Here is a 121896-nt window from a genome sequence, read left to right as displayed (position 1 = left end):
TGGGGAGAATCTTGAAGAGGCCGTCTCTGCTGACCAGGTCGAAAGCCTTTGTGAGATCTATGAAGGCTATAAAGAGTGGCTGTCGTTGTTCCCTGCATTTCTCCTGCAGTTGTCTAAGGGAGAATACCATATCAGTGGTGGACCTGTTGGCTCGGAATCCACACTGCGATTCTGGATAGACGCTCTCTGCAAGTACCTGCAGCCTCTTTAGTACAACTCGGGCAAACAGCTTTCCTACAACGCTAAGGAGAGAGATGCCGCGGTAGTTTCCTGGGTGTAAGCCTCACTGAACACAATGGGACTTCTGAGCAGAGGGGTGTGCGCGCTCGCGCGTGCGCGCATGTGTAAAGGATTGTGCTGCAAGGAGGTGTGCAACCTTCCTGGGATAAGCCTCACTGAACACAATGGGACCTACTTCTGAGTACAGACATGTATATAGATGTAGGAATGTGCTGTGAGGGCATGTGCCACTTTCCTGAGAGTAAGGAACATAATAGGACCTACTTCTGAGTGTGTGTGTGTGTGTGTGTGTGTGTGTATAAGATTGTGCTGAGAAGGGGCATAAGCAAGTTTCCTGGGAGTAAGCCTCACTGAATACTCTTTCACTCCCTTCTGAGTTGGATTGTGTGTGTGTAGGATTGTGCTGTGAAGATATCTGCCACTTTCCTGGGAGTAAGCCTCCTTGAACCCAATGGGGTTTACTTCTGAGTAGAGACTGGTGTGTTTGTGCTGTGAGGGGATGTGCCTCTTTCCTGGGAGGAAGCCTCCTTGAACCCAATGGGGTTTACTTCTGAGTAGAGACTGGTGTGTGTGTGCTGTGAGGGGATGTGCCTCTTTCCTGGGAGGAAGCCTCCTTGAACCCAATGGGGCTTGCTTCCGAGTAGGCCCCACACGCCCGTGCTGCGAGGGTGCGGGCTCTGCCTCTCCTCCCCCTCAGCAGCGCCCTTCCCCCCGGCGCTCGGGGTTCCCCCTCAGCCCCCCCGCGGGCGCGCGAGGCGCTGGGCCTGGGCCGTGCTGCGGGCGGCCCTGGTTGGCGACGGGGGGACACGTGAGAGCGGCAGGAGCGCCGGGTGCGCGCGCCGGTCAGCCAGCAACAGCGGCAGCAGCAGCGCCGGGCTCCGGCAGCAGGACTTCCCCGACAGCTGGAGGCGGCGGCGGCGGCGCTGTCGGCGCTCCTCCCCCTCCTCCCCGCGGCCGCGTATTGACAAACACAAAGGGCTGGAGAGGCGCCTGGAGCCGGCATGGGAGACAAGAAGAGCCCCACCAGGTGAGGGGGGAGGGGCGGCGGCGGTTGTTGGGGCGACGGTTGGCGCGGGCGCCCCTCCCCCAGCTGAGGCGAAGCGAGGGCGGGCGCGGGGCTGTGCTGGGCCGAGCGAGCCCCGGGGAGGAGGGAGACAGACACACACACACGAGGGCGACCCGCCGATCGCGGCGGTGCCTTATGTCGCCTCACGTAACGCCTCCCCCTCTCTCTGCCCCTCCCTGCTCACCCCTCCCCCACTCTCCCCCCACCCCACCCCCGGGGCAGGCCGAAGCGACAGCCGAAGCCGTCCTCGGACGAGGGCTACTGGGACTGCAGCGTCTGCACCTTCCGCAACAGCGCCGAGGCCTTCAAGTGCATGATGTGCGATGTGAGGAAGGGCACCTCCACACGGTGAGTGAGCGGCCTGGCCGGCCGAGAGCGCGAGCCTGGACTGGTCTACTCTGGAGTCGCCCCACTGCAGTCAACGGGCTCGCTCCCAGGGAAGTGTGGATAGGACTGCAGCCTCGGAGCCCAAGCCTGTGCACGTCTACTCTGAGGGAGGTCCCATTGTAGTCAATGGGGCTTACTCCCAGGTAAGTGTGGATAGGGTTGTGGCCCAAGGCTGCAATGCTATCCACACTTTTCTAGGAGAGAGGATGTGGGTGTCAGAGCCCAAGCCTGTGCATGTCTACTCTGAAGTAAGTCCTACTAGAGTCCATGGGCTTACTCCCAGGAAAGCATGGCTAGGACTGCAGCCACAGAGCCTAAGCCTGTGCATGTCTGCTCAGAAGTCAGTCCTATTGTAGTCAGTGGGCTTACTCCCAGGTAAGTGTGAATAGGATTGTGGCCCAAGGCTGCAGTCCTATTCATGCTTTCCTAGGAGAGAGGACATGGGTGTTGGAGCCCCAGCCTACGTATGTCTACTTGGAACTCAGTCCCATTGTAGTCCATGGGCTTACTCCCAGGTAAGTGTGGATAGTATTGTGGCCTAAGGCTGCAATCCAATCCATACTTTCTTAGGAGAGAGTGTGTTTGGGCCCAAGCCTATGCATGTCTACGAATAACTCAATCCCCTTATAGTCCATGGGGCTTACTCCCAGGGAAGTGTGGATAGGGATTCAATCCTATCCACACTTGTCTGGGTGAGTCATTACCAATTGACTATAATGGGACTGACTTCTTAGTAGACATGCAGATGAGTGGGCTCTAAGGCTGTAGTCCTACCCACACTTACCTTGGAGTAAGCCCCATTGACTACAATGGGACTTACTTCTGAGTAGACAGGCAGGAGCCCAATCCTATGCATGTCTCAAAAGTCTGACATAGTAGTCAACCAGCTTACTCTCCTAGGTAAGTGTGGATAGGCTTGTAGCCTAAGAACCCCATCCTATACATCCCTACTCAGGCTGACTTCTGAGTAGAAATGCATAGGATTGGGCTCTTAGGCTGCAGTTCTATCCATACTTTCCTGGGAGAGTAAGCCCCATTGACTATAATGTAACTTCTGAGTAAGCTTGCATAAGATTGAGCTCTTAGGCTCCGGTGCTATCCCACACTTACCTGGGAGAGTGGCCATGGGTGTCAGAGCCCAATCCTATGCATGTCTACTTATAAGTACATCTCATTATAGTTGGAGAGTTACTCTTTCCCAGGATAAATTGTGAATAGGATTGCAGCCTTGGTCCACAATCCTATCCATACTTGTCTAGAGTCAGCCCTATTGACTATAATGGGACTTACTTTTGAGTAGACATGCATAGGATTGGGGCTCTGACACCTGCAGGGCCCCCCCCAGGTGTAGCGATGGGGAGAAGAAACTGCTAGTCTAAGAGTGGTGATGCTGCCTGGACTACCCCCCCAAGGGCCCTGAGCTGCTGCCTTTGCCACTATCATAACCAACAGGGCAGGCTTTTTATTTATTGCCTTCCTTGCTTCTTGGGCAGAAGGTGACAGTAGGGATCTGCTGCAGGCGGCAGCAACTCTCTGATCCTCCACTTCCAATTCTGTTTTTCAGCTTCCTGTCTCCTCTTCCCCCTCTAATATTTTGTCAGCCGAGAGGGCATGTCCTTTCCCTTAACTTGAAAACTTGCCTTCTCCTTCACCACCCTGCCAGACTTGGAGCACAAGCCTGTGCCTGCTGACTCAGAAGCAAGTCTCATTGTGTTCAATGGAGCTTACTCACAGGAAAGTGCATATAGGATTGCAGCCTTATGTGGTTTAGTTGCCAGTCATGCTGATGGAAAGGGATGTAGGATATAGGTGTCTCTTCAACTTTTTTATTTTTATTTTGCTTTGCTGTGTGTGTTGCTGTTCAGAGCACAGGTATCTTTAGTATTTCCTTGAAAAACAATTTCTAAAAATTATGTTTATTCCGTATATTTTGGAATGTTTAAATTCACCAAGCAGAAAATGCAGCTAATGACACAGGACGTCAGAAAACATTCTTCTAAAGTCTAGAAAAGAATCAGGCTCATAATTTTATTCTGGAGGCAATTGGTTGCCCGTCCTATCAAGAGGTTGTCTTGTTTACAGTGAGGGAATTATAGAACCTTGACAGCTTAGCAGAGTGTTTCTTAAATGTCTGCACAAAGTGTCTGTGCTGTCACAGCCAGTGTTCTTAGCCAGAATATCATTCTCCCCTCTCACCTTTCCCTTTTCACAGTTGTTTGCTTACCAGCAAAAGACCCACCATGGGTGGAGTGTGCTTGAGGGGAGAGGGCTTATGTTTTGCAAAGAATTTTGGGAAACAGCTTTCAGTGAAGATTGGAACTGTGGCAATACTGGCGTGAGAACTGGGCCTTACTGGTAACCACTGAGCAGCATCAGTGGAGATAGGAGCACCTTGCAAACATACAGTTTGACTGACTAGCAGGCTCTGGTGTGGTATGCTGGTGCTAGCAGGGACTGCAGCCTACCATCAACCATGCTCTTATTATTTCTTTAGTGAACTTGTATGCCAGCCTTTAGTTAAACTCTCAGGGTGGCTGGCAAAAGTAAAAAACACAAAATTCAATGTGAAACAAAATTAAAATACAGTGTTAAACACTGTCACGTTAACATGTTGGATGCTAAAAACAACAAATATTTTGTTAACATCCAACATGTTAACGTGACAGTGCTTAACATTGTGTTTTAATTGCATAGTGGTGACTTTGCATAGTGGTGAAATTGCATAGTGGTGACTGAGATGGCTCCTGCTTTTTTATTTCTGAACAGTTAACTGGTCAAGGTATACTTTCCCCATCATTCTACTGCAGAGGTTCCCAAACTTACCACAGTCATGGCCACCCTGCAGTTACAGCACCGACTCTCCTGGACACCACCATCATGAGTCACATGAGATCTTACACAATTCAAGGTAGTTGTGCTTGGGAGTGTCAGTAAGAAAAGGCCACAGAGCATCATGAAACATGTCTGAGTTTGCAGTGGTGTACAGTTTTGGAACCACTGCTCTGCAGGGTTATCTGGAGAAGACCATTCCACAAATCATTGCAGGGGCTTGGCTACATAGTGGCAGTGGGCAGGTTTTTCCTTCACTGCAACAGTGTCACCAAACATTGAACTTCTGTTTCTCCACAGGCATGAATGCTTATAATAGGGGAAAGTACCGTATTTTTCGCTCCATAAGACGCACCTGACCATAAGACGCACCTAGTTTTTAGAGGAGGAAAACAGGAAAAAAAATATTCTGAACCAAATAGTGTAACAAAATATTTAATAAACTATAACAGAACAACATTTGAACCATGTAAAGTGAACAGCAGTCAACAGTGGCATTAAGGACCATTATCACTGTCATCAACAAATGGAGAGACTTAAAGGTTTGAGTACTCTAGTTTTCTGGAAACCCCAAGAACTCATCATTGCTAGAGTCAGAATTTATGAAGCTCACAAAAGCAGGTGCACGAAAATAGGGGATCACATTATCTTTCTGCTACAATGATGTTCTGCCAAATCCCAATCCACTGGGCCTTGAGCCCGCTTAAGGCTGATCAGTCCCCCTTGTGCAGCTCGCCAGTGCAGCAAGCAAAAGTGAGTCCAGTTCCAGTCCACAGATGCCAAGTAAATCAGTCCCATCAATCAGAGTTGCCAAATCAGAGTCCAGAACCAATAAGCCAAATTACAGTTCAAGGTCAGTCAAATCCATCAGGGTATCCAAGTCCAGTCACAATCCACAGTCAGATTCCAAATTCAATAAACCCAGTCAGCCTCCTCTCCAACCTGCACTCCTTCAAAACCCACAAACCCTTTCTGCCTCAGGTACTCCTTATATCCCTGAGGGCCCTATTGCCTTCCAGTGGCTGCAGCTGTGCAGCACACTCTGTTGAATGCCCAGGCCTTACCCTTAAAGGGGCCACTGCTGACACCACATCTACCTCCTCGCCAGTTCTTCCGTGATTCCAATACAAATGAACAAGTAGAAAGTCCAACCACAACTTGAATTCTCAAGACACAACAAACCTCTGGATTTATGGTGAGAACCGAGCCTTACCTGGGGCTTGTGCAATAAGCAAACACTGGCATTCTGACCAAGGAGACAGTTTTTTCTTTGTGATGGGGGGGGGGCTTACATTCAGATGCTGGATGAGGTGAGTGAAAGCGCCCCTCCCCTGCTGTGTGAGTGAGTGTGTGTGTGGGGGGGGCAGAGCATCTGTGTGAGTAAGAGAAGGGGGCAGCCTGTGTGTGTGAGAGAGGGGGGAAAGTGTTTGTGTTGCAGAGAAGTTGTGATGCTCCAGGCTTGGGGGGGGGGAGAGAGGCTTTCCTGGGAGTAAGCCCCCCTGACTCTAATGGTACTTACTTCAGAGTAGGCATGCACAGGATTGGGCAGTGAGACTGCCTCCCCACCCACACTTTCCTGGGAGTGAGCCCCAGTGACTCTGAGACTTACTTCTGAGTAGCCTCTGACTGGGAAGCAGAGCAGAGTGGGCAGGGGGCGGGGCCAGGGCTGGGGTGGAGTTTTTTTGGGGGGGGCAGTATTCGCTCCATAAGATGCACACACTTTTCCCCCCACTTTTTTGGGGGGGGGGAAGTGTGTCTTATGGAGCGAAAAATACGGTAAGTAAAGTGCGATCAGGGACTAAATTTTCTTTCTTTGTGTGGTACCCTCAGCCTTTAAGAAATACTTGATAATTTTTCACAGTTCTGATGTATCCTATTTGCATAGCCTTTCATGATCACATCAAGTTGTGACAGAATGTTGGAAACTAGCTTTTTATATACAGATGCTTATTTTACTTCCAGAAGTATCTTCTACCCATTTATAGTTGCCTTGCATGGATTACTTTTAAGCGGCATTACTTATATGCCTATATTTCAGTGTGCAATAAATCCTGTATGATAAACATACAGGAATATGCCATCATCATAGAAAGTACTGAATTGTGTATATATATATAGACAGTTTAATCCTGCTGTTTGTCCCAGGTTGATTAAATACCACTGACTCCATAGGAGCATGAATTAGTTATTTTAGCACTGGGACCCACTTTTTCAGAATGAGAATTTGTCAGCCACCAGAAGTGATGTCATGATCAGAAGTGACATCATCAAGCAAGAAATTTAAAAGCATATACACAGTAGCCTGTTAAAAATACAGATAATAGTAATAATAATAATACAGGTATTTATATACCACCTTTCTTGATCTTTGTTCAAGACTTTATTCAAGGCGGTTTACATAGGCAGGCGATTTAAATCCACATAGGGATTTTTACAATTGAAAGAAGGTTCTATCTTTCAAGAACCACAACATTCAAGATGTTTCTTTCTTGATCTGGTTTCACGTTCTGGCCTCCATCTTCCCACGCTCAGAGCAGATGGAATAACTCGGCTCAGCTTGTCAGCTGCTTCAAGGTTGCACGGTGCCGGTGGCCTCGAACTGGCGACCTGTGGATGTTATCTTCAGGCAAATTGAGGCTCTACCCTCTAGACCAGACTTCCTGCCCTGTAACATTTCCCCAAATGCAGTCACATACCATCAAGTCTAATATATCAAGTCTAATATAGTAAAAATAAAATATTGAAATGAATGGGGACCCACCTGAAATTGGCTCATGACCCACCTAGTGGGTGCTGACCCACAGTTTGAGAAACAGTGACTTAAGGCATATGTAGTCTGCTTTTTCTTATAGCAAAGTGTCTTGCCATCTAAGTGGAATATAAAACTAAAATACAGCCAAACAAATAAAATACAAAAAAATGAACTAACAGTATAAAACAATGCTTTAAGAACAGATATCAGAAATTAATTGCCAGTTGCCAACTGCAACAGATAGTGTGTAACCTTTATGGTAGGTGGAGGGAAGAACACTTCCTAATCTCAAGAGGAGGTAAGCCTATTGGCTAAGGTACTGCTCCAAGCTGCTCATGTTCTTGGTTACCATTTTTGTACTGCCTGTCAATGGAATAGCTTTGATAATTTTATGTATATATCAGGTTCTTATCCATCCACTATAAGTGATTGTGAGGTTGGTGTAGGAAGAGGTCTTCTCTGGTCCTCAAGACATTAATATCTTTAAATGTAAGGATCAGCATCTTGAATTGGACCCAGAAGCAAATTGGCAGTTAGTCTAGTTCCAGCAACATTGGTTAAATATGCTTTTGCCATTCAATATTCAGTAGGAGGCAGACACTAGCATTTCACATCAACTTCTAAACCAACTTCAGAGTAGTCTCACTGTAGAGCACATTGCAGTAGACCAGTGTTTCTCAAACTGTGGGTTGGGGCCCACTAGGTGAGTCGTGAGCTGATTTCAGGTGGGTTCCCATTCATTTCAATATTTCATTTTTAATATATTAGACTTGATGCTACCATGGGATGTGACTGCATCTGAGTAAATGTTACAACTCTGTACTTTTAACAAGCTACTATAAATATTCTTTTAACAATGATAGTCAATGGGACTTACTCCTAGGTAAGTGTGGGTAGGGTTGCAGTCTAGGATTGTAAAAAATGTTCCTGCTTGATGTCACATCTGGTCTTGAGATCACTTCTGGTGGGTCCTGACACTTTCTCATTCTAAAAAGTGGGTCCCAGTGCTAAACATCTGAGAACCACTGCAGTAGACAATCCTGAAAGTCACAAAAACATGGATCAACCTATCCAGGTCCCCCTTCTTAGCTCCTTCTTTAGGTTTTGAAGGACCCTAATGGGTTCCCTTCCCCAAGTTAACCCACTTCCTCTTTGCTGTTGCCCATTTGATTGCCCTCTTCCACTCAGCCCAATGCATCCCTTCCCAGAGGGCAAGGTAAGTGAAGGTTCCTGCTCTTCCTTGTCATTGACCATACACTTGGAGAGGGCAAGTAAACAGGTAGCAATAGCAAAGAGCACCAGGGTTGCTGTCATTCTGAAGATTCACAGTGGACTATAGTAGGCACCCAGCAGTGCTGATCCTAAATGCGAGCCCTGCCTAAGTAAGAATGGACCTATGCTTTAAAAGCACACCTGATATTAACAATGTATGTAACCTACTTGCCCCAAAGCACGGCAAACTCCAGGAGCACACCTATTTACAGCACTTGTTTATATAAGGGGTATGTAGGTAGTTGCCTTATACTGAATTGGATAATTGAGCCATGTGCTATTGTTAGAGGTATTAGTTTCCTGTGTGTAAGATAGGAGTGCAGCCTAAGTTTCACTCAACACAATGGTCTTACTTCTGAGTAAATAACACTGTTTTTAAACACTTCTAGCTATTGTCAGTAGCTCTCCAGGGTTTCAGTCAGGAATCTTGCATAGTTTTCTCTGGAGAAGCCAGGGGTTGAATCTGGTGCTTCCTGCATGTAAAGCATGTGCTCTGCCATTAAGTGACAGCCTTTTTCCACCTATTAGTGATATAGTAATCCTCTCCTAAGCATAATAATTTCCTGAGCCTCACCTCTGTCTTGCTTTATTGTGAATAACCCTATCCACTTGACCAGTGGTTCTCAAATTGGGGTGTTGCAGCACTACAGCCTCTACTCCCTTAAGGGAGGGGGGAAGGCAGCAGTGCGATCCTTAGGATCAAGCTGCTGCAGGGCAAGGGGGCTTTTTTCTTAAGCTGCCTTACCTGCTGTGGAGGTCTAGGGGTGCGTGGAGGCACGCGGAGTCCTCTCATGGTTTCCTGTGGTTTGTAGAAAGTAAAAATAGCTACTGCGATCCACCGCTGGTTTCTCAATCCAGAAGTGGGTCACAGTAGCTATTTTCACTTTCTATAAGCTGTGGGGAACCATGCAAAGGACTCCGCAGGGCTCCCTGCACTCCTAGACCCCAGTAGCAGGTAAGGTAGGTTAAGAAAAACGTCCCCTGCCCCTTTAGCAGTGTGATCTGTGGATCGCATTGCTGCCATTTACATGCCTCTGCACAAACTTACCTCAGGAGTTTCACTCCTAAGAAATTTGAGAATCCCTGTACTTGACCAATAGTCTAGACCAGGGGTCAACAAACCCCGGCTTGGGGGCCAGAAGCGGCCCGCAGCAAGCCTCTTTCCAGCCTGCGGCCAACCTCTTGTCCCCTGAAAGCCTGTGGCCCACTCAACTGAACATGACCAGAACTGTGCTCTGATTTTGTCTGAAGGGTGTTCTGAGGGCCAGAGAGGTTGAATGAATGACCCCATTCATTCATTCATTCATTCATTCATTCAAGTTCCATCTCTTATTTATTTAAATTTTATATTTTAATTGTTTTTCCGGCCCTCCATACCATGCCAGATATTTGATGTGGCCCTCTGGCAAAAAAGTTTGGAGACCCCTGGTCTAGACCAGTGCTTCCCCCAAACCTCTACAAGGGAATTGGGAGCACTGTAAGTTTTTGTGGGGGAGAGGGGAAGGCAGCAATGCTATCCCTAGGATCACACTGCTGTCAGGGATGGGAGGGGGGTTTTCTACTTGCCTGCAGCTGGTGCTGCAGTCCTAGGGAGTCCAGGGGTAGCTGGGGGCCCTGTGGAGGGCTCCTTGTGCCTGCAAAAGTGTTTAAAAAAAAATGGACACTTGCAGTTTTCATGACGAAACAATGTCATTTTTTCTGCTTTACACTTTTGCAGGCACAGGGAGCCCTGCAGAGGGCTCCCTGTATGCCCCCCCCCTCCCACCAGGACTGCAGTGCTGGCTGCAAGTTAAATAGAAAATCCTGCTCCCTTCTTTTACAGCAGTGTGATCCTGGAGATTGTGTTGCAGTCTTTCCTCCCCACCTCTTAAAAGGTCATTGTCCAGTAGTTCCCAAATTAATCGCAGTCCACCAGTTTGGGAACCAATGGTCTAGATCAGGGGTGTCCAAAGTTTTTGGCAGGAAGGGCACATCGTCTCTCTGACACTGTGTCAGGAGAAAAAAAAAGAATTAGTTTACATTTAAAATTTGAATATATTTACATAAGTTTACATAAATGAATATATTAAAGATGAACTTATATGAATGAATGAATGAAGGTCTTTCAATATCTCAAGGCCTATAAAAGGCCTTGCACAAAGCAAGGCTGGCCTTTTCTTTGCTGCCGCTACTGCATCACAGACATGAAACAACAAGCAGTGGAGGGAGCCCTCATCCCACAGCTCACGCGAGAGGTCAAACAGTCGCCCTCACGCTGAGAGCAGTTGCATCGGTCTAGTGTGGACTCCAACAAATCTCTGGAGGGCCAGAGGCTCATTGGAGACTGGGGGCTCCTTGAGGGCTACAAGTGGCCCCAGGGCTGGGGTTTGGGCACACCTGGTCTAGACCAGTGATTTTCAACCTTTTGCACCTCATCGCATGTTGGGAAGGCACTAAAATGGTTAAGGCACACCATCAGATTTTTGACAATTGGAAAGGCACAGCACACTACTGGTTGGGGGCTCACATCTCCCAATGACCCTACTAATAAATAACCCCCAATTCCCATGGCGCACCTGGAGACCATTCACGGCACACCAGTGTGCCATGGCACAGTGGTTGAAAATGGCTGGTCTAGACCCACCCGTGGGACATAACCCAATTCTTGTTGGGTCATGAAAGTGACAGGGCAGATTAGGCTATGTTCATCAAAACAAGCTGCTGGGGGGGGGCACAACTGCCCAATCATGATTGCCACACCCTTGGCATTTATAAATGAAGCCAAGGGCTTCTGAAAGGCCTAGGGCTTCTAAAAAGTTTGAGAACCACTGGTTTAGATGCTTGTTTATAAAAGACATCATCCCCGAGCACTTAAAGGAATATAAACTTGGTGTTATCAGTATATTGGTTCTGCTAAACCCCAGGTCCTAGATCTAGGACCTAGATTCTAGATGATCTGTCAGCAGATTCATGTAGATATTCAGTAGCATCAGAATAATATTGATTCTGTAGGAGGGCAGATGCCAGTTTCTACAAGGTCAAGCTGGCATGTTTGCTGGCAACAACCTGTGGTCAAATGGAAAAGAGTCATGGAAGAATAACGTTTGAGACGTGATTACAGCTGTGCAGTCTGATCCTCTAGAAGGCAATTGAATTAGCTGACTTAATGAAAAGATTGTTATACTGCTTTTTTAGCATTCAGAGTGTCAATTTACTTTCAGTTGAAATGATTGAAGCCCTTGTCAGTTGTTACTTAAACATTTTTGAGTGTTTTTAATACAAGTTGCAGTTTTACAGAGTAATGTCTCCATTTCACATTTGTCACTATAATGGAATAAAAGATCTGATAAGTTAATATGTCAGTTGATCAAATTCAGTGGAACTGCTACATTGGCTCTTTAAGGGTTAAATATCTGCTTTGTTGTGGCAATTATAATTGGAAAACAACATGTAGATACCCCTGTGCTGCAGTCCTTATTCATATGGTGGAGCCTTGGGGCTGCTGCATTAGGTAAACATAAGTCTGTAACTACTTGTTAACATATTTAGCATCTCATCTAACTCCCCAGACCTCTGAACAGCCAAAAATAGCAATTGTGGCCCACTTCCAACTGCTATTTTTAGCTGTTCTGAGGCTTGGGGAACCTTGCTGAGGGGTCTGTGGGCTCCTGTACCCTCCAGAGGGCCAGTGCTGCCAGGGGTAAGTTTTTTTTTTTAAACCCTTTCCTACACAGCAGTGGTATGATCATGGTGATCACATCACAGCCTTTGCTCCTCCCCTGCAAGCACTTATAGCTGCACTCAAACTCCTAGAGAGTTTTGGAATTGCTGCATTACGTGTTTCATTATGTCTCTAGTTTGTGATCTTCGGGTATACGTGAAGGTTTATAGCCTTTAATACAGTGATTTTCAACCTTATTCATCTCATGGCACCCCTAACAAGGCACTAAAACTGTCAAGGCACACCATTGTTTTTTGACAATTGACAAGGCATACTGCACTGACAGGAGGGGCTCGCATCTCCCAGTGACCATACTAACCAGTGATCTTCCCCCAAACTCCACAGCACACCTGCAGACAGTAGTTGAACAGTAGTTGAAAATGGCTGCTTTAATAACTTTGTTAACCATGAGTTGCCTATTCCTTTTTAAATGCCATCTGAGCTGGTAGTTATCAATACGCCTTGTGATAATGAATACCTATTAGTTATGTGTGGTGTGAAGAATATAAAAATTTAGTATACTAAATTGATTTTGTGCATACCTGTTTTCATATAGGAATACAAGTAGTGCTCCCTATGTTTGCTCTGGGGAAAAAAAGATACAAAATAGGTGTAGTTCTGTCAATGTAGCAATATTCAAGACAAGGAATTTACAGCCCAATCCTATGCACGTGTACTCAGAAGTCCCATAAGAATCAATGGGGCTTACTCCCAGGTAAGTGTGGATAGGGTTGGGCTGTTAGTAAGTTATAAAACTGAGCATTTGCTACCTTTTCATTTTGGATGGCTAATTATACTCTGAGACTTTTGTACTTTTACAAGCACTAAAAATTGGTTCTGTTAGCTTTCCTTGGATCAATCTGGCATAGAGTAATCTGTGATCAACAGCTTTCTCTGCATGTATCAACACTGCATACCCTGGCTATGCATATATTTGGTTCCCTAATCCAGAGACCAAAAAGCCTGCAGTCCTTCATCTTGTTCACAAAGGAGTGAAGACAGTGCAGAAAGGCACTTCATATTTCCTTGTACTGGTTGGCAGGAGAAGAGGAAATACTACAGTACTGGCTGTGTTTGAGGATATTTGGGCAATAATACTTCTTTCACCTATGTTTAAAGCATTTTACAAAACATAAATAAAATTAGTTTCTTGTAATATCTGTAAATAAAGTTGCAATTTATTATATAGAAAATTGCTATAGAAATTGAAGATTATAGCCTATGATTTAAATACTTTCTCTTTGGACTATTTTACAGGGATATAAAGGCAGACATATATATGTAAGCTTTGCAGTATTAGAATTGTGAAAATGTATCAGATGTTGATGAACCATTCTTTCTGTTGTATACTGTAGATTTCTCAGTATATCAAAAATTTGTTGTGAATGTGTGCGAGAGATGTAGTATATTAAATACACTTATGAATGAGAAGTTAAAATTGATAAATATGTAGGTACACATATTCATGAATTTTTCAGAAAGAGGTAACTTAAAAAATAAACTGGATATTTACAAAGGTTATGGTGCTCTAATTTTGCAAATAGACTTGAATCTTCCCATATCATATATGTCTATCTGGCTCCCGTGTGTACACATTCAAGCCTTCTAGCCATGCACATTTGTAGACTGATGCTGTATAGATCTGGTTGTGCTATGGGGTCTTCAGTTCTGTTGACAGACTGTTCTCATTTTACATTTGAAGGACATTGCATACTATCCATTCAAATCAGACCAAGTGTAAATAGATTTTGCAGGACTAAAGGACTATAATCAAATGTGGTGTTTGAATGTGAGAAGATCCGTATTCTGTAAAATGTATGGTGTGATAACTGCCCTGTATTATAATTGATGAATTCCCTTGCTGTTATGCTTTTGAGGATAAATGCTTTCTGTGTGGAAGTGATAGCCTCAGATGATTCCCAAAGGGCACTGCTTTCATTGTAAAAGCACTGCCAAATATTGCTCTATGCCAAATGGCAATCTGTTAAACATTCAGTGCTGAGGAATGTTAGCAATTATGTCTTCAGTAATTTGCAGTTTCAATTTATTATTTGTTCAGTAATATGTTTTTGCTAATTATGAGTGCGAATGTTTACTATATTTGTTCTGGTTTGAAGAGCAGAGATGAGCATGGATGAAATTTACTGAATAATATTGTAAAATAGAGATGAATTTTTAAATTACCGACTGCCTGTATGTTATATGGAATATTTGTATATGGAAAATGTTAATAGTGGATAACTTTTCAATATAAGATAAAATCAGTAACTTCATATTTTCATGAAATATTTTATGGCATAGCAATAATGATGTCATATTAGGACACTTTTATACAGTATCTCCTGCTTGTGGAGCTTGTAGACTGTACTTAACCTTTGTTGGAAATAAGATGCTGGACTTGATCCTGGTTTGATCCTGCATTTTTTAGGAGGTTTGAGGTTTATGTAAAAATCTATGTATTAGCAGTATAGTTTGGCATTTATACCACCATCCATCTGTAGTCATGACAGAATGTGGATGGGGATATACAACTGCCTGCACATCTCACTGATAACATTACAGTGCAGAGGATGACACTTTGTATTTTCACACGCATCTGATTTATACTTGCAGTTCCTGATCACAGAAGATTTGTGGGTGGAAGCCGCTTCCACCCACAAATCAGCTATAGATGGAGCTATTAGAATAAATTTGGTTAACACTACATCTCTGTGCAATATAATTTGATTGATAAACTGAGATGATATATATCTACAACAAAATCTTAACTGTTGCAGTGAATTATTTCATTTGGTGGCATTCTTCTTTTGGAGTTAGTACAGTGGAGCTGTTTATCCTCAGATTTTATATCCATGGATCTGGCTCAACGAAGATCCCTTGGACCTGTGTTGAGCCAAACATGGCCCCACCTGAACCCTCTGAAGGTGTCAGGAGCCGTGTTCCAGTAGCCTCTGTGGGCTTCAGAATGACTGAAAAGGCAGGACTTCAGAATGGCTGAAAAGGCAGAGGGGTACTAGAAGTGACACTTTTATTGTCTTACAAGGCATTGGGAGACCCGGGGAAGCCCTAGAGGGGCCAAAACAGCAGATTTCTATATCTGGGGGGGGGGTCCCAAAATGGATCCCTCACAGATACCGAGGCCCCACCTCTACAAAATTAATTCATCTGAAGGAAGCCATGATATGATGGTTAAGCTTTCTTTTACAACAAGAAACTGTGCTTAATCTTAAAAAATGGGCACATGATATTTTAGCATGGTTTTTCTTGGTTTTTCATAGTGTGTGCCATAAACAAAATGCATATTAACAGTGTGGTCCTTGCATGTCTGCTGAGAAGTAAGCTCCATCAGTTCAGTGGAATTTACTCATAGGATTGCAGCCTTGGTGCCTAAAACTGTTACAGAAATGATACAGAATTTGCAGTGTATATATATATATATTTTAAATTTGGATAGGGAAGGCATGGATACCTGAAAGTGGACTAAAAACCATAATATGAGAGAGGAGTATATGGAAGTATACTTTCAAAAGTATATGGAAGCAGACTTTTTAAAATGTTACTGTAAATGCCAGATTCTTCATTGTGATTTAAGTGTTCGTATGCATTTACATACACCCATTCGTGCACATACTCCAGGTGTCATGTGGTGTGATACATGTTCACATAAGATCTTGTTTGTTCATCAAGTTGGGATGCAATAACTTCAATCACCTAATGCAGGAGTATCCAAAGTTTTTGGCAAAGTTCTTTCTGACTGTGTTGGGGACGGGGGGGGGGGAATTTACATTTGAATAAATTTACATAAGCTTACATAAATGAATATATTAAAGAGGAACTTATATGAACGAATGAAGGTCTTGCAATAGCTCAAGGCCTATAAAAGGCCTTGCACAAAGCAAGGCTGGCCTTTCCTTTGCTGCTGCTACTGCATCACAGATGTGAAACAACAAGCAGTGGAGGGAGTCCTCATCCCACAGCTCACACGAGAGGTCAAACAGTCGTCCTCATGCTGAGAGCAGTTGTGTTGGGCTAGTGTGGGCTCCAACAAATCTCTGGAGGGTCAGAGGCTCATTGGAGACTAGGGACTCTCTGAGGACCAGATTGATAGGCCTCGAAGGCTACAAGTGGCCCCAGGGCCGGGGTTTGGGCACCCCTGACCTGATGGAATCCAATGTTGTATTTAATAATATGTGACCTAGAGGTATTATATTGTATCAGTGTTTACATATAGTTTGTGGGAAGTATTATTCAATTGGAAGGTTAAAGTACAGAGCATTTCCTCTGTTCTTTTAATGCAAGAGGCCTTTGAAGGAGTCTGGAGTTGATTTCTTGTGTTCTTTCTTAATTTGAGACAGGGCAGAGGATTTATAAGAAATCTGGTTGTTGCTGCATCCCTCCCTGCTTATAGTCAGACCAAATGCAGATCTTCTACTCAAGATGAGCCATGGACAGTTCCCCAGGAACATAGTCAGAATTGCTGCATTCTAATGTATAAGAATTGTTGATTGTGTAATTAAAAAGTGCCATGCTACATGTATATAGACAAAAAAATTTTCTGTATGCGTGTGTACATGTGAAAGGTGGATAGTCATGCACACTCTCCTCACAGATGAAAGGTTTGTGCTATTTCCCTGTCTGATCGGAATCTGAGGGAGCCACATGCAGTCTTCCCTGGTATTTTCCCTCATTTGGGAGAAATGGTGGTCCTCGTAGCTAGGCCTTCTTCCCTCTTCAGCAGAAATAGGGATACATTAATACAGTGCTTCTTATCCTGTCTGTTACCCAAGAGAGGCTGCTGGGAGAGATGCTGTGAGTAGCACATTTTTTTTAGAGTACACAGATGAGTTGCTGATATGTCTCCTTATTAGCTGCTCCAATGTCCTACTTGTGAAAATTTTAATTACACCTCAGGAAGCACGCTATGGTTGTTGAGAAAGGCACCCATATTTCATTTGGGAAATTAACAGGAAAATATGTTTCTTGTGTTAAAGTTGCTGTGAGAACTACTTACTCATCTCCAGTGTTTTTATAAAGTGTGTATAATTTCAGAAATGGGCATTTCAGTTAGGAACAAGGATTTTTAGATATGATTGGAGATACAGAATGCAGTATTTTGTTAGACATGAATTGAAGCTTAGGGTAATGTTCTGAGATATTTTAACCTTCCCTGAGAATGTTAAAAGTTGTTTTACATCTTCTTTCTTTTGAAACTAACTTAGGGAAAGGCCTTTCTCACGCATTCCTTTGAATTTATTTTATAGTGAGAATCAAATAGTTATTGAAGCCTGGTTTCACATGAATTGTGATTTACAGCTAGAGATGTAAAAATTTCTGGAAATTTTGAAGCTCGGGGAAAAAAAATTTTTCCAGGAAAAAACAGAAAACCTCCACAAAACAATTTTTAGAAATCCAGAAGTAACAATTATTCATATTTCCTCTCCATGGTATTAAATAAAAATACCCATTCTCATAGAAAATTAAAGAGGGGGGAAGTGTATAGAAGGGAGTGGGACTAAGTTTCAATGAATGGACATGAAATTTAATCAGAATCTTTTTCTGAGCTGTAATTATTGGTATCAGTTTGTCTCTGCTTCTGCAGCTACTCCATTGTCTGTCATTATCACAGTTATTATGGACCTCTAAAAACTGAAGTTTTGCCCGAATTGAAACAAGCTTCTCTACCCTTTCATATGTCAGTTTATTTCTTGATTTAGTGTGAGTGTTTCCAAACATAGACCAGATTCTTTCACATGCTGCAGAAGATGGAGGAATCTGAAGAAAGCGAGAAGCAAGAGGAGTCAGAGGCTGTGTTGTGCAAAGACCTTGCCACCATGTTGCAGGAGGAATATGTTTGGCAGAATCCCAGATTGCATTCCTGGACCAAATCCCTGAAGATGTTCTTTATTCTGCAACATTTGAAAGTACCTTCCCAACATCAAGTCCTAAATGTGATGCTTGTTTTGTAATCCAGTCAAATGCAGTAACAGTGCTATCATCACTTATTTCCACCTTTGAGTCTTGGATCTAGCAGATTTGCAGCAGCTTGAATTGGATTGCAATAAAATTCTTTCCTTTTTTAAATAAAATCTTTCACTTTACTTTCTTCTATAGTTGTAAGTGGAGATATACTGAGATTTTCAAAAACAGTTGTTTTTATCTTGGTCATTAGATAAGGAATTTCTGACAAAAGTGCACTATCTGATTCAGATGCAGTGATTCCTGCAGCAATTGGCTTTAAAATCTTCAGGGAATTTTGCAGCTGAACCCAGAAGACATCCTGATCAAGAACAGAGTTTCTTGCACTCCTGGGTACTTTAAGATTTTCAACTATTACTGTTTCTTGAAGAGCTTCTTTTTTTTTTTTTAGTAAACTTTCAAAGGAGATCACCACTCCAGCCCACCAAGTTTTACTGCAGAGCTTCAGTTTCACTATTTTATTCTTTGCATTTTTTCTACTTGCTTCTTCTTGAAAACTACAGCTACAATAGGACTACCTTTTACATGTTTTATTTCTTTTGCTCATCTGTAGATAATGTGAAGGGTGTTCAGTTTCATAATATCATTAAGAAGCAAGTTGAGCCCATGAGATGCACATCCTATTGTAGTGATATGTGGATACTTATCCATTATGATCTCCCATGCTGCTTTCGTATTGCTGGCATTGTCAGTCAGCAAAGCAAATACTTTACTACTCCCAATTTTCTGTAGGACTTCATATATTTTACAGCTGATAGACATACTGCGGAGTATGTCTCCTGTTTCAATGCTTTTGTAAAAAAAACTGGTTGAAGTGTTCTTATAACAAAATTTATAACAGAGCGGGGAGATCTGCTCTGCCAGATCCTGTCCGTTTGTACAGGGCTCAGTGCCCTACATGAAATACCTTTACTTTACCACTGACCTTTTGGTCAGTAGTAAAGTGAGTAGCCCTATTGCAGGGCTGTTTCCCTGACCTGGGAGAAGGGGAGGAAAGTCCCATTCTCATGAGGCGCTGCCTGCGGCAGGCTGAGGCACACAGGATGCAGCGGGAGCTGTTCTAAGCGCTGCTGCAGCCGCATGCCCTGGGCAGCTCAGGATTGGGCTGCCTATGGCTACTTTGGAAGAAGACACTAATCTATGGTTGTGGGTGGGGTAAGTAAAGAACCAGATTAGTAGTAATTAAATTATTATTTACACAAAGGCTTTAAAGATAAACTAATATAGCTAAATGATTCAGTTTTCTGGAGTTAGATAAATGTAAACTCTTTTTAAAATTAAGTATATACTTTCAGGTCCTTTTTGTTGCTCTGTATTTTCTTCCAATGCTTTGAGGCCTGGTGAAGAGGACAGAACAGAATCAAACATACTCACCCACATGCAAAAACAAAACTGAAACCTTTTTTCTTTTCTTGTGACAATATAAGTACCTCCTAAAGGAAGAAATGCATCTTATTCTTGCGTTGGAGAGTTCAGTTTGTAACCTAGGACTTGCTTGTCCTCAATGCATAGAAATTAAAATAATCTGATACCATACATATTTTTTAGAAATGATTTGGAAAATATTTGAACACCTTGTCTATGATAATTTTATTCATCATGTTAAAGTAAAACATTCAATAATTTTTTTCTTTTTTCAACTTTTCCAATTTTTTGGAAAAACAGAAAAGGCTTCAGGAAAAAAATCAGTTTTTTTCTGACTTTTTCTGATTTTTTTTTCCAGGCCTTCACATCTCTAATCCTGCTGGTGACCAAATTAGTTTCTGCTTAAGTTCCTGATCATTTTGGGGGCTTGGCGCACAACTCCAGGGTATATCCTTTCTCATAGTTTCTCTGACCTACTAAATTGTCATTGTGCTTTGCCAGTATATGAACGGCTGAAGTTTCTAAGTTTGAAGTTGAATTGAAGAACTGGGCACCCAGATGTTTGTTTAATCCTATTGTGTTTGGGCAGGTTGTGCTTCAGAAAATTGAAGAGTCTGCTTTGCGAGCTCTTGGACCAGCCTACTTCTGGCAGTGTTGTGAGTGACGGTACTGCTAGATGAAATGAATGGGGACTTTTGATGCAACATTATTTTGTTGTTTATCGAGGTATTTAATTGCTCCCAAATCAATCGGTTTAAAAATATGATAAATCACTATCGATTAAAAACACAGTAACCCACACAATAGAACAATCAATCACATAATAATGAGAATCAAGGTAACACAACTGTATAATCACCAAACAAAGGAAAGCATACATCATCCCAACTCAAAGGTGAAATAGAAATGTTAGGATTATTATTAGTTCTCAATTGCCAAAGTACGAGGTACTGTACAAAGACTAAATCAAAGACTGACTCTGCCAGCAGGCATTCAGTTTATAAAAGTCAGATAAGGAATATAAGGGAAAGGGACACTTGCCTAGGTGATTATGCAAAATATTGCCATGGCAACTCTAAATTTTTTTTTCCAATTGTCTTTGGATAGTTCATTAATTGCCTAGAGTAGTGGTTCCCAAACTTTTTAGTATCAAGACCCTCTTTTTAAAATGATGCTCTTATCAGAATCCACCTAGGTTTAGGAGACTAAAAAATAGATCTAAAAGGAAATAATATATTTACTTACAAGTAATAAATTTTGTTTCTTTATGTACAAAAACATGATTTAATTCTCATAATGGAGCAGCCCTAATGAACTTCAGTGAATACTGTCCTTCCTTTCCCACATTTCTCCCCAGAAAAATAATAAAAATAAAATCTGTGTTTTTATTTTTATTAGGGAGGCTCAAAGACATATTTGTCTCCCTATATTTACACAAGTTTGCAGGAGCTGAGCTGTTTGCAGGATAATTAGCAGCTATCTGATTTTTAAATAGCTTCAGGGCTTGTGGCAATAGTTATCTGATCTTGCCATTACCTGTGTTTACATTAGAGGCTCTGCCAGTCCTTGACCCACCAAAAATCAGGTCATGACCCATGAGCAGGTCCTAATTCATAGTTTGGGAACCACTGGCCTAGATCCTTTTTTCTGTAAAGACTTGCAGCTGCTAAAGACCTGGACATTGTCAGGAACAAAGTCAGGTATGTATTTATTGTTGAGTTGGATGATAGTGACCTAGCTAATAGTCAGGCAACTTTGGCCTTGTCTTGGGAGGCCATCATCCCAGTAACATACCTGTGATACTTGCAAAAAGAGCTCTGGTAACAACAGAATCTGCCTTTCTCTCCTCTTATATTTACTGCTATCCCTCCAAGATTCTTCCATACATCATCTATCCCACTGACACATCAGACAAGTTAGTAGCACCAGTGATTCCCAGCATTGCTTATAATCAGGACAGCATAAAACTTAGCTATAAGGGTATGATGGGCTTGCTGTAGTGAACAAGTGACCTTCCTCATTAATGTCTGTCACCTAGGGAATTTGGAAGAGATTGGGTGCTTCATTTTTTGCTTTGGAATAATAATTTCATGTGCTTTAATAATTTCATGTGCTTGTCCTTTGTTTGTGCAGCTTTATAGGCTGACACAGTCTAAGCCTGTTTTTTTTTCCCCCCCCTGTGGATTTTTAGGCTTTCTCCTGGATTGCTGCCTGGTCATATACGGATCTTTGATTCCTGAGACCAGCTCAGCCTTTAGCTTCTGCATGGTGTTGTCAACACTGCTCATTCACACCCACACATGTGTCATGCACAAGTGCGTGTGCACACTCTCTCTAACTCATATTGAACCAAACTGGAGGAATTGGCCATACTTCTGTACAAAGAGGTCAGATTGAATAGCATCTGACAATTTTGGGATTACTAACATGGGTGAGCAGTGCAAACGGCCTCAAAGTGCCTCAAAATTAGGCTACCAGTAACCACAAGATCCAGCATTTCAAATGAAGAGTTTATTAGAGAATTTATTAAATAAACAATAAAAAGGCACATTTATTTTCAGACATGTTGCTTAGGAGGTCAGTTACAGAGCTTTAAAATTGTTATAGGTGAAAGAAGTACTTGTCATTTGGACAAGTGGGATTTAACTGGAAAGAGAAAGGAGGAATGACTGAGTTTGTGCTGAACTGGCTTTCTCTGCAGCCAGTCAGCTGAAGTAGGTGTTTTAGCTGGAAGTTTTGAAACAGGCAAATAGGCAATAGAATGGAGCTGTTATGAGGAGCGGGAGGCTTACCAGTCCTATTCTGCCAAGCAAGTTTGAGTATAAGGTCCTTCTAAGTAGCAGTGGCTGGGCTCTGAGATTCCAGGTTCCAGGAGAGAAAAGTACAGCAAAAAGCTGCTCCTTTGAGGGTGAGGGCAGCTACGAGTGCAAGAGAACTCGGCAAGAGGTTTTCTTCAGGACAGCATTGCTAAGCAAAAAGGTGGAGGCTATCATTAGGGAAGAAAATGCCACCCAAATTGGAGGGGAGTATCTATGGGAAAGAGACCACTGAAATGCATAGCAGGGTAGGCACCTTGGCAAATGGCCAGATGGAATGAAAAGGCTCTGTACAAATACCTTTACTGAGGAAAGATCACCAAAAATGCTCAGTGTGGACATCTCCAAGGGCAGAAGAGCCAGAGCAGGTGAGGCAGCAGTGGGGATGGAATGAGGGCAGGGAGGCTGCGGGAGGGAGTGGATCTGATGGTGATGACATGCACCAGATCCTATCTCTTTTTCAAGCCACCCCAACCCCTTTGTCTCTGTGGACTTGTGCTAATGATCACACCCCTACCCCTGTGCCGCATAGAGCAGCACCTACCTGCAGTGGTGCAAGTCCAAGGAGAACCATTATGGAGCAGAAGGTTTACAGAGGTTTAAATCCCCTTCCCCTCTGAAGCATCCTGATCCAGTATCCTGGATACAGTGTGCTGGTTTTTGGTGTGCTTGCACCAGCGGAAGAGGGGGAAGGATAGGATGCGACTCTCATAATCCTCTTTCAGCAGTCTTATTCTTTTCTGTCCCTCAACCAGAAGAGCTTTTTTCGTTCTAGCAGATCCTGGCTCACTCACATATCATGGATAACTCTTGTCAGTCATATGAGCAGCTCTTGATTCTTACCCCCTGCCTCCTGAAATTCCTCTTAGAGCGTGGAAACCAAGCCTTAGATCAGCGATTTTCAACCAGTGTGCCATGGCACATAGGTCTGCCCCAGGAATTCAGGGGAGGGTTATTTATTAGTAGAGCCAGTGGGGGTGTGAGCTCCCCACCAGCAGCACGGTGTGCCTTGTCAGTTATCAAAAAATTGATGGTGTGCCTTGACAATTTTACATTCTTTCTTTATTTGTGCTAATTTATAATAGTGCTTCCAGAATTGAAACAGTAAAATTATCTTATCAAATAACAATTGTGGAATATAGGAGCTATTCAGCATTTTCTAAGTACTGAAGAAATTATTCAGAAACAAGGTTGTTATAGTTTAATGTTTGCAAGGCTATACCACAGGATACTTAAAAGTTAGGCGGAAAGCAGTGAAAAATATGTCTTAGTATTTGGCAATCTTCAGTCTCGAAAGACTATGGTATTGCGCTCTGAATCGTGGTTCTGGCACAGCGTCTAGTGTGGCTGAAAAGGCCGATTTGGGAGTGACAATCCCTTCCACACTGGGAGCAAGTGCAGTCTGTCCCTGGTCTGTCTCCCTGGCTATGGGCCTTCCTTCTTTGCCTCAGCCTGTTGGCCAAGTGTCTCTTCAAACTGGGAAGGGCCATGCTGCACAGCCAGCCTCCAAGCAGAACGCTCAGAGGCCAGGGTTTCCCACTTGTTGAGGTCCACTCCTAAGGCCTTCAGATCCCTCTTGCAGATGTCCTTGTTTCGCAGCTGTGGTCTACCTCTAAGGCTCTTTCCTTGCATGAGTTCTTCATAGAGGAGATCCTTTGGGATCCGGCCATCATCCATTCTCACGACATGACTGAGCCAACGCAGGCGTCTCTGTTTCAGCAGTGCATACATGCTAGGGATTCCAGCTCGTTCCAGGACTGTGTTGTTTGGAACTTTGTCCTGCCAGGTGATGCCGAGGATGCGTCAGAGGCAGCGCATGTGGAACGTGTTCAGTTTCCTCTCCTGTTGTGAGCGAAGAGTCTGTGACTCACTTCAGTACAGAAGTGTACTCAGGACGCAAGCTCTGTAGACCTGGATCTTGGTATGGTCCGTCAGCTTGTTGGACCAGACTCTCTTTGTGAGTCTGGAAAACGTGGTAGCTGCTTTACCGATGTGTGTGTTTAGCTCGGTATTGAGAGAAAGAGTGTCGGAGATCGTTGAGCCAAAGTACACAAAGTCATGGACAACCTCCAGTTCATACGCAGGGATTGTAATGCAGGAAGGTGAGTCCACATCCTGAACCATGACCTGTGTTTTCTTCAGGCTGATTGTCAGTCCAAAATCTTGGCAGGCCTTGCTAAAATGATCCATGAGCTTCTGGAGATCTTTGGCAGAGTGGGTAGTGACAGCTGCATCGTCGGCAAAGAGGAAGTCACGCAGACATTTCAGCCGGACTTTGGACTTTGCTCTCAGTTTGAGGAGGTTGAAGAGCTTTCCCTCTGATCTGGTCCGGAGATGGATGCCTTCTGTTGCAGTTCCAAAGGCCTGCTTCAGCATGACAGTGAAGAAAATCTCAAACAAGGTTGGCGCAAGAACACAGCCCTGCTTCACTCCACTTCGGATGTCAAAGGGGTCTGATGTGGAGCTATCAAAGACAACAGTGCCCTTCATGTCCTTGTGGAAAGATCTGATGATGCTGAGGAGCCTGGGTTAACATCCGATCTTGCGGAGAATCTTGAAGAGGCCGTCCCTGCTGACCAGGTCGAAGCCTTCGTGAGAGGACTTAACAAATTTCACAAGCAAAGTTGTGTTAGAAATTATGTGTTAGAAATTGGGTATATCCAAAGAAGGTTAGTCATCAGTAATGGTCCTGTCTGCCAGCGGAAGTGATGGACTGCTGGTGAGCACAACAGGGCCACCAGCGCAATGACTTGCAGAGAGACCACCGTCTACTGGTATGGGTGGGTGATGGGAAGAGCAGGAGTGTTTCTGGATGGGCAGGGAGGAGGATCTGAAGGCAGAGAGGAGGCAGGGGTGTGGATCTGGCAGCAATGGCCACTTCTGGATCTTATCTCTTTTGCAAACCTTCCTTTCCCTCCTCAGGCATATGCCACCAAAATAGGTGTCCAAGGGAACCCACTGTAATACTGTAGGACTTACATGGAGGTAAATACAGGGGGCCCCTGTATCCACAAATCCCATATCTACAAATCTGCCCCCTGTATCTGTGGTTTGGGTCTGCCTCCCTCTGGAGCCGAGGGGAGCTCTGCTCCCCTAGCCTCTAGAGGGTCATCTGAGTCCTGCAGAGGCTGTGGCATTCGCCTGTATACATAGTTTTCGGTTAACTGCGGAGGGCTCTGAAACAGAACTCCCGCGAATACAGGGGCATTCCTGTAAACAATTTTGCCTCCTGTTTGCCTTTGGTTTGCCCTCTTCCTACCATAGGATGGGCTGTCTGTCTTATCAGTTAGTGAAACTTAAAGATAGTCAGTTAACTTGCCTCATTGGTTTCAGTGATGCTTAGACTTAGTTAACTTTCTTTTGATACAACCCTATAAATAGAACCTTAATAGAACTTTAATCTCTTACGTAAATGACTGTGAAATACTTTGGGCTCTCATCTGCAGGCTCAGCATTCATGAGTTTGAATATATATGGATGCCAGTCCTGCAACTAGAGGGCCTCCCAGATGCTTCTGAAATGCACTTCTGGTTTTCTGGTTTACATGTGACCTCCCTGTGCCTCAGAAGGCCTCCCAGATGCTTTTAAAAGGCACTTCTGGTTTGCGGCGCTGCCCCCCCCAGTGGATTTCATTATCCACAGGATTCTGTATCTGCGGGGGTCCTGGAACAGATGCTCTGCGGATACCAAGGGCCCACTGTAATTCTGTCTAGGATAGTGTTAATCTGAAAAACTGCTTTTATTTTTAACACAACCATTTGTTTTCACAATTCTTACCTTGCTTTTCCCATGTAGTTTAAGTTACAGATGCATACCACTTTTAGTTGCTGTTGTTTTTCTCTTTCTTATCATTTTGTTGCTGTTGCTACTATGTGTTTTCCTTACAGCTTAGTCATTTTGTTGTTTATGCTAAGAACAGCCATAAAGATAGTTAGCAATTAAACTGACCAGACATATTCTGTGTGTGTCTGTCTGTCTGTCCTAGGGTAATGGTCCCTGAGTGAGGCAGAGGAAGTCATGAGTTTGAATCTCATTTCCACTGATGTACTTCCTATACATATCACCACTCTTTTTGATCAAGGCCATGCTGCTGTACTGTTCGAAGGTAATGAAGTATGAGGATGCCTCATTTTATAAATAACTTGAGAGTTAATTTAGACAAACTTAAAGAACACAGTGATAGAAATACATAATCAAATTTGAAAGCTTTAGATCTTACTTTAGAACCCCCTGGGGGCTGGGGATAAGAATAGGCCCTCAGTTTGGCTGTACTTGTCGTAAGAGGCGACTAAACAGCCACTGGGTAGATGGGACTCGTCAGCCTGGGAAGGCAGCTCATCTGAGAGAAGGAAAACTCTGATCCCAAACCTCCACTGCCTTGTGGCTACATCCAGTTATGGAAGAGGCTTCAGGAGTCAACCTCGAGGCAAAATCCGGAGCCGGAGTCCCTGAGGCAGTTCACGGCTGATCACAGTCACGTTCTGGCAACTCCTGCGACGCCGCTGGAACCAACCGTATTGGCCTCTGCCTTTCCATTGGACCTTTTCAGCGACGTGGAGAGGGGGGATTTGCTGCATGGGTAACAGCCTATCCTCCATACCTACTTTACCCAGGCTTCGCGCACTGGAGAGGACACTCTGTTCCAGAGCCACCATTCAGAGTGCAATACCATAGTCTTCCAAGACTGAAGGATGCCAACAGATCTTACTTTTGATTGATAAAGTAGAGATGTGCAAAACAGGAAGTATGCTGTTTCTCCAAGAAATATAGTATATCAAGGTTGGGGATTAGATGCAGGAGGTGTCACTACAGAGCCATGACACTATCATGAAGAGCCAAGAGTCTCTGCAGGTGGGTGCCACAGAAGAAGAAACAGGCTCAAGAGTGTGGATCCAGATGGTGCAGTAGGCTTCAGCAATTGTCATTAGTGGGAATTGATCTGTTTACACTGTTTGCTGAAAGCTTTTGTGCAAGTGCACTGTGGAAGCATTAGATTGTATAATCACTTCCCCTATCCCCCCCTCCCCCGCTACCACCAAAACTGCCTTTTGGTGGTAGCCTGCTGGTATGTACACAAGCTCTGCCCTTCTTGTTTGGTTTTCAGTAGTGGTGGCCAGGTAATCTGTTTCCATATACCTTTTTTATACTAATTTTGCTAAAAGAATAAAAAAATATTTATATTCAAATATACATATTTTGTATCTGTAGATAAAGGGTTCTTCTAGGAAGAAATAATTCTGTACAGGTTCCATGAACTTCAATGGAACTGTCACAGAAAAGACTTGTGATAGATCACCTCAATTTATTTCCTTTTATAATATGTCTGCTCAGTTTCTTTCCACTTCATTAGTCTTTCAGTTGTATATTGTGCTATGGCTGTTCCAGCCTCAGAGAATTTGACGAAATTGAGGAATTGTCTTTTGTTTTGACAACTAGAGCCTGTGGGATATGTCTGATTGTTGGTTATGTTTCTTCATGTGAACTAAGCTGTGGTAGACTGAACCTCAGTTAACAGGAACACCTAGGATTTGAATGCTTTTGAGTTCATCTTTCATTTGTTGATTTAAATTGTAATTCTGTTTAATGTTTTAGAAATGTTAATTGACTATAACCAAATTAAATGTATGCCTCATCCAAATTGCACTTTAAATGGACCTTTAATCTAGGAACAGCACTTTATATTCCATATTAACAGCATTGGGTTGATGACAGTGATCTTGTTTCTTCCAGTTTGGATTTTGTTAGAGCTTGATTATTTTAGTGACAATTTTGCATATTCAGAACAACATGCTGCACATGTATAGACAGGTTGTTGATGTTACTGTTTAGAACGCATAAACATTTTGTATTTATGAGGAATATTTCTTTGAGCACTATATTTATATTTGTAAGTGGAAATCATTGATGCTAGAAAAGATTTTCTTCTCTTCTCTACAGGAAAGCTGAGGCTGAATAATAAAGCTTGCTCTGATAGCACATAAGTACTTACTTTTCATTTTTCTAACAATTTATATTAGTTTTTTTTATTGAGGCAAGTGGTGTTATGCTGAGGTTGCAACATTTTTTTCCAAGCAAATATGCCTGCATACATTTAAGATTAGTGCTGCCTTTATAAGGAATAATATGAACTATCATAATGGATGTGTAATAGTATGAACCCAGATTTAGAATAATTTCTAACTATTTTTTGATAAAAAGGTTAATAGTGATACAAGGAAATCTGTAATATGTTTAGCAGGATTAAATTAGTTTTTTGTTTGTTTCTAAGAGATACTTTGATAATGTGATGTATCTTAAATTGTTTTATCATTCATGCCTGGAGATTGGGTGATTTTCAGTGATAACTTCTTACTGGAGAATTTCCAATTATCCCCTCTTTCTGCTGCATTCCCTTGCCTTGCCCTACCCTGCCCTGCCATCCTGTCCTGGAGGGTTTTTCAACCCTCATGAACCAATTCTCAGTGGACACAAGGGGAAACAGATGTTAACACACTTGGTAATGTCATATCAAAATGGAAGAGCCCTAGTAACACAGGAGGGGGGGGGGGGCTGAGCAAGAAGTGCCTTTGTTCCACAGAGTAACAACTTATGATATAATCCTGTGATTTTTTTTCTAATTGGTCTAATTCAGTTATGTGGGGTGGAACATTTTATGAAAAAACATTCTTGAAAATTTTTCAAAACTTTATATTTTTCCGAATAAAATAATTAGTTATATCAAAATGGTCATAAGACCCGTCAAACCAGGCTAGTTCAGACTTGCAAGTAACTGTTCAGGTGACTATCCTGAGAGTGTATGTAAAAACAGGTACAACTCTTGCACTTGCTCAGTGATGCATTCTGAGGTGACCTTGGGAAGAGTCCGGAACCTTTTTGCAACCCAGAAGTGGGTCTTTCAAGCCTAAAAATAGCTCTGAAAGCTTGGAAATGGCATGGTTTGACCATGTGAAGGTTGAAAAAGCCATTGTGGTGCTTTTTTATTTTTAAAAATTCTTCTAAGGTGGATGCCAGTATCTGCAGAAATCCGCAATGAGTTAAATCTGTGAATATAGAACCAGCAGATGCCAAGGTTGCACTGTATGTTATGTTCTTCTACGTGGTCTCTGTCTGTATAGTCAAACAGAATTCCCACTGTGTTTAAAACTTATAGAGCTTTGTGAAGTGTTCTACTCCTGAGTGGGGGAACACTATGTAGACCTGGTGCCTTGAAGGCTAGAAAAGTGCCCACCCCTTCAGTTCCTTTTTGGTCACCACCTCCGTTTACAATCATTTCATTTTTAGGATTATTGCCTAAATGACCCTCCCCCATTTTGTCAGAAATATCCTTTTGACCCCCTCCCCATTTTGTCAGAGAAAAATATATTTACCTAAGATTTTTGTTTAAAACAGTTTTAGTGGCTTATGTTTTCAGTAAAACATGTAAAATCTAAGTGTGTGCTACTGAGTTGTGGCTTAAATATTTTCAAGGATTCCAGTAAAAGTAATTTTTAAATGAAACCTTGAATTTGTTTGATATAATATATAAATACATTTGGGCTGCAATCCTGTGCACAATTACCTGGAAGTAAAATGCATTGAATTACATAGGGCTTACTTCTGCAAAAACATACGCATGTTTGCACTGTAAATGTTTTGTTTATCCCCCCAATAAAGAACTTTGGTTTATGAAAAATGGGAGTAAAAATGATTTATTCATTATGTAAATTTTATTTGACATACTCTTTTAGTTTGTTTATGGAATATGTTGGCTCACTAAATCATATCACAGTTGATGCAGGCCATCAGAAAACATGCTGATAACTTTCCAATTCAGGAATTTTCAGAAAACTGAAAACTGCCTTAACAAATGTTTAATTTAACATCTTTTATTTTCAAAATCTGTGATTGCTAAGTTTCTTGTGAGATTTAGAATTAGTTCAGACATAATTCATCCTGGGTGCCACCATCTTGGATTATGCGATTTTTCATGAGAATTGCATGAGATGTCACGCGATTCAAGATGGTGACTCTCAGGAGAGCCAAAATTAGAAGCCACCAGGGTCATCATGCAGGACCCCTGTGAGTTCGCCACAGTGCCCTCAGGTGCTGCAGCACACAGTTTGGGAAACTGCATTAAACTCTTAATGAGAAAGCTCCATTGGGACTGCAGCTTTGCTCTGCTTCCCAGCAGGTAGGTAGGCTTACCTGCTTTCTAGGGCTGGTGCTGGAACTGTCATTTTCCAATGACTCTAGTTTTCTAAAACGGGATCCAACTTTGAAAAGTGCAGGAACACGGTAAAGCAGCAATTTTCAACCAGTCTGCTGTGACCCATTGGTGTGCTACAGATGATTCACAGGTGTGCCTGGTAGTTCAGTAGGGTTATTAGTAGGGCCATTGGGGGATATGAACCTCCCATGGGCACTGCATTGTGCCTTGTCAATTTAAAAAAAAACAAACTGGTGGTGTGCTTGACAATTTTACTGCTTCTCGATGTGCCTTGAGATGACAAAGGTTGAAAATTGCTGCTATAGAGAAAGGGAGAAGAGAATAAAGTATCAAACCAGTATATGTAAAGAAGACCTATAATATGTGAGAGAGGAGCTTCAGGATTTTAGGTTTCCTCTTCTAAGGTAACAGGTCCATTTAAACCCTACCTGGTATCCTAATCAAGGGCAGCATGGACAATGGCAGCTCCAGAAACAGCCCTGGAAGGTAGGTAAACCTTCTGGTAAGGTAAAGCCACATTTTTCAACCCTTAACTACCTTTGGCATTGCTGAGGGAACTCTGTAAGGAAGGGCTTAAGGGACCCCAGGACATCAAAGGAGTTTTGGAAATTGGATCTCTTTTTTTAGATTTCTAAAGTAAGTGCTAGGGAAGCATTTTCAGGCATTTCCTTGGAACTTCTGCTATTATATTATTTTAGTTTTGCTAGGCTAAATAAAACACTTTGGTACTAAGCACTTTTGTGCCAGTGAATTGTAGTGGGACTTCAGGGTCTTTAAAATTTGTGACTATGATGCCTCAGAGTATGAGGTGGATATATATGCAAATATAATCTGGGTCGGGTGTTGAGTACACATATTAATATGTTTAATCATGTACAAAAATATTTTAACTGTATTTACTAATGCTATGGAATTTAAACTCACTTAATGCTACGGAATTTAAACTCTCTTATATATGTACATACAGGAAACCTCGACCTGTCTCTCAGTTGGTTGCACAACAGGTTACCCAGCAGTTTGTGCCACCTACGCAATCAAAGAAAGAGAAAAAAGACAAAGTAGAAAAGGAAAAAAGTGAAAAGGAAACTGCTAGCAAAAAGAACAGTCATAAGAAAACCAGGTAAACTCTAGTACTGTTTTATGCTATGGGGGAAAAAGTACTAAAATACTGAGACCTCTTTTCTTTATAAAATTAACCTGAGACCTGTTAACCTGAAAAGGTTAACAACTGTTTATGTTAAATAACCTAAAAAAGAAACACAAAGTCTTAATCAAACATGGAGACTGACTGAATCGAATAAAACTGTGAGTGTGAGAGATTATATGCACACATGCTCTGGTGAGGTTCAGGGAATCCAGGTGGCCCCGAAATCCATTGATTCAAGCATTTGCTAATTTTGGTATCCATGGGGGTTCTGGGAGTGGATAATAATGGATAATAAAGGCTGTTTGTACTTTAATTTAAAAGGCAGAATTTCTTTTTCATCTGTTAGGAAGGAGGGTGGTGATCACTTAGGATTGGATGACACCCTGGAAAGTAATTTACCCTGCTAAGTATATGAAGGGGATTGGAAATGCAGCTATATCTGTGCCCATTTGCTTCTGAAAAAAATCATCTGTTTTATATGTGTACAGATGTTTGGGCCTCATTCAGATCAACAGGTTTATCAGGACAGTGAAAGTTCTCTACAACTGATAAAAAACTGAAATTTTGTAGTCATGCAGCTGTCTTTGTCAGCTCTCTTTGTCCTAGCTCTTCTTTCACTAGTATCATAATCGACCTTCTTGTTGTTTCTTTTCAAACTTCAGCTGCTCCTTCCGGCTTTTTCTTTCTCAGCTCATTAAACATATTTGTACTTTCTCTTAGCCCAACTAATATAAGAAACTACTGACCTTTCCTCCCAGATTTTACCTTGGATGGACAGGTTTAAGTTTCATTTTTCCAAAGTAATATTTCTAACTTAACATTGTTTGTCAAAGAATTTTTTTCAGTTTTTTTACCATTACTTTTGGTTTCTCTCTCCTAAATACCAGGTTTTTTTGGAAGGGGGGGCGACAATAGGAGAATTATTGCCTTCCTCTCCTACTTTTTGCCCTGTAGAAGCAGGATCTGGATTAGTTAGACATTTGGTCTGATTGTACAGGACTCTTATGTTCTTATATCCACAGTTGTGTCATCTTGTGGATCAACACTGTGAGCATGGTTTCATATAAGTGCTAATACATGGTTAGCAGTTACCATATATGATGGATACTACTTGGAGCCTTTGCATTTAAAAACAATGTTCTGTGGCATCTAGTGACTGAATGCAGTATAGCATATATGCAATGTATTGGAATGAAATTGACCAGCTTGTAGTACAGTGTTCACATAGCAGAATTGTTTAACAGGGATTGCAGGACATATCCCTGTTGAGCAGGGGTATCCAAAATTTTTGGCAGGAGGGCCGCATCAGCTCTCTGACACTGTGTTGGGGGCTGGGGGGAAAAAGGATTAATTTACATTTAAAATTTGAATAAATTTACATAAGTTTACATAAATGAATGTATTAAAGAGGAACTTGTATGAACGAATGAAGGTCTTGCAATAGCTCAAGGCCTATAAAAGGCCTTGCACAAAGCAAGGTTGGCTTTTCCTTTGCTGCCGCTACTGCATCACAGATGTGAAACAACAAGCAGTGGAGGGAGCCCTCATCCCACAGCTCACACGAGAGGTCAAACAGTCGCCCTCATGCTGAGAGCAGTTGCGCCAGGCCAGTGTGGGCTGCAACAGATCTCTGGAGGGCCAGAGGCCCTGGAGGCTCATTGGAGACTGAGGGCTCCCTGAGGGCCGCATTGAGAGGCCTCGAGGGCCGCAAGTGGCCCCAGAGCCAGGGTTTGGGCACCCCTGCTGTTGAGTGATGCACACCTGTATAAAGATTTATAGCATTTCCAGTTACAGAGTCTCTGGGAGCAGGCTTAGAAAAGCCTTCTACCTGAAATGTTGGAGAGCTACTGCCAGTTGTAGTAGAACAGGGCTGGTCGAACCCCGGCCTGAGTGCTGGATCCAGGTTTTGGGTGAATCCCTGGATCACCCATGACCAGCACTTACATGTCCCATGACCAGCACTTACAGTTCTGGCATGCCATGGGACTTCATATCCCCAGATAGGGACAACATGATGCTCTAGTCTAGGCAGTCGTGTCTTTGCAGAAATCTAGGCACAATACCCACTGGGGCATTACATCAGAGAAGCAACTGGCCAGAGCATCGCATCTTATATCTGGGGAATTGTATGTCAGAATTGTAAGCACTGGTCATGCTGGGAACCGCATTCCCAGTGTGTAGTGACTTTGAGTGCTGCTATAGTAGAACAATGGAAGACTAGATGGGGTAAAGAGAACAAGGCCACCTGTTCAGAACAAGGTCACCAGATATATATTTGGGCCCTAAAGATAATTTTGAAATGAGTAGTTAGGAGGGTTTCCAAGTTTCTCTTTTTAAAATGTGATTGTTTGTATTTCAGGCCCAGGTTGAAAAATGTGGATCGAAGCAGCGCCCAACACTTGGAAGTTACTGTTGGTGATCTGACAGTAATAATTACAGACTTTAAGGAGAAAACTAAATCACCACCTGCTTCCAGCGCAGCATCTGCAGATCAGCACAGTCAGAGTGGTTCTAGTTCTGACAATACAGAGAGAGGAATGTCCAGGTCATCTTCACCTAGAGGAGAAGCCTCCTCGTTGAATGGAGAATCCCATTAAAGTTAATTTCCTCCAGTTTCTTTAGTCTCTCCTTTCCAGCTTGCAAATATACACAACTTCTGCCAACAGTTACCACATTTTCATGACTTGTTGTCCACCATGCACGATTTGTAAGTTTACTCAAATATGGTTTATGAAGTTTTTTAAAAGCAAAGTACAGCAATGAAATTAAATTTTATTGCAATCTACAAAACATTTTCAGATGAACTTTTTGATCCTATACAAAGGTGCCATGAAAATGTGGTTTGAATGTTCTTTATGCAGTGTTACTGGTAAGTCCATTTCCACCTTAAGTTTATTGAATTCTAACAAAGCTCTTGGATTCTATACTATTGGCATGTACTGAATTAAATTTTTTATAACATAGCTCAAGTTGCCTAAATATGTATTATTTGAGAGTTGTGAAACATAGTTATATGTATGCAAGTCAAAGATCAACTTAATCAACTATTGCTGCAAAAGAATTTTCGTAATGATTATCTTAAAAACACCTGCTGGTACTTGGTGTGGTTGAATAGGAAAAATGTTATTAAATAAAACATTTGTATTGAATTTTTGCCAATGTCTGACACATTTTACTAGATTACTGAATTATGTTGCTGTCTTTTCCAGTATTTTCCTCACAAATTTAGAACATTTATTGTAATGTTTACAAGCGATGGGGAAAAAAAGTAAATATGTTGCAAGCATTGTTTAGCTTTATAATTCAAGTATAGTACTACCTTGTCCTTATACACTGGTATTCTATGTTACAGAATATGAATTTGTTCTCAGATATTAGTGTTTTGTTTTTTTAACCTAGATTTTAATATCTAACTACTGTTGACACCTTTAAAACCCAAAACATGATACTGTTCTCATTTGGCTTATTCCCATTTCCTTCTCCCAGACTTGCTCAGTGTTATAGTGATATATCAATTCAGCCAGAAGCTGGGATACAAAAAGCCTCTTAAATGTTATGCAGATTTCGGGCTTCCCTTTTTCTTTTCAGCCATAGCTCTTTGCATTGTGTCAGAGATCATTCTTAAAGGTGCCCAGAGTCTAGAGAGTGGTTGTTGTGCAGTTTAGGGAACTGCAGCTGGAAGGGGTGAGCTATGGAAGCCTTACTGTGTGTATGGAAACTCCTTGTGCAGCCTTCTGGATCTAGGCCAGTGATATTAAGTATTGCACCGGAGTGAAGAAATAAGCAAGTAGTGTATATAACATTTGTTCCTATATCAGCCTTTTGCTTTTTTTTTTTTAAAAAAAGATCCTTTATTAAATATTATAGAGCAAATCATAGGAAAAAATGCAGATCTTTGTTTTTTGACATAGTTGTGAACATTTATGCATTTTAGCAATATATAGTACAGAACAAAAAAAGATTTACAGTCCCATTCGGTATTATGTAAAATTTCCAATAAAATATTTTTATGAGTATAGGTTTTGCAATTTTGTTTACAGTTAAATGTTTGGATGCACAAAATAATTCATTCATAGTTCTTATATTAGAACTGAAGAATTAGGAACACAGCGGGAGGGTAGGTGGTTTTTAACAGTTTTCCACGTGTCCATGTTAATCAAATGAAGGATGTTCACTTTTTATTAAAAAGTGATTGTCTTTCATTTTAAGTTTGCAATCCTACGTACACTTCTTTAGGAGTAAACCCACTGAACTCAATCGGATTTACTTCTGAATGAACTTGCTTAGAATTGCACTGCAGAAGACTTGTTTATCAGTTGTGAAATATCTCTACTCACACTTTCGGAACTAGTTTCCATCCAGTACTTGCCCATGTTTCAGCACCTTGCACCTAAAAAAACTCCACGTAAATAGAGTGTAGGGATGAAGATTCAGACTAACTCAAACAGAGCCCTCCAATTATATATTGCTTTCTTGGAGGACTCACAGCAGCAAGTGTCTTAAGAGAACTAAGCTATGAGAGGATGTCTTGTCAATTTATGTGTTTTGGGATTCCTATCTTAAGACTAATCCTTTGCATGCTTACTTGACAGTGAGCGGAACTTGCTTCTGAGTATGCATGCATAGGATCAGGCTGTTAGCATTTTTATCAGTTCTGATTTGGTACAAAGACTATCTGGGTATTGTTGCAGGGAGCACCATCCATATTTCAACAATGATTTCACTTATGTTCATCATTGGAAATATTTATTTTGTGAACAATATGAAAAAGTAGATGGAATTTTTGGTAATAAACCTAGCCCAAAATATTAAATACATACAATAACAGTCTTTCAGCTAGAACAATGGAATTTTGTAGCCCCCGACAATTGTGATGTTTGCTGATTTCTTGTAGTAATGTATTTTTCTGTTTTTAACTGCAGTACTTCTACAGGCACAATGGTACTGTCTGTTTTGTAAGATGTTAGTTGTGAAATACAGTTAGTTGCATAAAATGAAAGTCTGATGTGATATCTAAAATTTGCATACCTTATTTCTTGGTTTTGCTGTTTAAAGATCTAATGTTAACAAAGAATTGAATTTAAATGAACTACTGTTAAGATTAAAAATATGGTGCTCTCAAACAGGAGTTCCCTGTTTGAATTTAATAGCTTTTAAATAGGTTTTTAATATGTCAATATTACTCGTTCTTAGTTAAAACTGGGAAACATAATGCAAAAAATATAATTTTCCCTAAATATTGGCAAACTGACTTTTTGAAAAACAAATTGTTACTGATATTCACTTTGACTGTGAATATTAACATGAAGGTAGCTGCATATGTTTGTGAAAAATTTCTAGTAAAACAAAATCTGTATACCTTGACAATATTAAGTAATGCATCCAAATATTGTCATTACATTTTCAGCAGGTGCAGGTACACATTCCATCATTTACAGATAGAGAGAGAATGATGCATTTTAATAGTCACTTTTGCAATGTCCACCATTAACACATTCCTTGATCATAAAATCTACCTAAGGCTTACATGATCAACTTTTTGGGAATAAGGAAATCTGAGAATGGAACATGATTTCCTAAGGATTCCATGTAGTAAGTAATTTAAAATCTGCCTCATTATGTAGGCTTCATGTTTCAAGATGTTCCCCCTCTAGTTGCAAGCTAACAGCAAACAGCTGCTTTTGGGGTAAACTGACATGGGGGGTGGATTGTTAGGGAGAAATAAAGCACAGAGGAAAGTGTTAATCTCACTATGCCACACTGCTGGACTGGATCAGCCCTCCCTATAACTAATTTTTAGGGATAAAAGGGCCACTTCCAGTCCACTTCCACATTGAGCTCATCAGGTTTAATGTTGCATGTAGTTTTATAATTGAGGTAGAAGGACAATGAGATTGTTTGTTTGATAAACAGTATTTGATATTTTTAAACAGAAGTAGCAAAATATGAGAATTGCTTGCCTTTTAAGATTTTTATAGTATAATACCCCGGTCTTAACAATTTTGATAATGTAATAAAATGTGAGTACAGGTGTGCCCTGGTATCCGCGGGAGTTCCATTCCATACACCCCCATGGATACTGGGAATCTGCGGATACTAGTGATGACCTTTTAAAAGATAGGGAACATTTAGAATATCTTTGTTTACCTTAGCGCAGCGAAACAGAAGTGTGTTCAGGGCTTCAGGCAGCCCTCTGAGCTGCCTTCAGACTCTTCCTGGTTGCTCAGGGCTCCTATTTTCCCCAATGTTGCCCCAGAATGCACTGCAAACAGGAAGAGAATGCATTGTGTTATATTCTGGGGTGACATTGGGAGGAAAAAGGAAGAGCCTCAGAGCAACCAGGAAGAGGTTTCAGACAGCTCAGGTGGCTACCTGCAGCTGTGAAAATGCAGCGGTTTCGCTGTGCTAAGGTAAATGGAGCCATTTTTAACATTCCCTGGCTTTTAAAAGGGCGTTCTCAGAACCACAGATAACTGAAACTATGCATACTGGGGTGTACCTGTAATGCCATGTTTCTTAATTTTACAATTTAATAGTGAGACTTTTTGTCCTATTGTGCAGTTTGACAGAATTGGTGAAAGTACTAGATGTACTTGACATATAGATGTTTTAAAGGGACACGACCACTAAAGGAATATCAGATGATGGTGAAATGAATTTCATCACCTAAACTGGTTATGAAACTGTAAATTAACAGAAAATGAACTGATCCAACTGAATAGCGATGCTATGGAATACATCAAACAAATATAGTCAAATAATGCACAATTAAGGCACAGATGTACAACTGTTAAATGAAATCTGAAAAGCAAGGAAAGTGAAATTAAGACATTTCTGTCTTCAGTTACCAGCACTTCAAAATGTAATAAAGCGGTGAAAAAGAAATGGAGTCACTTTAGGCTTATAAACTATCAGCTGAACTTGACAGTAAAGGTTCACAAATTGTAAATATGACTTAAATCATTCCTCTCCTCAAAATACTAAGTGCACTGTTATATTTTAGTGAGGTTTATGTATCTTAACTTTTCTGGCTTACTCAAGGTTCTAAGGTTGGTATTTCTTGCTTTATCAGAATTTAATGATTAAACTTTGTATCTATGTATTATATGGAACTCAATGTTTAGCATGGCAGTTATCCATCTGATATTGTATCTGAAAAATTCTATTGTGTACAAAATGATTAGGATACTGTGGAAGAAGTCCCCCAATTCCATAAGCATTTAAACATACATTCTAAATGGATGGTGAAAAATTACCTTCAGATTGAACTGCAAATAAGTAAGCTATGCAGAAAATCCCTTTAACAGCATCTCATTAGAGGTGCAAAAATGCTCCTTGTTGCACCTGGCAACAGCCTGTGGAAAGCATGAATGCACATAAATGGAGGTTCTCCTCTTCCCCTTTCAGATATTTAGAGATTCAGTGGTGATCACTTAGAATCCTTTCAGCAGAAGCACTGGTTTAAAAAAGGATGAAGAGTGTTGCAATGCCAGACAAAGTATGATCTCTGGTACAGAAATGTCATCCTTTTCATAAAATCTGCCAGTAGCAAGCAACACTGTGTTCCATCAAGCGTACTATATATGGAATATATGAGGAAATCCTTTAAAACCAAAAAACCCCTAAAAATCTGTCTTTATGAAATGTGTTTTTGGGTAATTTAGCTTTCTCCTGAATAAGAAAAAGAAGCTATTTTTTGGATTCCTCTATAATCATCCCCCTGAGTCAGAGGTTCACAACTGGGCCATCACAGTGCCCCAGCCAGGGAAGCCCTGTCTCTGCCCCCTTAAGGGACAAGGTGATTAGGAAGGCAGTGATATGATCATCACAATTGCACCACTGCCAGGGATAATAGGTTTTTTAAGCTTACCTGTGGCAACACTGGCCCTCAGGAGGGTCTGAGGAGCCCACAGACCCCTCTGTGGGGCTCCCCAAGCCTCCAAACCTATGAAAAGGCCACTTCTGGGTTTTTGTCGTGAAACTGGAGTGACCTTTTCCCACTATTTACAGTAGTTTGGAGAGCCCTGCAGCGGGGTCCATTGGCCGTCTGGAGGGCCTGTGCTACCACAGGTAAGTTTAAAAAAAACTAAAAACTTATTGTACCTGGTAATGCCATGATCATGGAAATCATGTCACTGCCTTTGCCCCTTCCCCACAAGTGGTTTTTCTCAAAGGGATCAGCTCATTTATTGTCACCTGTTTCTTGCCAGGCTCTAGAGTGCAACCTTCAGCTGTTTTTTCTCCTAGCTGATGTACAAACCTATCAATTTGCAGAGTGTACAAATTGCATATTGTGATGTACAAACCAGCTGTAATTTGCAATTGCTTTCTTTTAAGGCAGCCTTCTTGGTAGTGATTATTTCAGCTCAGAGAGTTGTGAGCTCTGTTGATCCAAAATTTCTTCTATCAAGAAATCATATGCCTAAGGGTTATCTTTTGTTGTTGTTGAAGAATGTTGTGTCTTTCAACTTGCCTAGAATCTAATTCTCCCTGTTTTCTTTGCTTATGTCTGATACAGAATAGACTGCTTTCTATGAATATATGCAGGGCTACTGTCCTAAGTCTGTGGTTCTCAACTGGCAGATGTGGAAGAGGAAGCTTGAGTATGCTCAGTTGCTCTAATTGAGTGTAGCTTACACACACAAAAAGAAAACATTGAGTCTAAAGCACTAGAAGTTTCCAATAATGCTCTGTGCAGGCACAGATACCAGTGGTCTGACTGCACCCATGACCACTCAACTTCAGTGGCAGGTAACCTACCTCTTCATTGTATGCACAGTGATTTGTGAGTAATCCCCACTGAACCTAGTAGAACAGGCTTCTCAGTAAGCACACAGAGGCTCAGACTGCACAGCTGCACTCTATGAATGTACCCACTTGAGTAAGGCCAGCGGAACAAAAATGGCATCCATACATATACATAGAACTGGGCTATGTAGTAATTGAACTTAAGCTTCCCCATAGCTTCACCTAGGTTCCTGGCCAGAAGATACCACCATTACCACTCCTTGAGTTTCCCAGTCAGCAGGAGCACCCAGCTCCTCCCCACCTGTTCCAAACTGTCTACTTTTCTCTTGCTTTTCTACTTGAGCTGCTTGTTCTGTTACTAGCTCAGGAGCTACGATGGCACTGCCTGTCCTCGGGTTGTTAAATATAAGGCCCATGAGCCAGATGAAGCCCCTGGAAGTGCTTTATCTGACCCTTGTGATAATTTTGTCTCTCCTAGTGCTTCCCCTTCTGCTAAGTCTCTGGGAGGGAGAGGCAACAGGAGACCTCAGAAGGCAAGGAACACTACAGCAGTGGCATAGCTAAGGGGCATAGCTAAGCAGGCACACTGGGCAACAAGCTAACGCTAGTGGCCAAAATTGTGAAAAACTTGGCATCTGCAATTAATACCATCATGTTTTATATCATTGGAAAGGCTATTTAATGCAGAATGCAATGAAACAGACCACATTAGAATATCTGTATTCTATCAAACGTTATGGCCAATTAAACAAAACAAAACACAACTGCCTTAAGGAACAAAAAGTGGATTTCTTTTCCTCTGTGGTTTTCAAACACTCTGGGAGTTTGAAAATAACTCTAAGCTCTTGCGAGGGCAGGGGCAAGGCAGTGGTGTGATCCCCATGATCGCGCTGCTCAGGGGGCTGCAGGGGCTTGGGTGCCCTTACCCGAAGCTCCTGCAGCCCCCCCCGTGGGTGCGGGGAGCCCTGTGTGACCTTCTGCAGGGCTCCCTACAGCTTCGAAAGTGAAAGTGGAGCAATTGCACCCCACTTTTGCTAAACCGGAAGTGGAGCGTGATCGCTCCACTTTCACTTTTGAAGCTGCAGGGAGCCCTGCAGAAGGTCATGCAAGGCTCCCTGCACCTGCAGGAGGCTCAGGTAAGTGCACCCAAGCCCCTGCAGCCCCCCTAGCAGTGCAATCATGGGGATTGCACCCCGTCTCCTCCCTCCCCCCACCCCTTAAGGGGCCAGGGGCCAGGGCCCACAGGCTGGGATGTCACCATGCCCCAGTCTGAAAAGCCATGCTTTAACTCAAAACTGACCTATGAAACTGAATGACATGTTATGATACTGCATGGAACCAATAATGTGTTAAAATGAGTCAGCTCTCATTTCTTAGTTATTTGATTTTTCTCTGTAAACCGCTTTGTGAACTTTTAGTTGAAAAGCGGTATATAAATACTGTTAATAATAATAATAATAATTTCCACGTATCATAATACATTACTCCTGCTAACTGGTAAAGAGGTACTTTTTCAAATGGTGTTCCTCTTATATTTAGAAGGAAGAGAATAACTACCCCTCTTTACCTCAGCACAGTGTCCCTAACAAATAAGGGGCACACTTTTTATGTATTTACTTAATTAAATTTGATTTTGTCATGGGGGGGCTACAAAATCTTCTTTGATTCCAGGTAGCAGATAGATGCCTTAGCTATGCCACTGGCTGGGGGAAGGTGGAAGATCAAGTAGGTGGTGAGCTGCTGTGGGGAGGAGGCAGGTTTTTCCCCAATTTGCACTTTTTAAAAAACCCAGGAGTGATGTCACTTCCGGTTGTGACATCACTTCCGGGGCATCATTTTGAGCTCTGCCCCCGGCTACACGTTCATTAGCTATGCCACTGCACTACAGGGGAAGGGGCAGAGAGGGAGATGCTGCTGAGGTGCTGGGAGAACTCACTGGCTGCCCCTTCAAGTGTCATTTTGCAGACCGCTTCTCAACTGTTGAGCTGTGGTGATGCTGTGACTGAAACAAGCAGTGATGAATGAATAGCTCATTTAATAATTGGACTTGAAAATAGTATCAAGATTGGCACATTTTCTCTCCTGTCATTTGCAGCTGAGTTCCTACATGAGAACAAAGTGCTTATTTCTGGCTATCATCTACTCAGTGCCATTACTTCCTGCTTAATGTTATCACTTGCAGCCATCAGCAGGTGCCATGAAAGATATTCAGCCCAGGATATGAAATGAGCTTGACACCCCTGGCCTTTCCTTTCTCCATGGCCTGATTAACAACATGTTGTGCTGCAACCAAGCCAAATTCAGACTGCAGCCAACACCAGCATTCCCATTCCTGGCTAGCCCTTGGTTGCAGCTTGCTGTGGATGATGCCTCAGGAGGAAATGGAGGCTGGCATGGATGGGTGTGCAGTGTTTGAACTACAGCATGTGCTCATTGTTCTCTGGTTCCAGTTGGCTGGCTCTGTCACTAAAATGGGAGTCACCTGATGCCACGGTATCCCACCTTTCCTGTCAGAAGGCAGCTAGGTTGTGGCAGCAGCTGGAAAGGTGGGTACACAGTGGCTGTGGTGGGAAGCACGGGAAAATGGGAACAGCCATGTCTGTTGGTACTATCTTGGGCCCTATGGTCACTGAAGGAAATGAGAACACAGGCCTACAAAAAAAATTTTTTTTAATTGCCAAGGATGTTGGAATGAATTTAGAATATTTTGGGGGTGCTGAATCTAAAAATGGCATTGGTTTTTCCCATTTGGCTCTAGTTTTGGGGGTACGGTGCAGCCACCTTATATGCTGATTCAAGCAGCTTCCTCATGTGCTGTACTCCCAAAACTAGAGCCAACTGGGCAAAACTGATTCAGTTTTTGGATTCAGCACCCCAAATATACCCAAGAATAGGGTATAGACAGCAAAATGTGGGTAGGCCTGTGGAATCTGTGGCGGGAGCACTCTTCCCTTACTGTAAGTGTGATGAAATGCCTCTCTTTCGTATATCTACACACATAATAGGAGAGCAGCTAACATATGCAGGTGAGATGGCTCCAAATCTACAATTGCTAAAAGGTTATAATCCCCACTTCATTATAATTAGTGCCAAAGAGTCTCTTACAGTTGGAGAAAAAGTATTATAGAAACAAAACAGCAAAGTGGAGAGAGAGATAATTGCAGGCCAGTCCTAAGCATATTTACTAGGAAGTAACTCTTAGCATTAACACCTCAATGTATTCAAGTGGGCCTGCTGTGTCCAGGGATTCAACCCACTGTGAATTGAAAATATTTGAAAAAATCCCCCTGCTTTCTCCTTCCTCCTCCCTGGCCTGTTGGTCCTGCTCTTTGAAGTGCACCAGGTGAGACTGCAGGCTCCAGCTCACAGTGCTTCCCTTGCACTTCCCTCTTGCAGTGCCTCAACTGGCAGCTCTAACCAGCTTTGGCAGCTGTTAAGAGGAGTTATTACCATGGATTTTGATATCTGCGTGGGGTCCCCGGAACCAAACCCCTGCAGATACGGAGGGCCCACTGTATGTACAAGTGTGGACTCATGAATAAAATTAACTGAGAGGACAGAAAGTACAGTGGGGATTTTTTTACTTCTTTTTCCTCCTCCTTGCCTCATTGCCATGCTTCTTGGTTTCATGCAGCTGCCTGTTACCAGAACCAAGAAATGTTTGGCTCAGGTAGACAATGGCTGTCTAACATCTTCAGTGGTATGTGCTGCAGGGTCTTGTCTTGGCCTTGAGGTGTGTACATGGCAAGATGTTTCCACCCCTGAGTGCAACCCACTTCAGTCCTGAAGACATAATTGGGGGCTTTGGGGTAGGTAGCTATTTTTTTTTAATGTACGTTTTCCAGCTGGAATACTGGAACTACTGGGGATTCCAAATATCTTCCCACTCCTTCCCTTTTCCTGGATCAATCCCTTTTTTATTGATAAGGGTAGTGAGTTTTTAACTTTAATGTATACTCTCAGATCAGCTAATCTTTTATCTAAAGAAAAATCTGATGCAGTAATTGTTTTATAAGACCCTATTGCTCATTTTAACATGAAAGATTCAGCATGCTGATGCCGACTCAAGCTAATTACTTTAATGAAGCTCATGTCTTGTCTTCATTAAACATGGTAATATTTTGACTTTTAAAATTTAAAGCCACAGTTCTGTATGTCAAAGAGTGAACTGGATGCTAACTCTGCAGCTGCAGTTCAGTGCAAACCTGATTGTAAGCCACACTGAGTACATATTTGTATGAGAGGGATTTACTTCTGAGTAGATACGCATAAGGTTGTGCTGTTCATGTTTCTGCTGTATGTTCAAAGTACTTTGTATACATTATTTTATTATCCTTACAACATTCCTGTAAGTAGGTCAGCATTAGTATCCTAACATTGCAGATGTAGGGCTGAACTTAAAAGGGTGTAGCTTGCCTGAGGTCATTTCAAGTACAATTCTATACAAGTTTATTTAGAAGCAAATCCCCACTGTGCTTTGTGAGTTTCTTCATATTTTATTCTAAAAATTTCTGTCCTGCATTTCTTATCCCAAAGAAGGCACTTGCGGCAGCTTACAATACAACAAAATGTATTAAAATCCAGGAACAGCAACTCCGATTACAATGGGGAGCCAATAAAGGTTAAAAACTCTCCGGGGCAGAACAGTGCAGACAAATGGCTCTTTAATATCCAGCATAATGAGAGCAGCCAGGTGGCCTCTCTAATCCACTTGAAGGGTTTACTCCCAAATAAGAGTGCACAGGATTGTTGAAATGTTCCCAGCAACATAAGATACAGCATATGCTCTCACATGCTGTACCTACAGCAATGACAGCTGTACCTACAGCAATGAGGTCCTGCTCCATTACTCCAGTTCCACCAGTGGATGTGCAGTGGATGCTGCCACAACACTATGCTGAAGTACAGTCAGTTCTCAATATCTGCTAGGTTCCTGGAAACCCTAGCACAGTGGTTATCAAACTGATGGTTTGACACACCAGCCTGAGAACCACTGCCCCTTTCTCTTTAAGGGGCAGGGGAAAAGCAGTGACATGATCTCTCGGATCCTGCTATTTCAGGGGAAGGGCAGCTGTTCGTAACTTACCTTCTGCCTGGGTCCCGGTAGTGTGGGGAGCTGCATGGAGCCTTCTGCAGGGATCCCTGTGGCTTGTAGAATGTAAAATAAGAACACAACCTTCATCTGGTTTTGTGATTGCAACTTGGAAGTGGGTTGCAATCAGTTTTTTTACATTCTACAAGCAGTGGGGAGTCCTGCACAGGGCTCTACAGAGCTCTCTGCATCCACCAGATCCCAGAAGCAGGGAAGTTAAGTTTAAAACAGCCCCTTCTCCACAGCAGCTCAATCCATGAGTTACTGTTTTCCAACCTGCCCCCACAAAGACTTACTCTGGTTCTCGAACTCACAGTTTGAGAACCAGTGTCCTAGAAGATATTGAATTTGCACATAGTTAATCATTGATCCTATGGGATCAATGGGATTAGGTGCAAGGGGTTTGGGGGGTAGCTTACCTGTAGGACTTCTGCTTCCTCTGGCTGCTTGAGAGGCTCTTAGGTGCAGATGCCATTTTGAAGGTCTCTGCTGCCTCTAGAACATCTCTTCTGCACTCAGGAAGTCAGAACAGACCTTCCACAGGCAGCAGGGACTTTCAAAATGGCACCTGCAACCAACATGGAGCCCCTTGAAATACCTGTGGGAAGCTCATTGGCACCATTTTGAACATCTCTGCTGCCTTCAGAAAGCCAGCAGAGACTTTTGGAAGGCTGAAGAGTCATTTAGATCCTGGATAGCCAAAAAGAGCATCATGGGAAAACGAGTTAGGTGGTAATTTTGCCCCTTGTGGATATGTGAATTTGCAGGTAGTGAATTTGCATACGAACAGAACTAACTGAACCTTCAATACCAGTGCAATTACAGCTGGCATAGGCCTTAAAACAGGGTGGATATGTGGGTGGGATGGGGAGGAGTCTATTTATGCCATTACATTGGTGCTGACATAGAAACAACAACAAGGCTAATTCTATGCTTGGGATCATTAGAGAAGGTATTGAGAATAAAACGGCTTATATTATAATGCTGTTGTACGAATCAATGGTAAGGTGACACCTGGACTACTGCATCCAGTTCTGGTCGACACATCTCAAAAAGGTCATAGTGAAAATGGAAAAGGTGCAAAAGAGAGCAACTAATGACCCAATCCTATCCAGTTCTCCAGGGCCAGTGCAGCCATGCCAATGGTGTGTGTACTGCATCCTTTGGTGGGCAGGCAGACACAGAGGCTTCCTCAAGGTAAGGGAATATTTGATCCCTTTTCTCCAGGTTGCATTGCAGCTGCACCAGTGCTGGAAAGTTGGGTAAGATTGGGCCCTAAAATGATTACTGGACTGGGGCTCCTCAGTCTAGAAAAAAGGTGTCTGAGGGGGAACATGATTGAGACATACAAAATTATGCAGGGGTTGGATAGAGTGCATAGAGAGATGCTCTTTTCTGTCTCACATAACTTCAGAACCAAGGGCCATCCACTAAAATTGAGTGTTGGGAGAGTACGACAGACAAAAGAAAATATTTATTTATTCAGCATGTAATTAGTCTGTGGAACCCCTTGCCACAGGATGTGGTGATGGCGTCTGGCCTAAGAGCTTTTAAAAGGGAATTGGACAAATTTCTAGAGGAAAAGTGCATCATGGGCTGCAAGCCATGTTGTGTATGTGCAACCATCTGATTTTAGAAATGGGCTATGGCGGGATGCAAGGGATGGCACCAGGATGCAGGTCTCTTGTTATCTTGAGTGCTCCCTGAACCATTTGGTGGGCACTGTGAGATGTGCTGGACTAGGAAGCTGGACTAGGTGGGCCTATCATCTGATCCAGCAGGGCTGTTCTTATGATCTTAACAACAAAAAAATCTCAAAGAAAGGATACAGACTACACTGCAGCAAATCACCAACCTAACTGCTAAAGCCCCTGCCAAGAAGACCAGAACTGAGATGACAGGGTGCCTGGTATGCTGCTATTTCTCACTGGTTTCATGTTGTGTGCACTTAGGGCCCAATCCTATCCAATTTTCCAATGCCAGTGCAGCTGTGCCAATGGGGTGTGTGCTGCATCCTATGATGGTGGGGCAGGCACAGACGCCTCCTCAAGGGAAAATTTGTTCCCTTACCTGAGAGCTGCATTGTGGCTGCACTGATGCTGGAAAGTTGAATAGGATTGGGCCCTCAGAGCCCAATACACCTAGGAACTGGTGATGGGAAACATTTCCTGGGAGTAAGCCCCACTGACTCTAGTGGGACTTCTGAGTAGACATGCATAGGATTGGGCTCTGGCTGCAATCTGAGCCTCGCTTTCCTGGGGGTAAGCTCCATTGACTGTAATGAGACTTCCTTCTGAGTAGATAGGCAGAGGATGGGGCTCTAAGTTATATTTTTGTATGGCGGTTTAGGGCACTCAACTCACAGCCCAAGCCCATGGCTGCCTACTCAGAAGGAAGTCCCATTAGAGTCAATGGGGGTTGCTCCCAGGAAAGTGTGGATAGGATTGGGCTGCCAGGGTGCAAGCCTAGACGTGCCTACTCAGAAGTAGATCCCACTGTGTTCAGTGGGGCTTACTCCCAGGAAAGTGTACAGGGGGCGGCAGCTCCAGATCCATGCAGAACTCCGGCCCAAACCTGTGGCCACCTGGTGCTGCTTGAAGAAAGCACATTGCGGGCCCCGTGGGCTGAACGCCCAGCCTGCTGGCACAGGGTGAGCCCCGGGAGCGTGCGAGGAGGAGGGCGCCGCCGCCCTTCGTTCCCACGCTGCACTTCGCTCCCTCCGCCGCCCAGAGGAGGCCTCCTGCCGCTCTCGTGCCTCCCCGCAGCCCGAGCCCGCCCCTCCGGCTTCTCCTCGCACCGCCCCGGCCGTCTCCCTAGTCCAGCCACCACCTCTGGAGCGGCGGCGGCAGCGGCAGCTCTTGCTCCTTCCCTCCCACCGCGGCCGGTGAGAGGCGCCCGGGCTGCAGCCCCCGCGCGCGGCTGGGCCCCGGCCGCAGCCCGCAGAGGCGGCTGCCGCCGGGGCCGGGGAGCATGAGGCGCCTGGCGCGGGTGGCGCTGCTGTGCCTGGGCTGCGGCGTGTGCTCGCTGCTCTACGCCTTCAGCCAGCTGGCGCTGGAGCGGGAGGCGCCCCGGCAGCGCGGGCACCTCGCCCTACCCAGCTTCGGGAGGCAGCTGAGCGGCGGCGGCGGCTGGAAGGCGGCTGCCTCGGGAAGCGCAGGGCAGCAGGCGCCGCTGGAAAGGTACGGCCCGGGCCCGGGCTCTGGGCGGGCGGCGCTCCTTCGCCTCTCGGGTTGTGCGCCCTGCTGTGCGCACGGGGACACTTCGCCTCTCCGTGGAGCGCGCGCGTAATGGCGCAGCGCCTTGGCGCAGAGGGGGCTTAGCCCAGTCCCAGGCTTGCCTACTCAGAAGTAGGTCCCATTAGAGTCAGTAGGGCTCACACTCAGGAAAGTGTGTATAGGATTGCAGCCTGGGAGCCCAGCCCTATGTATGTCTACTCAGAAGTAAGTCCCATAAGAGTCAGTGGGGCTTACTCCCAGGAAAGTGTGGATGGAACTGCAGCCCTAGAGCTTGTCTACTCAGAAGTAAGTCCCATTAGTGGGGCTTACTCCCAGGTAAGTGCGGATGGGAGTGCATCCACAGAACCCAATCCTAGGCTTGTCTACTCAGAAGTAAGTCCCATTAGAATCAATGGAGCTTACTCCCAGGAAACATAGGATTGCAGTCTGGGAGCCCTGCTCTATGCATGTCTGCTCAGAAGTAAGTCCCATAAGAGTCAGTGGGGCTTACTCCCAGCTAAGCTGGGATGAGAGTGCAGCCCTACAACCTTTGGCTTGTCTACTCAGAAGTAAGTCCCATTAGTGGGGCTTACTCCCAGGTAAGTGCCGATGAGAGTGCAGGCATAGAGCCCAATCCTAGGCGTGTCTACTCATAAGTAAGTCCCATTAGAGCAATGGGGCTTACTCCCAGGAAAGTGTGGATGGGACCGAAGCCCAAGAGCCCAACCTTATGTATGTCTACTCAGAAGTAAGTCCCATTCGCATCAATGGAGCTTACACCCAGGAAACTGTTGATAGGATTGCAGTCTGGGAGCCCAGCTCTGTGCATGTCTACTCTGAAGTAAGTCCCCTTAGAATCAGTGGGGCTGACTCTCAGGAAAGTGTGGATAGGATTGCAGCCTTGGCCATCACCAGGAGGTCTGAATCCCTGCCTCACTCCTCCATCAAGTATCACAACACTACTGGGAAAGAAAGCTATTCTCCTCCCCCCCAAGCCCTTTCTTAGGAATGTTACATGTATCTTCAACTTTTTGCCCAGTTCTATCCAGCTTTCCAGCACCAGTGCAGCCCTGAAGTAAGGGAGCAAACGTTCCCTTCCCTTGAGGAGGCCTCTGTGGCTGCCTTCCCCCACCACAGGATGCAGCGCACACTCCATTGGCATGGCTGCACCAGCACTGGAAAATTGGATAGGGCTCTGAGGGCCCAGTTCTATGCCTGCCTACACAAAAGTAACAGCACAATCCTATGTATATCTACTCAGAAGTAAACCTCATTATGTTCAGTGGCACTGACTTCCAGGAAAATGTGGATAGGACTGTAGCCTAATTCCCATTATAGTCAATGGAGCTTACTCCTAGGAAAGTGTGGATAGTATTGCAGCCTCAGTAGTTTATGCTGAGTAGCCATATTAGTGGCTTGAAATGTGCAGGCTGGTGGCATGAAAATTACTGCCCAGAAAAAAATTAGTGTTTTTTTATCGAGCTCAATTGTTTCTTCTGCAGAAGTTGCTCATCTTGAGGGTGCTACAATACCTGATTTATCTAATGTTACTTTTGTTGTCTTTTATATGGAAACCTTAGTTCTCAACCAGTGTTTCTCAACTAGTGGTACAGGTACCACCAGTGGTACTTGAGGTGATGTCTGGTGGTACTTGCGGAACTCCTGATCACCTGCTGCCTGGCAGGGAGACCATGACACAAAAAAACAGCAGTAGGAAGCTTGGCGCAGCAGGCATGCTTAAAAAAGTCCTCCCATCCACTATGAGCCTCTTACTGGTGTCTTGTGTTGGCCTCCCAACTCAGAAGTAACAGGCAATTATGTCATCACTGGTTACTTCCAGTGGTATCTTAAATAGACGGACCATGGGAAGTGGTACAGCAGAGGACAAAAGTTGAGAAACTCTGTTGTATACTATAGTCCTGTAAAGAGTAACTGAAGTTTATGGAGCTACTGCTGGCTAGTGCTTTGTAGCCTTAGCCGCAGTTTGGGAACTCTTTTCTTTTACATGGTTGTAAACAACTTTGAGAGGCCAAGCCTATGCATGTCTACTCAGAAGTAAATCTCATTATGGTCAGTATGGCTTATTCCCAGGTAAGTGTGGTTAAGATTACAGTCTGAGCGCCCCCCCCCCCCAATGCATGTTCAATCAGGAAAATAAGGTTCACTGCATAGGATCCCAGTGTTGTTGTTAAGTGTATTTACTGCTTTTTAGCGCAAAAAAAAAGTTCACAAACTGGTTTACAGAGGAAATCCAATAACTAAATGCCTCCCCAAAAGACTCAGAATCTAAAAAGATGCAGAGGAACCCCAGCAAACAGTCACTAGAAAAGGCACAGTTTGTGTTGAGATGAAAAGGGACAGTTACTCTCTCCCTGCAAAATGTAAGAGTAGCACAGCTTGGAAAAAGTGCCTTTATTCAGTGAGCAGGGATTATTTAGCAGCATTCTGATTTGAAATCAGTTAGCAGTGTTCCAATTTTAAGCCACTGTTTTGTATTTGAGGGTGGGGAGTGGTGCAGGGGTGACTGTGCTTGAAATGTGTCAGAGGCTGTGACAAGTAGTATGTAAGTAGTATGTGTGTGTTACAAGGGGAAAAGGTCTGGTATTTCTTGTGCGACTTGCTGTGATTAGTAATGCAAACAGCCTCTCACCCGCTCTTGTTGAACTTCTGATAGTATTGCCTTATAAAAACAAAAGTGAAGGAAGGGTGGAGTGAGAGGAGAGAAACATTTGCAGGCTGGGCCTACAGCATATTTATTTGGAAGTAGCATTGACTAAGTTCAAATGCACTTGCAGTACTCCTAAGTGTATCTACAAGTATACAAAAAATTAAATGTACAAAAATTGAGGGAGAGAAAAAAAGCCAGTGCAAAATGGATATTATTTTTCTTCCTTCTTTATTCTTTTACTATCATCCCATGGACTTGCTTCCTGGCTCCGTGCAACTACCCTTCTGCTAGGATCAGGAAATGTCCAGCTGGAGCTGAGAGATGCAGTGACTTCAGAGGCTGAAAAAGGCTATATGTTAGCCTCTTGTGGTCCCACAGGGTTTTGTGGTCAATGTGTGTGCAGACATCCCTACAGGTACTTGTGGTTTCACTTATCCAGACCCCCATGCCCATTACAGTTGTTCTTTACTAGCTGTGGAAACATGCATTTTCTTGCTTAACACAGGAGCAGTTTCTTGCTTCACTGAGGAATGTAGCATGCAGGTAGGTAGCCAGCACATTAACAGGAAGCAGGAACTGTCCTGCTTCCTGTTAACATTCGGTTAGTCTCCTTCCTGTAGCATGCATGCTCGTTGCCTGCATGTTGTGTTCTTCAGTTAAGCAAGAAACTGTTTCTCTGTTAAATGAGAAAATGCATGTTTCTGTAGCTAGTAAAGAACCACAAAGGTAATGGGTGTGGGTGGCGGAGAATGTATTGTACTTTATATAGGGTTCCCCCTTATCTACTGTTTTTGTATCTGTGGGGCCCTTGGAACAGAATTCCCGCGGATATGGAGGGACACCTGTACTTGGCAAGATGTGTTCATCCCTGGAACACAAACCTCCAAATATTCATATTGGGGCCAAAGGGGAGGGGTGGGACTGGGATGAGGGAGCTTGCTGTCTCTCCTGCAACACCTGAAAACATAGCAAGGGTGAGTGACAATTGGATTCTACAAATTATATTCCAATTCCCTTTCACCTTTAGATGTCATGGATAATTTCCTCAAAAGGTTTAAACCAGGGGCAGCCAACCTTTCAACTTTAGGGCTCCTGGACCTTTAACAATTGTGTAGAGGAGGGAATTTCAGCAGGTGCAGCTTGTCATGTGTGATATGAAGCTGCACCTACTGAAATTCCCTCCTCTACAGAATTGTTAAAGGTTCAACTGCCCTAAAGTTGAAAGGTCGGCTGCCTCATTTTAAAGGATCCTCTGCATGAGTTCAAATTGGGCACCTCATTGCTGAGTTCCCATGGCAGCAGAGGGCATGTGCAACCTCTGTAGGGTGGATGGTTCCTTCATTAAATAATATTTTAAATGTAGGTTTTCCTACATATTGGGGATTTCCCACACTCCTGTCCTTTCCCTGGGTCATTCTGTGTACCCAGCATATCTGCACATGCAGTCCTCTGTTTGTTAATAGTTAAAGTAATAGGCTTTAACCTGAACATATGATCTCAGATCAGCTAACCTTTTATGTAAAGGAAAATGTGGTGCAGTAATTATCTTGCTAGATTCTGTTGCTAATTTTAACATGAAAGGTTTGGCATGGTGATGCAAACTCAAGCTAATTATTTTAATGAACCACATGTCTTTTCTTCAACACAGTAGTGTTTTTACTTTAAAAACTTAAAGGCATGTTGTGTATAATGTCAGGGAGTGGATGGGAGACACACGCAAGGCTGCAGTCCTGTGTACACTTAGCGCAATGAGACCTACTTCCAAGTAATCGTGCATAAGATGGTGCTGTAAGACTGTAGTGCACAGTTTGCTATAAACCACATGGCGTGCATATGTGTAGGATCAGATTAGATGTGGCCTTGCCTTGATACAAAGTTGCTAATTTCCACTGGGCTAATCTCCACCTCGTCCCACACTGCTTTGTCTTGTGGAAAGAACTTAGTCCATCCACATAAAGCCTGCAGTGGCTGGGAGAAACAGCCCTAGTCAATGTAATACTGAATCTGTAGTATTATATTCGTAATCAAAGCTCACCTTGTAAGTTGTGGGAAGTCCCGTCTCTGCTCCCTGAAGGGGCAGGGTTGTGGGATGGGGCCACCACTAGGGTCAGAAGGGGAGGATTAGATTTACTGAAGTCAGCGTTGGCCTCTGGGAGTGTGTGAGGAGCCCTGCAGAGCCTTCTGCAGGGCTTGCTGTGCCTTAGAAAAGTTAAAAATAGCTATCGCGACCCACTTCCAGTTTTGCAATCACTATTTTTTGCTTTTCCAAGGCACAGGAACCTTGAAGAGTGGTCCACAGGGCTCCCTGCACCCCCAGAGGCTGGTGAGGGCTTAGGTGAATCTAAACTGCTTTTCTGTCCCCAGCGGCAGTACAGTTGTGGCAATCATGTCACTGCCATCCCTGCATATACACTTATGGCTTCTCAAACTCTCACATAGAGTTTCTCAGACTGTCCCAGTTTGTTTTGGAGTGTTTGGGAACAGCCAGTTTAGGGCCTGGTCCTATCCAATTTTCCAGTGCTGGTGCTGCTGTGCCAGTGGGGCAGGCACTGCATCCTGTTGTGGAGGGACAGTCACAGAGACCCCCTTAAGATATGGGAACATGTATTCCCTTATCTTGTGGTTGCATTACAGCTGCACTGGTAGTAGAAAGTTGGATAGGATTGGGCACTTGGTCTCTTAGCTACTGCACTGTTCCAGTAAACATTTGAAATGCCACTGCCAGAAGCTTGCACAGTCCTATATACCAGTTAATTATGTTAGGGAAAGCTCATGAGTAAATGTGCACATGCAGCTCAGTTTCACTTTCCATAGGGCTCAATACATTTTCCTTGCCAGCTTTTCAGTTTCGGTTTCACAACCCACCATCACTGAGGTTCTCACTCACAATTTGGAAGCCACTGCCCTAATTCCAGTAAAACTTTAAATGTCTGCTTTATTATAAGCTGTTGAATATGTTTAAGTTGTTTTATGTTTTTAAATGCAAATCAGTCAGGCCACTGCTCTCGATTGTGGCTTGTTTCTACACATAGTTAAGGGTCTGGTTGTGACCTTTAAAACCCTTCATGACTTGGGACCGAGGTGTCTAAAGGATGGCCTTTTCCTATCAGTCATCTGAGGGGCCCTTTTGCATGTGACATCCCTGGCTAAGGCTAGGTTGGCACCTTCAAGGGATAGGGCCTTCTCTGTGGTGGCACCACAGCTTTGGAAATCCCTCCCACTTGAGTTGATACCTCTGTACTGTGTGCTGTTTTCTGTACCCACTTGAGTAGGTAAACTCTGTACCTTCTTTTTAGGGTGGGGCTTCTGAAAACTTTTAAAGTTTTCTGCCTGTTTTAGCTTTTTAGATTTTTGTGCTTTATTTTTTTTCTCTCCTACTATTGACTTCTGTTAAGGGTTTGATTTTTTTTTGGTGTACTGCTGCCTTCATTTTTATTGCTTGTTGTATTTGCTACTTGTTTTCCTATTTTTATAGTTGTTTTAAAAGCGTTGTTACAACCACCTGTAACTCAGATGCCCATAACATGGGGAGCCAATGTATGTGTGTTCATTGTGAGCTGCCTTGAGCATCCTAGAAGAAAGGCAGGATAGAAATGTTTTAATAAAAAATAAATTTTGTATTTTTTTTTAGCTGCCTTGGATCTTGGTGAAAGGGTGGATAGGAATGAATAAATGTCTTTTGGTAAAAATTATCTATTTGAGAATTAAAAATAATGAGAACCCTGCTTTTGTAGGGCATCTTGGGTAAGAAAATTATAACCTTTGCTTTTTTACACTCTTCATGTTTTGAAGGTAAAACTTTGAGGGAGCTACTGCAATTGGTTGGTTAGCGTGTTGGTGTAGAAACCGTTATAGAGCATGCATGGTATTGTAACCTTGGGGATGTTATCTGTTTTATGAACTAGTCCTAGATAATAATAATAATAATAATAATACAGGTATTTATATACCGCCTTGCTTGGTCGTCAGATTTCTCCTCAGACTTTATTCAAGACGGTTTACATAAGCAGGCAATTTAAATCCCCGTAGGGATTTTTACAATAGAAAGAAGGTTCTATCTGTCAAGAACCACAACATTCAGATGTTTCTCTCTGATCTGGTTTCACATTCTGGCCTCCATCCTCCCAGGCTCAGAGCAGATGGAATAACTCAGCTCAGCTTGTCAGCTGCTTCAAGGTCGCATGGTGCCGGTGGCCTCGAACTGGCGACCTGTGGATGTTATCTTCAGGCAAATGGAGGCTCTACCCTCTAGACCAGATATTTCCCTGATAGCAGATTTGCTACATAGAGGCTCTTTCTTTTTCATAGCTTTCTGCCTGGGTGACTTAAATACCGCCACCATCCCCTAGTCAGGGTTTTAGAACGCCTATTTATTATACAACATGTACGTTTTTCTTTTAAAGGGGGAGATGAGAAACATTTTTGCATTTCATAAATAGTGAGGAAACCTTGATGCTCTTGAAGTAGAAATTAGGGCAGCATTATTCAACCAGTGTGCCAGGGCACATTGGTGTGCTGCGAATGGTTCACCGCAAGAATGGTGTGCTGCAAGAGTTTGGAGGAGGTTCATATATTAGAGCCATTGGGGATGTGAGCCCCCAGCCAGCATGCAGTGCCCTCTCAATTGTCAAAAAACCGATGGTGTTCCTTGACAATTTTAGTGCCTTGTTAGTTTCATAAGATGAAAAAGGTTTAAAATAGCTGAAATAGTGTCTTGGAAAGTAGAGGAGTGTAGCTGTGTCAGGAGAGTTAACTATCAGCCCCTCTGCTAGACCTTTTCTTGCTCTTGTTTTTCCAATCTTGCTGTTAGGGGTTGTAGGGTAGTGGTTACAACTTAAAGTACTTTGTTTTCCAGAGAAGAGGCTAGGCCTCTGGTGATACTGAATTCTTTTGCTTTTCTCTTCCCTTTCTCAGGGCGGATTGTTTTAAATTGGGGTTCCCAAAACTCCCAGCTTCCAGATCAGTCTTGGTCTTTTGTTGGGCCTGAATGAATCAATTGTAGAAAATATATACATTTTGTAGTGACAGAACCATTGCATCCTGGACAACTGTGACCCAATCAGTTATGTCCCAGTATTGGACTTTTGTGTCCCTTCTTTTTGCATCCTGGACATTTTTGTGCCAACATATTTATATCAGATATAGTTTTTATTTTTATAAAGTAAAGGTAGTGTTTGGGTTGGGATAAGGGATATTTGTTTTATACAATAAATAGCAAACAATAAAAATGAGAAAATGGCACATGTGGAAGAGTATTGCTAAAAACCAGCAGCATAAAATAAAGAGTGCATTGCAAACCTTTGCATCCTTTGCTACTCAAGAATTACCTTCTTCCTTGTGAACTTGTCTAGATATTAAGATCTTTCTTGCAGACTGCTGTCTGCATGTCCATACATTCAGAAGTTAGGAGGGCTAATCTTATACTACAAAAGTATGATGCACAAGGTTAGAGATTTACTCCATGATTAACACACTTATGTTCAGTTTATTATGTTATTAACTGAGTTTATATTTTTAAAGATATATTTAATAGTAACAGTTTTTCAAAATCCAATTTTAATTTTTAAAAAAATCTGAATATAAAATTTCCTTTTTTACCTACCCCACTCTTCATGCAGGTGGAACATAAGAAAACTGGATGCAGCAGTGTACTCTTTCTGATTAGATAGGTGTGAAACTTGTGAGGTTCAATCTTTAGGCTCCTGTTCTTGTACATCAGGGCTATCTTAACCCTGACCCAAAGCCTGGATCTGGGGTTTGGACAAACCCGTCTCCCCCTCAGTGAGCAGACCTTACCATTCCGCCAGGTCGCCTTGTGTAATCCTCCTTGATCCGGGGACAGGGATGCTCTGGGCTGTCTTGTCTGCCCAGGCATTCTGTCACATGGCCTTCTGGGTTCCCGGCTAGCAGATGTGACTAGCTAGAGCAGGGGTGCTCACACTTTTTTGGCTCGAGAGCTACTTTGAAACCCAGCAAGGCCCGGAGATCTACCAGTTTTTTTTACAATGTTCGCGCCATCATAACATATAACATTTATGTGTACAATGTATGTTGGTGTACCTTGAGCTCCACTGAGTATAACAGGACTTACTCCTGAGTAGACATGCCTAGGATTAGGCTGTGAGGCTGCAATCCTAGCCACACTTACCTGGGAGTAAGCCCCATTGAGTACAATGGGCCTTACTCCTGGCGTTTCCTCCCAGAGGCACCTGAAAGGGGGGGGGTCGGCACTCTGCGATCTACTCATTTTGCCTCGCGATCTACCGGTAGATCGCGATCCACCTATTGAGCACCCCTGAGCTAGAGCATCCCTGTCCTCCAGACAAGGAGGACTACATGTGGTGCCTGGGCAGAACAGGGACAGCATTTCCATTGTGCAGCAGTGGCAAGTTTGTCCCTTGCACAACAAATCTCTCTTTGGAAGCAAACCAATCAGCAGCCATTGGCCAGGAATGTAGGTGATGAGCAGTATCAGCTCTGACCACCCTGGCTGTTAAAGATCTGCAAGAGAAACCAGCACCATTGCTTATTGTTGTCAGCATCTCTCTCTGTGTACCAGGCAGCTTCAAATGCAACTTTCTTGTGCTTGCTAAACAAACCTGTAATACCAATTTCTCCTCCAGCTACCTCTCCTTTCCTTTTGAGTGTGATTCTATGGAATGGTTATTATTTGAAATGTTTGTATTCCACCATTCCCATGCCAAAGCAAATGCCCAAGGCGGTTGGTATCCTTGAACTTTCTGGAAAAAAAAACTATTTCTTGTCCATGTCAGTTGCATTTCCCTTCATACTGTAGTGAGATTTGTTTTAAAGATTTCTTTGGAAGTTGGTAAGTTTTTTGAGTTTCAGTGGAAGGCCAGCGGAAGGCCATTAAGGGTCACGCAGATCTAAAATGTGCTGCTAGTGAGTGAGAGAGAGCCAGGGGGGTTGCAAATCGGATAAGGCAAATATTCCACATAGATTTAATGAGGAATCCCTTTCCTTTAACATTATCTTCTTTATACAGTGACTCTGTTTTGCGACAGAAGTGATAGAAAGGGCCTTTTGGTACAAATGAGGAAATTTTAATTCCAGATTTATAGTTAGTTTTTTAATAAGGGTATTTGTGTTAAAGTTGGGGTGATATACACATATATTCTGCTTCAAAGCTGAACATGCAGAAACTGGAAACAAAAAATAATGTCAGTTGCATTTATGTTGTCTTGAGGAATCTCTTCTTTCCAGTATCACTGGTCATGAGCAATCTTTGCTGTCCTGTTGTTGCACGTTGCAAAGGGATTACATGAAGTATTGGGTGTACTGTTTTTTAAAGTTGATTATACATTTAAATATTTATAAGTAATGTCAGATTTAATTTATTTCCTAAGATCTCCAGTCATGTCAATACAAAACACTTTAGTCACTACTTACTACTAGATGAAAGGTGTGAGGCAACTGCTGTTCCAATTCTTCTTGCAGAATGGAGCCAGACAATTACAGAGGGAGTAAAATGAGAGTAGCAAACTTGCCTGAGGTGGTTCTAGCTCTATGCAGTGTACTGTACAACACACATAAAGCACACTCCTGCCACCACACCGCCTCTGCAGTTGTCTATTTTAAACCAGCCTCGTATTGACTTGTTCAAGCCCTATAATTAAAAAGGGATGGAGGAAAGCTGCTGTTGTTGAACCTGCAGTTTGATCTCATGAACTGCTCCAGGGGATTTGGAAATGAGGTTTCAACCCTGGTGCAAGGGCACAGGTGGCAGCTTGACTCCAGTGCAAGTCTTGCAGCAACTATTTGTATAAGTGGAAGTTTCAGTTTAATATAACTTAACCAGCTTACGAAGGTTAGTGAATGCTGGTTGCCCTCTCTTGGTTAGTGTGGTTGAATTGCTGGAGCGGCAGAAATTAGTCACTTTTTTTAGAATCGTAAAGTTGGAATGACCCACAAGGTCATCGAGTCTAACCTGCCTGTAGTAGGAAGTCCTCCTAGAGTATCTGTCGCAGGTGCCTGTCAAGCTCTGCTTGAAGATCTGTGATGGAGAATCTGCCACCTCCCTTGGCAATCTGTTCCACTGCTGAACCGCCCTTACCGTCAAGAATTTCTTCCTGTTGTCCAACCGGAATCTCCTCTCTTGCCATTTGTACCCATTGGATCTAGGTCTACTCTTGATTTTTAAAAAAAACCTCAACAGTATTTCTTGAGAAGTTCACAGCTTTGCACTTACTCACTGCTAAGTAACAGTACCACAATTTTGCATTACTGGAACTACAGTATCAAATCAGTGTTATACTGCTATCACAGCAAGTCCTCACTCAAAATTTTTTTCATTCAACATATAGGTTGCCAACCTTTAGTCTCGAAAGACTATGGTATAAGCCTACAGCACCTGGTATCCCCAGGTGGTCTCCCATCCAAATACTAACTAGGCCTGACTCTGCTTAGCTTCTGAGATCAACCGGGATCGGGCATGTGCAGGGTATATTTTCCTTTAAAAGTTAGTTAGTGGTTCTCAAACTTCTGACCTTTGCATCCTTTGAGGCTACTTATTGTAGGGATACTGGAAGCCTCTTCCAGGTCACGCCAGGCCCGCGACCCACCTCCTTGGGTAGCAAGGCATTCTGTGGCGTAGCAGTGCTTTGTAGTGCAATAGGAACGGGTTCTGTGAGCCCACCACTTGAGAGAGTGTTATTGAGCCCATTTATAGTAAAATTGGTTTAGTTATAAGTCGTTTTCAATTTCCAAGAATGTTCCAGTTTCCAAGAACCAATCAAAAACTTTAAGTGAGGCTGTATTTTCAAGTATATAGGACTGAGCTGTAAAAAGTGCAAGATGATATATTTATGATGAGGATTTAGGTTGCCTCTTTCTTAGTATTAATGTTTATGTTGGCATTGGCAGTTTATATTGGATGCGAATCTAATGCTGTGTGTCTCACCATGTCAGCCTTTTCTCTTAATAGAAGTAACTAACTAAATTGGACTTCAGCAGGCTAATAAAGTAACCAGCTTCAGGAGACCTTTCATATTTGATGGATTGCATTCCTGAGGGACAGTGTTATTAGCATGACTAATTCTTGCTCCATTTAGAACTTCTGCTGAGCCTCTGCACATTTTAGTCGAATATGTTTTAAAGGCTGCAGTTCTTCGGCTTTTAATGAGTTCTGTGCTTAATTACTAAGAAATTACTGCATTTACTCTGTATTAAGCTAATGTGCAACAGAGGATAGATATTCATTAGAAAACTTCAGTTGGCAGAAGCTCCTAACTCAGCAGTTCATCTGCTGTCCCTCACAAGAACTCGGGTAAGTATACTTTGTTAGAATAAACATTAGGCCCCCCCTAAAAAAAGCCCAGACAATTGTTAGAGGAAAAGTTATCCAAGAGAGGTAAGTGCAAATGGTTTGAAAGAGTAATAGTTACCATTTCCAGGGATTGGTTTGGCATATGAAGTATATCACTGACAGTTTTTATTAACACTTATATCCAAAGGAGGCACTTTTTCATACAACACATAATTAGTCTGTAGAATTCATGGCCACAAGATCTGGTGATGGTCTCCTGTTTGGATTTAAAGAAGAATTGGAAACACGGGAGACAGTTCTGTCAATCGCTCATAGTCGTGATGGTGCACTGGTTCATCAGAAGTGTGCCTTAGAATGCCAATTGCAGGAGAGCAGTGGTGGAAGAGCAGCACTTCCCAAACTCACCTGTCCAGTGACTCCCCTTTCTAGCAGTTCCAGGAACCTGGAAGTGAATGGTGATGACACGTTTCACATCATGTGATGATGTCACTGGTCAGAAGTGTAGCCCAAGGAGGGGTGGGGTGGTAAGTACTACAGGTGCCGCAATGCACCATGTAAGCGTCCCCTCCCACTTTCGATTGAAGTCATTCCGGGCAGCGATAGCAATACGTAGGAGATGCCATTTTGTTTGGCGATCGCCTGCACATTGCCGTCGCTGCCTGAAAGGCAAGTAAGAAGGGCTGCTTACACTGCGCATTGTGGTGCTTGCAGTATTTTACCCTGCCGCCCCCCTCTGGTCACTTACTTCTGTGTTGTGAGGCCAGTAAGGAACCTTCACCCATTTTTGCTCAGTTCACAGGTGTACACATTTGATCCCTGTTGCGTTTGGCAATGGTGGGCAGAAATGGTTTAGAATAGTGGTAAGGAGGCCAGGGTGGGCGGGAAGCCTTTTCAAACATGCAGTTTTCATGCATGGCAGCTCGGCCCACCGCACCAAGCCTCCCTACTGCTATTTTTAGGCTCTCACCGCAGTCTCACTGCTTGGTGGCAGGTCTCCCATAATGCCCACAGGGGTGCCTTGCTTCACCCCAGGGTGTCACAATGGTCAGATTGGGAATCTCTGGTGGAAGAGGTATGCCTTTTGCTCATGCTTTTGAGCTTCCTGAAGCAACTGGTGGGTCACTGTGGGAAAGAGAATGCTGGACTAGATGGGTCTTTGGGCTGATTCAGCAGGGATTTTCTTATGTTAGTTGCAGCAAAAGCAGCAGAAGGTCTTGTAGCACTCTGAAGACTGACCAATTTATGCTGGCTCACACATAGTCACAAATGTGCTTTGCCACATGTTTGCGACACTCTGAGCCAGTGCAGGGATGGCTGCGCTGGCTCAGGCCACTGTTAGGACTGCGCAGTGAGAATCTCTTTTAAAATACAAGTTAGGATTACTTTTCCAGTAGTTTAGAGGCATATTGAAGTGTACTGTTGGTGATTTTTTATTAAGCACTGATAAGCTATCTGTGCCCTGTACAAAACTGGAGAGAGAACATAGTCTTTTAATAAGCTTAGTACTAGGAAGTTGTCACAGTTGTTTAAGAAATGCCCACTAGCGATTGAATCCTTTTTCAGTACGATTGCCCTTGGGCAATTATGACATTGTGGAGCTACTGTTTGGGTATATTTGTCCTGATATGATGTAAATTAATCTTACACAATATGCAAATGCTACCATGATGCACTTATCAGTAACTGGAAACTAACTTTTTAAAGAACAAACAAAAATCTTCCATTACAATCTTGAAATAAAGCAAGTAACATTCATACAGGACTGTTTCTGTCTTATCCTGTTAGGTGTAAGAATGTATCTCTATCTTACTGGAATTCCTATTGGATGCTGCCCTCTGGTGTTTGTGGAATGAACTGCTTTTGGGAAGCTGCTCGTAGGTAGGCTTTGTCATAATTGCTCACTTAGCTAATTTTAGCTGTGCTGATAAATATTTTGAGACAATAGAAATGTTAAAGCAGTCACTAAATATTTCAGTGACTTTTCCTGTGGTCACAAAGCATCAGTCTTGCTAGATTCTCAATCATGATTTAAGATAACCAAAAATCAAAATGATTTAAATATAGTTTCTGAGTTTCAGATTCATGTATACAGCAGTAGTCTTGGCTTTTATCCACTTGATTTTCATCGCTTTGCTCTTTCAGCCATTTTTAATTAGAGCCACATTTCAAATTTTGTCAACGTGCTTTCCTCTTTTACCCAGTTTCAGCTAACCTTCCACAATATTTATCAATGTTCTTTTATTTCTGCTTATTTATTAACACGCTTTCACAAGTGTTATATAATTAACGTTTTTTACTTACCAAAATAAATTTGTAAGTTCTATAAAGTTATGATTTGACAAACATCCATTTTTTACTTTCGTCTGTACTCGGATCCCCAGATGAAAGTCCAAGTCATTGCTGTATGCTTGTTTCACAGGCAACCTGACTGCTAGAACAGTTAAAACAAGTGGTTTACATATAATCTGAACTTTTATACAAAGGTTATGCAACTTTTGTGTCACAGTCCGCATGTCTGCTGATTTCTGCTGGCTGTTTCGAGTAGTTAGGATTCAAAGACAGCAATGGATCAAACTGCATGTTGTGTACAGTTCTAAAATCCCCTCCCCCCCAGTAAAATTGCATTTGAAAACCAAAACAAACTGTGTGTGACTTGCAAGGCAAGGCTAGGCATGTCTACTCAGAAGCAAGTCCCATTATGTTCAATGGGGCTGATTCCCAGGATTGTAGCCTTAGAGTTTGAATCATGGACAGGCATTTGGGGAGGGGTTGTTCGTGGGACCTGTAAGTTTAGGAAACATATAGGAGACCTCTGTGTTTTTCATTGTGAGTAGGAGAACTGTGTGAGAGGGATGACTATGAGAATACAAACAACAGGCAGAAAAATTAAGAAGCCCTTCAACTCAATTTTTTGCACTACCCATAGCAGTTGGAATAAAGATTCAAGGAATTGCATCACTGGTGGCCCATCCATGCAGCCACCACATGAAGGCTGCATTGGCAGCAGATTGCAAGGGGTATGAATTGCTGGCAGATTGGGGGTACCTTTCACCCTGAGGCTGCCACCCCCATCCTCCAACAAGCTGCAATGATCTGCTTCTCGCCTGCTCTTTCTGTGCTACATTCTTGCCCGAAAAAGCTTAGCAGAATCAGCTTCCTGGCTGGATGGGAGACTGAGGAGTGGAGTGTGGAGGGGGTTGCTGGCAAAAAAAAATGGGTAACATCGTTGAGAAGCTGGTCTGAAGCTTGGTTTGCAGCTGCCTGTGAGAGCTTGATGGACACAAGAGCTAGGACAATGACTACACTATGAAGGGTAACACCTGGAGAAACTGAGGTTTCTATGTGGAATCTCATAGAACCAATCTTTGTAAAAATCTAATTGAAACATGAATTTATGTTCAGCCTGCCTCTGTAATTGCCTTGAGTTTGTTGAGAAAGTACATAAATATTGTAATAAATACTGTGGAAGAGTTCGTGCTATCCCTGTAAGTCAGGTGCATCCAAGCGCTGGCCTGTGGGCCTAGTGGGCTAGAATAATAATTCCGAACATGGCAGTGGCAAAACCTTGCTGTTGTACCCCACAGCTGCCTTTCTTCGCACCAGGCCATTGCAGAGCCTCACTCCTGGAAGCCACTTCCTCAGGAAATTGGAGTTTGTGCTGAGCCTTCTGGGGCGATATGCAGCAGAAGCAGCTCCCCCGTGTGAAGTGTGCAACAATCCAGCGCGACCAAAGGTGGCTGTGGGGGCTTTGCCACCACCCCTCCCGGAATTATTATTGCTGCAGAACTCAGGCCATGGTTTTGAGACCACTGCTGTAAATGAAAATGGAATCCCCACACTTCCAGGTTTCATGGAGCAGCACAAAGAGCATGTAAAGGGCCTTTTTTTCCTGTAGTGCAGAGGCAGCAGAGACCTGACACTTTGTACTCTCCTGGGTCAACTAGGAAGGCAACAATAAAAATTGAATGCATGATTGTCAAGCATCCACAAATACTAGCTTGGCTTATTAGTTAAGCGTCGTCGCTTAAGAGCCAAACTTCTATTTGTGCTCCGTACCCTCTACTTAGACCATCCACCCCCACAGACATACTCCCAACACTCACACTTTGGGCTCTATGGTTGTAAAATCCAATCCCACCACAATACTGCAGCAATATTGCAGGCATTTTTCAAGCAGATAGAAGTTTCATAAAACTTTGTACAGTCATGTAGTAACTCAGGTTTTAACTACACTGTGAGCACATAAAATGAATTTTTTAATTCTAATCTGTGGTTTCATGGTTTAATTATTGCTTTATATTTTTGGAAGCTGATTTTTATTCTTGCAAGTATATTTATAGACTTTATTAAAAGCTCGATTATTAAACACATACTTTTTTGGGTGTAAGTCCTAAGTGTGGAAAATATCGATTTTGGCCAGGTGTTTGTTTTAATTCTCTGTCCAAGAAATGTTTTTACAAAAGTGGAGGCAGGTATTTTCTTCTGCTTTTTTGAAACTTGGGTTCTTTCATAGCCTATGAATATAAGAAAAGCTCCAGTGGATCAGTCTAAACGCTCACCTAGTCCAGCTTCCTGTATTTCATAGTGGCCCACCAGATGCTTCAAGAAGCACGCAAGACAACAAGAGACCTGTATCCTCCTGCTACTGCCTTGCATTTGGAATTCAGAGATTCCCATGGCTTGTAACCTATGATGGGCTTAAATCTGCCCAATTCCCTTTTAAAGGCATCTAGGCCAGATGCCATCATCACCTCCTGTGGCAAGGAGTTCCACAGATTACTTTCAACAGAAAAAACTCAAGCTTCAAAAAGTAGTTTTTTCTTTCCTAAAGGTAGAACAGTGTAAAATGTTTGGGGGGACAACTTCAGTTTTTACTTGGGATTGTTGGTGAGAATATAATTTTTTGCATTTAATTTAATGAATTACTGAAAAATTTCTATTCATTTTGATTAAAAGTCACTGTTTAAAAATGGAGGAAGGAAATTTGCTGTAGTTTATTTATAATAATTCCTTATTTCCAACTGATCTTGACCGCAAACTTTTCCTTGTGATTTTCTGTTAATGTACTCCAGTACACACCTGGGAGTAAGCCTCATTGAAATTAGTGAGACTTCTGAGTATGCAGTCATCCTTTCAGGCTATAAAGCACCACTGAGCTTGCTTATCAAAGGGGTTTTCCAGACACAAAGCAGGACCTCTGCCTCTTGTTTTCTGGAATCTCTGCTAGCTGATTAGCAAAGATAAGGATAATTGGTTTTCCCCCTCCCTCAAATGTGCCTTCAGGGTGAGCTGGCCTGATTTCTAGAGAACTTCAAAACCTGCCTGGTTAACCTCGATGTTATCAGCTCCTTGACTGTTTATTCTACTCCTAGAGATGGGAAAAGGTAATTGGCCATTGAGTTGGCCAGTGTTGGTTTGGTGTGACATGAACAAGCCTTGTGCTTGTACAAGCTTTCCTCCCTCAAGCTCTTTGGTGCAATGTATTATTTCTCTTTTACTATAAACCATAATTTGCTACAATATCCAAACTGGCCAAATGGTTTGCACTTGCCCTGCAAACCTGTGTAGCAAGCTACATTTTGAAACTGACCTGTAGTAACTGGTTTGGAGGGCAAGCATAACCCTAAGCCTGGATGGAATAGTGAACTGTGGTTTGCTTTACAGAGGGAATCTTGGTATCCACTGATTCAGAAGTCCACCTTTAAATGTCTTGTAACCCCTCCTGACCGCAGCAGTGTTTTTTCTAGTGGCTATCTGCTTTTGCTTCCTTTTAGATTGTGAGCCCTTTTGGGACACCAAGCCATTAGATAATTTCTCTGTAAACTGCTTTGTAAACTTTTTGTTGAAAAGTGGTATATAAATACTATTAATAATAATAATGTTAATAACAAGGGGAAAAAGCACCAAAATCCAATTTCCTACATTCATGCTGTTAAATTATTGTAGTTTCATTCCATTAGATTTTGTTATTCACCCCAACTAGTGGCTGAATGCAGTATAGTGTCTATACCAATGCATTCTGGGGTGACAATAGAAGTGGGTCTTTAAAACTATTTTTCCACAGATTTGGTATCCACTGGGGGTCTGTGGATGACCTGCATAAAGGAAGTCACTCATTGAATTAAAAACATGCAATAGGATGAGGAACGCATGATTGCAGGTTCATTCTCATGGTACTAAACTAATTTGAAAATCATGATTCAGTTTTTGGATCCAGTCTTTTCCTACTTTCCAGCACCAATGCAGCCATGCCAATGTGGCAGGCAACACCTGCCTAAGGGGATAGTCATGGAGGCCTCCTTGAGGCCTTAAAACTGCATTGGCACTGAAAAGGATAGGATTGGGCCCTTTTGTCTTTAGAATTGGCTTTAACGTATTTTTGTTTGTATTCAGATCTCATTCCAAACCTGAGTATTTTGAAAAAGACACACCTACTATGATTTATTTAAAAACTTTTTGTTCAAACTTCATTTTAATTTTCTAAAACCATAATTAAATAGCATCCCAAGGGTGCTTTTTTCCTTCTCCCATCCCTTTTGAAACCCTTGACACCCCACCAAGTCACTGCAGAGGTAATGCTCTGCAGTGGCGTGCTTTTATGATGTGGGAATGGAGCAATATTTGGAAACTGAGAAGAAATAGCAAATGGAACCTTTGTTCACTGTTCCCTCCAAACATCCAGGTACTCCCGCTCCCTTCAGTCTGTAGTCTGTCCCCCCAGAATCTCTGCAGTGGCTTTTTTTTGGTGAGGTTTTTCAGTAGGAGGGTAATGGTGTGAGCATGTCTCCCACAAACATTCTCTGGAGGCTACTCATTGTTCACTCTGTGAAAACTATCAATAGTTTTGAAAAATGTTATTTAATGAACTGGAATTAGTGGCTGCAGACTGCCCTGTTAGAATGGAATGTTTGATGCTTACAATAAACATATTTCTGTGTTTGGAATGCTTACTCTTCTGTAGCAGAGAAGGAAGTATATGTGGAACTATGTATTGAGGTTATCCTGTTTGTTGTAACTGGTTCCAAAACTTGGAGCAACATGCTGGAGAATATTGAAATTAAGCACTTGGCTATGTTGGCTGCTGCACAACATATGCTGCACAACATATGCTGCACTTGGCTATGTTGGCTGCTGGAATTTCAAAGTCTAAGTGTCATTTAGGAATGATGCAGGAACTTTGATTTAAGATGGTCACTGGCTTTGGGAGGGGAGAGATATGGTGAGTGATAAAAGGCTGGTGGTTCAGCATTTGTTGGATAGTAGCTAATTGCATAGAATTTTAGCTATGCATTTTTCATTTGCATGTTAAAACGTTGTTACCTGTCCTAATCTTTTGGGATGATACAATTTAATTTTTTTTCTTATTGGTTACAATATGTTAACTCAGTGATTTTCAACCAGTGTGCCATGGTACATTGGTGTGCCATGAATGATCTGCAGGTGTGCCATGGGATTTTTTTTTGGGTGTCATTTATTAGTAGGACCGTTGCGGGATGCGAAACCCCCACTTGCAATGCAGTGTGCCTTGTCAATTGTCAAAAAACTGATGGTGTGCATTGACAATTTTAGTGCCTTGTTAAGTGTGCCATGAGGTGAAAAAAGTTGAAAATTGCTTTGTTAACTCAAGAAACTCACTTATCCATCAAAATATTTCCAAGTAGCCAGAGGACAAAAGAAAACATGGCTTTTGAAGTTTAAGAAAGATTAACCATATCTACTTCAGGATTGCTGCTACTTTTACTACTACTATCTAATGCTGAAACACCATTTTGGACTGGCTTTTAGAAGCTAATCATTGTAACCGTTCTTATATGACTGGGAAGCATGGCAGAAATGAACTTGAAAAGTATGTTAAGAATAGAAGTAATAGAGCCTATTGAGGCATAATAAGAAAGCAGAGACTAGTATGGCATTCAGTGGAACACGAATGACACTTAAAATTTTCCCATCCCTCTGTACTAGATAGCAGCATCCAGTATCCATGAAAAACCAGATCAGAGAGCCCTCCCAGTGGGGATTGACTATGGGGGAATGTCAGGAAAGGGGACAAGGACTGAAAATTGGGTGGACGCTCAGGGAAGGAGTGTCTGCCTGATGGTTTTGGCAGTTTCTCAACCGTTCCCCTTGCTCCATCTCACCCTACTCTCAGGAGTCTTCTTGGAGAAGCTTTTTCTGTTTTCCTTTCTCCTGCCAGCCAGGTGCTCCTGCCTCTGAAGTCAGGTGGGCGGTGACCAGGGAAAGTTCCTCCTTTGTAGGATTTCTGCATTTGTGGAATTCTCTCCACAGAGAGGCTCTCATAAAATTGAGTCTTATGTCTTTCAGGTATTAGGCAAAGGCTTTTTATTTGGACATACCTTTTATTCTGTGTTTAGATTTGTTTCCTGCTGCTGATCTTTTTAGATTGTGCCACTGCCCTAGTCTATATTCTGTGATTGATGCATTTTAATTATGTTAGTATTAATAGCTCCCTCATTTTTTATGTGAAGTGTAGGGTCATACAATGTTTATTATTAATAGTTATATTAATACTTTTCAACAAAACTTAGTTCACAAAGCAATTTACATAGCAAAACAGTCAATAAATAGCTCCCTGTGCCCATTGGGCTCACAGAGAGATGGAGAAGAGGCACCAGCAACAGCCGCTAGAAAAAGACAACATGCTGGGGTGAAGAGGGACTGTAGCTCTCCCCCTGGTAAATATAAGAGGATGCCATTTTAAAAGGTGCTTCTTTGCCCAATTAACAGGACACTCACCAAAACATTCCCTTAAAACAGTGTTTCTCAAACTGTGGGTTGGGACCCATTAGGTGGGTTGCGAGCTAATTTCAGGTGGGTCCCCATTCATTTCAATATTTTATTTTTAATATATTAGACTTGATGCTACCATGGAATTTGGGGAAATGTTATAGACCTGTACTTTTAACAAGCTACTATGTATATTCTTTTAACAATGACAGTAAATGGGACTTACTCCTGGGTAAGTGTGGGTAGGATTGCAGCCTAGGATTGTTAAACATTTTCCTGCTTGATGATGTAACTTCCAGTCATGACATCACTTCCGGTGGGTCCTGACCGATTTTCATTCTAAAAAGTGGGTCCCGATGCAAAAATGTGTGAGAACCACTGCCATAAAATATTATAGTGGTAAAAATGCAACTTGATTTTTTTTAAAAAGGTTTACTTTTAATGTCTCTTTGGAAACCATTACTACTTGTGTTCTTTGTTTTAGATATGGTTCTCTGAAAACTTTGCCTTCTGAGAAGATGCACTTAGCAGTGGTAGCCTGTGGTGAAAGGTTGGAAGAGACAGTTACGATGCTGAGATCAGCCATTATTTTCAGCATTGCACCTCTACAGTTTCATATTTTTGCTGAGGACTCGCTGCACAATGATTTTCAACAGCACGTAAGTATTCAGAGAGTTTAAAGTACTCAAATAGTGCGTGCCTGAAATTGCTGGTTTAATAATGACTTGCCCTTGTTTGATTTCTGGTTCTTGGTGTTCAGATAGCTATAAGCGGTCTTGCTTCGGGGGAATAAAGCTAAACCGTGACTTAGATATGAGATCAGTGAAATCTAGCAGCATTGTTTACTTTCTAGTTGAATGCATTATATCTTCCATGAGCAAAAAAAGTGTAAATTTGGTTTTAGGTTCTTTTCTTGTAGAACTCTCCTTCAAAGTGTTACGTAGCTTGCTCATAGCTATTGTCTTGCAACATCATAGATAGCGAGCTATGGTTTATTTTTATGAGCATGAGAAACTGCAAGCCTAGAGTTCACATGCTCTTTCTCTCATCCTTCATGTTTTAGGGGAAGAAATTGGAAATTCTTTATGGATGGGAATTTTTTGTAGAGAGACAGCAAACTGAACTGTTCTAGCAAAGATTATGAAGTCAGACTATGAATATCTTTAGATGCAAATTTAATCTAAAAATTGTCTTGTCATTATATTCTATTGTATCGCCTTTGTGTACTAAAGTTTGCTAACCTTTGCTGCTTCAAAGTGTCATCTTCCTTTTAGTGAAGTATATGAAGCCTCTTTCAAAAAAATAGTTGAAAACTTACCATTTGGGTTTCTTCTTCTGAAACTCAGGCTGTGTGTGAGTGCCATATATGTACCCAAAATAAGAAAGGACAGACCTGGTGAACAAATATTATTTGAGGTGCAGTCCATTCTCGGTATCCATGCACTCTGTTCCTGTGGGTTTGCTTTTCTTCTGGAACAAAGAGTGTGACTTCCCGCCGTATGCGGTTTGTTCTTGCCTATCCATGGCCATTTCGATGCAACCTGTGCCATTCTGAAGCTATCCCAGCATCTGCAGCAGCCATTTTGAATCTCTCAAGAGCCCATTCGGAAGCTATCCATGGCAATTCTGAAGGTATTCGTGCCAGTTTGATTTTCCTGTTAACCCTGTTTATTCCATAGGTTCCATAATTCCATATCCACAGATTCAGTACCTGCTGAGTTTTCTGGAAACCTAACGCCTATGGATGCTGAGAATTGTCTGTATCTCAAAGGTTTACCTTGTTTTCTAGGTCTGATTTTATCAAACAGAAAAAAATCCTGCTTTTACTCTGAAACATTTAATTCCTCCCCATGACAAATCATTCTTATATTTCTATCCCCTATCTAATAATTGAAAAAGAATGGAAAACAGTGTCAATTTACCTATATAATGCCAGAGCATCAATCTAGTTTTGAGGAGGCCTTTGACTAACAATGTTGCTTATTACTTAAACCAGTGGTTTTCAAACTGGGGTGTCACAATGCCCCAGCCAGAGAGCCCTGGCCTCTACACCCTTGCCAGAATCACATCACTGTCGAGGGGTGCAGAGCCTTGCTTAAACTTACTGGATGCTGGAACAGGCTCCCAGGGTTGTAGGGAGCCCTGCTCCAGCCTCCGCAGGGCTTCCCAAAGCGTGAAGACACTTAAAATAACGATTGCAACCCACTTCCAGTTTTTAGTCGCAAAACCGGAACAGGGTCACGATCATTATTTTGACAGTTTGCGTGCTTCAGGGTGCGCTGCAGAGGTTGGTGCGAGGCTCCTCGCACCTCCAGGAGCCTGGTCCAGCCTCTTGTAATTCTAAGCAAGCCCCTGTGCCCCCTCCACAGCAAAGTGATTCTGGCGATCGCATCGCTGTCTCCTCCCTCTCCCCACAAGAATTTACAGTGGTGCTCAAACTCCCTGAGAGTTTGAGAACCGCTGACTTAGTGCCCAGTCCTATCCAACTTTCCAGCACCGGTGCAACTGCAGTGCAGCCCCGAGGTAAGGGAACAAATGTTCCCATACCTTGAGGAGGCCCCTGTGACTGCCTCCCCACCACAGGATGCAGTGCATGTTCCATTGGCACCGTTGCACTGGCACTGGAAAATTGGATAGGATTGGACCCTTAAACATTTTATTTGATTTTGCAGTGTTTTGAATAGCCTTTTACTGTTTATAAAACAGCTAGAATATCTTTCTTGTTCTTATTTCAGTACTTTAATGAAATACTAAACTTTTGAAATGCTTTTTCAGCTTGATGGTTTGGCGTATCAAGAAAAATTTAATTATACTTTATACCCCATCTCATTTCCAACCGAAAATGCAGCCGAATGGAAGAAATTGTTTAAACCCTGTGCATCTCAGAGACTTTTCTTGCCAGTAAGTAGTGGTGATGACAAGATTCATAGTGTTGTTGAAATTCCCTGGGCTCTTTTTATTGAACTTTAGATGTGCTTTCGAGAACAGTGATTTAGAGCACAAGCCTAACCAGGTCTACTCAGAAGTAAGTCCTATTTTGTTCAGTGGGGTTTATTCTCAGGAAAGTGTGGTTAGGATTGCAACCTTTGTTCATTTGTGGTTCTTAAATTGGTGCAAGGTGTTTGGTAAAGTGAAAAACATGCTGAATGAACATTTATTAGTCCAATCTGGATGTGTCATAGAATGTTATTGCTTAAGTATCCCTTATCTGGGCTGCTTGGGATAGGAAGGTGTCTGTATTTTGGATTTGTCTGGATTTCATAATGCTTTCTCTTGCTGTTTTCAGTGTTACCCATATGGGTTACCCATATGGGATCATTAGGAAGGGTATTGAGAACAAAACGGTTAGTATTATAATGCCGTTGTACAAATCTATGGTAAGGCCACACCTGGAGTATTGTGTCCAGTTCTGGTCGCCGCATCTCAAAAAAGACATAGTGGAAATGGAAAAGGTGCAAAAGAGAGCGACTAAGATGATTACGGGGCTGGGGCACCTTCCTTATGAGGAAAGGCTACGGCGTTTGGGCCTCTTCAGCCTAGAAAAGAGACGCTTGAGGGGGGACATGATTGAGACATACAAAATTATGCAGGGGATGGACAGAGTGGATAGGGAGATGCTCTTTACACTCTCACATAATACCAGAACCAGGGGACATCCACTAAAATTGAGTGTTGGGCGGGTTAGGACAGACAAAAGAAAATATTTCTTTACTCAGCGCGTGGTCGGTCTGTGGAACTCCTTGCCACAGGATGTGGTGCTGGCGTCTAGCCTAGACGCCTTTAAAAGGGGATTGGACGAGTTTCTGGAGGAAAAATCCATTATGGGGTACAAGCCATGATGTGTATGCGCAACCTCCTGATTTTAGGAATGGGTTAAGTCAGAATGCCAGATGTAGGGGAGAGCACCAGGATGAGGTCTCTTGTTATCTTGTGTGCTCCCTGGGGCATTTGGTGGGCCGCTGTGAGATACAGGAAGCTGGACTAGATGGGCCTATGGCCTGATCCAGTGGGGCTGTTCTTATGTTCTTATGTTCTTATGGGTGTCATCTGGCCTCAGTCATTTTCATCAGTTTCTGTATAGGTATGTCCCACAGAGTGGAGAATAGAACTTGCAGCCTATACCTGAACTGTATATTGGAATGAGTTCAAGACCTTCTAGTGTTTACGCTACAGAATCTTTTTTTTTTTTTTTAAAGTCTTGGACAAAAGTGTGTCTGGATTTCAGAATAGTCTGAATTTTGGATGTCCAGATAAGGGGCAATCTACATAGAATACTTCTGGGTGATTTTTGAAGATGGCTGTATGTATGCAGGCATCCTCCAGTATTCACAGGGGGAGCAGGAATGCATCATCCACAGATACCCGGGGGATGTCTGTATATGCACACATGTGTGTTCACTGTTATATAAAAGTCAGTTATAGGGAATTCAAGTATAAGCAAAGATAGTCTTCTACTTTGTATTTATGCTTTCTCATAACACTCAGAAACTAAACACTGCCTAGCTTCCATATAAAATCTGAAAACAAACATTTATTCACATTTATAAATGTGTACTTCATACTTTTGTAGTTTTCAAAATTAAAAATAATAAAATGGAAAAAGTATAAAGTCTAGTAGTTTACAGTACACTAAAACTGGAATAGCAACATCAAAATGTCAGAAATTAATTCAACATCCTAAACGATTAACTCTTGTTTTTATTTCTGGATAGTGACATTTTTGCACATGACTTACAATCACAAACTTTTCAAGATAATTTTGTTAAATTTTCTGTGCTTTGTGATTAGTTCTGAAAAAATAAAGGCTATGTGCTTATATAGCTATATTTTGGGAAGAGACTGCAACTTAATGTATATTGGTCAGGATGCGTTTCAGAAATGATTAGTGTCTGACCTCACAATCATTTCAAATTTCTTTTTTCCTTCATAGTTAATCCTCAGACATGTGGACTCTTTATTGTATGTTGATACAGACATCTTGTTTTTAAGGCCAGTTGATGATATCTGGTCTTTCCTGAAAAAATTTAATTCTACTCAAATTGCTGCAATGGCGCCAGAACATGAAGAACCTCGCATTGGATGGTATAATCGTTTTGCTAGACACCCATATTACGGAAAAACTGGAATAAATTCTGGAGTAATGCTAATGAACATGACCCGCATAAGAAGAAAATATTTCAAGGTATGTGTTGGTTCTTTTCACATTTTCACTGCTTTTAAAAATTAAAGACTGAAAAGGTGTATACTGAATTACTACTGAATTTACTTTTTCATTGATGACTTTTTTGTGGTTATCAATATCTGATTTCCTTCTCATCTTTAAGGAGTGCTATAACTTTTCCTAATGGAAGCCTTTTTGCTGATGTTCTCTAGCCAAGTTATGGTGGTTTTTCCTTATGTAGCTTATTCTTACTTCTTTGATAGAAAATATTTATATCATTTGTGTAGTAGTTCATTGAATCAAAGGCATGCAGAGTGTAGCAATAGAATGGATGTGAATCCATTGTGAATCCATCAATTTGACCAGAAGGTGGTGCTACTAGACAGTTTACTATAAACATACAATACCTATAAAAATATTATCTATTGTCGTGTGTGTAAAGCCACAGATTTACTCAGTCCCTATACGTCTAATATACCAATATTTTAAAGTTACAATTGTATTTCCCAAAGTTGTCAGCTTGTAGTACTACAGGAACTGAAATTCACAAAAGAATTCTCTAGATGTGTGTTGCTATGCAGCAGGAATATTTTAAATTGGTGGTCTACTTACATTTTTACAGAGATTTCTGCATGAAGTGGATGTGTTTTATGGGATATAATCAAATGGCGATTGATGGACATCACTGGGCGCACCATTCTGTGATAGATTTAGACCAGCCATTTTCAACCACTGTGCCGTGGCACACTGGTGTGCCATGAATGGTCCCCAGGTGTGCCACGGGAATTTGGGAAAGGGTCATTTATCAATAGAACCATTGAGGGATGTGAGCCCCCATTGACAGCAGTGTGCCCTGTCAATTGTCAAAAAGCTGATGGTGTGCCTTGACCATTTTAGTGGCTTGCCAGTGTGCTGAGAGATGAAAAAGGTTGAAAACCACTGATTTAGACTGACATTGTTTGTTGCAAGTGGCAGAAGGTTCAATACAGTTCTTCAGTCTTTATTTACAAAACTCATCCTTTAAAATATGAGTTTTACCACAGCATGTGCAGGTATAGGATTACTACCCCTCCAGGAAGACTGCAGCGGAAGGGGGGAGATTGGCGACACCTGGTCCAGGAACAGAGGGAAGACTACAGCTTAACAGAACAAAAGGTGTTGGTAAAAAGTGGCAGCTGAGTCCCAAAGAATCCAGGCAAGAGCATCCCCAGAGTTTGGTCCCAGCATGAACAAATGTAACTGGAACCACAAACTAGAATAACTTCTATCATATTCGGGTTGAGTTTGTTCAGTATTATCCAGTTCATTATAGCCATATCCTACTACGTAAGCATCCTACTACGTACATTGCTTGGAGATGTGGTCAGAGATGGTATCAGTACACCTAGGGCAGCGATTTTCAACCACTGTGCTACAGCCCGCTGGTGTGCAGAATGGTCTTGCAGGTGTGCCATGGCAGTTTGGGGGGAAGGTGATATACTAGTAAGGCCATTGGGGGACGTGAGCCCCCCACTGGCAGTGTGGTGTGTCATGTAAAAAAAAACTGATGGTATGCTTTGACAATTTTAGCACCTTCTCAGTGTGCCATGAGATGAAAAAAAAAAGGTTGAAAAATGCTGGCCTAAACGTTCTACGCTGCCTTTCTCCTTTTGGGAAGGTTGGCTTATAATAACAATTAAAAACATTATTATTACAAAAATACAATAAAATACTGCAGCATTTTAGATAAAATAAATACAGGTTGAGCCTTATTATTTGTGTGGGTTCCGTTCCAAGCACTCACGTGGATGGCAAAAAACGAGCTATAGCAAATCAATTTAAAAAACAAAGTTTCTTTGCTCTGGTGATTAAAAAACAGCCTTGCTGACCTTTGTGATCTAAGATAAGAGTCATTAAGAAGATAATCCATCAATCAGTCCTCCTCCAAGAGCTTAGAAAGGTGCTTCACTCAGCCCCTCCCTTCACCAATGCAAATCGATCACTTTTCTTTCACGTGCTCAGGGGGAGGGGAGGGGTCACCTGGAAAGAGAAGGATTGATGGATTGTCAGCCAGCTGCCCTCTCTCTCTTTCTCATTAAGGAGGCTATTGTTAAATGACTGTTCAGTTTTTAAACTTATTTTAAAGGGATGCATTTTTTCCCTTCTCCAGGAATCAGCACATTCCTTCTCATTTGCAGTGACCATTTGTGTTGAGTCAAATCCGTGTATAAAAAAATCTGTGTATAACAAGGCTGGACCTGTAAAGATAAAATAGAATAAAAAATAAAATAAAAAAATAAATCAAACAAGTTCAGAAAAAGCCTGTGCGAAGAGCCAGCTGTTCAGCCTCCAGCACAGTAGAGGCAATGGACAATGGAGAGTAAACTGAACTGGATTCGGTTATTTTAGTTCTGAATCCAATCAACTTGGAAAGAATTTGCAACTGTTTTTGATGGTACCGTACACACTGAAGGAGGAAGTTTTCAGCATGGGGGTGCTTTTGGTTAGACTCTCAGGTAGCACATGCTGTGATCCAGAGCGCGTTGTACCAGGTCCATTTGATCTGTTGAAGGCGCCCTTAGACAAGGATACAAGATTTTAATATTTTTAATAGTTGCAGGGAAGGGATACAATGTAAATATTGTACCAGTCATACTTATTTTATGCATTGTAAATCCTGTACACACTTGTCTGAGAGTAAATCACACTGAACATAGTAGGACTTACTTCTAAGCAAGTTTGTGCAGAATGGCACTGCATATGGGGTATCTGATCCCAGTATAGCAACAAGCCTACCTAGATTTTCTTTTAGGTCTAATATTGGTCTTTGCTTTCTATGTTGAAGAATGATATGACGACAGCACGCTTACAATGGGAAGAGATTCTCATGCCATTGCTAAAAAAATACAAGCTGAACATAACGTGGGGTGATCAAGACCTTCTAAACATTATGTTTTATCATAATCCAGGTAAGCTGCTTTTTCTCAACTGTCCAGTATGCCATATGAATCATGTACCTGAGCACACGATTGCCAGTTGAACCACCGAATCTTTGTATTGAAATCTGTGTTTTAGATTTACTCAGAGCATTTAAATACTGATCAGATTTCAGCTTTACATTCCTTTTGCTACTGCAATTTCTGTAAAATGCTAAATTGAACAATAAGGTTGCCATCAAATTCTTTCCAGCACAAAATTGAAAACTGTCTTGGGGTTTGTGACCCTGTATATTTGAGACATACTTTCCTTTGCATAGGGCACAATCTGAACTTGTGATGCATTTTGGCTTAGAGCAGGGGTGTCCAAAGTTTTTGGCAGGAGGGCCACATCGTCTCTCTGACACTGTGTCGGGGGCCAAGGAAAAAAAGAATTAATTTACATTTAAATTTTGAATGAATTTACCTAAGCTTATATAAATGAATATATTAAAGATGAACTTATATGAATGAATGATGGTCTTGCAATAGCTCAAGGCCTATAAAAGGCCATGCACAAAGCAAGGCTGGCCTTTCCTTTGCTGCGCATCACAGATGTGAAACAACAAGCAGTGGAGGGAGCCCTCATCCCACAGCTCACGCGAGAGGTCAAACAGTCGCCCTCACACTGAGAGCAGTTGTGTCGGGCCAGTGTGGGCTCCAACAAATCTCTGGAGGGCCAGAGGCTCATTGGAGAGTGGGGGCTCCTTTAGGGCCACATTGAGAGGCCTCAAGGGCTGCAAGTGGCCCCAGGGCCGGGGTTTGGGCACCCCTGCCTTAGAGATATAAGCAGAACTCCTTTGCAGAATTTCAACCTTCTCTAATAATGTCCCTCTTTGCATTTTGTTGAGGACAGTGGTGGTGCATTTTGTAGGACAGTGGTTCCCAATATTTTTTGACTACTGGCTCAGTTGACCTACTGAACCGTTGGCCATGGCTCCCCATTAGGGCTACAATCCTATTCATTGTATAGGGAGGCAGGTTTTTTTTTTGCAAGAATTCTGTGGCTCCCCTGGCTGGTTTCCATGGCTTCCTGGAGAGCCACGGCCCGCAGTTTGGCTATAGCAAGGGTGTCAAAAACAAGGTCTGTGGGCCACATGTGGTCCCTGGAAGCAATTTGTCTGACCCCCATTATGATTAGACTTTCCCAGCTTGATAATTGGGCTCCCTTATATCTTGAAAATATGAACAAAAATGTGCACACTTTTTTTCTGTCATTTGCAGCTAATGAGTTTCTAGGTGAGAACAAAATATACTTATTTCTGGCCATCTGCTTAATGTCATCATTTCTGGCCCTCAAAAGTCACCACGAATGCTAACTTCAGCCCTCTGAATGAAACGAGTTTGACATCTCTGGGCTAGAATATGGCCTTGAAGATTTAGGTTAAATACGACAGATTTAACTAGATTCAGTTAGGTTCAGATCCTGACAGTTAAAATTATTATTACTATTTTAAAAGTTCTGCACTGCCTTTCTCCTTTTGGGGTGTTTGGTTTATAATATAAATTAAAAGCATTATTAATACAAAAATACAATAAAATCTGCAGCAATTAAAGCAAGAAACTGGAAGAACAAAAAAGTCAAATAAGCTCAGAAAAAGCCTGTGCTAAGAGCCAGCTGTTCAGCCTCCAGCACAGTACTAGCAGTGAAGGAGACTGCAGTATAGAGGCAAGGAATTCCGTTTTGGAGGACCACCACTGCGAAAGCTGCCTGGCACACCCACCTGGCACATCTCTGTAACCAAACCTCAGAGGGAAGGGGGACATGCAAGAGAGCCTCCCTCTCTGATTTTAATGGGGAAAGAAGTTTCTTTGGACATCTTTACCCCAAGTAGGATAGAGGTCCATATAGAAGTTCTGTTAAGTAGTTCTGGAAAGGTGGTACATGTTCCCTCTCTTCAGAGATATGTTGCTGTGGTTGATCGGGCCGATGTGTAAAGCAGTGGTTCCCAGCCTAATTTGTGGCCTGTGGGGAAGTGTGGCAAATGTTCAGGGGTGTTGCGGGACTCCTGTTGCCTGAGGCACTTGGCAGTGAGACCACAATGCAGTGTTGATGACCAAAGAGCAGAGTCTTAGCTCGGTAGGCAGAGCTCCACATGCAAGTGTTTTCCTGCATTAAAAGCTCACTCACTTGCTCTGAGCCTCTTACCGCTATTTTCAGGGGCACTTCATAGCAACCCAGAAGTAAGTGGTGGTGACGTAATCACATCCTTGCATCGCATGTCATTACCAATTACTTCTGAGTGCCAAGCTCAGCGTTTGCAACACGGAGGGCATCATGACAGAGGTAGGTTTGGGCACCACTGGTATAAGGCATGATCTGGCCTCCTTGAGAGAGAACTGAACATTTTTAGTGGATGCCATGACTCTAGTGTGAGGCTGCAATCCTAGACACACCTGGGAGTAAGTTCCATTGAATTGAATAGGGCTTAATGATATGTATGGGATTGTGCTATTGTGCTTTAGAGCCCAATCCTGAACTGCCCGTTGCCGGAGGAGCAGCTGCACTAAAATGGCTACCACTGCCTTGTATAGGCTGGAGTCTGCTTAAGGGTATGGCACAGGCCCCTCAATGGGTCTCCTGCAGTCTGCACCAGCTAGTTTGCTGGTACAGAAGGAAAGAGCTCCGTGTTGGGCTTTTCAGCTTAACACAGAACATTAGATCTGCCGGAGTAGGGCTCTAGCAGTCCCACCCCCCTTCCTGCCCTAGTTCTTTCCCTGTCCTCTCCCCATCCCAGAATGCCTTCCTCGCCCTGACAAACTTTACCACTGCTCAGAGCTTTCCTTGCTCCAGATGGCATCTGTCCTCAGCACTGACAGTCCCTGAGCAGAGGGTGCCGTAAACATGCTTTACAGACACACCCAGCACTGGCTGTACGCTTGTACTGCTGGCGCTAAAGAGCTCAGGATTAGGCTCTTAGTCTTTGTGTTTTTGACTAGTAATTTTAGGATTGGTTTTGTATTCTTGCCAATGTATTCTTGCCAATATGGTAAGTCTTAAGGATGTCATGCATCTGTCAGATTAAGTTTTAAACTGTCTAATTACCGTGTTTGCTTTACTTTTTGTTTAGAAATAATATAGATAACTGCCATTTCAATAAGAAACTTGAAACTAGTTTCAACAGTTTGTAATTGCTGTACTGCTTTTCTGTACAGAAAGCCTTTTTGTTTTTCCTTGCCAATGGAATTATCGGCCTGACCACTGCATTTATGGAAGCAACTGTCATCAGGCTGAAAAAGAAGGAATATTTATTCTTCATGGAAACAGAGGTGTTTACCATGATGATAAACAACCAGCTTTTCGAGCTGTGTATGAAGCAATTAAAACTGTAAGTATCTACATCTGTAGCCCTTACCTATCTGTTAACACTAGCTTAACAAAAATAGCATACAAAAATCATCTTGAAATGAAATCTGTCATCATCCTTTCTATTTAATGGTCCTCTAGCCAGTCAGATAAATCTTAGGTTGCAGTTCTGTACATTTCCTTGTGAGGAAGTCCCCTTGAACTCAGTGTAGCATACTTCTGAGTAGACATGGATAGGATTGCAGTATTAGATCCAGTCCCATCCAACTTTCCTGCAGTGGTTCAGCAGAGCCAACAAGGTGTGTGTGAGCTGCATCCTATGATAGGGGTTCAGTAATGGAGGCCCCCTTAAGGTCAGGGGATACTTTTTGGGTGACAATCATGATTTTTAAACATTCTGGGAGGCCCAGTGGACGCATCTGCAGGCTCCCTGCACCCCCTGGGAGGTTGACACTGCCCCTAGAATGTTACCAAAATCCTCTTTCTTCTCCAGCAGTGGTGCAATCCTGGCTTCCTCTCATGCAAAGACTTAAAGTGGTCCCCAGCTTCTGAGGAGATGTTTGGGAACTAGCGGCCTAATGCATTGTAATACGCTTTGTATCGTACAACTGCATAGCATAAATTGTGGCTAAACTATTGATGCTATACTAAAAACGGCATTTTTGAAATGCTCGCATTGAAGTTAAGAAACACTGAAATATAGGCGTACCCCGTATCTACGGAGGTTCCATTCCGGACCCACCCCTGCTGATACTGGGGATTCACTTTTAAAAGCTCAGGAAAGTAAATACCCCAAAATAGCTTTGCTTACCCCCAAGTAGCAAAACCTCTGTGTTTTGAGGGTTTCAGGCAGCCTTGTGAGCAGCCTGTATCCTCGCCCTAGTAGTGTAAGACTCTTTCCTTTGCCCCGGAATGCATTGCGATGTATCGCTGGGATATGCCTATATTGATATAAATGCAAAATCGTTCAAATTTTCTTAGATAGCACAGCGTAATACTTGGATCCAAGGTATTGCTTGGATTAATTTTATTTTTTCCCCAACTCTTATTCCTTTTTCATATCTGTGTTAATGGCGTTGCTTTGATTTGTGTAATTTATAATATATGAATGGCACATGCAAGTCTGTCATGCTTAGCATAACTGTTCAGCTTTGTTCTGCGAATAAGGTTTCTAATAAACTATTCATCAGTGTTTTCAGCACGCTCACTGAAGAGCTGTGAAATGTGGCAATGTTGCTTATTTTAATGTTCATCCTATCTGGTATATAACCTTCAGAAATCAATAGTATATTTTAATGGTGCTTTGTTGCATGTTGTCATATAGGTATAAAAATGAAGAAGAGTACTACTGGGGTTCTGAGAATACACTACACCAAAAGAAAATGTGGTCTCATAAAAGTACAATTTCTTTGTTCCTTTGAGTATTGTAAGGAAAATATTAAGAAAAGAAAATCTCTTTGCTTTATGATAAGTTTTTGTTTATACATAAAGCACTGAACAAGACGTAGATCAATACTGACCTGATGTCAGCAAGATTAGCAAAATTACTTTATTTTGAAATGTTGAGTTTGCATATCACTTGGTTTTTAATATAGTGAAATAACCTGCAACATTGAATTAATGACTGTTTTTACTTCAGGTTCTATTAAATACTGTATATGCTTGTTCATAATTCAGTTTAATGAAACTGCCCCATCTTTAATGGTACTATAGATTACTCTTTCAACTCAATAAGACCTATATATTATTTTAAAGAATGTCATACCGGGATAATTATACACATTTCAGGCCAAGGCTACAACATGGCAGGCATATGATCATGTAAATTAACCCGTTAATTTACACGTATGACACTCATTTTTAGATTTGTTTGCCTGAATGGTTACATTGGTTTTTTTGAAAGCTTTTTTTCCCCTCAGCAAAACCATTTTGCAGTCATTTAAGCTGACAGTAATTGGATGTTTTGAGTAATGGCAAAGTATTGCAAACTTGCTAGAAAATGATTTTGTATACGGCACTCCATTAAAAATACTGTCAAATTTTACAAGCCCTTGTCTACGTATTGCCCATATTTAAAGACACGTTGTTTGTTTTTCATAATAACTGAATATTTAGTGCAGCAATTGAGAAGGCGTTTCAGAACTGTTTGGAAAAAAAAGAATATTGTTCAATGTCATTACTATATCTGCATTATTGATACAGCATTTCTCATCTCCTTTTCCAGTATTCATTTGGTGATGACTTGATGCATTCCTTGCTGCTACCCCTTGAACTGGAACTGCAAAAGACACAGCACACATACTGTGGAAGGATATACAAAGTGTTCATAAAGCAGCTAATGAAAAGCATAAAGGACACTTATGATAGAAGATCTAAGGGAAGGTGATCATTACAGGCTCTCCAGACTGTTGAATTAAACAACACAGATGTGGAAGAGAACATATGAGCCTTGAAGGACACTTATGCAAGAAATAGCATATTGCTGTGATCGGGTGTCTAGATCAGTGTCCCAGCATGGACAAAATGAAGATGGGGTTTGTGTTGAAGAATTCTTTGCAGGATCAGAGTGAAACAGAAAGCACTGCTAATGCTTGAAGTACTGTTAGTATGTTTTCACTACAGTGAATAAGAGTATTACTGAGTTCAGGTTTAATCTGCATAATTCAGTTGCTTTTGAACCTCAAACAATAAAAATGAAGGTCTTTCTACTTCAGGGATGAATTAAATATGTTTGTCATCCCTCATCAAAAATTCTGTGAATGTAGCAATAATGGAGTTGGCACTAACCTCACTTTAAAAAGTGTGAGAGCAAGTTGTTTACAAAGCTCAGAAGTAATTGTTTTTCGAAAGAATGTGATGTAACTGATGACAATCTCTATGTCCCTTTTGCTTTTCATCTCTTTTATAGTTTGACAATCATGTTTTGTATAGTTTTAGGTGTAAACAGCACATTATAAGCAGGACTCCTCAAACTGAACCTGAATAACTGGTGGAAACGAACATAGTTTCCTCTATAGCTTAATATGTTGCTATAAACAAAACAGCTGGGATCCAAAGAGCTATACAGACCTACTTAAGGGGCTTGACATGACCATGCCTACTTTGAGTTCTTCCTTTCCCCCCTCCCCCGCTTTTGAACATATCCTGCCCACCCGAATGTTGTATCTCAAACTGCTGTTGAATATTCCATCAACGTCCAAAACAAGTTTTTATTCAGCACATGGTTTGAGAAAAAGTGGGACCAAAAGGTGGCCTAAAGAAAATAAGATAAAGCCCTCTTAAGCATACAGAATAAGTTGTGTGATTCTTCAGATCCTGACCATGATTTAGTTTGGTTGAGCCATGCAGAAAATGCCCTGGCTGAACTTTTTTGCTAAGATGGAATGTGTTTTAGATGCTTCTCAATATAGTTTTTTAAAAATAAAAGTTGAAGATAAGATTTTTTGTATGACTTTACTGACCATTCTGTAAGGAAACTTTGTTGTGAAACATATTGTAGTTTATTATGAAGTATTTTACTAGGGTATTTGAATACTGTTAGCCTGGTGCGTTCTTATGATTCACCCAAATCCACATAAGATAGGTTCAATCATAGAATAGTACTATAAATGGATTATTGTGTTAACTCATCTGGATCTGACAGTTGTTTACTTACCAAATAATTGTTGCATATATGGCAAAAGAGCTTTAAAATGTTTAGTCAGAACCTGAAGTGCTCCAAACCTCTGATTTCAATGGAAGGATAGTGACTATTGCATTATGTGGCTCGCTGGTGATGTTTGCTCAGAAAGACATGTTGACTTTAATAACTGCAGAATACATTAATGCAAGAAATGCTGTTTTATTTTAATATGCAAGTTTTAATCATATAGTGATTAACACTTGCGCATGGAAATGTTTTCTGCTTCTCCAACTGATCTGACTTCCTCTGAAGTGTAGATTGACCTCTCGCATGTCAATAGCATTTATTGCTCCTGAAAAATACAGATCCAAAAATATAGTGCATCCTTTTCTTTATAGCCCATGACACTTAAAATACTGAGCACTAGGAAAGCATATATCATTTGCATGCTGAGATGACTATGTTTTACTACTGGTAGTTAAGCTCTTGGAGAAAAAATTACTTGCACATCCAGTTTTAAAGTTCGGTTGACGTGATCTAGTGTAACCAAATTCTAATAATTTTACATCCTTTAGCGCACATGTTTTTAAAAGCAGAGAACAATTATTTCAAAAAATAATTTGCATTTGACTGGAAGTTACCATATGGCCTCCTATCTGTTCTATTTACAATTTGAAATGTAGTTATTTTGGTTCTGGCAAGTGACACACCTAGAGGGTAGTAATAACTTGTAAACTAGCATTTGGCTTACTGGAAAGATACTACCTGCTCTGTGTCTCAAAATGTGTCTCATTTCTGAAAGTATAGATCCAGTTCAGATGTAATATTAAACCATGGTTTAATATTACATGACTGAGTTTGAGGGAGCCTCAGATTTCGGTGCTTCCCCTCCCTCCTCCTATCTTGTAGGAGAGTAGGAGAAAGAAAGCTTCCTCTTAACTCACTCTGCTGTTCCATGTTGTGTATGAGCACATCAAAATGAGGTTTGCTTATTGAGTTGGTACAAAACAGGGTGAGATTGTGGTTTAATAGCAAGGCTTGTTCTAGTTAACAAACCTTAGTTCCCTAAATGTATATGTAACCTGGAACTGCAGTTTGTGTTAAAAGTGGAAGGAAACGTTTTCGCTCTCCTCTTCTTGAGCTGAGAGGAAAAGAGGAGAGGGTGGGAAAGAGTGATATCATGATTCCCATAGGTTCACGTACATAATTGCGAATTGGTCGAGGTTAGTTTCTGAACCAGGCTTCTCAATATCATGCTTTATTGGAGCTTTAGTATTAACTTTTGTATTGACCTCTCCTTAGTAATACTGAAATGTATGTATACTTAAGAGTAAAATTCCTGTGACATTGTATTGTAATTGCACTTATATTGTGTATATATTGCAGTTTGCTTAAAAAATGACCAGAATTGGAAGCCAGTTGAACCTCCATGCAAAGCATTGTTATTTTTTACATAAACTGTGTTTTATATTATGCTTTCTTGTCTGTTCTTTTCAACCTAACAGTTATGATTTCTGGGTAGCATCCAGAGTTTATGCTTGTACAACTTGCACCAGAATAAGCCTCCTTTCCCACTTCCATTCTTCCTTGAAGCCCTGGAAAGGCACCTGATGAGACCCTCTGTAAAGCACCTGCTGAGGGTTGGGGAGCCTAAACAGCTGCATAGGATGGGGGGGGCTGCAGGGGAGGGGGGGATACCCCAAATACCCCAAAGGGAGCAGGTGATGGAATGTGCTTCTGCCTTCACTTTTTCAGCTTAGTAACAATCTGAATGGCATATCTCAAACACCTATTAATGTAAGGCTCTAATCAAAACCCCACATTGGGCTTGTGCCAAATATTCAAACCAGCTGTATATATTGGACAACTACAGATTGAAAATGTTTGCATCTTTCATCAATTTCACCTACGCATTGGGGGTAGAAAGGAATTGATGGTAATTAAGGGCACAATCCTAACTTTTACTGGAACAGGCAGGCTGAGTTGCCTGCACTGTATCTAGCACTAGGTAGGTGTGGGCTGGGCATAAATCAGAGTAAGGGAATTTTACCTGGTGTTGCATGCCAGCCAGCCCTATGGGACTACTCAGGTCTGCACCTGCAATTTTGTAGAGCCCCAACCTGCTCAATGGCACTACTTGAACCAAGTAGCCCTGTGTAGGGCTTTCAGGCCTGGGATGGGGGTTAGGATGTGGCAGAGGCCTCCTCTGCCTTCCAAGCATGAACTACTCCACCCTCCCCATTCCCCACCTCTGTTCCGCCCTGCCCTTCCACATCCCCACTCTTTGCGCAGCATTTATCTGCCCTGGCAGCTGTCGGGTGGGATGTGGTGTGGGATGGCACAGGCCTTCCTCCAGCACCACTTATTTTCCAGGCGTCAAAAAGCACTTTACAGCTTTTTGTCAACTTTAGGATTACACTGTACATCACATTTCCAGCATACCAGAGAACAATGATGACCTGGTGTACGGGGGGCAACTGAATTGGCACCCTTGCTCTATATTGTGTGGTACTACAGACCCATTGGACAGGCTTGTCTGAACTAATCCTCTTGGTTTAACAGAGGGGTGCCCAAACTTTTTTGGCAGGAGGGTCATATCTCTGGTTGTGCTGGAGGCTGAGAAGAAAAAATTAACTGACATTTAAAATTTGAATAAATTTACATAAATGAATATATTAGATGGAACTTATATGAATGAATGAAGGTCTTGCAATAGCTCAAGACCTTGCACAAAGCAAGGCTGGCCTTTCCTTTGGAGCCGCAGCTGCTTTAGAAATGAAACAGCAAGCAGCGGAGGGAGCCCTCAGTCTTGCGGTCTTGTGAGAGGTCAAACAGTTTGCTGAGAGTAGTCGTGTTGGGCCAGATTGGGGGTCTCCAAGGGCCAGGGTTTGGACACCCCTGATTTAACACACTACTCACCCTACTGCTGGCATAACTGATCCAGATATCTTCACTGAAAAAGAATTGCTGCCAGGTTATTTTGCGTAACAGTGCCTAATGAAAAAATAAGATGCCTTGTTCCTTCCCCAAATTCTTCTATGTATGCGCAATCATTTCTTTTTAGCTTTTTCCTCTATTAGTAAAATTAAGCCAGCTGAGATATGCAATTTATGAGGGTGGCCTATTGCGTATTTCACAACCCTCATATTGTGGGGAGGTCAATTTGTGTCTCATTCTCCCTTTGGTTCATTAACATCATATCCTCATTCATATAATTACAGACTTGGCTACAAAGGATTCATTTTTTCTTTTATGTTCATCTCTTATGAATCTTAATGTTCAGTCAGCCATTTGTGTACAAATCCTAACAGAGCAGTTCACATTAAATCAATTTATAATACACTGTGTGTGTGTGTGTGTGTGTGTTGTGTGCAGAAGTAGCTGCAAAACCTCCCCTAAATTGCAGAAACCGAGTGGTTGAATTCACAGGTCTCTCAAACACTTTTTTTAAGCTGTCAGGAAAATGGAAGCTATTTAATCAGTTTTTACTTCTAATTTGGGAATGTAGGAAATTAAAAATTAATTAAGCTGGATGTTTTATCTTGATGTTGCTACCCTACTGTGCCCCACTGAGCAGCTGTACCTAGAGACTCATGCTGCTTGAATGTTGAATCTCAAAAACCTTCAGAGCTGTAGTGTAGAAGACAGCACAAGTGATCCTTTGCCTTCAATTTTTTTCATAGTTGAAATTGTTTCCCATATGAATGGGTTCCTCCCCCTCCTCCAAGGGAAGCCTCCAGGATTGGCAATATGCTGATTACAGACTGTACAGAAAGCAGAAATCCATTTGCAAGAAGAAATTCTCCTTGAGGAATTATGAAGGTTTTTAGGTATGGTTATGTTGGTTACAAGCCATTTCTGAGGTGTGGGTCCCATAATAAATATCAACCTGGTACGTCGGTTTATCAATGTGGCTTTAGAACAGTGGTTCCCAACCTTTAGAAGTCCACAGACCACTGAGGTAAAAGTTGCAATTGCTGTGGACCACAGGTGGCTGTGGACAGTCTAGTCTCTGCTCTCTCTGGTGATCCAAGTGCTCCCCCATGGACTATTGGAGACAACGGGGAATTAACTGCCCTGTGGCTGTGGGTGATCCATTCCCTGCCCTCTTTGGTGGTCTGTGGATAATTGCTTGTTGGGGAGACACTGGAAGTGATCAAGACTTTTTTTTGAGACCTTGCGGACCACTTTTCAGGGTTTCGCAGATCACCTGTGGCCCACGGACCACAGGTTGGGAAGCAGTGCTTTAGAAGAACCAACATTATTAGCATCTGGGAGAACAGCCTCCCATCTGAAGAAAGGCTAAAGGCACTTCTGCTTAGCAGGTACTTTCAGCACAGGTGTTTTAATCCAGTTTATCTGCCATTCACAAAATAGGAAAGGGCTGCAGTAATCGCCTTATAGTGTTAGTCCTGGAAGCATAGGTGTGGCTAGCCTGTGTGCAGAATTTAAATTCTAAACCCAGAAAAGTGAAATTCTGTGGCCTGTATAAATTGTGCAGATTAAATATTTGCATTCTAATACTTAATGGCAGTGGACTTTCAGTACCCACAGATTTGACTCACTGGAGATGACAGTGGGTACTGGGTCCTGAATTTAAATTCCCTTAAAAACAAAACACCACAATCCGTTTTTACCTTTCACAACCAAATAGTGCTGTTTCCAAAAGTGTAGAGCTGTTTTAATAACTGGAAGGACCAACTTCTGGGTCACATGGCAGTTCCCTTGTGTTCTCAGGTTCACCCCAGAGTGCAGAAAAAAAACTATTTTGTTTTTAAAGGGGCTTAAATTTGGACCCCAGTATCTGTGGATTCTGTATCTGCTGAATGTTCTGGAATGGAACATCCACCAGTGCTGGGATCTGACCTGATCTTATAGAGAACTTTTTTTTAATTGTTGTGCAAAGTGTTTAGTGTATGACCTTGTTGGAATCCTTCCCAGATGGTAAGTAGTAGTATCTTCCTTTTGAAACTGCACTGCTAAGATGAGGAGGCAGCGGCTTGCCTAAAGCCACCTAGTGAATTCATGGCAGAGGTGAGGTTTGAACCAGGGAAGTCATGAATCATCCCTTACTCTCTTGTCTGCTACATTGACCCAGCTGTATGCTGCATGTGGTGTAATTCGTTGCCCCATTAGAAGAAGAAAAAATCACAAGGTGCCATTGTACAAGATACTATTTCCAATTGCAAAAGGCAAAGTCTGTTTTTTAGCCAGTACCTGTTGCAGGATGTTCCTGCACCATTCCGTGCTGTTCCAAAGGCTCTAGCAGAAAACCAGTAGGAGTTTTGGGCAGGAGATTCAAGTTCAAAGCAGCACCTCATTGGCCTCCCAAAGACCAGTCGCTGAGGCTGGCCAGTGGACAGTTATGGACCACTGTACCAACCATGGCCAGGCCCACAACGTGCTGCGCCCCCCCCCCCGGCAACATGCCATCTCCCCCATACTTACCAAGTCACATGGAGCCTCATGCGGTGCTCCAAAACCTTCTGAGGCTTCTGGTGCACCATTAAATGTATCTCAAGTTCTCTGATGGAAAACCAGAAGTATTGCTGGGGTGCCCCAGAAGCTTCAGAAGCACCAAGCAGAAGGTCACACTGAGCTCTGCTTGTCCCCAGGAACAGCTCTGGAGGACGGGCAGAGGTGGGAGCGGCAGTGTATGGCTGGTGGTGGTCCTGTGGCAGTGCTGTGGCCTCCTCAATGTTAGGGAACATTTGTTCCCGTACTTCCGGGCTGCATTGCGGCTGCACCAGTGCTAAAAAGTTGGAGAGGATTAGGCCCTTATACATCACGGCTCATGCAGCCAATCCTAAGGAAGGACTTTGGGTGCCAGCAGTCATTGCAAACAGTCAAGAAAGGGCTGAGCAAGAAAGGCATCAATTCCTGACGGCCCTGCATGGCTCATGGACTGCCTGTTTGCGAACAGGACTTTAGGCTAACAGTCACTCATGTATGTACAGTATTTGTGGCTTGGATGGCAAGATTGATGTTACATAGCACACTGTTTGTGAAAGCAAGCATAAATCTGTACATATTGGATGGGTTGGGTAGGATAGCCTCTAACTGGATAATTTATTCTCGTTGCTGCCTGATGAAAGAGACTGTGAATACTTTCAACCTTAGCATGCATTAAGCAAAGTTTCTTTGTCAATGAATAATGCATTTCGCTGGGTGCTTGGAAGAAAAGTACTGTAGAATGCATATCAGCTCTCAACGTACTAACATGGAGAATGACTTTAAAAATTACATCACAGCTTGGGGCATGAGAGCTTTTTCATGAGGATATATATCATTAACTAGGGCTATTGTGAGGTAGGTTATTTTGAAAAGAGCTGGAAGTATTGCCTTATTAATGTTCAAGCAAGTTCATTCAAATGCATGTGTTTTCACTGGTGGTGTATTAAAACCAGGCACCATTATGCTAGTGACCAAAGGAATAATACAACCAGTGGCATAGCTAGAGGGGGTGCAAAGCACCAAGTTTTGTAGGGAGCCTCACCACGGAGTGCAAGTGGCCCATCCCCTTCCCTTTCATAGCCATTCCTGGCCCCTTCTCCTGCCTGGAATGGCTCCAAAGGGGAAGGGAAGGGTTCGCTTGCATGCCACGATGACGCTTCCTGCAAAACTTAGTGCTTTGCACCCCCTTTAGCTACACGACTGAATACAGCAGGTTGAGGATCAAGCCCGATCTACATATGAGGGGTCTGAGTGTCATCTGCAATGGTACCTTGGACTTTTGTATGGTTTGTGACCATAGCATGGATGAAAGTTGAAAATGGATGAACGTCAAAGCATAGCCTTGTTTAGCATGTAAATTTATTTTGGGTGGTGAAAAATGTAAGTAAATAACAATATAATGCATGTCAATGCGTGTGAACCTAAATAAACAGAAATAAAAGATAATAAACATAAGAATATCACAGAAGGTTTGATGGAATTGGACAGAAGAGGAAAGCTCGTGGGTGAAATTTGAAATGCGGTTATAATTGAAAATGGCTGAAAGAGCAAAGCAGTGAAACAGATGTGGATGAAAGTCAAGGCACTGCTGTATTTTTGTTCCATCCAAGGTGGTTCTATAGGGTTCATCTAATGGGGGTCTGTGCCCTCACTAGGTGCCAGCCAATTTCTGGGGTGTGAGGGATCTCTGCTGCCATGGTTACCCTCTACCACCTGGCATGCAGAAGACCATGAGGATACTTCTCAGGAAGCAGGATGAGGGGAGCAGTGACCCATCTTTTTCGCTCCCCAGTCCCTGTCCCTGGACTCTGTGTTGAGGGCAGAGTTAAATAGCCGAACATTGTTAAATAGTGACGGAACGAAAGCATGATGGTCTACTTGCTGCTGCTTGCTCCCCACTCCCTCCTGGCACTAGGCGTCTGAGAGAACAAAATATTTTAACACCCCCATATCCCCCATAACACCCCCAAAAATTTTTACACCACCCCATACAACTTCTTAGAGGCCTCCAAAAGGCACCTGCTTCAGCAAAAACTAGAAGTGCTTTCTGGAGGCCTTGGTGGTACCCCCTCAAAGTGTGGTACCCTGGGCAATGTAACCTCCTGCCCCCCTTAGCTACACCTCTGCTCCTGTTCAGCTTCTCCACTGGCTTTACCTGAAAGCAGTGCGGAGCAATGATAACAGCAGATTCTCCTCTTCCTCCTACAGTACCATTTTCCACTTTTAAAAAAACGTTTTAAAGCCAGAAATATTATAGTTACTGCCAACTGCTATTTAAAAGTAATATAAAGCACATTGACTGAATGTTGAGAATGGTACTCAACAAGCATATATTACCTGGGCTCCTAAGTACTCAATAGAAATAAGATTCTTTTGATTCAAAGATAAGTTTTCCCCTTTCTTCTTTTTTTAAAAATTCTCCCGAGAGTGTTAATAAGAAAGCAACATGAAGCAAGATAATAGATTTACTGAGAGATTTGTAGACACAGTGCTAAGTTAAACACCCACCCACCTCTCACATATCACACATACCATCAGTAACTTCAAGACATCTTTTTCTGGGGGGGGGGCGGCGGGAAGCCTGCTTGTAAAAAATCAGTAGAGAACAGCTTTTTGACAGTTGACAAGGCACACCACGTTGCCAGCGGGGGATTCCCATCCCCCAAAGGCCCTACTTATAGATGACCCTCCCCCAAACTTCCACAGCACACCTGCAGACCATTTACGGCACACCTGTTCAAAAATAGCTGGGTTCGAGGATATCTTCTGCTGAAGACACATAACCAAAATAGTACTGAAAGCTTTGGTGGTTGTTATCATCATCATCATCATCATCATCATCATCATCATCATCATCATCATCAATATAATAACAGCCAGTATTTATATACCATCTTTCTTGGTCATTGCATTACTCTTTTGACTTTAATCCAAGGAGGTTCACATGGGCAGGTTTTCTCTAAACCCCTGAGGGTGTTTTTTTTACAATAACAGAGAAGTTCTGTCTTTCAAGAACCAAAACATTCCAGATGAATCTTTCAACAGTCTGGTATCACTTCTGGCCACAGTTGCTTCCCACGCTTGCCAGCAAACAGCTCCTTTTCTCACTAAAGGGCAGCCAAGAGACCTCTTTGCTCACACCGAAGAGCAGGTGGAAAAACTCAGCTCAGCCTGTCAGCTGCTTCTCAAGGTCTTGCCGCTCAAAGAAGCTTCTGGTGATCTCGAACTGGGGACCTTCAGATGTTATTTTCGGGCTTAACAGCTGCTCTACCTTCCAGACCAGACCTCACTAACACTGCATCAAATATTGTTCCCCACTCCATTGCATTAAAAGAAACTCTGCTGCTTCATATGCTGGGCACACAGAAACAAGTTGATGTCAGCATCTGTGTTGTTCTGTCTCATCCCTTTCTCCCTTAAGAACATAAGAACAGCCCCACTGGATCAGGCCATAGGCCCATCTAGTCCAGCTTTCTGTATCTCACAGCGGCCCACCAAATGCCCCAGGGAGCACACCAGATAACAAGAGACCTCATCCTGGTGCCCTCCCTTGCATCTGGCATTCTGACATAACCCATTTCTAAAATCAGGAGGTTGCGCATACACATCATGGCTTGTAACCCGTAATGGATTTTTCCTCCAGAAACTTGTCCAATCCCCTTTTAAAGGCGTCTAGGCTAGACGCCAGCACCACATCCTGCGGCAAGGAGTTCCACAGACCGACCACACGCTGAGTAAAGAAATATTTTCTTTTGTCTGTCCTAACCTGCCCAACACTCAATTTTAGTGGATGTCCCCTGGTTCTGGTATTATGTGAGAGTGTAAAGAGCATCTCCCTATCCACTCTGTCCATCCCCTGCATAATTTTGTATGTCTCAATCATGTCCCCCCTCAAGCGTCTCTTTTCTAGGCTGAAGAGGCCCAAACGTCGTAGCCTTTCCTCATAAGGAAGGTGCCCCAGCCCCGTAATCATCTTAGTCGCTCTCTTTTGCACCTTTTCCATTTCCACTATGTCTTTTTTGAGATGTGGCGACCAGAACTGGACACAATACTCCAGGTGTGGCCTTACCATAGATTTGTACATCGGCATTATAATACTAGCCGTTTTGTTCTCAATACCCTTCCTAATGATCCCAAGCATAGAATTGGCCTTCTTCACTACCGCCGCACATTGGGTCAACACTTTCATCGACCTGTCCACCACCACCCCAAGATCTCTCTCCTGATCTGTCACAGACAGCTCAGAACCCATCAGCCTATATGTGAAGTTTTGATTTTTTGCCCCAATGTGCATGACTTTACACTTACTGACATTGAAGCGCATCTGCCATTTTGCTGCCCATTCTGCCAGTCTGGAGAGATCCTTCTGGAGCTCCTCACAATCACTTCTGGTCTTCACCACTCGGAAAAGTTTGGTGCCTTCTGCAAACTTAGCCACTTCACTGCTCAACCCTGTCTCCAGGTCATTTATGAAGAGGTTGAAAAGCACCCTTCTGATCTTCCTCCCTTCTGGTTTTCTTCACCGGCCTCACAAGGCCTCCCGGAGACCTCAGAAAGACACTTTTAGTCTGACAAGCAAACTGGAAGTGGCTTTCTCCTTTTATCCACAGTGAATCAAATCCGTAGATGCCGGATCCATGATACCAGGTGTATAGGTATACTGTATAGGTGTAGCAACTGGAAACTGTTAGGTGTATAAACTGTACAGGTGTACAACTGTATAGGTGTAAGCAACATGGTATGTTTAGGAAATTATGAAAACCCACAATTTGAGGTGAGTATATTGGAGGATTGCAGAGGGGGGAGGGGGTTGTGGGTATTTGGGAATTGCAGAGGGAGAGCAGGGATGATTGCAGAGGGGGGAGAGAGGGTAGTCACATACCATGGTAGCATCAAGTCTCATATGATTAAAATATTGAAATGAATGGGGACCCACCTAAAATTGGCTCGTGACCCACCGTTTGAGAAACACTGGACTCCAAGACTTTTGTGGCTGTCTCCTGGTTCTGGTGTTGCGTGAGAGGGAGAACACCCCTCTCTCCCTGGTCTCCGGGGGGGGGGAGTCCCCTGCCTCCGAGGCACTTCCAATCTGGAGAGAGACCGCCGCTGGAGCAGACGCCCTGCTGGGGCGAGGAGGGAAGGGGCGCCAAAGGCGGTGCCCGGGCATATCTGCGCCGGGGGTCCGTTTCCCACCGTTGCCCGCGCCCGGGCTAGTTGGCGGGGACCTGCCCCCTCCGCCCCGCCTCCTGCGCGCAAGGAGGGGGAGGGAGCCCGCGGGCAAGGGGCCGTCCGGCCTCTGCCTGCGAGGGGGTCGGGACTCAACGCTCTACGCTCGCAGCTGCCCGGGACGCGAACCGCTTTAGCCCTCGGATGCAGCGCTGGGAGGCTGGCCGGATACTGGACACGCAGGTGGACCCGAGATGGTGCCGGGCGCGTCTCCGGCGGAACCTTCTGCTGCAGGAGTGGCAGTGGCCGGCAGCCGGGCCTCCCCCCCGCTCGCCCCGCAGGACGTGCCGGCTGCCCTCGCCCTCCTCTCGCACACGAGGCTCTTGGGTGCCCCTGCGATGCCAGGCAGGTGTGATGGGAGCCCTCGTGGGCAGCAGCATGATTGAGACATACAAAATGATGCAGGGGAGGGACAGAGTGGATAGGGAGATGCTCTTTACATTCTCACATAACACCAGAACCAGGGGACAGCCACTAAAATTGAGTGTTGGGCGGGTTAGGACAGACAAAAGAAAATATTTCTTTACTCAGCGCATGGTAGGTCTGTGGAACTCCTTGCCACAGGATGTGGTGCTGGCGTCTAGCCTAGACGCCTTTAAAAGGGGATTGGACGAGTTTCTGGAGGAAAAATCCATTACGGGTTACAAGCCATGATGTGTATGTGCGACCTCCTGATTTTAGAAATGGGCTATGTCAGAAGGCCAGATGCAAGGGAGGGCACCAGGATGAGGTCTCTTGTTATCTGGTGTGCTCCCTGGGGCATTTGGTGGGCCGCTGTGAGATACAGGAAGCTGGACTAGATGGGCCTATGGCCTGATTCAGTGGGGCTCTTCTTATGTTCTTATGTAGCAGGTGTGGTGTGGGATGGGATGGTGGCCCCAGCTCTCTCCTTAGCGTTGTAGGAAAGCTGTTTGCCCGAGTTGCATTAAAGAGGCTCCAGGTACTTGCAGAGAGTGTCTATCCAGAATTGCAGTGCGGATTCCGAGCCAACAGGTCCACCACTGATATGGTATTCTCCCTTAGACAACTGTAGGAGAAATGCAGGGAACGACAGCCACTCTTTATAGCCTTCATAGATCTCACGAAGGCTTTCGACCTGGTCAGCAGGGACGGCCTCTTCAAGATTCTCCCCAAGATCGGATGTCCACTCAGGCTCCTCAGCATCATCAGATCTTTCCACAAGGACATGAAGGGCACTGTTGTCTTTGATGGCTCCACAACAGACCCCTTTGACATCTGAAGCGGAGTGAAGCAGGGCTGTGTTCTTGCGCCAACTTTGTTTGGGATTTTCTTCACTGTCCTGTTGAAGCATGCCTTTGGAACTGCAACAGAAGGCATCTATCTCTGGACGAGATCAGACGGAAAGCTCTTCAACCTCTCCAGACTGAGAGCAAAGTCCAAAGTCCGGCTGAAATGTCTGCGTGACTTCCTCTTTGCTGACGATGCAGCTGTCACTACCCACTCTGCCAAAGATCTCCAGAAGCTCATGGATCGTTTTAGCAAGGCCTGACAAGATTGTGGACTGACGATTAGCCTTAAGAAAACACAGGTCATGGTTCAGGATGTGGACTCACCACCCTGCATTACAATCTCTGCACATGAACTGGAGGTTGTCCATGACTTTGTGTACTTTGGCTCAACGATCTCCAACACTCTTTCTCTCAATACCCAGCTAAACAAACACATCGGTAAAGCAGCTACCACATTTTCCAGACTCACAAAGAGAGTCTGGTCCAACAAGAAGCTGACGGAACATACCAAGATCCAGGTCTACAGAGCTTGCGTCCTGAGTACACTTCTGTACTACAGTGAGTCATGGACTCTTTGCTCACACAGGGGAGGAAACTGAACACTTTCCACATGCGCTGCCTCCGACGCATCCTCGGCATCACCTGGCAGGACAAAGTTCCAAACAGCACAGTCCTGGAACCCCTAGCATGTATGCACTGCTGAAACAGAGACGCCTGCGTTGGCTCGGTCATGTCGTGAGAATGGATGATGGGCGGATCCCAAAGGTTCTTCTCTATGGAGAACTCGTGCAAGGAAAGCTCCCTACAGGTAGACCACAGCTGCGATACAAGGACATCTGCAAGAGGAATCTGAAGGCCTTAGGAGTGGACCTCAACAAGTGGGAAACCCTGGCCTCTGAGCGGCCCGCTTGGAGGCAGGCTGTGCAGCATGGCCTTTCCCAGTTTGAAGAGACACTTGGCCAACAGACTGAGGCAAAGAGGCAAAGAAGGAAGGCCCATAGCCAGGGAGACAGACCAGGGACAGACTGTACTTGCTCCCCGTGTGGAAGGGATTGTCACTCCCGAATCGGCCTTTTCAGCCACACTAGATGCTGTGCCAGAACCACCATTCAGAGCGCGATACCATAGTCTTTCGAGACTGAAGGTTGCCAACAACAACAACAAAAAAAATTGGAGGAGGACTGGATGGAATGTGTGCTGTGAGATTAAAAGAATGACCCTTTCTGCACCATACAGGGCTATTGTTTCAGTGTGTGTGTGTGGGGGTGGTGGTGGAACCCACTACAGTGCTGAACAGTACAACTCATTACAGTAGCATTTCTCAACATTTGTCTCTGTCGTACCCAGTGGCATCACTTGGGGTGAGGGGGGTGCAGGGCTGCTCCAGGTGTTGCACATGGGGTATGTGTGTGTGACACCACTACTAGTCAAAGTACCACTAGAAGTAACTGGTGGTGATGTCATCGCCAGTTACTTCTAGATTGGGAGGCCAGACACAACACAATAAACACTGGTAAGAGGCACAGGGCAGATAAGAATACTTTCTTGAACTTGCAAAAAGCACACACTGGAGTCCTGTCCACTAAGCTAAGCGTCCTACCTCCTCTTGCCATGCTGAGTTGTTGGCCTCGCTGCTAGATGGCTGGGCTCTGGGGGTCCTGCAAGTACCACCGGACACCACCTCAAGTACCACTGGTGGTATGAGCACCACTGGTTGAGAAACACTACATTACAGCACACCTTCCCTAACAGGCTGGAGTCGCACTGCAACATCTAACTTTATTTGCCAACAAAGTAGTTGAAAGTATTTGCTTTAACAGTAGCTTAGCTTTATCTGAATAGCTTGGGGATTTGAATCAATGGTACCCAATCAATATTTTCTATATCTACAGTTATTGTTTCCCTTTGTTCTGCATACTGTAGACTGGGAATGAAAGCAGTGAGGACTGGAAATCAATAAGATACGTTGGTGAACTTTAGGGAAACTGGAAGAGGCAGAGGATTAGATATTCTGTGACTATTTCTTTGGAGGATGGCACAAAGGCATGAAATGATGTCCTCCACAAGCCAATCTGTAATTACATTGTTGCAACCAGACAGGAAATTATTGGCCATTTCTGGGTCAGAAAAGAAGCATTCTGAAAACATCTGTGTCTGGAAAGAAAACATCCTTGGACATTCCTCAATCCCATCGCTGGAGCATCTGTTACAATATGGGACATTATGTCAGTTGCTCGTACGGTTAATTAACTTGAGTATACAAAATGTGGGTTGACTTCCTTCTCATTCTGGCCTTCATTTTCGGACACCACTGCTATCTGACACTGAGGCTTTACGGTGATTATAAATAGCACAATAAGCAACCATTTGTGGAAATGTGAATAGCTTAGAAAGCCACCTTGGGTAGAATTCCAAGTGTCTTTATAAAATTATGACTTCCCCCATGTAGGTATCTTTATTGGAAAAGATGGCCTGGGAGATTTGGTTTCCAGATAAAACACACACACACACCCTCCCACAAAGTAAGAAACTGTGTTGTGTCTTTGATTAAACGAATGGTTGTGTGGTAGTGGGCCAATAGCTGGTTTCTCTCTCTCTCTCTCTCTCTCTCTCTGGCCTATTCTCATCACAAAAGTGCCATAAAGCACTTTTGCAACAATATAAGTGGGTTTAGGCTGGAGCATGGATTGCATGGATGCCAATGAGGACCCCAGCGAAAGGGTGAGTTGCGTCGGCTGAGCTCGGCTGACACAGGGGTTATGCCGATGCAATTATGCCAAAACCTAACCCCGTTTCCGGGTGGCCCAGGGCAGTCCTGGGCTGCTGGAATTTATGCCACCTCTTGATGTGGTGCAGATCTGAGTAGCCCCATTGGGGCTGCTGTGACTTAACCCAGGGTAAGGGGAAGTCATTCCTCTTGCCCCGGGCTGAGTCATTTCAGCTCCGATCCTGCCTTGGATGCAGCACAGGCCCGCTGTCCTGCCTGCTGCAGGGCAGGTTAGGATTGCGCTGTAAAGCATACAATGTATAAACAATAAATAAAATTGTAATAAGAACCAGACAACCTATTGGAGGAGGGCAGCTATTTATAACCAAAGCACAGCCACAGAGGCATATGGGCAGACACATCACTCAAATGCAAGATGGAACAAAAATGTTTTGCGCCCTCACCGAAAGACCATGAGAGAAGGGGTAGTTCTTAGTTTCCCTGGTAGGGAATTCTATAGTTGTGGTGCCACTACAGAGAAGGCTGTCCTGTGTGCTGCCATATATATTTTAGGGCGCAGTCCTAACCAACTTCCCAGCACTGGCATAGCTGTGCCAGTGGAGCATGTGCTGTATCCTGCAGTTGGGGGTAGTCATGGAAGCCTCCTCAAAGTAGGACAATGTTTGTTCTCTTACCTTGGAGTTGCATTGCCCTTATGTCAGTGCTGGAAAATTGGTTAGGATTGCGGCCTTAAGCTCACAGCAGTGGTTCTAAACCAGTTATTTTCAACCTATTTCATCGCACAGCATACTGACAAGGCACTAAAATTGTCAAGGTGCACCATTAGTTCTTGGACAATTGTCCTACCACACCGTGCTGCTGGCAGGGTGCTCATATTCCTCAATGGCCCTACCAAAAAATGACCCTCCCCAAACTCCCATGGCACGCCTGCGGACCATTCATAGCACACCAATGTGTTGTGGCACACTGGTTGAAATTTGCTCTTCGAGGCTGATTTTGAAACATTTATATTGATAGCTTTACCCGAAGCATCAGGAGCCTAATGCACTACTTAGATCAAGAAAGACACACTTTCCCCTAAAATACAGTGGTCCTCCTTTTCAGAGGGCTTCAAATCTGAAGATTTGAATATATGCAGATACTGACCCTGTGGTTGAAGGGTCTCCCAGATGCTTCTGAAAGGCACTTCTGTTTTTTGGGCAAACCGAAAGTGCCTTTCAGTCACATTCAGGTGGTCTCCTGAGGCACAGTGATGCATGGCCTCCCCACGCATCAGGAAGCCTCTGGAGCACTTCTGAAAGGCACCTCCAGTTTACCGGTGCAGGACCTCCATGGATTTCATTATCCACAGAATTCAGTGTCCGGAGGGAAGCCTGGAATGGATCCCCCGTGGATACCAAAGGCCCACTGTAAATATTTTGTTGACACTTGGCTTGTCACTGTGAGCCAGACATAAAGTGTGTTCCATATACACTACATGCACAATAATTTGCATGGATGGCGCTTTACATATTAAATCAATCAATGGTTCCCTGTCCCCCAAAGGGCTTGCAACCTAAAAAAAAATAAATACAGAAGACACCAGCAACAGCCCTTGGAAAAGACACCATACTGAGGTGAAGAGGAACATTTGCTCTCCCTCTGCTAAATATAAGACGACACCACTTTAAAAGGTGCCCCTTTGCCCAGCTAGCAGGGGTAAAATGTTTCTACGTTAGAGAAAGGTGAGGCAGTAAAAAAAAATAAAAATGAGTGATCTAATATACACTCTTGTTGTCCTGAAAGTCTGTCATCAGTTTGTTTCATTGATGAAATATGTAGCATTGATATGAAGAAAAACTAAGCATCTTTTTGCTTTTGTTGTACACTGGTTGTCTATGTTAATTTTATGTATCATTGGTTTGTCTTCATATCACAATGAAAGATATGCAGTTAGTGCTGTAGAACTAAAAGTGTAATAGATATCATCACGGCTGGTTTCAGTCACAAATGTGCTGGGTACTTTGTGTGTCACTTATCAAAAGTGTACAGCAGAGGGCGCCATCCTCCCCTTCCTTAAAGTGTTGAGTATCTTTAGCAGAGCTTTTCAAACCACACGGTAAGAAGACCCTTCTATAGTATCTCCTAAGCTAGTGGAACAATTGAAGTTACACATTTGGAATAATATTCGGTTAACTGTTCCCGTTTGTGATATGGAACATAAAATTGGCACAGTCCTTCTGCACATGGAAGGTGACTTGTTCAATGCAGTTAGGTAATCTCCATTGATTGAATTTTGATCTTTTGAATGTGTAATGTTAATTCTAGACTTTAAAAAAAAACAAACACCCTTTGGTGCAAGATAAGCGTAAGACTTTTACAGATTCACTCATACTCCAAAAGAGCATGGAAACTGTGAGTTAAGGTTCTTGACTTAGCTTGAATGTGATGTAAGAGCAAAGAGTCTACAGCAGCCATTTTCAACCACTGTGCTGTGGCACACTGGTGTGCAGTGAGTGGTCCACAGGTGTGCCACAGGAATTTGGGGGAAGATCATTTATTAGTAGGGCCAATGGAGTTGTGAGCCCCCCACTGGCAGCACAGTGTGCCTTGTCGATTGGCAAAAACCTGATGGTGTGCCTTGACAATTTCAGTGCCTTGTCAGTGTGTCATGAGATGAAAAAGGTTGCAAATCACTGGTCTACAGTATTGCTTCCCAAACTTTTTAGAGGTTCTAAATCAGCATTTTTCGACCCTTTTTTTCATCTCACAGCACACTGACTAGCTGCTAAAATTGCCAAGGCACACCATCAGATTTGATGATTGACAAGGCACACTACACTGCCAATGGGGGGCTCACATCCCCCAATTGCCCTACTAATAAATGACCCTCCCCCAAACTCCCACAGCACCCCTATGGACAATTCACAGCACATCAATGTGCACACTGGTTGAAAATCGTTACTTTAGAGCAGGACCACATGAACCCAGGCCCCGGGGCTGGATCCAGTATTTGCATGGAACTGTCTGCCCAGTGAGCAGACCTTTTGGTTCAGCTTGGGCACCATGCGACGTCCTTCTCCTTTGGAGGAGTGGGACGCTCTGGGCAGTCACGTCTGTCTGGACATCCTGTTGTGTGACCTTCTGCGATGCTGGGCAGATGACGCGACTGCCCAGAGCATCCCTGTCCTCCAAAAGAGGAGGACATTGCGCAACGCCCTAGTGGAATGCTCAGATGCATCTGGACAGAGACCGCATTCTGGGCGTGCAGTGGATGAAACTTTGAGTGCTGCCGCTCTAGGGGCTGCTGCCTGGGTTATGAATGCCAAGGGGTGTGGCTATAATGGTGATTGAGCAGCAGTGCTCCCTGCAAGTAGCAAGTTCTTTTAACCTTTGATGCACATAGCCTAAACTGCCTTGTCAGTTTTGCTACCCACCAAAAATTGGGTCCTTACCCACTGGTGGGTCCTGAACTCACAGTTTGAGAACTGCCAGTCTACAGTAATTCACACCGTGTTTGCTTACAACTTGCAATCTTTGCAATGAAAGACAACATTGAACTGTTGTCAGTTCTATAAAAATGTTTCATACAAATCTGGCTGCATGTAGACATTTACAGGCTTGGAAGGTCCCTTGGAAGGAACACCACCTTGAAAATAATTCTGATTTTCATTTGTAGATACAGGTATTAGGCATGACTACTTTGAGCTGAGTGCCAGCAGCATTGTGAAATGAAACATGTGTAGAGTAAAAATAGCATCTGCCTGAAGTGATTGTAGACAGTAAATCTATGTGCAGCTTCAGGGATATCATTACTTTTTCTGATCATGTCCTCGGGAATGTTTTTTTCAGTCTTCTGACTTGAAGGCAAACTGAGAGCAAGTAGTCCAGGAGTTTAGAAAATGTTCACACATCTTTATTTATCATGCAGGGGAAAAAAAAGAGAAAAAGGCATACATAAATATATAATACACAACACACCAATATTCATTAAGTAATGGAATATATTTTACACATGCCTACTGAATATTTCCCAAGAAAAATAAATAATGCAGCAAGAACAACATAATATCTCCACCGATTATGCTCCTTTTGATCAAGGAGCATCACATGCAATTGCTAATTATTTACTCATTTTACTCAGATATTTTAAATAATTGAAAACCGTAGATAAAGTTTACAGTACAGTCAGGTTGCATCTTTTCACGAAGGTTAGGGACTGAAAATGGTATATATTTGAAACCAAGTTAAATCCAAAAAATATGCAGTATCTCTTTAAAAGTTAAGGTAATACTATAAGAGACATGTGGGAACTGAGATGACTGAGGGAACAGGAATGGGTTGCAGCCCAATCCTATTCCTGGCAGCGCCACCAGAGGTCTCCTGGCAGAAGGGGACTTTTGTCCTTTTCCTCCGAGGAAAGCTCCAGGTCCTGCAATAAGAACATAAGAAGAGCCCTGCTGGCTATTTTGCGGCACAGGTGAAAAAACCTCCATGTCAGGCTTTGCGGCTCAACATGGAGGGTAGGAACCCACGTAGCAGGGCTCCACTGGTCCCACTTCCTTCCCAGGCCAGTCACTTCCCCGCCCTGCCCTCCCCCTTCCTGGAACACCTCCCCTTGCCCCGAAGGTTCTTACCACCTCCCAGAGCTCTTACCTTGCTCTGGTCCATCTGGCGCTGGGCCAGCACTAGTGCTCCCTCCTCACAGAGTGCCGTAAACACGCTTTATGGCACGTTTACACAGCGCAGGTGCTGAAGCTCAGCGCCAGACCTGGAGATCAATAGGGTTGGGCCCTCATTCTCTGATTTCATGCTCACTCTGGGGCATATATTCAGTGAGCAGGATGGTAGGTGGAATCACCTGTGCTGTTTGAACCAATCTTATGTTTCCCACTGTCAATCCTTCCTATACAATTCTTACTTCTGTTACTGATGAACCCTGAGTGGACGCGGTTGTGCCATTTTTGGACCTATCTCCATGCAGTATTTTTTCAGGGATTTGATGAGCGCATGTAGGGTGGGCCGCTGTGAGATACAGGAAGCTGGACTAGATGGGCCTATGCCCTGTTCCAGTGGGGCTGTTCTTATGTTCTTATGTGCTGCCCCTATGTCCACATCATTGCAGGCTATAGCAAAGCAAGGGTTGCTTGCACAATTGATGGCGATTTCTAAGCCTTCTTAATGTAATTTGTCAAAAATGTTGATATTTTATGTTGTACTGTAAATGTTTTATTAGTAATTTAGTATCTTAACTCCATTTTTGATAAACGGGATTAGGACTAATTATGTTTGCTTTTATGATTTCTCTATCTATGCCTAATAAAGGTTCATTCTTTCATTCATTCATTCATTCATTCAAGTATAAGATTCTCTTGTACCTGCCATTCTATACTCCTTTCAATGGCTCTTTCTGCCATTGAACTGGAAGCATGAGAAGCTTTTATACAGATCCACCATCGTGGGCCTTAAGAGGCTGCTTAACATAACCACTGATTTAAAAAAGCATTGGGTAATGGAAGGAACAGAAGCTCATTCAGAGCTCCGGGGCATGAAGGATTATGGACCAGAGGTCATCTTTCAAAAGGATGCCCCATGTTTTTGCATTTTCTCTGCCTGTGGCTTGAATGGAACACTACACTGATATATCCTGCATGAAGAGCACTTCGACATGGAACACAAATAGCACTGGAGAGACTCACAGAGCTTTTTTGCTTATACATACAACCTCAGTGTGTATGGCCCTTTAAAAGGAACTTGGAACACTCAGGTTTTCTTTGCTTCAAGAGCTTTATTTTATTGCTTTCATGTTTGCATTTGCTGTGAGGCCGAGTTGGAAGAGTTATCTCAATGGTGTTTTTACAGACCCCAAATAACTTGGTGCAGGTGAGTGGAATCAGAAGAGGATGGAATGACGTGGTCCTGTCGAGGAGGCAGTGGTGTAGCTAGAGGGGGTGCAAAGCCCTAAGTTTTGCAGGGAGCCTCACCGCAGCGTGCAAGTGACTCCTCCCCCTCCCTTTTGGAGCCATCCTGGGCGGTGGGAGCAAAACGGAGGCATTCGCATTAGAAATGTTACTTTATCTTCCCCATTTTTCAACTTTTAGAATTAGGGGGATTCTTTTGGCTTGCACTAGCTCTGCATGGTGTCAGAGTCAATGTTAATTTTTTGAAATCCAATTGCAAGCAGGCATTTTCTTTCTTTTTTCCTTTCATAAGTACAAAGAAGTGATTTTGTAATCTAGAAACACACGCTTGATAGCAGCCCTTAAATTATATTAGCAACATTCACACTGTATTAGTAAAACCCTTGTCATTATAAAATTGTATTTTGCAAGAGGGCTGGTAATAGGATACACAGATACTAATATGATTAGGAGATGAGTTGATAATGGGATTTTTTTTTTTTTTTACAAACCAGTGGTTTTTTGCATCTGCACCAGCAAAGCTAATTTCTTACAATGCCGAAGAAAAGTTAGGACATCCTCAGTTTTAAGATTAATTTTGAAAAGGGTAAAATTATCCATAGGATCTCGATTATGGTGGGGTCTCTTTCAGGTCGACACTGCAATTCCCACTACAGAAGGGGGTTCTTACTTGCTGGAAAGTCTGCTGCAAACTCACGCGGAGACCTTCCTTTGCTGAGGGCTTCGATCTTTATGTCACAGATTTACTGTATTTATTTCTGTGCCCAACCTTCTTCTAAGGAGCTCAGAGTAGCGTACATTGTCTCCACCCTGTTTTATCCCCACAATAACCTTATAAGGTAGTTCGTTTAGGTGCAAGATGGTGACTGTCCTGAGGTCTTCCTAACTGCAGTTAGTCACAGGGAGTGGAAGGTCTTATGACTCTGGACTTTCTCTGTAATAATCCTCAGCAATCTGTTCCACTGCCAAACTGCCTTGGCTGTCAAGAATTTCTTCCTGGTGTTCAAATGCAATCTCTTGCAGAGTGTATCCATTGTACCTAGTTCTACTTTCAGTTGAGAACAAATTTGTCCCAAATTGACCTCCTGGATTTGGATGAATCTTGTATTTGTGTGCAGCATGGACTTAGATCCCAATCCTGAGCTCTACACGCTGGCTTACCACTGGCATGCACTGTTGCAAGCGTCCCATAAGGCATGCTTGCGGAGCTTAGCGATCAGTCCAATGCCAGAGCTAGCCCAGCGCGAGCTTGCGCCAGTGGGAGGCCAGCGGTCTGCCCCTCAGCGGTCGCCTGGATCACCTGGCGGCAGAGAGGTCAGTGAGGGTGTGGGGGGAGGAGCGTTCCAGACTGGGAGTGGGGAGGGAGCGGGGAGGGAGCGGGGAGGGAGGGAGCTCCACCGAATCCAGAGCCCCGCGTCGAGCCTTTCATCCCGCTTGATAGTGGGTACAGAATCAAGTAGTCCCATTGCAGGGCTACTTTTCTTACACAGTGGAAGGGTACGGAAGTCCCCTTCACCTGAGGAGGTGGTGATGGCTGCCCAGGGTGTGTTGGATGCTGCCATTTTAGTGCTGCAGTAGCCCCGTACTCCAGGCAGTTTAGGATTGGGCTGCCTGGCTGGAAGCAGAAGCTTGCCTTGCCTGGGAATTTTCTACACCATTCTTAGAACAAGGAATTCAACCCTTCCCAAAGCTGTTGTGACAAAGCATTCCTCTCTAACATTGCTGTTGCTCAGTTTAAAAAGTATCTTTTTAAATTCTGAATATTTAAATTGTTTCTCAACTCAGTTCATCAAGAATAGGGTGTCTATACTCTGCCTAAATAGGAACTGCCACAATCATCATGATGAGGTAGAAGATGTAAATTTTTGCTTCGACTAGCAAATGGGTCTTATTATTGCATCTAGCCCAGATATAAGTCATCTGCGATTAGAATTTCAGCTGAATGCTCTTATGATGTAATAAACTATCCAACAAAAGATAACTGGCTTATGACTTCATTAACACAAAGAGCTTTAACTGTAACTTTGCAATCAGAATATGCAAATTTTTTCCGTTGGTGATTGTTTAGCCTGAAGAAACCTTCTGGCAGGCAGTTCCCTACCCTCATTTCTTCTCATCATGGCACAGCTAATGCTTTTCCTTTCCTGGGACATTGTCAAACAGTATGCAAAGTAATAGGAGTGAAAGATTTTTCTTCTTTTTGCTTTGGAAAAGGAAGCAGACAACGAGAACCTAGACTTGTAGCTGCTAGAGGAAAACTAGTGGCGGGGACAATGAGAATGCTAACAAGAAGAGGACACCCACCATTAGGACACACAGAGAAACTGACAAAACCCTACTGAAAAGGGAATGGAATACACCCAAAATTTAGTGATTTTATGACATCAGCACACAGCCCAGTCCTAACCTGCATTGGTGCAGCTAGGCTGCTTGGCCTGTGCTGTATTCAGTCTCCTTGGGATAAAGGGTTATTTTCCCCTTACCTCAAGTAGCCCCAGCCTCCCCTATGGGGCTGGGCAGTTAAAAGTGGCAGCAGTCCAATTGGCCCCATGTAACACAGGCGGGCCTAGGATGGGGTTTAAGATAAGGGGGAGGCCTCATCTGCCATCCCTCTGGGCCCAGTCCTCCCACCCTTACCCCACCCAGAAATGCCCTTCCCCAAGCTCCTGTGCTGCTTGGTGCTGAACTTACCTCTGCCAGCAGCCAGGAGCTCAAATCCAGTACTGGAGGGCTGGCAGCCTGTCCCATCAGTGCTGCTTACTCGGAAGTAAGTGCTTAGTTTACACAGCTAAGCGTAAGCTAAGCGCTTTACAGTATTTTTATGATGGCTTAACTGTCTTAGCAGCTGCAGCGCCAGCATTCGCATTAGTTAGGATTGCGCTGGCAGAGAGAGAACTTATCCTGTAAGCTCATGATTATTTCTCGGAATTATTTCTTTAGGCAGATTTTTGGGACCACACGATGTTACAGAACTGTATATTACCAGTTGACAAGCAGGAAAAGAAATGACTGGAGGCAGAATAAGGGAAGGAAATTAGGATTATATTGCCTCTCCTGTGAGACAGTAAAGTCTCCTGAAGATTTCCTTTGTCCGTGAGACCCCTAAGGGAAGCACGCGAGTTTGAAAATTCTGTAAGTACGTACATAGGAAGAGCCATATTCTGGTAAAACGGAGCTAAGCCTTTGTGTCTTGTAAATCAGCTGAAGAATACCGTGTTCTGTGTATGATCATTTTAGAATATATTTGAATTTTTCATTATAGATATTTCCTCAAAGATCAAGGCGCTTGGAGCCATCATCAGGGGAAAAGGTACCTCGAAAGATATCTGTGGATGCCCTGTTTAACTGGGAAAAAGTGGGAATTTATAATCATCTACTTGAGCTAGCTCTCCAAGGATGGGGTTGGGGGCTGAATGGGAACACGGCTTTAAAGTTTCGCTTTGGGAATAGCCACATTTCTTTGGTAGATGGTTACACAAAAATGCATAATTTTTGTCCTGAAGAACAGTCTAGTTAAGAACTACATGGGGACTGATGTGGTGCCGTGGTCGATGTCAGCACTTTCAGCCTGTAATGTGTTTTAAACACAAGCTGACTGTTTCTTGCTACTTTAAATTCTAATTTCACTATGGACATAAGGTTGCCGTTCCCGCTGATGATACACCACTTTCTGAGTGTTCACTTCACACAGTAATTATTATAGTACTGTAAAATAGGTCAGGATTGTTATCACCCCCACACCACAGTTGGAGGACTGAGAGAAAAATGCCTTTCCAAGGCCCTCTAGTGAATTTGTGATTGAGATGAGATGGTAATTTGGAGAGTGTTAAATAGGAAAATTAACTTAATTATCATAACCTTGTGACCTACTTAATGCTCATGGAAACAGTTTTTGTAGCTCACGGCTTGGACTAGCGTTACAAAAAGAACCTTACAGTATAAGGCTTTCTGAGATGGGGCAGCCCAACCCTATGGAAATTCCTTCAAGCTGATGCAGCAGAGCCAACATGGCTTGCACTGCATCCTGTGGGGGGATTGAGCAGTCTGGAGGTCTCATTGAGATAAGGGGACATTTGTCCCCTTGCCTTGAGAAAGCCCAGCTGTGGCAATGGGTCTACTGGGACCCGTGCATGCTAATTCGCCAGCACAAATCCGAGTGGACCCATGTTGGCAGATCAGACTTGGGAAGGGAATAGGATATGATGCACACCAGCGCTGGTGTTCCCACCCCCTCCTGGGCCCAATCTGCCCCTGTTGCTGACTTCCCCTGCCCTTCCCCACCCCACAGTTGCTTGGTTGGAGCCATATTGCTCCTATACGGGACTCCTTACAGTAGTGCTGGCAGGCTGGCACCACAAACTCCTCCATATTCACAAAGCACTTTAGAACAGTCTGGCAGAGCACTTGTTCCGGCAGCACACAAGTGCCTTACGACTGTGCCGCAAGTGAACAACTGGTGAGCCCAAAATCATCATGATAAAATCTTTGACTCCACGCTGGACAGCACAGAACTAACATGTATGAACAATTCTATTGTCCCTTCCATTTTAAGTCAAGGACAAGATGTGCTCTGGGTTCATAATGTACCTGTCAGCGGTGGCATAGCTCATGATCGTGTAGCCCGGCACCAAGCTCAAAATGTTGCCCTGGAATTGATGTCACAACCGGAAGTGACATCACACCCAGGCTTTTCAAAATGTGAAAATTGGGAGGAACCCACCTCCAACCCCCAGGAGTTCACCACCCACTTGCTCTGCTGCCTCTCCCCAGTCAGTGGCATAGCGAAGGCATTTATCTATCTGCTACGTGGGGTCAAAGAAGATTTTGTAGCCCCCCCTGCATGACAAAATCAAATTTAATTAAGTAAATAAATAAAAAGTTATTGGTTTCATCTTGTATCATAATAACATCTCATTGGCACTCAGCACAGTCTCATAGGTCAGTTTGGACTAAGGCAAATCCACTTTTTGTTCCACAAGGCAGTTGTGTTTTCATTTTCTGGTTAATTGGCCATAACTTTTGATGGAAAACAGATATTCCAGTGCAGTTTGTTTCATTGCATTCTGCATTAAATTACCTTTCCAATGATATATAACATGATGGTATTATTCATGCATACTAAGATTTTCACAATTTTGGTTACTAGTGTCAAGCTCACCTTGTTGCCCCCCTAAAGCTTGATGCCTGGTGCAACTGCTACCCCCTGCACCCTGTTAGCTATGCCTCTGCCTGTCAGCTATACTTGGAGTAGGATAATTCACCCACTTTTGCTTGTCCTCAGTTCCCATGATTATTGTTGTTATTGTTTGTTTTCATTCAATTCACCAATCAGAATCGAGGCACATTTTGTTTCTAATATTCTGCTTCTTTTCAATCAATCAATCAATCAACAGTATTTATATACCGCTTTTCAACTAAAGTTCACAAAGCGGTTTACAGAGAAAAATCAAATAACTAAATGGCTCCTTGTCCCAAAAGGGCTCACAATCTAAAAAGATGCAAATGAATACCAGCAGACAGCCACTAGAACAGACAGTGCTGGGGTGAGGTGGGCCAGTTACTCTCCCCCTGCTAAAAAGAGGAGCACCCACTTGAAAAAGTGCCTCTTACCCAATTAGCAGGGGTTATTACCCAATTGCTTCTTTTCCCCTCTTCTGCCTTGCTTTTCTTCTACCACAGTAGTATTGCTCATCTGGGCACAGAGAATATTTAGAAGGACTGCAGTGCAATCAATATATTAATAATACTACTGAAAAACATTTCAAAATACAATAAGGGATGGGATTTCTAATGTTTAGATATATATATATTTGAAATCCCTTTCAACCTTTGCATGAAAAAACACATGCATACAGTTTCATGCTTTCCTGCAGGCTGCTCTCATTTATGACATTATCCACTATCTCCCTGAGAGCACAATCCTAACATCCCTTGCACTGGACCGGAAAGGTCACAAACATGCTGTAAAGCACGTTTCTGTCTATTCTGGAGTCAGCCAGGCCAGCGCAAGGACGTGCATTGGTCCATGGAGGCTGCATTCAGCCTCTGACAGAGCATGGTAAGTTTGTGCCAGCTGAGCTTGGCCAGCGTGGGGGCCTGGGGGGGAAACATGGAGAGGACGGGTGGTTAGGAATTGTTCCCAAATGAGGGGCGGGCGGGCAACAGGCGGGCCCATGGGCAGGCAGTGGGAGAACAGGGGGTGGGGCCAGGATCCAGTACTTATGCCGGATTCTAGCCTTCTTCTTGGGTGGCCTGGGGCAGCTCCAGGCTGCTTGGATTTGCGCCACCCCAAAGTTGCACGGGTTACAACACAGGTCCACCGGCCTGCCTGTTCCAGCACAAGATAAGATTGGGCTGCCCAAGTGATAAGTCTTTCTCGATGTATCCCATTTTAAACTCTTAAAAAGAGCTATTTCCGCAGTAGAGATATGCTCGGAAGTTCTAAAAGAAAAACTTGCATGAGCTCACTGGCTGATCTGTAACGAGTCTCTGAGAAAAGGTACCCATCTGCAAGAAATGGGTTTTATAGTCTACATGAGAAACAACCCAATCCTATGGGCTGGTATCCAAGCCAGCTACAGTTTAGTGCTAATGCATTTCATTTTTACATTTGGTTTCAATCAGCAATGTATATCCGTTGTCACACTGTGCCATGTCAAAAGGATTGGATGGTCTAGAAAGGTGAAAGAAAATTAGTCCCGAATATAAGTGTTATCTTTCATTAGTCACAGCTTTGGTTACAACTGCGAAAGTCACACTCTTCAGATCATTCAATGCCTATAATACAGACGAACTAGCAAATTCTCCAAGGCCCTATCAGTCATGTTCATGTTAGGACTCCTTACCCTCAGAGCCCAAGCTCGTTCTCTCCCACCTCATTTTACCTGTCACCAGCGATCCGCGTTCCAAAGTGACCCGTGAGAATTGAATGGGACACGGACGGGATAGCTCAGAACCGACTCAGGCTCATAATGAAATCACTCTGTGTGGGATGTATGTGGCACACCTGAATCCAATTAGAAGCACGAGTTTTCAAGAGAAATAAAAAACCAAGCATGGCCACCCTTGTATTGTAATGTTTCTTGATCTTTTCCGGAGATTAAAAACTCCATCTTATCTTTCCAAGCAAGAGGCAGCTAGCGGCCAGACACAACTCCACAATGGGCAAGGCTTTCTGCAAATGTTTAATTACAACAGGATGGCGTCTAAATTGTCCTTATTAACGTGAACCTCGTTAGAGTTCAAGGCAGCCAAGACTTTTTTACCCCCCCTTTACTGGTGAATCACTCTCTTTGAAATACTCTGTACTTAGAGTGCAGGGGAAACGGCTATTAGAAATCACTGTAATAGCTTTTTATGAAAGCTATGGCTAATTTAGAGCCCAATTAAATCCAGAAATCCAATTATTTCTGAATAACATAATTACAAGAAAGTAAGTAGCATTGTAAGTACCAAGCAGCTATAATGGGCGATGCTTTAATCTGTTCTGAACCTGTACAAGGCTGTGTGCAATTGCTTGGATGGGTCCTCGGCTGTTGGGTTGCTTCCCTACGGTGCATCAAAGGGATAAAATCCCTTGTTTTCTTCTCTTGCATATGTTGTTAGTAACCCCCCTCCCCTTTTTAGAAGCAAGTGGAAAGTAAAGCAAGCAAATGAGTTTGGAATAAACAATCCTTACAGCGAGCCCTGAAGGAAAAAGAAGCCATGAAAATGGAGGTGTAGTAACAAAGAGGCTGAATACAAATGGGTAATACTCATGCAAAAGGTTAATTGCCACATAAAAAGGTGTGCTGGTCTTTCTAGGTCCTCCTATGCATTCGGTTTTATGCTGACAAAAGAAGTATAATATCGCTGTACAATCAACACCTTCCCTTGTAAATACCCCGCAACCCAAAACATCAGCTGGAAATGGGAAACAATGGAATGGATTTGTCTGCTTCAGTGTTAAACAGTAGCGCTACTAGGGGGTGTGGGCTGCACCGGGTGACACACGCAAGGAAGCTGATGCCACAACTCACTAAAATTTTTGAAATCTTAGTATTTTTGAATACTACCATCATGTTATATATATATCAATTGATGTGTAATTTCATGTGGTATGCAGTGAAACGAACCAGGTTGAAATATCCCTCCTCTATTCAAAGTTATAGCCCCAAAACCAGCAGGGGTGGGGAAATGGTACATCCCCACACCCACCGCACAGGGTGTTGTTGCGTCCACTGCATGGGAGGAAGTCCATCATAGGGGTGGCGCACTAGCCTCCCATACCAGGGGGCACCAACCCTTGTGACGCCACTGGTTTTAAAAAAGAAATGAAAAGAAAAAAATTTGTAATCACTACCATAGCAAGCATCCTGAAGACACAAATGGCTTGGCAAATCGGACCTAGATGTATCTCTGAACAGCCTCCTACACATATCCCATGCGACTCGCCTGTTCTCAAAACATATGCACACATTCTAAGGCACTTGGACAGCAAGTGTATCTTGGTTGGTTGACAGGGGAAGGGAGACAATTCCCCCATCCATTCTCCAGATGTACGAACTGGAGGATTGTGCAAACTGACAAACACACACCACTTCCCATTGGAAGTCCATGGGTCTGCTGGCACGTGGGAGACCACTGTGCTAGTAGGCAGAGGCTGCTTTATGACAATCGTAAAGCAGCCCCTGCTGGCGCAACACTAGCTTTGCCAGTAAGGGAGGGGGTTAGAATTGAGGTATCTTTGTTACCTTCATATTATTCATCTTCATAACCACCCTGCAGGACAGGCCTTTAAGGTCCCACTTTTGCAAATGAGGAATGGAAGTGGAGGGTAGTGACCTGTCAGGGCATTCAAAGCTGGGCTGGGATCAAAACCCAGGATCAACTTAAAACCAGTGCTGTAGACTCAAGTACTGTGATTCACTCCCAAGTTAAACTTACATCCCATCACTCAAAGACGTGGGACCAAGAGGCAGTGACTCATGACTGGACTCAGGACTCGAAGCCATTTTCATGTCCGAGTCACTATGTGTGTGTTTGCTTACTTTTTTCTGCCTCCTACAAGACCTCCTGGATGATCATGAGCACAATCACCCTACCCGCCTTGCCCAAGTGGTCGTGCTCGTGCTGCAGCCGGTAGCTCTAGGCTGCCTGTGGTGCTTTGATCGCTGCTGATCAGCTGGACAATGAGGAGTGGACACCTGGAAATGCCTGCCTTCTGGGGGAGGGGTTTACAACTCTCCCCACACCCCACCACCACCTCCCTTTAGTCTATTAAATTTGGCTCAGAGACTTGAGAGACTCGAGACTGACTTGACTCGAGAATTTGAGCAAGAACTTGACACTTGGGGTTAGGGGCTGGAATACATCACTGCTTAAAATAATGAAACCACTGAGTTGTCCAGCTAAAGCTCGTCATAAGTATAGATTTGGTTGAAATAAGAACGTGGGTGTTGTGAGGTCTTCCATGTGTCTTAACTGTACTCATCATGTCACACCTAATGCACCCCAGCTTAATGAAGGCCAAGGCCATTGAAGCTAAAAGTCTTTGTCTATTTTTTTTTTTTAAAGATACCTGAATTATGAGCACTTAAAAAACTATCTGTACTGATTTGACAGGAAGAATTTATTATTTCAATTCTGGAAACATGATAAAAGAAATGAAATAAAGTTGAACTCTGAAGTATAAATTAGGCAAAGAAAGGGCTTATCTGCTAGATGGATCTCAAAGGCTATCTATCTGACATCTTAGGCATACTGTCTTTTGTTTTATGTGTGCTGTGAAATAATTGCCCTGGGGGAATCAGATTATGTGAAGTGTAAGGCATTCGTCTGACATATTGATTATTAGAAGGATAGTAGCCAGATACGAATTGGAAGAATAACCTACTATGGTCTGTTTTAGCATGACCCGAATTGGAAACAATTTAATCACTAGGAAGATATTTCTGCCACTTGACAGCCACCTCTAAACATATATCACAGGTGAATTGATGGTTGTAAAAGAGAGTATCATTAATTATTGACAAAAAGTTTAGACAGACCAATTGCATAACCCCACTGCTGTGGACCCGACGGCCACAAGATTGGGGATGGCCGCCAGCTTGAAAAGGGAATCAGACACATTTGTGGAAGCTATGATGGTCGTACTGAATCTCCATGTTCAGCAAGAGCATGTCACTGAATGCAAGGCCCTGCTTGCAGGTTTTTCATCTGGTCAGCCACTACAGGAAAGCGAACACTGTACTTGTTGGGTCTAGGGTCTAATCCAGCATGCTCTTCTTATGTTCATTTAGCAGACTTCCAGCCCAGTCCCGAGCAAGCTAATTCAGAACTCAATCCCATTGATTTCAGTGGAACTGATTTCCAAATACATGAGCAAAGGAGAGCTGCCTCAAATAATTAGCTTCACAGAAAACAAGCTGGTTCACACATAGTTCACCCAATGACTGCACTATCAGTTAGGGATGGGCTGCATTTATGAACAGGCCATTCCTGATGTAACATGGCAGACAGGGCTTCCAGATCACCACAAATGCAGTTCTTTCCAATTGTGCCAGTTCACACATTGCCACGAGTAGAGAAATCCAGAAACGTACATGCCTCTCTATCCTCTATTACTTGCGGCTGAATATGTAAACTGACAAACAGAAAGCACTGTGTTGACGGAGAGGTACAGTGCAACTTTGAATTGGCGATGATGCCTCGTTCACATTCTCAGCTTACCACTTGATGCTGAGGTTGCACATGTGAAGATAACGCTTGTGTGAACCAGCATCAACACGCTACACTGAAAAGATGAAATGTGCCCTTTTGTATGATTGGGAGGAAATTTATTGTAATTCTATTGCAGATGAGTTGCATATAATCAAGTGTTAGTAAAACCATTCAGCTTAAAAAAAAAAAGAAAGGAATTGACTGGTGGGTTCAAATCAATGAGAGGTTTGCGTCCCCACTGCTTCTTGAACCTCATTGCCCTTTTAGACTTGTCAGGTGACAAAGCTTCAGTGTCCATAATAGCCACAATAAACAGAATTCACCTGTCAGGATCTAGACTCAAGAATGGCACCTGGGTCCACTGGCCCCATTTAGAACCCCTTTGCACTGGAAGCACACGCACTGCCCCCCTGATTCACCTGTCGGTTCCCTCCCCATCTTGTTCCCTCCCCCTTACCAGGCATGTAGGCTTGGTGGGGAATGACAGGAGGCCGTTCATTCCCCCCATCCTTTCCAATCGTATGGTTTCTGGACAGGATGGCAGAGGAGGCACCCATTCAGACTCTTTCTCTGCTTCCCTGAGACCAATGGAAATGCTGTGGCAGAGGTCCTGCCACAGTTTGGAGCACTCCAGTTGTATTGACCTGGGGGGGGGGGGCAGGATAAGGAAATGCCTGGTTCAGTTCTTTCTTTTTTTCTCCCCCAGAAGCCCATAGAGGTTCTCCAAGGGTTTCCCAGAGGGATCTACTTTGACCTTCTCTGCTTAGTTCTCCTAACTCTAACTGCCTTGTCTCTTGAACAGTTATCCTAAACATTCCATTCTCCCTGTCTCTATAGCATAACTAACCAGTCCTTATCTTAGCACTGTGAATTTCTCCAGTACCCTCTCTAAGTAGCGCCTTGCCTCAGTGTCCAGTCTCTTCCAGCCTCAACTCTACTTTCAGTTCTTCTTCTCAGGCCCTTGTCTATTTTTCATCCTTCCTTCTCCCTGTTCCTTAGCTTATCTATTTGATGGAACCTCTTTCTAGTTCTCATACATTCACAGTGTGAGGTTATAAGCCCAGCCAAAATGGCAATTTTCCTTCTCCTCACAGCAGGTGGACTATAAACTGCTTTGTTCCAGAGCCAAAGGTAATTATGGGCCATCACACAGACTCACCAATCAGTGTCAGAGAGTTTGCTGCCACGAGTGCAAGACAATAAAGATTAATTTTGTAAAGGCATGCCAAATTAAAACGTTCAAGGTATTGTCAAATCTGTCTGATTGTAAAAGGGCTGTATATTAAAAATATAAATTAGCATAAACCAGTCCTTATTAAAAGTGAGCATTAACTCTTGCAGAACTCATTTAAATACAAAATATATTATGTCACATGTAAGTTTATTGTAATGCATTCTGTGCCAGGAAAGAGTGGTTCTCTTGAATTGTATTCCAAAACTCAGTTTTAGTTGAACCCTTGAGTCTGTTTTTAAACATGCAAAATAGTATTAAGAGCCTAATCCTATATGCTAGGTATGCCAGGGCATCTCTATATATGCCAGTACAACAACAGCCCTGCTGGTACAAAAGTCCACTCGCATCATGGATGCATCATGGATGTCAACATGATGCCATAAATGCTCATGGCCTGGCAGTGGGTCTCCAGGAAGTTCTCTCCTTATCCCAGCTGAAGATTCCAGGGAGCAAACCTGGGACACACTGCATGCAAACTGGGTGCTCTACCCCTGAGTTACTCAGGGGTGCTCTACCCCTGAGTTATGATGAGGTTACCCCTCACATTCTTGGAGCATCTGATATTCCAAGGGTGACCACAAACATGTTTGGGTCCAAATTAGGTGTTCTGAATTTTAATGATCAGTGGAAATCAAATCTGATATTTGAATTGGCTTCAAAAAGATCTTAGCAATCCAGTCCAAGACAAATTCTTATGGAGTGACTATCCTTCACCTCCCCCCCCCCCATCTCCTGGCTTGGTTATGTCCATTTTTGATGCTTCTTCAATTCTTGATTCCACATCAATTCCAGCCTCTTTATCCAGCTTCTCTTACCAATCTATGTAACAAAGCACTGCCTTTTGATTTCAGAATTGTTGGGTTTTGTGCATCACGGTGCTGAACTGAGGGCAAAAGGTCGGATGTGTCCATTCCAGGGCTTATTTAATAGGCCAACATTTTTTCTGTGTAGCTCAGAAATGTTGCAAAAGAAATGAAATGCCTGCTGCTTTGAGTTGCTGAATTTTGGCGATACAGAATAGTGTGAAAATAACCTTTTGTGGTGGCCATTTCACTTTGGAAACCTGCAGACATGAACGCTTCAATCTTCTCCAAAACAGAATATGCTTACCCTAAGATCTTTCTCCACGAGAAATGAAGTCAAAGAGAAAGCTATCCAAACACAAACAGTCTGATGTTAAAGCACCTCATTTCATCTCACCTAGCCGATAAAACACCTGCAATCCATATCACATTTGATGTTTCCATATCACTTTTGATGTTCCTTCAATCCCCACCAGGCAAAGGGTCACTACAAAGCTGTACATGACGGCTGTGATCTATAGAAGGTGCATCAAAGCCTGCGTGAAGAAGAGTAACCTGCTGAGCAGGAGAATAGCTTAACCAGCAGTGTTTTGAAGGCCTCTTATACAGAGTTTGCATTCAATAGCCAGTACAGTTCAGTATGATAGCTTCCTTCTTTTCAGCGTGACTATTTCAATGTACATTCGGCACATTGTACATTCCACAGTCAAAGGAGACTACAGCAGTCTCATAGGAAGGACTCCACAAGTGAATGGGAGTTCTAATTCAACCATCGCACACTGTCCTCTGTTCCATCCAGTCCTCTGTTCTATGCAAGATGTAATATGCACCAGATTCTGTATGCATCGGGAGGGGGGTTGCACAAGGATACGGGAGATTCATCTCTTGCAAGGCCTTCACATCCTGGTTGTGCTCCTAATGGAATGGTTGGGGGAAAATAGGACTCTACTGTAGTCTGTGGGATATGTGGACCATGCTCAACAGTTCCACAATTTGGAACATCCTTGAGCACTGAAAATCCAGTTAAAGGTCAACAAGTAATAGGAAGAATGTCTACTTTACCACTTCTATTGGACAGATGAAACTGCCTTTCACTGAGTTAGACCTGTGGTCCACCAACCACAATAGTGTCTACACTAACAGTAGCTCTGCAGTGTGGCATTTGTGGGATGTTCTTTAGATTGATCATTCAAATAACCATTTCCCCCCTCTACCATCCAATGACTTTTCTAAGTGACAAGGCTTGTATGGCAGCAGTTTTCAAACTTATTACTACCACGAGCCACTTTGTCAGCCATGACCTTGTGGCTTCCAGGTTGCACCCCAGGATACCATGCTGCAAGGCATTCTGGGATCCTTCCTGCTCCCTTCCCCAGAATGCCTCCTCCCCACACTTTCCCCGCCCTCCCTCCACCTCTCACCTCCCCATAATGCCTCCTCCCCGCCTCCCCCTACCTTTCTGCTGCTGGGCAGTCCACGGAGTTCTGGCGCTAGCACTGACAGAGCACCAGTGCTAAGGCCTGCAAATGTGTCTTACGGCATGTTTGCGACAGTGCACACCAGCGGTGAAGTGGCGCACTGAGCTCAGGATTGGGCTCTTAGTCCATTTTGGTCATACTTTAATTCAAAGCATACTCAAGAGGTATTAAAATTTAAATTTCTAGACTATTTGGCTAAACTCTTTATTTTTTTTTTAATCTACTGTCAAGAAGATTACGGACCTTCCATTTGATTCAGCCCAAAAGAAAGGACATTGAATAATAACATTTTAGACCACTTAGTCACGTGCAAAGCGTTTTTTATTCCGAGAGAAGAGCTTGTCCAAGTGCTTAGCCTGAGAAATGAAGAGCTTTATTAGGCAGCAAGCAGGCCGTAACTTGGCTTCTCTAAATGAAGAAATCTGACTATGCAAATGATGACATTGGCCAAAATGCAATTTATTTAACTCTGAAGGAGGCAGGCAAATTATGCAGAGGGAAATGGGGGGGGGGCGATGACTCATAGTCTGGCGAAAGCCGAGCAAAAAGCGATGACAGAGCAAGAACCTTTCCAAGAGCTGCGACCAATATTTCCCACTCCTGGTCCACTGTCAGAAGATACGAAAGGGGTTCGGCTGCGCTTGTAGCTACCGTGACTGATGTTGTTGTTTGCCCAATAACTGACCTTCATTCTAGCAGGGCTGGACCCCATGTCTGAAACAGCCCAGGGCAGTTGTGGCTGCCCCCTTGCAGGGCTAACTGGGGAAGTTGCTTCAGACAGCAGGGTTTTTTTGTGAAAGAAAGGATTTACGTGAAAGAGAGAAGCAGGTACACCTGTCTCCTTCAACCCACTCAGCCTCTATTGCTCTACGTTCTCTTTCCATTTCCAGGATTGAAAAGGAAGAGGAAGTGTGGAGGGGAGGAAAATGGTGGGCCAGAATATTGGACACTCTTGTCCACCACTCTCCTCTTCTACCCACTTCCTCTTTCACTCTGATCCCTTCTTGTTTTCCAGTCCAGGGAGTGGGAGGAGCAGAGGCTGGCACAACACCGGGTAAGGGGGGGGGACAATACTTGGTTTACTGTCTCAGGTGCTGGGAGCTCTTGGGCCTGCCCCTTGGTTGGCTCAGCTCTGTCATCCCAACCCCTCTGTCTGTTTGCATTGCCTCTTCCTGTTTCTGCTTTTTTAAAAGGAGGAGTGGGAGAGGCATGGATGACCTTAAGCAGATTTAGCCAGTTTAATGAAATTGGGCACTTGGGGGGGACGGGACCCTTGTGTTGGGGCAGTGAGTGGACCGCCTGCTGCAGCAGCTGGGATCTTGGTGGGATCTTTGGGAGAAGAGCGTAGTGGGCAGAACTGTCTATAGGATAGGCCAGGGGTGTCCAAACATTTTGGCAGGAGGGCCACATCATCTCTCTGACACTGTGTCGGGGGCCGGGGGGAAAAAGAATTAACATTTAAAATTTGAATAAATTTGCATAAATGAATTTATTAGAGATGGAACTTATATGAATGAATGAAGGTCTTGCAGTAGCTCAAGGCCTTTAAAAGGCCTTGCACAAAGCAAGGCCAGCCTTTCCTTTGCTGCCACTGCTGCATCACAGACGTGAAACAGCAAGTAGTGGAGGGAGCCCTCATCCCACACCTCAGGTGAAAGGTTGAACAGTCGTCAACATGCTAAAAGCAGTTGTGTTGGGACAGCACAGGCTCCAGCAAGTCTCCGGAGGGCCAGAGGCTCATTGGAGATTGGGGGCTCCCTGTGGGCCTGATTGGGAGCCCCCAAGGGCCACATGTGGCCCCCGGGCCGGGGTTTGGGCACCCCTGAGATAGGCCAAAAAGATTTGCTGGTAGGTTGTTGGTAACTTGCATATTGGTATGTGACTATTTGTGATTTAAAGGCCCAATCCTAATGAATCTGGTCCAGCCCAGTGCCAGCATGCAGTACGCAAACGCTTGCAACACATAACGTTCAACTGGCACGGACTCTGGCTCAGTGCAAGCTTGCGCTGAGCCAGCACTAGGCAGTGGAGTGACGACCACTGCCCGGAGCTTCAGACGAGCACGGACTGGTAAGTTGGGGTGTGGGGGGGGGGAAGTGTTCTGGGGCAGGGGGGGAACTTGGGGAAGGTGGGAACTGGCTGGGGAAGGAGGAGACGGAGATGATGGCAGGCCCTGCTGCCTTATCCTAACTCCCCTCCTGGCCCGGGAGACCTGACATGGGTCTCCTTGAATCTGCACGCGCTCAATAGCTGGCACAGATCTGAAGGAGACCCATTGGGGCTGCCTGGGGATTACACAAGTAGACCGCATGCTGCTTCCCAGCCTCATGGGATGCAGCAGTAGACATTTCAGCACCACTGCAGCCCTAGGCGCTTAGAAACACAGGACTGGGCTGCCTGGGGAAAGGCACAGATGAAGGAAGTGGACCTGTTGGAAAGAGTGCCATTTTTTGCACATTCCTTGTGTTATTTTCACAATTTTTCTCAGCCAAGATCTTGTCCAGGAAGGAAAAAATTTCTAGGAAGGAAAATATGAATTAGCAAATGAATTAGTGCTCTGTGTCATTC

General features: G+C 43.3%; 2 protein-coding genes across 3 annotated transcripts; both read left to right on the top strand.

The window, feature by feature from the left end:
- Positions 1 to 1064: 1064 nt before the first annotated feature.
- On the top strand, positions 1065 to 34905 carry YAF2 (YY1 associated factor 2). The gene is made up of 4 exons (XM_066634346.1): positions 1065 to 1267; positions 1529 to 1654; positions 31577 to 31729; positions 34116 to 34905. Exons 1-4 carry the CDS (start codon positions 1242 to 1244, stop codon positions 34351 to 34353), a joined length of 543 nt encoding a protein of 180 aa, XP_066490443.1. The 5' UTR covers positions 1065 to 1241; the 3' UTR covers positions 34354 to 34905.
- Positions 34906 to 48566: 13661 nt separating this feature from the next.
- GXYLT1 (glucoside xylosyltransferase 1) lies at positions 48567 to 86027 on the top strand. Of its 2 annotated transcripts, XM_066633511.1 has the most exons (8): positions 48567 to 48775; positions 62551 to 62643; positions 69995 to 70169; positions 72286 to 72411; positions 74441 to 74692; positions 77496 to 77619; positions 80782 to 80954; positions 83157 to 86027. In XM_066633511.1, the coding sequence occupies exons 1-8, from the start codon at positions 48567 to 48569 to the stop codon at positions 83316 to 83318; spliced, it is 1314 nt and encodes a 437-aa protein (XP_066489608.1). In that variant the 3' UTR covers positions 83319 to 86027. The 2 variants fall into 2 exon arrangements, with proteins under 2 accessions (XP_066489608.1, XP_066489609.1); XM_066633512.1 differs by lacking the exon at positions 62551 to 62643.
- Positions 86028 to 121896: the final 35869 nt, after the last annotated feature.

This window comes from Tiliqua scincoides, chromosome 7 (genome assembly GCF_035046505.1).
Source record: "Tiliqua scincoides isolate rTilSci1 chromosome 7, rTilSci1.hap2, whole genome shotgun sequence".
NCBI lineage: Eukaryota > Metazoa > Chordata > Lepidosauria > Squamata > Scincidae > Tiliqua > Tiliqua scincoides.
The sequence above is the reverse complement of the archived record's forward strand: the minus strand, read 5'-3'. Positions and strand labels throughout refer to the sequence as shown.

What these genes read in the sequence shown, in the direction of transcription:
- YAF2 (XM_066634346.1), top strand. Translation starts at nt 1,242, where the DNA reads ATGGGAGACAAGAAGAGCCCCACCAG. An exon ending in GACAAGAAGAGCCCCACCAG is followed by an intron (nt 1,268 to 1,528) that starts GTGAGGGGGGAG and finishes CCCCCGGGGCAG; the next exon opens with GCCGAAGCGACAGCCGAAGC. An exon ending in AGGAAGGGCACCTCCACACG is followed by an intron (nt 1,655 to 31,576) that starts GTGAGTGAGCGG and finishes ATGTACATACAG; the next exon opens with GAAACCTCGACCTGTCTCTC.
- GXYLT1 (XM_066633511.1), top strand. Translation starts at nt 48,567, where the DNA reads ATGAGGCGCCTGGCGCGGGTGGCGCTGCTGTGCCTGGGCTGCGGCGTG. An exon ending in TTTTGGGAAGCTGCTCGTAG is followed by an intron (nt 62,644 to 69,994) that starts GTAGGCTTTGTC and finishes TCTTTGTTTTAG; the next exon opens with ATATGGTTCTCTGAAAACTT. An exon ending in ACAATGATTTTCAACAGCAC is followed by an intron (nt 70,170 to 72,285) that starts GTAAGTATTCAG and finishes ATGCTTTTTCAG; the next exon opens with CTTGATGGTTTGGCGTATCA.